We start from the raw sequence: 107,552 nt of genomic DNA on the forward strand, positions 1-107,552 counted from the left end.
ATAGCTTCTTCGTCTTCAGCTGTCCTCATACGCAGCGGCAATACAGCTTCGGGATACGGTCGGAGCAGTCCTCGGACTACCGCGACAACAGGGTAAGGGCCGGGGTTCTCTTATTACCCTCATTCGACCCTATCCTATAAGAGTTGAAGTAGCGGATTCTCAGCGTTTTCGTCTGCTTCTTCCTCTTCTATATAGTCTGGCCTATATAAGAAACCGTTAACGGGGTTCTAAATACTAGGGCAGTACTTAATAACGAAGTCAAACATAGCTAAGTCGTCGCTCTAACATAGCTGTCGCTAGCTCGGCCTCTTCTTGGTCTTCCAATACTCTAGGTTAAAATAGTCTATCAAGACTATAATCGGGACTTAGGCGTAGAGGAGGTACTGAGACCAGGTACAGAAGGCGTCGACGAGCGTAAGTAGCTCCCTATCTCCGGTATCATAGCACGTCTCTTCAGGTATAAGCTTCCTTAACCTAAAGGCGACCGGATACTACCGATCCTCGTAGAGCTGCGAGAGTATAGCTCCAATCGCACACTTCGAGGCATCTGTCTCTATATAAATAGGCAGGGAGGGATCGAAATACTTGAGGATAGGGGCCTCGCTAAATTTGCTTCTTAGTAGCTCGAACGCTTCAGCCGCCTCCTCCGTAAGCACGAATAGGCATTTCTGGTCGCCATATAGAAGGTCTGTTAGGGGGGCACAGATCTTCAAATAGTTTCTAATAAAACAATAGTAGAACCCTATAAATCCTAAGAAGACCTAGATATCGTGTACACTATAGAAGAGCGGCTACTACGTAACGGACTCGATGCAGGACGGCTCTATAGCGATCCCTTCGGGTAAGATTATATACCCTAGGAACTCGACTTCAGTAGTATAGAATTGGCACTTCTTGAGATTAGTATAGAGGTCGGCGTTTTCTAATCGATCGAGGACTTCTTTTACATACTACTTATATACTGCTTCGTCGTCGCTGTAGATCAGGATATCGTCTAAATAGACGATATATATAACGTCTACTAGTCCAGATAACACTTAGTTAATATACGTCTAGAAGGTCGCTAGGGCGTTAGCTAACCCCATCGGCATTATACGGAACTCGTAGTAGCCGTATTGTGTACGAAAGGCGGTCTTCTACTCGTCGCCCTCGCTGAGCCTAATACGATAGTATATATCCTTTAAGTCGATCTTGGTATAGATCTTGGCCGATAACAGGCGGTCAAGGATCTCTCTAATCAGCGGGATAGGTACACGGTTCTTACGTATTACTGTATTTAGTCCTCGGTAGTCGACGATAAGGCGTAATTCGTCTCCTTTCTTTAGGACGAATAGGATAGGGGTGCCTATAGGGCTTATTGAGAGTCGTATCCAGCCCTTCTCTATAGCGGCCCTAAGCTATTCGTATAGGGTCTCGAGCTCTGTTGCCCCCAGTAGGTAAATCGGCCCCTAGGGTGGCTATACGCCGTCTATAAGTTCAATGCGATACTTCGTTGTCGTCTAGGGGAAAGGTAAAATCCTAGACTTATAGAACAGCTTCTCGTATACCCGGTAAGCCTCGGGGAGCTACGGCTACTCTAGCTCGTACGTTATATTGGTAGGGTCCTTACTAAAGGGGATAACAGCTGTGAGGGCGAATACAGATCCCGTCTACGGTTGCTTGGGCTCAATGCGTAAGCCCACTCGTAGTGCCTTAGGTAGGTACATCCACGTTTTACTTCGGAAGTTGATATCGGGGTTGGCTATCTCGAGCTAAGGCTAGCCGAGAATGACGATAAAGGGCTCGATATCTATGACTATAAGGTACAGAAGGTACGTCTGAGTTCTGCCTTTGCAATCGGTAGTACGTATATAGAGGGGATATACTCCGTAAGTTCGTATAGGTTTATTTCTAATACTAGTAAGCTCTACAGACGGCTCGAAATATTCGAGGAGAGAGTGCTTAGCAAGGTAGCTATAGCTGATCAGATTATAATCCGCTCCCGAGTCGAGCATTGCAGGTACCTTCTTCCAACTCCCCTACAATCTGACTATAATATCAGATTCTATACGACGAGAGGTGCCCCCCGTGTTGTCCTATCGCTCTACCGCTACGGCCCTAGTGCGTTCTCGTAGAGGGGTCTAGTTGCTATTACTGATAAGGGTATCGTTAGGATATCGGAGCGCTATATAGCCTACCTAGTCGTATCGTCTGTAGACCGCTTAGGGGCAATTGGTCGAGTAGTGCCTAGGCTGGTTATAGGTATAGCAGTATTGTTACTACTTATCTACCCTCTCCGGTACTAGGGGGTTGGACGGCCCCGACAGACAATTCCTAGCGATATAGCCCTCCTTTCTGCAGTTATAGCAGATAACGTTGCGCCCTAGTCACGTTAGCGGGGCTTAAGCACTCCTATTACCTAGCTCGAAGGCGGTAGGGGGTCGCAGCCGGGAGTGGTAGCCCGACGTTCCTTCGGCTCGCTAACTATCTTCGATCCGCCGAATAGTACTTACCAGCTGCTAGTATATAGCTAGTAAGGTACTATAGTAGGTAATTGCTAGGCGAATCTCTCTATAGAACTTCGGGAGGAGGCTGATTATCTATTAACTTTCTTCTATCTGGTAGGGGAGGTCAGTAGTGATAGTTGTATATCGATCTATGAATTCTGTAACCGTTTCGTCGTCGTATTAATGTAGGTTATTAAGCTGTATAGCCGTAGAAAGGGTATGCGTCTCCGGATCCGAGAGCTGGCTATAAAGGAATTCAACGAGTTCTTCCTATATAACTAGGGTGAGGTCGAAGGTAGGGTCATTTTCCCTCTCGCTGATATAGTTGACCTAAACATTCTTTAGGGTCCTGTAGAGGCAGCTTACTGTATATATAACGCAGTCGCTGCTTAGAACGTTGCCGATAAGGGCGAAGTTCACCTTATAGTCGAAGAGGAAATTGCGAAGGGCAGTCGTATTGGACCTATTGTATGTAGGATAGGTAAGTGCCGGGGTCTTCCAAGTTACTCCTCCTAGTACGACTACTCCGAGTTGCTAGGGCGTTATGCCTATAGGGCTCGCAAGAGTAGGGTTAGGGGGGGTCAAGAGAGCCTTCCGGGAAGGATATACCGTTGGGTGAGACAGAGGTTCGGGCTCCGGGATAGGTTAGTCTCGGAGGAGCAGCTCTAGCTTAGCTCTCTTACAGCATAGCATTACCTGTCTTCGAGCGATAGCGATCTCCTTATCAAGTCGTTGCTCCTCCTCTAGCAGTCGCTGCTGGCGCTTAGGCGGCGGCGTACCCGGCTGCGCTATAGGGGAGTAGCTAGTGAGTAGATCGTCTGCAGGTAGGCGTCCTTAGATTATACTAAGGGGATTAAGGACTTGAGTGTCGGGAATCTCAGGGATATCAGGGAGTTGAATGCTGCTAGAAGGCTAGCTATTTGATGTAAGCGAGCCTTCTATTTCGTTTACAAGCTGATTGAAAGTAGCGCGTTAACACCTTAGTACTATACTCGTCCCGGACGGTCTAGTCGCCCGGAAGGCAAAGAGTTCAATGTATAAGGATCAAGGATCCAAGGGTAGTAAGACTAGAGTATCTGGGTACAAGCAGTACACGCGCAACGTAGGAACAGAGTACTCGTTAGGGGTTGAGTAGTGGTCTCATTGAACTCTGCCTCTCCCCTAAGCTCTGTCTCCCGCCCTCCTTCTTATGCCCGTGACAGTATCGCTAGGGCTTACTTCCCCGCTCTACTGCTTTATCGTCCTCTTTGCTGGTGCGCTCCTTCGACGCTCATCTGACGCGCTATTTATGCCATTCCAGCTTAGTGCTGTTGTTGCTTCTGAGGCTCGCTTACGCTGCGGCTCCGAGGCTTCCGGATCGCGCCTCACGCTAGCCCCGCTCAGCCGGTCCTCACACTATAAATCTACTAAGAACTGCTAGAACAGCTGCCGGAAAAGAAAAGGGGTCTGACTTTGACTCTAACAGGTATATAAAATATATCTATACCACGCTCCCCAGTTAAGGGTTTTCTTCGTATACCCGCATTCTCGGTAATCCTGTAAAGGCAACCCCTATCGATAACTAAAGTTACTTCGCAGGAACATTAATAGGTATGTTAAAAGGAGGTATATAGCTGAATAAGGATGGATATAGCACTACCCTCTTATAGCCCCGTCAGATCTACGTTGGGCTAAGATAATATCTCGAAAACTACTTCCAGTATATTCATCTAGGATAAGAACAGCTACGTCGTCTGTAACAGGGAGGTTTTCTCGATATAGATCTGCTCCCTCTTAAATAATGAGGCTTATCTATAGGTTCAACAATACCTGTATAGGGCCAGGAATGGCTATAAAACGCTCGAGAACTATAAGATATCGTGAAATGAAGGGGTTGTTGGTATATAAGAACTCGGTAAAATTAGAGAGAAAAGTAGGGTCAAGGTCTGTACTACGGCCTAAACGATGTGTATTAGCTATTTGCGGGTTAAAGAAATAGAGTTGCGTAAACTACGGAGGTTAACCTGGAATAGGTTCTAGTAGGCCCTATAGATGATATAGAGTACTATAGATTTGGTAGTCTATTAGGCTGCTACCTATAATCCCGTATATAGTCTGACTTATAGAGATAGAAGTGAAAGTAAAGGCATTATTGTACTGCTGTAAATTGTTTCGAAAGATAGATTTACGGGACCCGTTATCGGTTAATAGGTAGAGGAGAAAAGGAGGCAACGGCTGCTAAGTAGGAAAGGTAATATCGCCTTGTAAGCAATAGGACCTAAACTTTGGGTTTATAGGTATTGAGTTCTATAGGCCTATTAGTATATTTGACAGAGAAGAATATAGGGGCAACATATACCGTAAGACGCTCATCTAACCAGTATAAAGTACTATACTCAGTACATTCAACAGTTTAAGAACCGAGATCATAAGGCATAACAGATTCAATACCTGTTAGAGGAAGCCAACCAAGAGGTTCATCTATAGCAAGGTGTCGTGCAGGTACCGTTACAGCCGCTCCTGCAGGTGTTACAAGGTTTACTGCAGCTCGACGGCGCGATACAGCGCGTATACGGGCCCCGGAACAACGTATATACGTTGCATACGGTGCACCATTCGACCGAGTTCGAAAATCCGTAAGAGGGCGGTATACACGACAGCCACTACAAAAATGATCTTAGGAGGCACATTGACGACGACGTAGAGGCATTTTGTGAGGACCGGCTGGGTAAGGTCGGCGTAGGCGCAGGACGGAAGCCCCGAAGCCGCAGCGCCGGCGGGGTCGCAAAAGCAACAACAACGCTAGGCCAGAAGGGCGAGGATATCGCATCAGAGGAGCGTCGAAGGAGCGTACAAGCAAGGTCGATGACGGGGCAGCGAACGGGGTAAGTGAGCCCAGACGTTGTTATCGCAGGGCATAAAGAGGGGGGTAGAAGACAGGACTTAGGAGAGAGACAGAGTTCAATGAGACCACCATCCCACCCCTAACGAGCACTCTGCTCCTACATTACGCGTACACTGCTCGTACCCAGGCACTCTAGTCCTAATACCCTTAGATCCTTGATCCTCATACGTTAAACTCTTTGCCTTCCAGGCGACTAGACCGTCCGGGGCAAGCATAGTACTAAGGCGTCAGCGCACTACTCTCAATCAGCTTGCAAGCGAAACAGAAGGCTCGCTTACGTCGAATAGCCAGCCTTCCAGTATCGCACAACTTCCTGATATTCCTGAGGTTTCGGACACTCAGGTCCTTAATTCCCTCAGTATAACCTAAGGGCGCTTACCTGCAGACGAGCTGCTTATCAACCGCTCCCCTGCAGTACAGATAGACGCGCCCCTGTCTGAGCAACAGCAGTAACTACTTAACGAGGAACGACGACTCGACGAGCAGATTGCTGTCGTGCGCCGGGAGGCTGCACTACGCTGCAAGAGAGCTAAGCTTGAGCTACTCCTCCATCAGAATCAACGCACACTAGAACCAGCGCCTCTGGCTAATTCTATAATACATCCATCCCGGGAGGCCCTTTTGACCCCTCCTGAGCCCGCTCCTACGACCCCCGCGAGCGTAGCGCCCCAGCAGCTTAGGATAGTCGCATAGGTAGGAGTGACGTAGAAGACCCCGACTCTCACCCATCCTATATACAATAGGTCCAATGCAACCGCTCTTCGCAATTTTCTCTTCGACTACAAGGCGAACTTCCGCCTTCTCGGCAACGTTCCAAGCAGCAACTGCATTATATATACGGTGAGCTGCCTACACGGGACCCCTAAGAACTCCTGGGTCAAGTACATTACTAAGCGGGAAAATGACCCTTCCTTCGACCCTACCTTAGTAATATAGGAGGAATTCGTTAAGTTCCTTCGCAGTCAGCTCTCAGACCCGGAGACACGTGCCCTCTCTGCGGCTATACAGCTTGATAACCTGCGTTAGCACGACGATGAGACGGTAACGGAATTCGTAGATCGATATACAACTATTACTACCGACCTCCCCTACTAGATAGAGGAGAGTCAGCAGGTAATTGGCCTCCTCCCGAAGTTCTATAGGGAGATTCGCCTAGCGATTACCTGCTAAGCTACCTTACCTACTACTTACTAGCAGCTTATAAGCACCGCCCGTCGGATTGAAGACAGTTAGCGGGTTGAAGGGACTTCGGGATACCGCTCCCGACTACGACCCCCGCTAGAACCCCCTACAGCACCAGAGTCTGTCGAGAGAGGCGCCTAAGCTCCGCTGGCGCAACTAGAGCGTAATATCGTCTGCTACAACTACGGAAGGGAGGGCTATATCGCCAGAAACTGTCTGTCGGGGCCGTCCAACCCCCTAGCACCGGAGAGGGCGGACAAGCAGCAACAACGCTACTATACCTGCAACCAGCTAAGGCACTACTTAACTAATTGCCCCCAGGCGGTATACCGGCGCTGCAATCAAACAGGGTATACGTTACTTCGGTGCCCCAGCGACGACCCTACTACCAGCAGTAACTAGATCCCTCTATAGGAACGTGCAGGAGCTATAGCGACTGAGAAATAGGACAACGCCGGGGACACCTCTCGTCGTATCGAGTCCGATGTAATAGTCAGGTTACGAGGAAGCTAGGAAAAGGTACCTACAATACTCGACTTAGGAGCAGATTATAATCTAATCAGCTACAGCTACTTTACTAAGCACTCCCTCCTTAAGCACTTCGAGCTATCGGTAGGGATTACCGGCATTGGAAATCAACTTATATAAACTTACAGAGTGTATCCCCTTTATATACGTGCCGTCGACTATAAAGGTAGGGCTCAGACGTATCTCCTGCACTTTGTTGTCGTGGATATTGAGCCCTTTATCGTCCTATTTAGCTAGCCCTGGCTCGAAATGGCTAACCCTGATATCGACTTCTAGGCCAAGACGTAGGCTTACCCGTCTGAGGCGCTGCGAATAGGCTTATACGTTGAGCTTAAGCAATAGTAGGTCAGATTGGTATTTGCCCTTGTAGCTGTTATCCCCTCTAACGAGGACCCTACCAATATAGTGTATAAACTAGAGTAACTGCAGCTCCCGGAGGCTTACCGGGCGTACAAAAAGCTATTCTATAAGTCAGGGATCCTACCCTTCTCCAAGATATTAGTAAAGTACTGCATTGAGCTCGTAGACGATATACAGCCGCCCTAGGGACCAATTTACCTATTGGGGGTGATAGAACTCGAGACCCTACACGAGTAGCTCAGGGCTACTACTAAGAAGGGCTAGATACGACCCTCTATAAGCCCTGCAGGCGCCTCTATCTTATTCGTCCTAAAAAAGGGGGGCGAATTGCACCTTGTTATCGACTACCAAGGGCTGAACGCGGTAATATACAAGAACCGCGTACCTATCCCGCTAATTAGAGAGATCCTTAACCGTCTGTCAACGGCTAAGATCTATACTAAGATCGATTTAAAGGATATATACTATCGCATTAGGCTCAGTAAGGGCGACGAGTGGAAGACCGCCTTTCGTATATAATACGGCTACTATAAGTTCTATATAATAGCGATAGGACTAGCTAACGCCCTAGCGACCTTCTAGACATATATCAACTAAGCGTTATCTAGACTAGTAGACGTTATATATATCGTCTACTTAGACGATATTCTGATCTATAGCGATAACGAAGTAGCATATAAGCAGTATGTAAAAGAAGTCCTCGATCGATTGGAAAAGGCCGACCTCTATACCAATCTCAAGAAGTACTAATTCTATACCACTGAAGTCGAGTTCCTAGGGTATATAATCTTATCTAAAGGGATCGCTATAAAGCTGTCCCGTATCGAGTCCGTTACGTAGTAGCCGCTCCTTCGTAGCGTATACGATATCCAAGTCTTCTTGGGATTTATAGGGTTCTACTATCGCTTTATTAGGAACTATTCGAGGATTTATACCCCTTTAACAGACCTCCTATATAGCGACCAGAAGCGCCTGTTCGTATTTACGAAGGAAGCAACCGAAGTATTCGAGCTGCTTAGAAGTAAATTCGGCGAGGCCCCCATCCTTAGGCACTTCGATCCCTCTCTGCCTATCCGTATAGAGACAGATGCCTCGAAGTGTACGATCGGAGCAGTACTTTTGCAGCTCTATAAGGATCGTTGGCACCCTATCGCTTTTAGATCGAAGAAGCTTATACCTGAAGAAACGCGTTACGGTACCGGAGATAGAGAGCTGCTTACGTTCGTCGATACGTTCTGAACTTGGTCCCAGTATCTCCTTTATATCCAGGTCCCAGTTATAGTCCTAACAGACTATCTTAACCTAGAGTACTAGAAGACTAAGAAGAGGCTAAGCCTATAGCAACTGCGTTAGAGTGACGACTTAACTGTATTTGACTTCGTTATTAAATACCGCCCTAGTACTTAGAACCCTGCTAATGGACTTTCGTGTAGGCCAGACTATATAGAAGAAGAAGAGGCGGGCGAAGACGCTGAGAACCCGCTGCTTCAACTCCTGCAGAACAGGATTGAGCGTAGGCGATAGGAGAACCCTAGCCCCTACCCCGTTATCGCTACGGCCCGAAGACTACTCCAACCATCTGCTACAGTTGCACTACCGCTGTATATAAGAATAGTAGAAGACGAAGAAGTTATTAAGTAAGAAAGAGAAGAGTTTAAGAGGTTGCTACTGAGCTAAGAAGGCTAGAGCGACGTTGTTGTCTAAAAGGTCTGGGACTACAGCGAGAAGTACGGCCGCAGCTCTATAGATAAGGACGAAGGTACTATATCTAAGAAGCAGATATACATCGCTAGCGCTAGCCCCCCCGAAGGACCGGATAGTGCATTCGGCGTCGGGGGCCTCTACCGTTATATAGGGAATGACTCTTATAATGAGGCTGCACCTGATTACTATACACCTATCGTAGGCGCTATAGGCGTTAAAAACGGAGATTATAGGACCTAGGCGATAGGAGGGTAGCTGTCTTTAGAAGAAATATTGCTCGAGGAGCAACTAAAAGATTAATAGCTTCAGTCTAACGCTTATAAGCAGCAGTATAGGAGCGGTGAAGGCTCTTAGAAAGAAGGAGAGGACAGGCTTATCCGTTATTAAGGCAGAGTATATATTCCCCTATCCCTTAGGTACGAGCTAATTGAGAGCTATTATAATATACCGACTACAGGCTATAGAGGCTTTAAGAAGATGCAAGAGCGCCTAGAACGCAATTACTTTTAGCCGTCTATAAAAGAGGATATAGTAATATACGTCAACAGCAACTATATAACCTACTAACGTACGAAGCTACATATATACCGCCCTTACAGCTTACTCGTAGTACTACCAGTGCCCGACGGACTATAGTAGATAATCACAGTAGACTTTATTACAGGCCTATCAACCTCGATCGACCCTCGGATAGGCAAGGCGTATAACGTTACCCTAGTCGTAGTAGATAAGTTCACGAAGTACGCCCTTTATATCGTAACAACTACAATACTTATAGCAAGTGCCTTCGTAGAGCTATTCTTCGACTATATCTACCGACCCTTCGAACTTCCCTAGTCTATCGTATCCGACAGGGGCAGCCTATTTACAAGCTCCTTCTAGAAGACCTTATACAAGCTCTTAGGTATCAAGCGGCACCTAAGTACCGCATATTACCCGTAGACGGATAGGCAGACGGAGCGCTAGAACCAGATACTCGAGTATTACTTACATACGTTCTGCAGCTACAATCAAGCAGATTAGATATATCATCTACACCTCGTAGAGCATACCTATAACAGTTCCTACTATACAGCAATACAGTCGACGCCAGCCTTTCTTCTCTATAGGTTCTACCCCCGAGATCCTCTAGATCCTATAACAATCCCTAGAAGCTCAGTTCCCGCTACAGATAAGCGAGTAAGACGCTTGTCGGCAAGTCGCGAAAGGATCTATAATATCCTCGTTGCTACTAACAGGAACTACGAGAAGTAGTATAATCGAAAGCGGGAAGATAAGGTATTCCAAGTTAGTCAATAGGTCTAGCTCTTAACAAAGTACCTCAAGCAGCGGCGTCTAAGCAGCAAACTTACAGATAAGTATCTAGGGCCCTTCAAGATCCTTAAGGTTATCGGCAATAGGAAGATAGTATACGAGCTGGACCTTCTACAATACTATTATATCTATCGAGTTTTCCCAATTACCCTACTCGAGCTATTCAAGGGCAACGAGGAACAAGTACAGGAGCAGTATAAAAGGGTCGACGTCGAGCTAGAAGAGCAACATTACGAGGTAGAAGCCATTATCGACCATAGGGGTTCAGCGAGAAATAGGCAGTTCCTGATCAAATAGAAGGGCTATCTACCTAAGGATAATACCTAAGAACCCAGGGAACACCTAGATAATAGACTATTATTAAGGGCATACGAAGTGAGATTCACAAAGGCATAAAGGCAGCGCAGAGTATAAGTATATAAGAGCATATCAGGTAAGGGAAAAAGCTTCAATTTGTCTAAAGGCATTAAAAAACCTACGAAAAACCCGTGCCCAAGCAGCGCCCTATCTACTCCTCCTTACTTTCAACCTCAGTATCACCCTCCTGTATAACAGGGGTAAGGTGGTCCGCAATACGCAAAAGCAGCGCCTCTATATCGCCTAAACGCTTCTAAATGTTAGTCAGGACCATAGTCTATACCTCCAATAGGAGGGGGAGCTCAGGGGCAGCGCCCGAGGGCAAGGACGAGGAACCGGCAGCAGCAGAGACAGCGAAAGACGAACCCGCAGCAACGCTACCATTACAGCGGAGGCGCAGCGTACGACCAGCGCGGTTAGCGCTGGCACGGTAGGCAGCAACCTCGGCGGACCAGGGCTGGGGGGCAGAGAAGTCCTTGAGGGCATATAGGGCGGTATTACCAGTCTCCTAGACCTCCTCCTCCAGACTAGCAACCTGAGGAAAAGCACCGTTAGCGCAAGAAATATACAGCTAAGAAGCAAAAAAAAAAAAGTTTTACTTATATCCTTACCAGCAGCAGGGAACTCCATACAGTCAAAGGCTTCTATAAACCGGACCACCGTATTCAACGCATCGGGGGGGACCTAGAAATAGTCAGACGCTACTAACAAACGCTGCAGGAGCAGTACAAAATAAGAGGGGAAGGACCTACCGGCAGGTAGATATAGTTGTAGTACATATAGCGGAAATAGCGGGCACCGGAGCTCTTCTAGTTCTTATAGCTAGCGGAAGGACCCTTCTTCAGTATACAGCGGAGGTACGAGCGGCAGCTACGCACAATCAACGGGGAGCTAGCGGCCGAAGGAGGAATACTCACGGGATGACACAGCAGGCGCCCTCGGCGAGCTTATCGCGGGCCTTGGGGGTATCGGCAGCAGGCGGGGAGGACGGAGCGACGTCGTCTTCGGCCTAGAGAAGCAGGTTAGGAGCAGCGAAAGCGGGAAAAGGGAGGACCAGAAACCTACTAAGGAGCCAGGGGACGTAGGAACGGCCTTAGACTTCTTAGGGGGACCGCCGGGCTCTTCATTATCTTCAGCCTGAGAAAGGATCAGCACGCACAGAGACCCTACAAGAGTAGCGAAGGCGCTATTTACAGGGCGTTTATCCGATATAGCGGACCAAGCAGAGGGGGGGGGAGCGCAGAGAGCAGAGCACAGAGAGCAGAGCGCAGAAAGCAAAGCGAGAGAGCAGAGCGAGAGCGGCGAGGGCGGGGACGGCAACTACAACACACCAGGCAGTCAGCAGACCGAACTACAGAAACATAAAACAAGCGGCAGAGAAGTACAGAAGGTACAGGTAAAGGATAGAGAGGTAAGGGAGCAAGAAGGGCGCAACCTACGAGAGCAAGACCATAAGGAAAAAAAGAGAGGAAAGGAACTAGGGGGAGGGAAGCCCTCTTTATACCCAGAACTGGTAGAGGCCCCACTTTTCCCAAAAATGAGACTAAAGATCAGTGCAAAGGAAGTTCGAGATAGTTAAGCCGGGACGACTACAATCAGCAAGGGCAGAGCTGCCTCCCCGCTACGACCACGCAATCTAAATGCAATTACCTTATACTACCTACTCTAACTTCCTTTTCTCAGCAAAAACCCCCTCTCCCCCACTTCTAAGTCATTGAGGCTGCGCGTATACTATTGTTGAGACCAAGGGAAGACAATAATACGCAGCCAAACAATCACCGTACCACATAACGCAGTAACCCCGATACTTCCGCGCTTACAACCCACAGCGTCTACGCAACAATAAGCTCCGGCGGCTGCAAGTGCCTGTACAGCGAGGAAGGCAAGGAAGGAGAGACAATGCAGCAGCAACTCGAGGACCGCGAGAAAGCACTATAGGCGGCATCCCAACATCCAGCACCTCGAGCGCTACGCAGGGCAGGCAACCACGCAGCTAGTACGCACAAGGCCCGTAAACAAGATTGTCGATAGCATCACCTACGAAGGGGCACATAGGCCGGATAGCTCCTGAGGGCAGGAGCCCGGAAGGAGGGAGGCTCTGTAAGGACCGGCTGGGTAAGGTCGGCATAGGCGCAGGACGGAAGCCCCGAAGCCGCAGCGCCGGCGGGGTCGCAAAAGCAACAACAACGCTAGGCCAGAAGGGCGAGGATATCGCATCAGAGGAGCGTCGAAGGAGCGTACAAGCAAGGTCGATAACGGGGCAGCGAGCGGGGTAAGTAAGCCCAGACGTTGTCATCGCAGGGCATAAAGAGGGGGGTGGAAGACAGGACTTAGGAGAGAGACAGAGTTCAATGAGACCACCATCCCACCCCTAACGAGCACTCTGCTCCTACGTTGCGCGTACACTGCTCGTACCCAGGCACTCTGGTCCTAATACCCTTAGATCCTTGATCCTCACACATTTAGAGAGCTTTTCTGAACTGTAGAATTAAGAGAGTTGGGAGGAGAGGAATGGCCCGTAAAAATTAAGTAGCCCGCAAAAATTGAATATGGGACTGTGAGGATCAAGGATCCAAGGGTAGTAAGACCAGAGTGTCTGGGTACAAGTAGTGCACGCGCAACGTAGGAGCAGAGTGCTCGTTAGAGGTTGAGTAGTGGTCTCATTGAACTCTGCCTCTCCCCTAAGCTCTGTCTCCCGCCCTCCTTCTTATACCCGTGACAGTATCGCTAGGGCTTACTTCCCCGCTCTACTGCTTTGTCGTCCTCCTTGCTGGTACGCTCATTCGACGCTCATCTGACGCGCTATTTATACCATTCCAGCTTAGTGCCGTTGTTGCTTCTGAGGCTCGCTTACGCTGCGGCTCCGAGGCTTCCAGACCGCGCCTCACGCTGGCCCCGCTCAGCCGGTCCTCACAGGGACCCGTAAGTGGGATCAGCAGCCAAGACTTTTTGGGCCAATAAAAATTTATAACAGCAATTGACCAAATCCTGTTAAGCTGTTAAGAGTTTGCAGCCCGTAAAAACACAAAAACACTAACAATTAGTTAAGGAAAACCCTGTTTTACAGCCAAATCAACCATCCTACGAACCGTTGTTTTTTTTTTCAGTCCTATAGTCTCTTATATAGAGACTCTTTGACTTATATATATAGAGAAGGGAGGACTTTGGCCGAGCTTGTAACTACTATCTATTCTACCCTATAGATCTATATACCGTTAGAATCAGCTCTTCCAGATCTATCTTACAGTAGTAGTCACATTAAAGTGTATGCAGTTTCAGTGGAGAAAAGTAAGATAATACCCCGATTTTTACTTTATAAAGATAGAGGATATTTCCTTAGAGAACCTTATATATACCTGTACTAGTGATACGCTTAAACGCGTGGAAAGCAAGAGTATAGCAGATAAGTTGGTGATGTGAGAATTGTCGTCTTGAGGAAGAGAGAGTGGCTCACCTCTAGGTACTTAAGTGCCCATTGGAAATTGCCCGAAATCGGTGAAGTGGGCAGAGCGCATGGATCGTAGAGCGATCCTTCCTCAAGAGGCTATCTAATCTACATACCTTATCAACACGTGATATCTGTCCATCCCTCCGTTCTCAGATACAGGTATCAACTAGCTTCCTATCTATATTCTAAAGAAGGTCTTTTACTCTATATACAGTCCCTGTCAAAAAGTTGGGTCACACTCCCCACTTTGCCAACGCGACCGCGTCCAGCGACGCGTCTCCCCAATACTACCCACCATCTTCAAACCCACACAACTTTGTCAATTTTTAGCCAAAATGAGGGCTTTCGGGATAGAATTGTCCCCTAATGTCCGCTCTATCCGTGGGTATAGGAAGCACCTTACTACGGAAGAGCGGGCTGCAATTGTGGCGGCTTGAATGGCTGGGACGCCTTGCAAAGTCTTGGCCGACAACTTCGACTGTAGTCCGGCCTGTATATCACGTACCGTCAAACGCTTCTACACCCGCAACACCGTCGAAAGTGCCCCCCGTAGTGGTCGTCCTAGGAAGCTTAGCCCCCAACAAGCTCGATATATAGTTCAGATGGTAAAAAGAAACCCCCGGATGAGCTGAGCCGCTTTGATTGGTTCCTGCCCTGTTGGAGTTACTCAGAATACCCTACGTCGGGTTCTGGGTAAGCATTTCAGGCGTAAATTCCGTTCGATCAAGCGTATTGCTCTCAATGAGAAGAGGGTAGCCAATCGGCTTGTATATACAAAAAGATTGAGACGCGAGGAGACAATATTGATGGAGGTAAGCTGACTTATATAAGTAGTGTCAAGGAGCTTGCTAATTAGGTCTAAATTCAGGGGGCTTACTCTGATGAATCGTCTGTTGCTACGGCTCCAGATACTCCCAATAGCTGGGTTTTTCGAATGCCAGAGACTAAATACGACAAGGAGGTTATCAACGTCCAGGCTCACGTTAAGGCTGAGATCACAATCATGGTGTGGGGGATGATATGGGTGGGTGGGAGGTCACCCTTGGTAATCATGACCAGGGATCCCGACGTTCCGCGCCACGGATATACAGCTAATAGCTATATCTGGGCTCTAGAGGAGGGTCTGGCTCCCTGCTATCGCTCTGGCACCTTTTTCCTTCAGGATAACGCCAAAATCCATATGGCAGACAAGACGAAGGAATGGCTCGAACGGCATGGAATCTGGGTAATGGAACACCCTCCCCACAGTCCAGATTTGAACCCGATTGAGCATGCTGGAAGAAAATAAAGGAAATCCTACGTAGGGACTACCCTAGACTCTATTTACTCAAGAAAAACGAGGCTAATATCGCAAAGGTAGAAGCGGCCCTGAAGGATGCGTAGGATAAGGTGCCCCAGGACTTGATAGATAGGCTGATCAAGTCCATGCCCAGGCGCCTGGCTGCAGTGCGTAAGGCATAGGGCTGGTATACCAAATATTGAAGCCCAGTCAAATACCGTCAATTTGATCAAGTCTGCGTTCAATTTGGCCCAGTTTTGACTGTGTTATGGCTGTTCTTGTAAAGAGGGTGGTAAAGTGGGCAGGGACGCCAAGGCGAGTGTGACCCAACTTTTTGACAGGGTCTTTATTGATCTACTCAAATGGTGCAGAAACACACATATACACCCACATACCCACCAAAACAAAGGGGGAGGGCAAAGACAGCCAAATGCCAGACAAGATAGACAAGACAAACCAAGCGACACTACCACAGATCGGGTCCCTGCAGCCTAAACAAGGTCAAAACAACATATGCAGATAGAGCTCCCTCTGGTCAGAGAGAGACCACTTTGCACGCAACGAAAGCTCGTCAATTGAGCCTGCAACAAGTGTGAAGAGAGTGCTGATTGATTGTTCTGTCTAAGGAGCAATGGCCAGGACGGCCCTACTTATGGTGCGAAAGAAAAAATGGACCCACGGCAAGTTCCAGCCCCCGGGGCACCATCCTAGCAACTGCGTCCCTCTGATCAGAGGGAGCCTGCCCTCTGGGGACTGTTTTCCCCAACTCAATATACGACTTATTTCTTCTAGATGTTTCCCACCTCCTCTCTGCAAGGGATCCTAACCGAAATCCTGAACCAGCTCCTTTAAGTGAACTAAATTTTTATCACAAATCCTCAGTAACTAACGTAGCCTCTCCAGTCCCTTCAAACGAAACCCGCCACCGCCTCTCAGCCCCGGGTCGCGGACGGAGCTCAACCTCAATATCATGATCCGGCTGCTCCATAGCCTCGGCCTGCGAGGACTTTTCGGTCGACGGCTTAAGCCATTCCCCACCCTGCGCTGGGAGGATATCAAACCTCAACAGTAATATGGCCGTGAACAACAAAATCTCAGCCGTAGCAAAGTGCCGACCGGGGCAGAGTGTCGTGCCGCCTCCGAACCCGCGAAACGCGATAGGATTGGGCCTTGGCTCCCCCGGCTTCCTGATGAACCGCCGGGCATCAAACTCGTCTACGTCCTCTCCCCACACCTCCTTCAGCCGGTGCTGCACTCGAGCAGGCATCATAACCATCCCGCCCTTTCTGATCAGATACTTGCTATCGAGCATATAGTCCTCGTTAGCTACGCGTACCGAGTTCGCTATACCATGTACGCGGAAGACTTCCTGGAAAGTCGACACTAGTGTCGGACAGCAATCGTTAAGGGACTGCGCCTTGACTGTATATGTCTGTACTCCGTTTTCCTCATCTACTGTAACTATTTGTAGGACTTCCTTCCGACAGTCCTCTGTTACGCTCGGATCTGAGAAAATGTTGAATACCGTCCAGAACGCGGTCGGGCTTGTGTTCGCCACGAGCGCGAATAATCCACCATTGTGGAACCGCCCGATGTCGTCGGGGGAGATACCTCGGCCGACGAAGTGCTCTGTCCAGCGCTGGATATAGACCGAGCCCTCCTTGTAGTGGCCATTGGCGTGGTAGTCCTGGAAGGACTTGGCAAGGCGGTTACGTGCGTTGATGGCACTGCGGAAGGCCCAGAGCGGGAGGAGGTTTAGCATAAGGAACATAATAGTAGGGTGGAATTTGTTCCAGTCTGCCTCATTACGGGGGTCCCGGAGGGGGTTGCGTAGGCCGTAGACGCTGTCCGTGGTAGCCATGAGGAACTCGTGACCAATCCACTCGAATAGCTTTACCGTCCGGGGCCCTCGGGCGACGATTTCGTCTAATGACGTGGTGAAGACTTGGAGGGCTTTGCTGTTCAGTGCGTTAAGAGCGGCCCCGTTAGATAAGGCCGGGTGGATAGCTTTGATAAAGTCGTGCATGAAGCCGCTGTCGGTAACCATATCGCCGCGAATAATGTCGAGGGCCTTTTTGCTCCCTCCCATGGCGACTTCCGACGCCCGAGCCGAGACGGGTGGGAAGAGAAGGGTGCGCCATTGCCGTTGCACGATGGGGATGAGGTTAGTGGAGTTGACAATGTATAGACGGGCTCCCGGTATGCGAAGCGTGTAGATCGGCAGGTTTTGGTATTTGTCTCTGCAACCCACATCAGAGTTGAACTCAATAGGGGTCTATTAGACAGCATACCTCATGTGCGTGTAAAAACCTGTGCTCCATTTGATCATGCCGAGGATGGGACTCAGGAACGGGATTGTTGTTGCCGCTAGAGGCGGTTCGTTCGCATCTTGCGTGAATTGCAAGAGCGCCGAAAAAAAGATGTACGTTGCCGCGACGCCCCCGACGGTTGCGGTCAAGGTCGGGTGTGCAGTCGCGAATCTGGTGATGGCATTGTTGGGCAAATTGAGACCCATGGTGTTGTCCGCGCCATCGACGATACTTGCATAGACCACTGTGTAGAGCATCGTGGCGAGTATGGAAGAAAACTGCCGGAACTGGTACTGTATAGTCATAACTTGACTTGTGTGTGATCTCGCTGCCTGGGTATTGCCGAGATCGAGTGTCGGAGTCCCCTACACAACGCGGCTATAAAATAGAAATATGATGTGCCGCGCAGAGCCTGATAGAGATAGATGGTCAGGCAGCCTGTTTGATGAACCCACAAAGGTCAATGGCGCGTTGGGTACAGTATCCCGGATTAGATGATGACACTGTATAAGGATCATGACGTGTCCCGGAGTGTATGCATGTGTATGCATGTGGTAAACTTGGTATTGGATATAGAAAAAAGTTCTTTTACAACGCAATGCCCTGCGTTGATAAACACTGTGGCTTCCGTCGCTTCTGCATGTGTATTTAAATTACCGAAATTTCAGATTTTCGAAAATATATTTCCTCGGGCTAATTTCGTTTCCCCCCGACCGGTGTAACGGGTCAACCAGGCCCCAACGGCAGAGGGAACGACGCTCAGGGCTGCTTTGCGGTAATCCCGGTCATCAATCTGATGCCCTGCCTGGGGCTATATTATGTGCTGTCAATCGGAGCTGGCTGCATGTTGGTTCATCTTTGATCTCGGTGAGCTCGCGGACGGCAGATTGGTGACCAACCAGGTCTCAGATGCAAGGTGGCGTAACAGCTCGTTGGTGCATACTGAGTTGGGGAAAACAGTCCCCAGAGGGACGCAGTTGCTAGGATGGTGCCCCGGGGGCTGGAACTTGCCGTGGGTCCATTTTTTCTTTCGCACCATAAGTAGGGCCGTCCTGGCCATTGCTCCTTAGACAGAACAATCAATTCAGCACTCTCTTCACACTTGTTGCAGGCTCAATTGACGAGCTTTCGTTGCGTGCAAAGTGGTGTCTCTCTGACCAGAGGGAGCTCTATCTGCACATGTTGTTTTGACCTTGTTTAGGCCGCAGTGACCCGATCTGTGGTAGTGTCGCTTGGCTTGTCTTGTCTATCTTGTCTGTCTGGCATTTGGCCGTCTTTGCCCTCCCCCTTGTTTTGGTGGGTATGTGGGTGTAGATGTGTGTCTTTGCACCATTTCACTAACGTATCCTCCATGCTTGTTTCTCGACTTAACACACCGCTCATATTGTACCCATATCCCCTGCGCTTCACAACATGGAAGTCGCCGCGCTTCCCGGCCATAAGTTTGCAAATCTTGATGATATCATAAGCAAAATTGAGCACTTGTTGCCGGAGCTTCGTTAAGAGGCGCGTCCTTTTGTCTCTTTTGTCTCTCATTGCATGTCCTTAGCGCATTTTATTAGCTATGAAGTTTGCGATCCTCATACTTTCGCCTGGAGGTCCGACACGATGGTGGAGAAGCTCGGCATTTCTGTGTACTCCAAACCCAGGCTTTCCAAAATCGAGTTATTTTGAAGAACCCTGACCTTGTAGGTGCCTTCTGTTGTTGTCATAGTTTCGATATGCCATATCCCCCCCGTTGTCGACTTGCAGTCACCGTGGATACGATGCCATCGTCCCGCGGGGGTCCAGCTGCCCGTCATGCTGGCTGCATCAAGGTTATCGACATAGTCCTTCACAGTTTTTTTTTTACCCTATTACAAGTAATCATATTAGTACGTGAGTGGGGCCAGGCATGTATGAACTAGGACATACCATGATTGATGCGGGTGGCCCTTTTGGTAGATGTCTCGGATTGTGTAACACAGGTTCAAAGTATGAAGGTGAGGGTTCTGATTTACTGCTGATATTTCTTCTTTAGGCTCCCTTGAAGAGGAGAGAGGAGAGAGGAGAGGGGAGAGAGGAGAGGGTCTCTGAGATACAGGAAGTCAATCATCTATTATACCCCGCCTCGCCTTGACGTTCCTTCGTCGTGGTTGGCGATACCTGAGTCCGTTGCGAGTCTACAGGACGGCTACGCAACTTGACTCCGTTGGCCGTAGCCGCCGGGGCCGCGTAACCCGGGGCTACCTCAGCCGTAGCTTGTTGGCTGCCTCTGGTCCTGTAGATAGCAACCGTCCTTCAACTCTGGTCCTCAGCAGCCGCTTATTGGATCCAATATGCGCCGACTTAGCCGTCTTGGCTGTTTGGTTGGTTGTGGTCGCTCTGCTTTCCTGTGCCATGTGACAGATTGGCAGCCTTGTGATTGAACGTTTCGTGTCGGATGAGCAGTATCCTAGGGTAGGAGAAGAAGTACTGCAGTGGTGGGTGAACACTTGAAGCCCGAGTTCTGAGATTCGAGCGAAAGACTTCAGCAATACACCGGGGAACTTTAAGTACATTTTCAACTCGATCTCAAAACTTGATGGTAGCTCGCCGTCGGTGCACTCATGTTTCCAAGCGCCAAAGAAGCGCTCGCGTCCTGGCACGTCTTGGCTTAGTAGTTCGCCGTGATCGAGTGTTTGAGAGCCCACTGAATACCGGCAGGCCTAATGTGAAACAAGAGTGCACGCAAGGTCCAATGAGGAACATGATGCCGCCTAGATTCCAAGCATATCCCGGGATCATGGCCTTTATTATTCGCCAGCACTCCCTTATAAGCGCTGAGCTTAGCGCGGTACGCGAGCATGGCTTCTATCCTCGACAAGGCCGTTTTCCAACCGATAAGCATCCGTGTTTGTGAAGGGTCGTCGATTGGCGCTTGACCTGCATGGCAGACTGTGCGTGCCTGTTTTTGAGGACGCTGGCGGCTGATGAATTCGGACAAACCTAGACCGGTCAGATTGGTAAGTTGAGTGAGTAGGAAGATGAGGAAGCAGCGTGACTGAGGGTTCCTGATCCCTAATGTATTACAAACACGAGCAGTCCAAGTTCATGACCTGATTCTCAGGCTCCCAGCCGTTTTTGCGTGCGGCTGCAGTTTGCTTGCAGACGCACAGACAGGCCAGTCCATGAGGCGCCGGGACAGCCCCACATTTGAGCGCCAGCTCCCAAGGCCTGCCTCCCGTCGTAGCCTGAAATTCCAACCCCGCCAACACACTGGTCCTCGAAAGACATCTTTTACCAACGCCTCGGATCATCATAGGTGCAAAGTACCACAGCCTCACAAATCAACTATGATTGAGCCAAAGAATTGCCCGGCATTACTTGCTCCATACAAAGCTGGAGAGCTGCTGACACTTCGACGAGTAGACGACTCGTCCGACGTCAAGTTGAAAATCCAAAAGCCGCAGCAGTCATGGACCCTCTCCTGCAGTATGGTTGTCGACATCTTGAGCAATCCTAACAGCAATAACCACAACGGCACTGCGCACACTGCCTTCTTGAAACTTTATGACTGGCGCTTTGCTTCGCAGCTTCGCGATGACCAGGGGATTGAGCCGTGGACCGAGGAATTTGGCAAGCAGTATGCCGGGATTGTACTGAGCGGCAACATAGATGGCTTCATCGAGCGGCTCGGGGACAAGAACTTCCGAGATGAGACTGAGGACGACTGGGACGCAGGACAGAACGAAGCGTCCCTTGCGCACGAGGCGCGCATGATGTACAGCTCCGAAATCTCTGTGTACGAAAGGCTCGGCGACATCCAAGGGACGATGGTCCCGCGTCTCATCGGCGCCGTGGAATTAGACATCACCCCAGAAGACGTTAACCCCAATGAGCGGCAACGAGAACATTTCCAGATAAAGGGGATCCTACTGGAATATATCCGTGGCTTCAGTCTTTCGGATATCATCTCCAAGGCGCCACCAGAGACATGGCAGGGTATCGTGGACCAAGCTATCCGAGTCGTTCATGCGTTGGGGGACCATGGCGTGCTCAATAAAGACGTGCGGCCCGACAACTTCATTGTCAGCCAATGCGATTGTAACGAACACTCAACCGAATTCCACGTCTTCATGATCGATTTCGGCCAGAGCCGGCTTCGCGGGGATGATGAGACAGACTTTGACTGGGGCCGTGATAAGTGGCAACAAGATGAGGAAGGGGCGGTCGGCCTGGTCATGCAACATCGGTTGAGGAAAGTCGGTGTGGAGATCTCGTACGTTCCATCATATCGGTATTTGGAGTTTGCCGAAGGGGAGGATGAGGAGTGATTTGGTGTGGCTATCAGCACGAACTGGGCATCTTGTGTGCTGCCGGGACAGCACTTGGACTGTAGCGGCTAGTGATTCCCTGCAATAAGCAACGGGTGGGAATAAGTGTTTAGCCAAGCTCCGTTAGATGTGAGTGTCAACTCGACGAACTGCAAAAGTACTCAGTTGCCCCATGTGTCAAAATAAAGTAGGCAATAATAATAAACGCCGCATACGCATCGTCCAGTATCACTCCCCACACTACACCGACAACGATCAATCCAGTAGGCGGCACCGAGAACGCCCGCACGATGCATAAAGCATCCCAGGCTTTCCTCGGCAAAGTCGACCAGCTTTTCACTCTACCTTCCCACCATTCACTTCTCCTCAAATCTTGAACACCTAGTCTATCCAAATCCGTTCTTAAAAGGCCTTGTGTTATTACTCAAGGCAAAGCGGGTGACCTCTTTTCTCATTAGACTGGGATCGCGTAGAAACCGCATGAACTCTTGCTTCAGTATGGGATTTATCTCGTCAAACACTGGAAGTTATGAGGCTTTCCCATTTGGCTGCGCCGTAGAGCCGAAGGGACTTGAGCGATAGCCAACGGCGCCAGGGCATACAGAGACCATAGTAATACGCATTCTGGATTATCGTCATGTATTCCAAGTTTGCCGTCACTAGGCGCTAGCATGCGGCTTGAATGTAAATTGAAAGAATTTGAATTGTGTGCTGTTCCCTTCTTTGAATTATGATTCTGCTGTACCCTATTGTGGGCGGTAGACCACCATCTACTGTGTGACGCAACTAGAGAGCCAATAGCGGACGAGATTCCGAGCGCAGTACTCAAGGAACTCGCTTTGTTTCTCGTTATTTTCGTCTACTTGGGCCACCGGTCGGTACTTATGAAGCGTTCGTAGGAAGAGTGGTAGGTCTCGCTAGTCCTCTTGTAGTGGCCGTTACATTCCGGTTCACATTTTCTGTTACTAGATCGGGCTTTGTTCCCCATTCCTGCATTAAAAGAGTAGGGGTAGGACCCCTCTACTGTTCTCGTCTTCGAGTATATATTGCTGTCGTGTTGCATTAGGATCGTTTCGAGGCCTTATCCCTACGCCGATTTCCGATGAAGGGGTTGACTCGAGTCGGAGAAAGAGTTGCCTGATACCTTGTTTAGTGAGAGAGGTCTACGAGGGGCCGTTGTCAGAGTCTCCGCTAGTGCATGTAACATGGATAACCAGAACCGAGTTACCGTCATCGAAACGGACTTCCTAATCAAGAGTTAACTCCGCGCTAAATGGGCTGTGAGTGATGGAGGTTGCCCGCATCTTCGCCCACGACTCATCTTAATGACGCCGGAGACTACTTTGAGTGCCCTTTCGGGTTCCAAATCCCCGCCGGCAGTCCAGCGACTGGATTCGCTTGCGGTGCCGTTTCGAGTTTGAGGAAGGGCCGATGACGGGGGTGGCGGCAGTCTCGTTCCACCCCGGAAAATATAGGTATATGGGCCTCTTTGCAGAACCACCCGACTGTCCTGCTTCGGTAATATTCTTCCCGCCCCGCGAGGGGAACGCAGCCGTTGCAAAAATTCCAGGCAACAGGAAAACCGGCACCACGGCGAAAGCAGTAGAGTGACAGGCCAGTTAGCTCCTTTGGCGCATAATCCTACAACTCGACCGTATCCAAGATAGAATCCGAGCGCGGCTGGTTTGCCGCTGCTGGAAGGACGTCATTCACGATTCTCAGGCGCTTCAGGAGGCTTGCTGGTATCGACCTTGCGACGAGGAGGTCGCTCGTGAGTAGCGTCCAGCAGGTCGGCATACGTGGAAACTGAACCCAATATTTAACTCACTGGGCGTCTCGGTTGGGGAACGCCCGTGGCTTCCGTCGGCCGAACTGCAAGAGCAAGGAGATTTTGATTTGGAGAAGCGCGTCTACGATAAGCCTGGATCGTGGACCACAATGCTGGCAACACAAACCTCCTTGCCGGCAGATGGTACTTGAGTGTTATGGCGACTATTCCGGGGACGACGCTATGTGAGTCCCGGGTACATCATACATTCAAATATCCCGTAGCTAATCATGCCGGAATAGGTATTATCTCATAGAATCCATGTCAGGTTGTCTCCTCTTGGGCGATGTCATGGCCGTGCTAGCAGAATGTGGGAATCGGCAGGAATGTGATGTAGATCGTTATGCTGGTGTCCGGCAATACACAGGTCGGTTGTTTCCAGTTACAGGAACAGAAGAGGACGACGAGGACTGGCAGCCTATCCTTAACGAAATGGCCGATGACGTCTCGATCAAGGTAGCAGTCGCGCTGCCCTGGGGTTCGGGCGATTATCCTGCGTTCTCACTCCGGCGTATCCATCCGCGCGCAGAGCCTGATAAATATGATCCTCCCAGCAACCCGAGATTTTTACACGAGCTGATAGTGCATAAGACGGTACACAGTGGGCATGAATACAAGTAGGACATGGTGAGGTGGGGTGGTACACCGGGGCGACGTGTGTGCAAAACAGGCGAGTATGAAGCAAATTTGCTGGCTGTGAAGAGCTATCAAGACGGATATCTGGCGGAATGCAGCCACATATTCCGCTTGCTATCTGACGCCTAGAAGAGAATGGGGAGGGGATATTTACTTATTACACGCAACACTGCCAGGTTCGCAGTGGAGGTCGGAGGGCAAATCAGGGTATGGCAATCAGTTCTTGCCGCAGGCAGTTTCTATCCTAACGGATGACGGAACACTGTACAACAAATTGCCCATCCAATACTGCCTTACAAGAACAGCGACTGCTCTGGAATGGTGTCAGTTTATAACGCTGCTATATGTATGTAAGTTACTGAATCACAAACTTTTAGTTTTCTTTATTGCACTAATCTTTTCCTTTTAAGAATTTCCTCTTTAAGAGTAAGTATAATCTGACCAGAGCTGAAAGGGGATATCGTAGTTACCATGGATACCTGCTACACGGGCAAACACACCCACTAAGAAAGTTAAGCAGTGGCAGCACAGGCGTATCTACCAAAGAGGAGATTTTCTATGGTTGATTTCCGTCTTTCTGTTAGGCTAATACTTAACACTGGTCATGAAACGGCTATTCTAGCTGGTAATCCTCCTGCACGCGAAAGGCCACGTTCACGACCTATCATTAACAACAGCCTATGGGCGTATGGTCTAGTGGTATGATTTCTGTTTTGCAATGCCTCGGTTGCACCGCATATACAGACGGTCCCGCGTTCGATCCGCGGTACGTCCAGGACAGATTGTTATTTTTTGGTTTAATGCGTTTCTTTTCTCGAAGTTGAGTGTTTTAAATTATGGTGATGAATGGCGCTGATCACAACGGGCGGGAATGTGAAACGATATTCTTCGCTTCCACTTCACGCGAGGAAAGGCACGTGTTCACCAAGGACTAGGACACCGAATATCCACTTTAGTTCATCAGCAGAACCATATGAAGTGGAAGACCAGGTACAATCATGATGCGACCGCATGTTTGATGATAAAATTGATGATTCTTGTCAATTCTTCTTGGTGATATTTGCAGTCTGTGCCCTAGGCCATAGACGACTCGAGCAGATGAAACTCCCGACTGCCCGGTCCGGCAATAAGCGGGCACCCGAGTGTTGAAGGTGATTATGGAAACTCGAGGTTCGTGCCATACTTGACACCCTTATCCCAGGGCGCCTTCCCCATGAAAATGCTGATGACCCTTGGTATCAAAACGCCAAAACGCCTCGCTGAAAATACCGACAACTGATTCCAAACTGTGATCCCTCTGGGTCTATACCCAACCAAGGCATTGTGTCATGACTCTTGATCCATTCATGGATGCCTCCACGCAAAACCGAACCGCCTCGACTCTAAAACCCATAACGCTCTCCTTCTAGACCAATCTTTTCGTCATCAAACGCAGGTTCCCTGAGAGGGGAAAAGAATATAAAACCTGCCGCCATTCAATCAACCTTCCGCAATCACGAGAGATCCATAGCCCCGTCATCCCCCACCGTCCCGTTGCCCGGTACAGCCGGCTGCGACAGCGACGGCGAGGACGGCGACGGCGACACCACCCCCTTACCCATCTCTCCCACCTTCTCCTCCTCCTCCACCGAGCGCCTGCACACGGGGCAGGTGTTGTGCAGCTTCAGCCACGGCACGACGCAGTCGCCATGGAAGAAGTGGTTGCACGGCAGCACCGCCACCTTCTCGCCCCTGGCCACGTCGTCGACGCAGATGACGCACTTGGCGCCGCCGCCCCCGGCGCCGGCGAGCATCTTGTCGTCGAGCTCCCGCAGCTGCGCCTGCAGCTTGTCCAGCGTCGGCTGCGACGCGGGCGGGGCGCCGCCGCCCGACGAGGCCTGCTCGGCCAGCCGGGCGATGATGCGGTCGAGGGCTTCCTGCGTGAAGACGGCGTCGCCGAGGACCGCCGCCGAGGGGTTGAAGAACGAGGTTAGCAGGCTGGTGAAGAAGCCTGCCGGGAGGACCGTCGGGATCGGGTGTGGGGGGTTGGTGTGTGAAGATTGATTGGGTTGTTGTGATGGTTGTGGTTGTGGTTGCGGCTGTTGTTGCTGAGTGTCTGCGCCGGCCGGGGGCGTGTTATTTCCCGTTGGCGGAGGCGGGGCCGGGAACGGGAAGGGCGGGACAAAGAAGCGCACGCCGAAGACGTTCATCCCTGGCGGAACCTCTACGGGTGGCGCGGGGCCCTGGGCGGCCACAATCGTAAAGAACGTGATATGGGGCGGGATGTTTTGGGAGGCCGGGCGGGGAGATTCGCCGCCAGTCTCGTTCGAGTTTGGAGTCTCCCGAGTATGAGTGGAGCGTGGGCTACCGCGCTCCGTGGCATCGGCTGGGGCCGGTTCGGAGACTTGTGCTGCGCTCTGGGCGGCGGAGGGTGCGCTGTCGGGAGCAGTCGCCTCTTGCGGGGGATTGTGAAAGTGGCGCGGATCGTTCTCGACATTGACCTGACGATTCGTTAGCGGCTGTGCCAGTGTCATGCGATCCGGAGCTTCTCGTACAATTTCCGTCGACGCGCTGTTGCAAGCAGGGCATTCGATGCCTTCGCCATGCCGCTGCCACTGGTGATGGCAAGCGTGGCAGTACATCAATTCTTGGTCGCGTCTGGCTTGGTCGGCCATTGCGCCGGTATGATATGGGGAGCCCCAATGAGGTGTGGGTTGTATACTGTGTAAAGAGGGACGCCAAGGGGCGAATGCTGTTGATTGGACGACGTATTGATGGGCTGTCAGCTTGTTTACGCTTTGCAGCCCAGATGGTAGAGTCTGCGAAAATTAGTTGCAAGGTGGAAAAAGAAGAGAACAAAACCACAAAGGCCTTTAAGAGCTCAGGCGAATCTTATGAAAGGCTCGCCGTTTGGTGTCGGGGCTAGACAGAAGGACTCCGATCTGGCCAACCGCCGTCACAGCCTGGTTTCTGGAAGCTGCCATCGATTGCTGACAGATTCCATCGGCTGTTGTGGGCCAATCAAAATCCCCGTCGACCACCACATTCGGACATGACGTGATGCAGGTCACGTGTTGCCTCCTGCCACCGAAGATTCGCGGCTGAGGCAAGGAAAGAATAAGCATTCCCGTCGAGTCTCAGTCAACCTCCGCGTGACCGACAGGCACATGTTCACTGCCAATTATCATAACCCCATCTTATGCCAACTGCCGAAATTCCCGACAGAACGGCTCAGGACCAGGTTGCCCTGAATCACCGAACTGCCATTGGTAGCCCTATTTCGCAGGCATCGCAGCGGGCGACGCCAAGAAACCCCAAAAGCCTCCCGCCAAGCCATTCCTGGTGAAGTCGTTCGCGGCTGGAGAAACCTGCCAATTGTCACCGTGACATCGCAGTCCCAGATGGCCAATAACCTAACTACAAGAGCATGTGCCGCATGGAATGCACCTCTTTTATTCCACTGTGATCCTTGTGCATGATAATCCTAAAGGAAAAAGTTCTGATCCCTACTATGGATTGCTCCCGAATCATGCAAAACCCCCACAACCACTTACTAGCTGACCGGCACTTTAGTGGTTGGAGAGGGCACCGTGGTCCTCTGTAGTATCCTGCAGCGTCATCCTGAGACGCCGAACAAGTTCATTGTGACGGTGAGCGGGGCCAGTCGGGAGGATCTCCGTGGGACCAGAATCAGATTTAGGGTGCGTGTGAACCCGGCAGGCATGTGGCGAGTCTATGAGAAGGCCTTGCAGCGGGGCACTGGCAGAGGGGCAGTTTGTCCCGGCGCCGGGTCCGTTGGTTGTGGGTAAGGTTTTGGACAAATCCAGGACACAATGAGTGTTAGATGAAGGGAGTATCGGCGCAGAAGGATGTTGTTTCTCTCTAGAGCTGTCTCAATAATTACATGTGAGTGATGCAAGGAAAGCTTCCTCGAACTTTTTAATCAATTTAAACTTTGAGAGTTAGTTGCCTATCTCTCACGAAAACAAGGGGAAAAGCAAAGATAAACAGAGTTAAACAGCAGAAGCGGCCGAAAAAGGAAAAGAAGCGGAAGAAGACGGATGTGAAGTCAGCAACTACAGGCAATCCCCAGCTCCCTCGTCTACCCCTTTTTAGACACCTCCCCATTCTCCATATCCGTCTCCTGAGCGTGAATAGCATTCAGTTTCCGCTCAACCCTTATATCCTTCCACCCTAGTCCCCAAGCAAAGCCAAAGGCAGCAACGCTGACGGCGATACCGAGGTACATGACCGTATCAATACTGTTACTGTAAGCCTCCAGTACCGTAGCTAGCCTGTCACCGGAAACGAGCTGGCGAACAGAGCGGGCGCCGGAGTTGATGATAACGTCTGGGTCAATACCAATCTCGGTGATACGCTGTTGGAGTTGCTCTCGCAGGGTGTTGCTGAAGACGGCGTTAGCGGCGACGAGGCTTACGGCGCCACCTAGGTTTTGGCAGAAGATGACGATAGACATGGCGGTGGGAATTTGCGGGGCGGGGACGAGGTTTTGGATCGCGATATAGGCCTAAGGATAGAGACTGGTGAGCCGCTGGTTAACGGAAGGGAGAAGTGCAGGGGGTGTATTTACGCCTGAAGCCATGCAACCACCGCCAACGCCGTACAATACTTGGTATCCAATCCAGTTTTGGACAGAAGTCGTCGGGCTCAGGAGCGACAGGAGTCCGTAGCCGATGGCTGATAAAGCGCCGCCGCCGACCATCCTATCCAGCAATGTCAATCACACCATTCCTATTTTGGACGGGTGGAGGGTAATTTGAGAGTACGCGTTGTCCCGCAAGCAAGAAAATCCCTCAGACAACTTGAAAGGGAATATGAGTTTGAATCTTACATACCAGGGCAGGTAGTAGCCAAGCATCTCGGCTACGTGATGTCAAGACAGTCAGCAGATCTAGCTCTTCAGGGGGAAAGAAAATAAAGAACGTACTCAAGGTACCCGCCAACATAGTAAACAAGACAATGCCCAGCGTCGTCGGTAGCATATGAACACCACTCATCAGCGGTGAATCATCATGCACAGCCTGGAAGTAAATGGCCAAGTAGAAGTCTGCAACCAGCACCGAGGCTAATAAAAAGAACATATTCCCCGCCGCCGACCAAATAATACGATGCCTCAGCATGGCAAATGGAACCATGGCCTCGTCTCCCTGGCGGCGCTCCCAGAGGAGAAACAGCACAAAGGTCACCGCGGCGCCGGCCAAGAGGCCAATGACAACCGAGCTGTCCCAGGCAAACTGGTTGCCTCCGTACTGGAGCCCTAAAAGAAACATGACGGCCGCAGGGCTAATGAGCATAAAGCCCGGCAGATCAAGAGACTTGATCGCGGTGCCGAGGACCACGCGCGCGGGGGGCTTGGGTTCCGGTCCGGGGATGCGAAAGAGGAGGAGCAGGATGCCGACGACGCCTCCCACGGGCAGATTGATATAGAAACCTAAGGTAACCACACATTGTCAGCCTACCCCTTATTCCACCACGCAAACAGGTATGAAACTCTACAACCGGGGCCCACTTACACCACCGCCACGAGACATATTCCGTACACAGCCCGCCCACAATCGGACCCAACGCAATCCCCAACTGTCCAAGCCCCATGTTGACACCCATGAACCTTGCCTGCGCGCGCGGCGGCAGCACCGCGGAGATGATTGTCAAAGCGCCGTTCGACAGGCCCGAGGAACCGACGCCGGCGATGGCCCGGCCGACGATGAACATGGGGGAGGATTGGGCCGCGCCGCAGAGCAGGGAGCCGAGTTCAAAGATGAAGAAGAAGACCAGGAAGGACCACTGTGGCACGCATTGTGTTTAGCTGGGTAGTACTTTGCATGCGGAGAGGGAGTGGGTGGGAGATGCGATACTTTGATGGAGAAGTAGCGAAAGATCTTGCCCGTCAGGGGCTGGAAGGCTGAGCTGCCGAGTTGGTAGGCGCCGCCGTACCTGGTGTGGCGGAAGAGTCAGCAGACAGCAACTAGAATGCCTAGGCCTTGATGCTTGCGGAGGAGATCACGGACCAACCGACGTCGACTAGCGAGTTGAAGTTGGAGGTGATGGCCGGCGCCGCGGTGGACACGATGGCCAAGTCGAGGAAGAGGAGGAAGTAAGTCAGAGTCACGGGCCCAAGAATCAAGACCCGAGCAAGGCCCGAGGGGTACTCTCGCGTCTTGTCTTCTGGGGCAGCAGCGTCTCCCCCGTTCTCCTTGGCATCTCCATTCTGCATCGAACCGGGCTGGAAATGGTTGGGCGAGTCATATGGTATGTCGCTGTGTGAGTTGGCAGATGTTGCGGTCATGGTGTCAAGATTTTAGGATTGCGTTTGCAATGTCATTCTCGTTGTCACTCGGGCAGTCGTCGGTGGATGGAATAGTTATAATGGTCAGAGTACGGTATCTAAGCTAGGTATTCATCGTTCCTCGTTCCTACAACCGGACTTTGATTGCTCTTTCGATACTCTCCGACATTAATCAGCTATCACTCGATAACTCGGCCCTGGGTTTGCTCCGCGGCGTGGGTTGCCGGACCAGGTCCGGTCAAATTGAAACCCGGGGACGGAATTCAATTCCGTTGCCCCTACTCTCGGACCCTGCCCCGGTTTCCTAATAAGGCAAGTCCCCAACACAATGATATCCGTGTCTCGCGCTACGGCGGAACCAAAGGTATGGCCAGTTCGCTCGTGCATGTTCAGATAGGAGACCAGATACCGAAATCAGAATGGGCTAGAGATGACCAAGGAATCCCAGGCAGAGTAGCATCATCAAGGCAAGCGGCTGTCCTCTTCGGAGGAGATATGAAGGGTTTCTCTCATGTATTGTGGTACATGTACATATACAATCCAGGCTAGGACGTTAAGAACTTGTTTACCCGGTTGGGCTTGAGGTGGGTTTGCGGGCATCATCGTCTCAGGCCTTCATCGCATCTTTTCCTAGGTACCTACTATCGGCGGTTCCGGAATGCCACATTTAATTATTATACAGATGGTGTACGGTAAAGCTGGAACTGCTTGCAGCTTCTCTCTAACTAGGTGGGACGATGGAAAAGGTTCAACAACAAACCACTCAAGAACAGCTACATTTACTCCGCCCTGGTCTTGATCTCCTCGTTGAACTTTGTCATCGCGTCTCTAGCAATCTTCCCCTGCCCGCCAGAGTCCTTTTTGAACATAAACGCCAGCCATCCCGATATATCCTCGCTTTGTACCAGCCTCGTCCAACCCGGTGTCTTCTCGCTGTCGTGGAAGTAGAAGCGGCGGTGGCCGATGACAAGCACTTTACCAACTTTGCCACGCCATTCGAATTTGCTTGGTGTGTTCTCCTGCAAATACAATGGGCCGGTGTGAGCGGGCTGCTTCCTGTAGATCGGGGATTGGATTGGGGAGAAGGGTGACACGGGAGAATGGTCACCTACCAAAACCTTGGGCTTGATAGCGGTACCTCTGAAGTTGCCTCGCAGCTGGTCGCCGGGCTTGAGGTCTGCCCCAGGCTTACTCTTGTCTCGGGGTTTGAGGGTGAGGCCAGTCGTGAGCCAGCTTCGCCAGTCATCAAAGTTCAAAAACTACGCGCAGCACATTCGGTTTAATTAAAGAGAAAGTATGAAGATTTGGGGATAAGTACGGAGTACTACGTACCACAGCTCGAACTTCAGCAGGAGACCGGTTTATCTCGATCTCAGAGCTGATGCGTACCACCATCTTGATTCAAACGGGCTGATCGGCAGGAAGATTGTGGAGGACGGCAGATCCAGTCGTAGGGGTTGTGACGAGGTATATCAACTGCTCCCTGAGGTGATAGTGGGGCCATTACAAGCAATCCCGGCGTATATAATGTTTACTACGCGGAACCTTTTTCGCCTTGGTTACTGGAGCCGTGCAGGCTTGAATTCCGTTGCGGATCGGAATTCATGTCCGATGTCGACCGGAAAGAGGGCCGAGCCAATGGGAAAGGGCCTAGCGACATGGGAACGACAGACCAACCCCGAGGCGGGCAAAATTCGCACCGGTTGGTTAACCCTTTGTTTCACGCGTTGGGAATTCCAAGGGGAAGTAGGAGGCTGTTTGAAGCTGATGCTGACAAATGGCTATTATCTCGGCCACACACCAGCAGCTTGGCTGTAGTTGTCGGATGCATAGCAGAAGAGTCGCCAAAATGTAATAGACTAGCATTCCAAGAGTAAAAATATGAGTAGACCCATACCAGACCACACTTTAACTCCAAGTACTCTCAGTCCTCTACTCCAACCCAGAGTTGATTCAGCCAAAAGGTCGGATTCCTGAAATATCCCTTCTGAGGCGCCAGCACCCGATCGCCCCCACTATCCAAACTCAACCCTTCCTTCCTAGCCCCAGATCCCTCAACCTGCCGCTCCCGCTCCTGCACAACCCTCCTGCACAACCCTATCCTGAATAGCGTGCTCCTGAACAACCCGCTCTTGGCCAACCTGCTTCTGCGCAGCCCGCTCTTGGCCAACCCGCTCCCGAAACGCCCTCACACCGCCGGCCAGTCTCGTGAACACATCATCACCCGCCTCCTCGCCCACCTCGCGCGCCGCCATGTCCAATTTCTCACCTATCCTGCCTAACAGCACAGGGAGGTCGACGACGGCCCGGACAGCAGCGGGGTTCCAGCGGGGGTCCGGAAATTGGAGGCTCTCGAGTCTGTGGAGCACGATGACGCAGCGGGTGAGCTGCGCCCATTGTAGGAAGGAGATGGCCCTGAATTCTTGCCGGGGCAGGTTGAGGAGGGCTCAGGAGCAGCAGTGAATGGCGAGGATGGATTGCCAGGGGTCGGGGAGGGTGGCCGGGTTGGGACGTCCGTTCTGCGGCAGGCAGGCTGACACAGGGACGGGTCCAGAGTGTGGAAGGTTGGAGTGAATTGCTTCGTGAATGCTGAGTTCGGTGGAGTGATATTGGGTGAGGAGGACGCCTCTGTGATGGTTAGTGAAGGACGAGACTGCCGGTAGAACTTTGTGTGGATGCGGAAAGTCAAACCTTGGTGTTTCTGGACGGCCGGCCAGAGCTCCTGAAGCTGTACAACTAAGGCCTGCGTGGCGATTTGGGCAGTCATTGCCGGGTCTCTATCACGCAGCTGAAGAGCCTTCGAGGTAAGTAACTGCAGACGGACTTGCAACACCAAAGCCGCGTCAGTCGGACAATCTGTGCTCCCGCTCACGGCGGCAAGGTAGCTGTCCATCTCGGCCGTCCATCGGAGAGCGTTGACCTGTCCGAGCTGAGCCGAGGCAACGGAGCTTAGCGCAAAACAGGCCAAGACGGCGCGCTGACACTCCAGCGAATATTGGGGTGTGATTTGGCCGTCCAACTGCTTGACAGCAGGGTTCATAAAAGCCAGTGCGCGCACTTCTGGGGATGCCAGCTTGTCCAGGCGCATCTCACCGACCATTGACATGGCTAGAATCGTTAGGCGGCTGATGAGCACGTCATCCCAACCAAAGGCGGCGTAGAGTAAGAGGCCAAGTAACACATCCATTCTCTGTTCCATACCGCTGTGCTGGCTTTCCATCTCGTGCTGCCCCTGCTGCAGAAAGACCGCTTCGCAAAGGTCTTGCTTCAGCTTTGCAGCAAGAGCCTGCCTCTCGCGTGCTGTGGGCGACGCCACGCAGACGATGGCACGGAACAGCAAGGGTCGATCGCGTTGCAGTGCAGGAACCGGCACGTGGGCCGGGAGGTGGATGAAAGGGAAGTGTGGCAGTATACGGGAGCGGAACGTGTTAATGCAGGCCGCAGCTGAAAGGCCCGAGGGTTCTAACCACATGGGAACTGCAACGGATGCACCGGAGCTGGGGTTTATGAGAGAGTTTGAGCCCTCCAGTTGCTCAGCGGAAGTGGAACTCGTAGGTGCGTCTTGCTTGTAGTACTTGCGGCATAGGGCCGCTTTCGCTGCCCTTTTGCGACTGCAGCAGTGAAACAAGACTCTCAAGTCTGGCGATTCGGTCGTCTGAGTCCTGCCTCTGGTCGAGGGCGTGACGGCGGATCGAGGTGGACGGCGCGCAGTGTCTCTTGAGGCGGTGACATCTGTGGCAAAGACGGTGAGCGACCTCAGCTCTCCGAATTGACCTATCGGGGCTGACCTCTCGCACGGATAGTCCTCACGGCGCGGGATACACCGACACTTGGCCTTGAAGCAGCTCATACGTGCGCGGGGCCGTAGGGCACCGAATGGCGCATTTTTCTTCTCTCCATTAGAACTAAGGTTGACGTAGTTCGTACTTGCTCAGATCACAACAGGAGCACGCTTGTGCTGTGACCGGGATCGGAACTGATTCAGTGCCGGAAAGCGCGTGGAGCTGTCGTGTTTTGGGGGCCGAACGGCCTCTCGGCATTGGGTGTTTCGCTACACTTACTTTCGCAAACGAGGCGGCACGGGCGGCGCGCTGAGGCGCTGGCACGAATGCCATGCCACGGAACTTATTGAAGAGTATTGTGTGGCAGAGTGGAAGGAACCGACAAATCTGAGTTGAGGAAGGTTTTGTCGAGAAATGAAGGAAGGGTTGGCGACCGAATTTGTAAAGCCAAGTGGGATGGTCCGAGTGCGAGGGATTGCTTGCCCACTGATCCCGGGCCGCCCCACCAACAAGACGAAGCCAGCATTGGAGCCTTTGGCTGATTCCAGGGAATCGCCGTCAACTATAACTGGAAGTGACTGGGAAATATTAGCAAGTAGTACTCCGGAAATAGCCCTCGCTCTGTGTTACGCAAGCACTAGTGCCACAAATGGTACGTGAACCGTGAGGACTGATGTTTGGAGCAACAAAGTATAGATAGCGGCCTGCACGCCAGAGAGCTCCGTCTCTGAATTCAAAACCGTATCAAGAGGGCATGAAAGCCGTTTCAGCAAAATTAGCAATACTTCTACCGCCCTTAAGGCAACGCCAACATTATCTGGAGGCGATGCGGCCTGGTAAGTCGCTCAGCTAAACCGATGAAGCGGCATTGGGTGGGCTCGGCCGAGTCCCGCCAATGCTCGTGTACGAAGGTAAGGTAGTAATTAGTCGATCTGCGAATCCTTTCTCCATCAACATCCGTAACCACATCTTAATTAACGGCTTCAAGAGTAGAACGCCAGCTCTGTTGCACAGGTTCCAAAACGGACGTCACCGATACGCCCTACAATGACTTTCCCGAGGGCGGGAGTGGCGAAAAGGCTGCAGCCGAGTTAAGTTAATAAGGTATCTTGAGTGGGAAACAGTGTATTGGATATCCCGGTGTGGACAGCGCGTTCTTACGCCATGATCCTGCCAGGCCTCGGAGTTTCCATCAGCAGATCCTCTCCGGCACTGGGCGATCTGCAATCTGTGGCGTTATTTTGGGCAGAATCTGTGATGAAATGACGAGAAAGAATGTAAGATGTAGTAGCAAAGAAGATTCGACTACGTTCTCAATTGACAATAATCTGGCAATGGTGCGACGCAGTTCTCGAGCATTGGATTATAAGGAATTTGTTACTAACTAACCGAATTTTATAGCCATGTCTCGAAGATTCTAGAACGTGTTGAGTGATAACTTACTAACTACTAGTAATTATATATTGACTCCATACCCCGGACCCCTCCTGTGGCACGCTATGAGGGAAAAAAAAAGAAAAAAAAAGTGGGAGAGAAGGGAAAGAGAAAGAGAAAGATACTATTTTATTGACCTAAGTAGCAGTTTCTAATACCTTTCTTTTCAATATAATATATCAATCAACAGATACAGAATTGATAGATGATCATTACTTCTACTATAATACTTAATATTTCCCTCCATCATTATCAACCTCAATCTCAGCACCTTTCTAGAGAAGTAGCCTCACTATCGCTTCATGCCCTCGCTCAGCAGCCCAGGCGAGCGGGGTCCGGCCCCAACTATCCTTCACCTCAATCTCAGCACCTTCTCGAGAAGCAGCCTCACTATCGCTTCATGCCCTTGCGCAGCAGCCCAGGCGAGCGGGGTCCGGCCCCAACTATCCTTCACCTCAACCTCAGCACCTTTCTCGAGAAGCAGCCTCACTATCACTTCATGCCCTCGCGCAGCAGCCCAGGCGAGCGGGGTCCGGCCCCAACTATCCTTCACCTCAATCTCAGCACCTTTCTCGAGAAGCAGCCTCACTACCGCTTCACGCCCTCCCCCAGCAGCCCAGGCAAGCGGGGTCCGGCCCCCCCTATCCTTCACCTCAATCTCAGCACCTTTCTCGAGAAGCAGCCTCACTACCGCTTCATGCCCTCGCGCAGCAGCCCAGGAGAGCGGGGTCCTGCCCCCCTCACCCTTTACCTCAATCTCAGCACCTTTCTCGAGAAGCAGCCTCACTACCGCTTCACGCCCTCCCCAAGCAGCCCAGGCAAGCGGGGTCCGGCCCCCCCTATCCTTCACCTCAATCTCAGCACCTTTCTCGAGAAGCAGCCTCACTACCGCTTCATGCCCTTGCTCAGCAGCCCAGGAGAGCGGGGTCCGGTTATCGCTATCGAGTAAATCCACGCCCTGACAGCTCTGAAGGAGAACGCTTACTACTTCTTTCACCCCGAAAAATGCTGTTAAGTGAAGCTCTGTAAGCCGCCTTGGAGCCCGCTGGTTATAACCAGACAACATCTTAACTGCCATGAGCGCTTGATTCGCTGCCTCTAAATTCGTTTGGCGCGTTAAGAATCTCCTAATTGCAGGGTGGAAAGTCTCGGTCTTGCGAGCATGATGTCCCCAGTTGTGAGCTGCGTAGTCGTAGAGTGGATTTGACTCAAGACGCTCCTCAAACTGGTCATCTGTTTCGCAGTACCCGCTTTCAAATGCGTCAAAGGAGAGATAAGTAACGCAGGTTGTAGTGATCATGGACTCCGCGTTTGGAAACCATTTTTGCTTCGTCCGGTCAAAATATTCCTGCGTCGTATAATGGACCAACCGGACAATGCTGCTTTGTTCGTCGAGCGTGACCAATCCGGCGCATACTGAGATGATATCGTCCATCTGGAAGAAGTCGTCACTGTCAAGTTTGGGTTTGCCTTCTCGTGTTGCAAGGGCATCCTGGAGTTCTGACGCCCGGAGCGGTCTCGTTGCGCAGGTAATCCATGATAGAACGGTAACCGCAAGCTTTCTATAGCCTTCCTTCTGTCCGTTGACTCTTTGCATGGTTTCATCGTATACGTGACCTAATAGTTGGACCTCCTCTTCCTCACTAGACCCTTGACTCTGTTTCCGGAAGTCTTCTAATGCACTCCTGATGGCATTTGGCGTGAGCTTGTCCTCAAGGGAGCCGAGGTATAGCTGTGCCAAGAGAAACCTATAATTAATAGGTTAGATATGTGAGGATGAGGGCTCCTTTGCCTAAAATGAGACGGGACACATACATTCCCCTGACAGCACTCGTTATGCCGATCTTGACATCTCCTTCTAGTTGCGGATAGCGGCTGACAAGGTTCTGGAGTTGCGGCATACAACGTTCGATTTGTCCTCCAATATAGCTCTTGACATCTTCATCGCTTGCACGAATCTCCAGTGACGTGCTCTGACTGAACTGGCTGATGATTTCCGGAATGAACCTCGACGTAGCAAAGATGTTCGCTCCACACTTGGCCTGGAGGGTGAAGATCTCTGATAGGAATCTGGAGCGGCATCCGTCGGATGCTTGGCATTCATCTAGTGCGTCGACAACGATGAAGACTCTCGAGTATAGCGTAGCCACGGACTGGAGAGTACTCGAGATTTCGGTCCAAGATGGCCGTGTCTGCTTGCCCTTGTGATTGTCATAGAGGGACTTTACACGCTCTGGCAAGTAAAACTGACCCTGCGCGAGCTGCTTTAATAGACTCGCGAGCAGGTCATTGAGCCTCTGCTCATCCTTCCGCCGGTAGTTGCAGTATAGGTATGCGACGCCAATGTTCTTATCATCTCCAAAGTCGGCGATAAGCTTGTCGATCAAAATAGCTGTGAGGATTGTCTTGCCGGATCCGGGAATGCCTGGGCAGAAGAGCGTCTGCTTCTCGGTTTTCAACCATGTTTTGAACTCCGCTGTGTCCAGAAGCCACTGACCAGTTCCAGGCTGCCGTCGACCGAGGTAATCACTGTGCTGAGGGCCGAAGGTCACCGGCGTAAGCCACTCAAGAATCTCATAGTCTTCTTTTTTAGCAATATGTGACTTCAGAATTCTGATGTCTGCGCGAGTTTCCTCGACTTTCAAAATATATTAGCAGATAACTACGGACTTAGCAGGTTTCAAGGCAAACTAACCTTGATTCAGAATATCTTTGACCGTACTTTCTCCATCGACGTCGCTCGGCTGTACGTATCCCAAAAGCTCTTTCGCACAAGCTGCCGCGACTGCTGCTGCATGTTCCTGCCAGGCTTTGTTTTTGTGCGAGTCCGCGTAGTCACAAATTCCCCGGATGACGATGCAGGGGAAGTTGTTCATCAGTCCTGCTGCTTCCATCTCAATACAGAGGACTTTGCCACCCAGGTCCCTGTTGAGCCTATCGCGGAAGGCGGCGTCCTTGATCACCTGGTTTCCTGATGCGATCAGGCCGTAGTGCACTCGCATATCTCTAGGTTTTCTCATCACGACTTTGGTTGGATCGCAGAATCGGCAGCTTTCTTCCTCATCTTCGTCAATATCGGTGGTGGTTTCGTAATCCGTGGTGCTCCCGCTGACATGGCTATAATCCGCTCTGAACAACACATCCTCCAGCGAGTCGGACTTGAGATACTTTGCTGCGAGTTTCGGCCATTTCTCTTTCATCCCCTCAAGGTACTCCGGTATTTTGGACCCCGTCAGATCGTGTTCTGTCTCCAGTGTTGTCAAAGCTGTAAGAAGCGAGATAGGTGGATTGTTCAATGCCCCTGTCCGCTCGAAATTGCCGCCTTCGTTCGCCTTGCCAAAGTCCCATTGGACCACGCCAGGAAACTGGCCCACGGGTATGCTGACTACAACATCCCCAAGTCGAGCCTTCGGTGGAATACCGCCGCCAATGCCCACCATTAGACCGACCTTGATGGACGGGAAGGTGGAGATCATCCAGGCGGCAGCGGTCGCTGCTGGAGAGTTGCCGATCTGACCTTTAGGCAGACAAGCTATCACAACGTTGTGCTTGCCGACGGAACCGAGAGTGTATTTGTTGGGATCATTCGGTGGCTTAGGGAGATCAGAGTGTCTCTGATCTAGCATAGCTATCGCCGCAGTCTGCTCCTTGGGCAGTGCGCAGACCCACCCCACAGTGTACATTTCGTGAGTCCGTAGTTTGTGCTCTGTATCGGAAGCCATTGCGTGAGACCGGATGGAATCCTGTGTCTTGACGGCGGTTAGCGACGCCCAGAACTGGTCCGTCAAGTCGCCACTAATCAGTTGAAGAAACAACTACTAGACTCACCAGCCGCTTCTTCGAGGGGTAGGGAGTGAGTAAAACGCTTCTAGGCGGAGATCAATAGGCCGCAGTCCGAACTGTGACCTCGATGATCAAATCAAGCCTACACTCAATGTAGAATCATCAAGACGATTTGGATGTCGCTGGGGAAATCGCCCCGGACGCGGGGTCATCGGGGTGTTAATGTCCGACGACGCGCAGGTGAGCGTTTGATTTCCAACTTTGGCCTTGGTTACCGCCCAATGCGCCACGGCGTGCATTTGGGCAGAGACAATCATTGATCAGACCACGGTCCACAAAAGACGCCTTCGGGTTACACAATATGCATCCCACTTGAAAATGTTGGTTCCCTCCCTGACCCCCATCGACCCTGCGAAGCACCGCCCCCGGCGCCGGATAACTGAAGCTAGTTCGCAATCCCATCTCATCGTTCTGATTGCGCTAGGTGCGTCACTGCGCAGCCGAGTACGCGGTGATGTCAGTCGGCCTGTCACACGGGACACCTCGTGGAAGGCCCCGATTCAGGTTTGGAGGTCAGCCGTCCTGTTGTCAGCTGAAAGGGAGCCCTATCAACGACTGGATAATTATCATCAAGGGAGCGAGCGAGCCGTACTGGGTTATGACTCAGTATCAGACCATGATCCGGACAAGTGGACCAATCGATCTACAAAGTGTGATAAAGTGTGATCGGCCAGACGATAAGCATCCATTTACCGGTCCACACTGATTAGGATACACTTTACCGGCCAGCAGCTGAAAGCGACACAGGTTGGAGACTCGCTCGGTGGGATCGTGGTCAAGTTGGAGACCGTGGAGAGGGGGTACCACCTGCACATCTACTCCCAAGGATGTGCCGAGATAGGATCAAATCCAGGGTCTGAGATCTGGGAGCTGAGATACGCTCTCTCGTCACTTATCTAGGCAGTTTCCCGGCCTCCAAGTCAGGCTGGAGCCGCAAAAACCAACTTTGCACGCCTAAAATATACCCGAAAGTCGGGAGGAGTCGCATCTGAGTATCCTTAGTGGACAAATACGTTAAACCAGTCGCTCCGGATTCAAGATGAATGGCGCACATATTAGATGTTTCACGGCAGCCGTAGGGCTAGTAGTGGCATGAGTGCCTTGCGAGGATCACAGGATTCATTCCAAGCGTATACGTAGCTTTCAACGGGGCCAGCCGCCGCTTCCGGCAACGCGTACTGCATTTTCACTTTCACATTCACAGAGAACACCCCATGTTCTGATATGTGTTGATGGATATCAGTTGAGCTGGCGCTTTGAAGAGGCGGTTGCCTGTTTCAGCTGTCTCTTGACCGTGAACTGGTTTTTAGGCAGACGGAATAGGAACAAGCTTAGCGCTCTATCCTTTTTCAGGGCCCGGCCAAGGAGCCTGGAGGGGGAGACTGCCTGTATTTGAACCAAACACGCAGTCGCCGTGGTAGAGCTAGTCGCGTTAAGGCCACGGATCCGTTACGCAACACTACTATCGTCTTCCCATTGTTCATGCCAGGGACTATTAATATCACCGTCCACCGACCTGTATTATCGCGAGGCCTTCACTCCTCTGCATAGGAACTGTGAACAAGATAGCGCTTAGTAAAGCGCTATTTACTCTGAGCGCTGTAGATGTACTGCCGCGTAGGTGTGATGCAAAGCTCTTTTCCAATGCAACGTAGTAATATACATTATAGAGAGCAGGCGGCAATCGTTCTAGTGCAGGACTTGTGCTGACCAGTGATCTTTCGAATGCTCCCCTGAGCAGCCTCCTAGACTTACTTATCCTAAAAATCCCGAAACGCCATTTCCCTTCTTCTTATGAGGGCCCGGAAGGCGTTCCTATTCCTTGTGTTCATTGCAGTAGAAAGTTGGCTGTAGGTCTGCCAATCCAAACCACGCAGCCTAAGGCCGTGGCTAAGGGAAGTTTTGCCCGTTGTTATAGTGGCTGTACTGTACACAGGCTGGCCAGTAGGGCGCCCCTGGTTGCTCAACGGTCCGGATCCCCCAGGGTACCTTTTGATAACGAGAAAGGATCTATAGACGTGGCAATCCGGGTATTGCGCATCATAAGTAAACGAGCAATCCAATTTCGTGTGTCAATCTGTGGTCGAACCTATCGGACGGGAACCGAGCTGATAAAGTGGAAGGGCTCGTCCTGTTGCTCATCGAACGAAGCAAATCATGGCTGAACAAGGGATCGCGTTAGCTTTTGATCCTACCAAGTTTCCAGGGCCGTATACTAGTTACTAGCTCCGCAAGCTGCCACAGTCTCTCCATAAGACATCCCAAGACCGTCTTCCAGCAACTTGATCAATTCAGCCGGCTTCGGCTCGAGGACCTTACCAACCTGAACCCCATCTTTGAACAACAGGAACGTAGGCATCGCCTGTATATCCAGCTTGTCACTCAGATCAGACAAGAGCTCGAAGTCGATCTTGCCGATGAAGACATTCTTGTATTTCTTATCGTCCGACATCCTTCATGAACAATGGCTGTTAGCCCCTAAGTGTAATAGCATAAGTCCCTTGACTTACTCGGAAACCACAGGCGAGATGATCTTGCATGGACCACACCACGTGGCGAAGAAGTCGAGCAACACGATCTTGTTGTTCTTGACAATTTCTCTGAAAGCGTCGTCGCTAGAAGCGTAGGTAATAATTTTTGCATTAGTATTGTGAGCAAAAATATCGAAGTATCACCAATGATTATGGAACCCTGGTGAAGCCGTAATTCTCACGTTGAGACTTTTGGATGGAGGACCATCTTTGCCGACGGTAACGTACGTCTTAGTAACTCGTGAAGATGGAGTAAAATGGATAGTCTCAGTGCGTGCGACGAGATGGGGAGGAAAGTCGAGGCGTCACTCACTGGAATGAGATGGACACAGGAAATGTAGACCCGGAAATTGTTGAGTGGTATCGGTGCCGGTTTGTCTACGCCAAAGTCCACAGGACCTCGGAGATAATATGAGCGAGCAGGAAGATGTGTGGTACGTAAGAAGGGGGCAATTTTGCCCGATGCAAGAGCATACCAACAACATTGCTGTCTATTTAGGCACGGGTGGCTATTACGCTGTGCCGCCAGTACGCTCAGACTTTGCTTTGCTCCGCGACGGCCTATTGCTGGGAGTGCCTGAACCAACGGCCCATCACAACAGTGCGTCAACGTTCTAGGCTGTAGCTCAGCAGCGATCCTACCTTTCCTGTCTTGAGCTGCGGCTCATAACAATCCGGTTGTATCACTGAAGCGCAAACTGACGGAGAGCACATTAGTTGGCATGCAGAGACAGAGCTGACAGTTTAGTGGGTCGTACGACACAACCCCGGGTTATTTTCAGACTCCCCGTTCGACAGTCAACAGCGTGCGGTTGCCTCTCGTAACCTCGTTACGGGTCGTGGCGTTTGTAATTATTCCTAGATTCTGAGCAGTTACTATCTCCATAGGTACTTATTGAGGCCCATACTTCGACACTCGTATTCTACGCGATAAGATGATATTGCATAGCCTTCCCCAACGGTAACGGGTGCCTCAGGCGGGTACTTCATGGGGAACTTACTCGCAAAGTCTCTGATACCTCCTTTCTCTCTCAACCAGCCCATAGCGGCGTTAATGTTTCTGCAAGTCTTTGAACGCTGATGTCCGGGAAAGCCCTCGTCTTCGGCTCCGAGTACCTCTCATCGTGGACCCAGTTGTGGGTAATGAGCCAACATCGGCGTTGTACATTAGCGCTTGGAGCAGCATGTGGATGCGATGAGTGCGGTGCGTTCTGCGCAGCTCCGTTAGTCACGAGCGATAGTAGTAATCATAATGCGTATCCTTCCGGAGCTCGTTGAGGGAGTGGATCTGATGGAACACTTCGACTTGGACGATGTAGGCGTCACTCCCCAATCCCCGCTGTGCCCTGTGGCGCCTAGCCGCCTACCTCTGCGCAGCATCTTCGCTCTTATACATTCCCCACTCTAGCGCGCACAGTTGACAACCCACTTATCATCCTCGTGCCGGAGGGAAAGATCCACCCACCTGTGAATCCTCTCCTAACCCGATCCCTTATCCCTCAAACAAAGAAAGCCCTAACCTATCAGTCCATGATACCCCTTCCCCGCTGTCATGATTAAAGACCTAGGTGGTGATAAAGCCAGAGTAATAACTTATAGGCATCGTATTCAGTTATCAATATATGTAGTGAGAGGAAGCTTAGGTTCCCTACCCGTGAAATGTACCATTTTTCACCGCGCGACTAGGTAGGCAGACCAGACGATTAAATCCCTAGCGAACAATCAAGCCCCTCTTCGCCCTTCCTTTTCCAAGATCAAGAACAACGTCAACCCGCGGCCCATCCCCAAAGAAGTAGTAGCCTCCCTGGTCTCTGAAGAATCATCTCCCATTATCGCCGAAACAACATCCGCCATTATCGCTAAAACAACAACCTCCATTGTCGCTGAAGAAGCATCCGCCATTGTTGCTGAAGCAGCATCCGCCATTGTCGCTGAAACAGCACCCGCCGCGGGCTGAGCAGCAGCAGCCTGGTGCGTCTTCTAGCGCGGCGTTGTTGGACGAGAATGATTCGTATCCCGGCCGCGTGGATGTTAGCTGCATTGGGTTAGGCGGGAGGTACTGCTGCTGCAGCGGGGCGGAGGAGGTTGTCGACGAGGTCGAGCTGCGCGGCGGGCTGTTGTCAGCGTGAGTGTGAGTCGAAGGGACTTGCCCGAGTGAGATGGCGGCTTCGTAGGATGGTGGTGGTTGGTCGGGGATCTGAGGGGTTGAGGGTGGCGGTTTGTTGGATGCCATGTTGGGTGGCGGTGGGTTTTTTTTGGTTCAGGGTTTGGTTGTTATTGTTGGTGGTCGAGAGTGTAACGGGGATGAACATCGACGATCTACGCCTTGACATTGGTCTTGTCTTCTGGGGAGGATGATGTTGTAATAAATCAACGGTTTGCAGATACTGAGAATGGTGCTAGGGCTGAGTGGTGTGATGGCTTGGCGGCCTCCCTTGTGACGCGTCATCCGGACTCGCCCTGCCAATCCGCATACCAATCATACCACAAGTTGATAATAAAGTGCGCCATCCTTCATGGCGTCCCAGTTCGGATCATCCACTAGTGTAAATTTGGACCTCGCTTTTTTTATGACGTATTTGACATTCTGGTATATTGCCTAGCAGGAGAAGGGGATATCTGTCATTAATTATTTAGATCTTAGAGCCTAGCGCTGGCAATTCCGAATTGCTAGTAGTGCAATCATGACCAGCCAGGTACTACCATCACCTACCTTACTGAGGCCATTATGGCCCCTAGCTGGGCGTCATTATGTTACTAGTAGTAGGCAAAAGGAGTAGGTAGTGATATAATTGTCTAACCACTTGATACTAGTACGAAAATGCAGCTAGACGGCAATATAGGTACTTGAGAGAATCGAAGATCATTTACCCCTTGGCTCGAACAGACCCCTGGCCGTTGCCGAGGGGTAAGTTGCCTCCGGACGCCTGAGAGACTACCGACTCCAATCGTTGCAAGTTACCCTAATAAGCAATCGGGGTAACCTGGATCTTATCCAGATCCGCATGCACCACTTGCCAGCCATCCCTGCTCGCCCCGCCATCGGTGAAGTACGCCGAAGCCGAGGAATTCCCCCGCAGCAGCCACTGCACCCAGTGGGCGCCGATGATGCCGAACTTGCCCCCGTTGGTCTCGGTGTACGTCCCGCCGTGGCCGACGTTCAAGTTCCCCTTCCACTTGGGCACGCCCGCCGGCATGGCGGCATAGTCGCGCTCGCCGTTCTGGTACGCGATGTCGCCTGACCCGCCGAGGAAGAAGAAGACCGGCTTCCGGAAGTTCTGCGCTGCCGAATAGTTGGTCAGCAGGCCCGAGTTCCAGATGCCGACGCCTTGCACGCGCGTGTCCCAGATCTGCGCGTACGCCTCGATGCCGCCGCAGCTCCAGCCCGCCGCGAGGATGCGCGACGCGTCGACGTTGGCGAAGTTGCCGGAGCCGGCGTTCTGGGTGATGAAGTCGATGGACTGCGTCATTTGCGCGGCCGTCGTGCTGCCGCTGCCGCCCGGCGTGCCGCTCGCGATGACGAGGACGCCGTACGATGCGATCTGCGTCAGGAAGGGCGCCTGCCCTGTGGCATCCGCCGAGCAGCCGCCGTTGCCCCAGAGCATGACGGGCAGCTTGGCGTCCGACGGGATGGTCCTGGGTGCATAGAAGGTGTGGCCGCCAAAGTTGTTAAGCGTGTAGTAAGCCTGTGACGGGGAGGTGGAGAGTCAGCTGGACCCGCCCCTGCGGGTTGTTTGAAGATATTGTACTGCTTCCGAGTAACATACTGCTGGTGCAAACGGGCCAGTTCCGGAGCCTGAACCCTGGCGCTCTTCGATGGCGACGGGGCTGGCAGCTGATAGGGCCACAAAGGCAAGAGCGGTCAACGAGATTGTCTTCATCTTGGTTTTGGAGCGTGTCAGAGCTGTAGACTTGAGCGTGCGTATGCCTTTCGGAAATGCTCAGGAGATCAGTCGAATACAAGTGCCCTCATACAAGTATCCTGATACAACTGAAGTACCTTCATACACGTACCCTCATACAAGTACCGACTGTGAAAGCCGAACTCTTGGCGGTGTGCAGGGGTACGTCTAGTCGAGCTGTTTGTACATTACTTTTAGTTCTTATTTGGGCGGCTATGATGAGCCCGGATCTGCGGGTGTCCAGCCCGTTCCCCCCAGCACTCTAATCCCGGTAGTCCCGCACCCAGTCCTCCGGTAAAAGCTTATGACCCCGTCCGGGTAATATATTAAGCAATATAGGCGCAGAGAGATCCAAGGATGAACATGGTTCCATTTCCCCATGACATACGTAATCACCGAAGGAGCTATCCCTCCTCAGTCATTGTTTTCGATCGCCCCGCCTGCAACAAGGTTAGATCCAACTAGTATTCTCGTTGTAATGTACGGCTGTATTTGCTTACTGTGTCGACGGCAACGGTCATGGTGAGTGGTAATATAGAGTAGCGGCTCCAGTTTGAATAGGCGAATTAGAAGGCGGTAGGATAGAGAAGTATCTGTAGTAAAATTTTGCGCGGAATAACAAACCGAACGCTCAGGTAAAACACCTCTCCGGTTCAGTACTAAGCAGCAATACCAGTAGTAGTATCACATGGTCCAACCGTTCAAGGTCTACAGCGAGAACTCCGGTCTTACGGAACTTTGATAACACCACTTTATTTCTCCACCAATCAGGAATCTACGGGCCCATTTCCCTCCATCTTCGTTCTTCTAGACTCTACGACCCGCTATTTCACATACCTTGAGGAGGACTGCCGAGAGCCTAGTAGATGTGTCGAGGACAGCACTGCCCCTGAAGCCTTCGCACCGGATACCAGTCGGAGAACGTGCATGCCTTGCCATTCTTGTAGCCGTCACATTGTACAATTCGCTGTGGCGAGTCCGGATGCGGGCAGAAGCAGCTCCAGAGGATTTGCTGCCAGGAACACATGGCTGATTGAGCTGCTGAGATGCGCCAATGACTACGGGTTTACAAGGTACAGAATAGGGCTTTGAGGTTGATTGTATGTGGGGGTTCGCTGCAACATACCTGGTTACAATATACTTGTATTACGGAAGATGTCGGATCTAAATCTGACGGCGGGAGTTGAAGGTTCTAGGCGTGGAGCTATCAAGTAGGTATCGTGTGTTTCCGGGTCTAGTGTCTGGCATACGCAGGTTCGTTTAGCTCAGGTGGTACTTAGTTATAGGAGTATGGATAGTCTCCTGGCGAGGGAAAAGCTGGCCGTTTATATGCTTCCGCTGGAGATATCATCTTAGCTCTCACATACTTCTACAGTGTCCATATTTCCCACCCTTGAGTCCATCCAACCGGATGGAATACCAGCATCAGCGCGTGAAGCGGAAGCATGAGGGTGTCGGATTACTAGTATTGGACTCGAATGAAATAGAGGAGACTCGCGACACTGGAGATGTTCGGATTCTGGGTAATGTTTCGCCTTATCACAGAATACATAGCTTTATCCCTCTGGACTGAGTAGCTACGCGCACGTTGCCACATGCATCGCCCGCACGGATTCAAGAGAGCGGGCATATCTGTACAATAATTAGACGCCCAGCGATTGGGATCAGACCCGACCTCCGCCTCATCACTGACGCTGATACCTGCCCACAACAGGAATACAGCTGCAGTTACTGCCAGATTCCCATAGCTCTCGGAGAGGCACACGTGTCGCCATGATAATTAGTAAAAGGAAGCGATGAGATAAAGATGCAATATCATCGTTGTAAATTTCCTTTCTATTTCCTAGTATGGGGTCGATCCGCAATCCATCCCAAGCACCCGCTCACTTGTCCCGTTATTACTTTCGAACCTAAGCAAGGCCGCCATCACCTATGTGTCTCTTACCCCTCTAATCTTCGGCCCCCATATCATCGTTGGCCATTTATTAGTACCAGTCCCGTGAATGCCACTCAGTCTAGGGGCTGTCATGGAAGGGGCAGCAGAAGGACAAAATCCTCCTTCTTGATTTGTAGCGGGTGTACGTGCACGGCCTACGGTAGCGCCAACCGTCACAACACTGAAATCGCCATGGCGAGCTCTCATGGCAGCAGCCACAGAGGTAGCTAACAAGTTCCCAGGTGCACATGGCTGATGATATTCATAATACTCGACGTAGAAGCTTTAGTTCCCAAGTACCCTGAAGCTTATGTTGAATCTGATTGGGTTGATGATCAGGGTCTAGAGTCCAATCCTGTATTGGAGGTCTACGTACCCCAGTAAGTTTTATCGACTACCGAGAATTTGCGCTTGACCACACGAGACAGTGGATACTGGATTCAAATTTCGTTAAGTTCTTTGACGTTAGGTTTGTCAATGTGAGTTACTTGGGTGTGAGCAACGAAGGGGAAGGGGTTGTACTTTGCCGGCTTTTATACTTGTGGTTTTGGAATGATGATTTGGTCATTTAGGTACCTTAACCTTACTTGCTGCTCAATGTTTGCAGTGCGTTGGAAATTATCCGATCTGAGTTATTGGGGGGAAAAAAAAGGATGTCCTAGAACCAATCCCCCCCTGCTTTTCTGCTCTCTACCGCTAGATGTATCCCTGCGTATGATGCTAATGAAAAACACAAGACTACCCAGCCGTACGGCCCTCCAGCCACTGTCCAACGAACTTCTGCCCTTCTTCTCGCACATAAAATTCTCACCGCACCATAAAACGCATCGAGCACTTTGGCCGTCTCGAATATGAAACGGGCATCTTGTGCACAGGAGTGCAATTCCTGGTGCCGTATTGAACGATGTACACCCGTGCCGTGACGCTGCACATCGGCCGTATGTATATAAAACGGGGAGAACCGCATTGATATCAAGATCTTTGCCATGTACACATGGCTAACTTCTATCATAAGCCGAAGGCGATTGTTGGTCACCATTGTCTAGCGTAAGCAGAGAGTGCGTATCTCCAGGGAGGTTTCAGTTGCTATAGATAGGACCTAGTGTACTTGTAATGAACACTCAATCCAGGACTTGACCTTGGGTTTACAGATATATTCGGCCGATGCCTCCCGTGCTAATGAAGCTAAGGCCGTTGATAAGTGGGTGGAGCGGCCAGGGTCACTGGGCCGTAGCTCGTGATGTATCCCAGCGTCAACTTCCTTGTGTCAATCCTTATAAAGAAGATACAAGAAATGCATAGGAATTAACTTTAATATCAAGAATTGCGGTTCCTTCTATGTACCCAGGAATCCACCGGACACGCCACAGGCACCTACGGTAGTCGATACCACTCCAGCCCTCCAAAGCAATCGCAGCACCCGAGCACATGACATGTAAATCACGCATCATATCCGAAAGTACTAATAATTCGTAAGAGGGCATCACTGCAGTGCTTCCCGTCTCTCAGAAGTCGAAGGCCGACGTGGCAACTCCAAAACCTAAGCTATCACTATCGGTCTGCGCAAGCAACCGGAACCAGCCCAGCTTCCTTTGTCTATCCTTCTCCATCCATTTCTCTCTCGCATTACCGTAACAACACCTATCAACCAACCGTCCACCCCGCGGTTACCGCTGATCTCATTTTTTCACGTCCACGGCGTAACGCTGTTTGTGGGTGTGGCGTGAGCACGGCACACCCGGGTACTGAATGTCGTTCTTGTCGAATCTGATGCCCGAGAGCGGACATGCCCCGGACTGCTTGTATTGTTCGCACTCTATCGATCGATACTCCGCAACGCACCCACAGCTGTACTCGATATAGCCAAATAGACACATTGCGGATGGAGGCGTTGTTTCTGCAATAACTAGGTCAAGTATACTAGTTAGTTTAGGCACTGCTAATAGACACTGTGGCCTCCGACTTGTGACAGGGATAAGTAATACCAAAGATTTGGGGTAAGTGTCTCTGATAGAGTTGCAAAAGAGGAGTTGCTGGGGGTGTTGAGGATTTGCGTTGGGTACGGAGCAGGCTCTCTTGACTTCCGGTGAACGGGAGGATTGGGCTACTTTATACTCAAGCAAAAACAACTTATGGCGGGCTTGCAGACCTCAGCACAGGTCAAGCAACTAGTAATTTGTAGTCTCAACTCTTATCCGCGGCCTTCCTGCGGGTCATCGGGTTTCACCGACATGAGTCTCTGATTGCGCTCGGATGTTACCAAGCAATCTATTAACGTTGGAACGCCTTTATTAGTGTCTAACGTGGCCTTTACACCGAAGGTTACACAAGTATCAACCAGCTCAAAAGGTTCTTGTGTTCCATAGCTCGAGTGCTTGCACACGCCGCACCAGAGCTTTCTACAACATTAGGTTGCATTTTTTTCGTGTTACAAGATGGCTGGGGGTGGTGGCGGATGGCAGGAGCTAGGTTTTATTGACAACCAAGGAGTGCTATCGTGGCGTTTATAGATCTATCGAATGTAATATTTACTACTACCTTGAGCCGGTAAATGCTAGGCCATTTTCTAGTCCCGTCCGCCACGAAGACTGTATTGTACCTAGCCGGGAAGGGGCGCCCACTGACATTAACGTCACCACGTTGTCCACTTAGACTCCGAGCTCTGTGCTAACAATAGGGAAAATGATGACACCCGGTTAGTCTTAGTCAGGCACCATCATATGCCATGGTGGTATCTAGCTAAGTTGTCATCATGTTATCGGTTGCCCGCGCACAGGACAAAGATCTAGCTAGTCAGTGTGGTGTCATTCATGTCAAAGAACCCCCAGACTTCCCCCTAATTATCGGATAGTTCATATCAACGGACCTCGATTCCTCTATTTATTATTACATAGGTATTACTTCCCAGTGTGCGAAACAGCCAACCCTGTGTTCCCAGGATGATCAGGAGACAACAATGGATACTCAGGCGGTCAACCTCCAGCTCTGCCTACTAGCAATTAAATCCTGGTGACACAAAACCAACTCTTGTTTGCTTCGGAGGCTTTGCGGAATCTGGTCAGTATGTTCAGATTTTCACATATCGGCGTCGTTTCCTTCTGACGACTCGTTTTCCGGTCCTTTTCGCTGTTGTTCTTGGCTTGCTCCACCACAATCTAGCGGGGACAGAGCAAAATGCATTGCTTGCAGCAGCCTTCCCGCCGGTTCCAGCGGAATCCGGAAGTAGATGATACGGACCGGGCTGCTTGGTTATCGTTGCGAGGGCTGATCCAATCGATTGACTAAGTGAACGGAGATTAGAGCCGTGTACCGATAGAGTTTCTTCTTCGGTCCTTCCCCTTGGGAAGCTAGCAGATGAACCTTTGCGGGCGCTGTTAGCTTGCGGAATCGAGATAAGGTGGCGTCTCGGGAGTACCTCTACCCCAGTCAGTGGGGTTGGGTCTTGGTGGCACCGCGCCTGGGCGAGGGCGATGAGAACGGCGGCTATGTATGGGTCCTCGGCCTTGTTAGCCGGCTCGACCAGCTTTCGCCGCTTTCACTGCATCCGGATGACGGGTACGTTGTGCCGGCGGCCTCTGGGAATTGGGATAGAATTCTCGCGGCGCAACTGTGTGACGCCGAGGTCGAGATAGGCAAGCCCTGGTGGAACTGGGCTAGGCGCGTCAGGAGAGAAGACGCCATCGGTCGCCAGAGAAGCGACGACGCGCCCGCCGAAGCGAAACGGGATCTCAAAGACGTTGCAGCGGAGAAGATCGTGGTCCTTGATGATATGGCGGATAATCGACGACTTGGTCATGTACGCTCGCGGTAATTTGCCTGCGGCGATCAAAAGCCGTTCTGGGATCCCGGACAGCTGACACTCGTTCAGTTCAGCCTTTTTACAAGCAAAACGGCAATCGAGGAGGGCAAGGTGCTGCGACGTCCACTGCAGCGGATGGACAAACAACCGATCGCGACAGTGTTTGCGAAAAATTTCGTTGATAGATAACGACTCAGTTTCCGTGGGGCACTTTGGCTGTGCATTATAGGTCTCCTCTTCAGCCGCGTGGTTGATGGATGTCGCCATGTGGGCAGTTGCTTGTGTGTACACATGTTGGTCAATGCTTTTTTTTTTTTTTTTTTTTTTTTTTTTTGGAACCAATTGTCTCTTGCACATAGCGGGGTGTTGTGGTGCTAACAACTCTGGGCAACCTACCTCTTTCCTTTGGCCAAAACAAGCCGTAGGCATCAACGTAGGCACCCCACTTCAGTCCTCTCAACTCTGTGTCCCAACTAGCCAACGAAATGAAGGGAACTCTGAACGTCATTCGAGCTGCTAAGCCGGAGGAAGTCACTGTTCATCTCGCCGTCTGCTTCCTACAAGTCGTCCTGAACCTCTGCCTCGTGCAGCAGTCCGCGGGAACCGCGGAAGAGGTCGAGATCAGGCCAAGGATCGAACTTTTGCGTTCGATAGTGGATATTGCCGGGGGCAATTCCATCACAGCTGAAGACGATGGGGGGAATTGTCGGGTGCAGAGATCGGAAACGGAGGAGTGGGATGTGGAACACTCTTGTCTGGCCATCATCGAAGCAAAGCGAGCATTCAAGCGTTGATTATGAGGACAGAAAGGACTCCTACATTCCCGTCGTCTCCGACGAGAATCTGGCACAGTGTCTTGGCGAAGCCATTGTCACTTGGAAGGCAAACTACGACCGCCTAGGGAACGGGTAATTAAGACAAGCTTTTTTTCCCTTTCCCTTTCTTTCTTTTTTTTTTTTTTTCCTTTCTTTTGTCCACACCCCGTCTCCTTTCTCATCTTCCCCTCTCACTACTAAGTTAACGAGTAATCGACATCCCAGCTGACTCTGCTTTTCTGGTAGAATATTCCTAATCGCGGCCACGAATACATTTATCCGCTTCATCCGCTTCACTTTCGGGCGGGATTACCTTGAATATCTCGACGCCAATAACAAAGACACTCAACAGGCTCTCGTTGACGACCCCGAGAAATATGTGTGTGTCTACATGCAGACTACTAAATGGCTGAACCTGCAGTCGAGCGAAGGAAGGCGGATCGCTCTTTGCCATGTTCTAGCATTAGTGGCATGGCATGGCACTCAAGGTGGGGATACCGCTAGTGCAATTGACGGTGGTAGTTATCAGGTCAGCGATGATGAGATGGATGTTGGGGAGTAAGGGCAGAAGAAGAATCGAAAAGAAAGGGAAACCGGAAAATTAAAGAGGGAAAGTGAGAACGGAAAAGGAAAAAGAAAAGAACTCTACATATCGAGATGTGGTACTGTGGAAAGTATCACATACGCTTTGGCACCTTTCTTTGTCTTAAGCTACCCTCGGCTTTTTTTTAGTGGCAGCGAGCACTTCAGGCCCCCTACGCCAATAGAGACACTTCTCAGGTCTTTTTAAGCTTCTAATAATAGGCAACAATAAGTGATAAGTTTGATTTGACCTCACTATTAAGTAAAAGAAGACGCTTATTTCCAACGCAATACCCAGGAGTTGACAGGACCCTGTGATGCTCCGTCTCTGTGATGACAGAGATGTCGAATGTATCTACTAAACACTGCTGTTATCCAGATAAAGACGTTATGGCGACCGGGAGAGTCGTCTCCGCCTGCTGCGTCCGAGTCGCTAGGCTCGTTCCTGTTCATCATATCTACCCGTTTCCTTCTGTTCCGTCCCTCGTGGCAGGGACTGCTTCCCGTGTGGCTAGAATGTCATTCTTCGCACCAGAACTCATACTCCTTAGGCACGGGTATTGAGTCGCCGTGTGGGGCTTCGCTACACAACTGCTCCTGTAGCTGCCTTGGTGCCTGTGCTAGATTAGGAAAATCTAGCACGTAGCGTAATCCACCCACCAGCCTTTCTGGATCGTCACTCGGAATCTCGTAATAGGTAACCTGGATCGGGTGGGCGGGGGAAAACCGAGACGGGTAGTTGAACTTGTCGAGAAATGAAACGGGAATGCAAGCCGTGTAGTAATAGAGGACCGTGGACGCTCCACCGGAGAGGGCAAGCAGCCGAGGCTAAGGCACGGATTAGACGCTAGAAGAGAGAAAACAAGGAATTTTTTTTTTTTTTTTTTTTTTTTTTTTGGCTCACCTGAAAGGAGTCCTCCTTTTCGGGGAGTGTACCGTTGTCTGTCTCTTCCCCCGGTACTCTTCGGCTCGCAGGCCGGCTCCGGAGGAGGCGCTCGCAGTGCTGCTCCTGGGCCATTGCGATCAAGACGGCCATGATATATGGGTCCTCGGCCTTGTTTGTAGGCTCAAGTGCGAGTAACCTTTTCCTGGCGAGGACTCCAAGTGGGGAGTCCTCACCGACCTTGTCCAAATGTCTCTTTTTGACGTTTCTGACGTGGTGATGGCAGTGGCTCCAGCGTTTGTCCTTAACTGTGGCGAGGCTGACAACACCAAGGAATGCGCTTGTTGAGGCATAAGAATAAATAGAAATATCCGGCATGAAAGCAACAACACGTCCACCGAAGCGGAAAGGTGTACCCGCGTCCCATCTACAAGAGAACCAAGATTAGCACGGTCTAGGGCGGGCATGGGTAACGTGGACTGACAGTGAACGGGAGATGCTGAAAGGCGCAAGGAGGTCAATGAGAACGGACTCGCAGAGCCACTCCAGGCCCGGCGTCCCAATCTTTTTAGCTGCACGAATAGACCTCGAATAGCGCTTTTTGCTTCTTGGCTGCTGCATGGTTGGAGAGGATCCAGACGAGTGCTGAGTGGCGTCTGGCTCGCGCGGCCTCCATTGCAATTTTGTCAGGACAAAGTGGCACTGCAACAGCCGCAGATGACTCTCTTTCCAGAGAATTGGCGCGATGTAGAGGCGTGTACGACAGTGCTCGCGGAGGATATGATTGACGGAGTTCGGCTCGGGTCGTGCGACGGCAAGACTATGAGTGCTCGGAGTTGCACGCAAGATGCAGCGACGCTTGGTCGGGGATTCTGGGTTCACATCCTCGGCCTGCCGCTTTATCGCCTTGCACGGCAACACCATTTCGGCGGAACAGGTTCCCGCTTGCTGGCCCTCATTTAGTGACGGCTGCGGTGAAGATGCAGTCATCGCGATGGCATTTAATTGATGAAGTGGATGTGATGTCTGAAGGTGTGGGTGATTTGGAAGGAAAAGCCGGGGGCGCTGCGGCCTAGGAGCGGGATAACCTAACTGTGGCTTTCGAGTGCTAATTGCTGTGCATCTCTCAAATTCACATGGTGCCTTTCGCTTTTTCCTTTTGCTCAACCACGCGACACGAACCAACTTACAGACTAGTTTTGTGGCGCGCAATGCCTGGCCAATCGAATGAGGCCGCGTTCAAGGTTAGCGAGGCTGGGCTGAAAAAGTGAGCGAACCAATGCGTCAGTTTCATCACGTGACACGCCCTAGCAGGTTGGTTTAATAACCTCTGAACAGTACTTTACAAGTGTGATGCGGTGACTCAGCTGAGTGCTCACGCCGGAACCGTTGATGACCAAATTGAGTCCATTGTCCTCGTTTCCACTCACATGTTACCAAATGATTACATTGCCTGCCGGCCACCAGAATCCAAAAAAAAAAAAAAAAAAAAAAAAAAAAAAGGAAGGCTACTTAATCAAGGAAATGATCAGTCAAGTAATTATGGCAATGGTTAGGCCTCATTTCGTCTTCAAACCTCCCAGTATCTCCCTCACCCCAGCGAACTCCAGCTCGGCCATGGTCTCTTCAAATAACGTTTCTATGAGCTCAGGCCCCTCAGGCTCATAAATAATGTAAACAAATCTACTCTTATTGTTAGCGGAGCCAACCAACGACTGCTGAAGGAAAGGGGAAAAAAAAAAAAAAGAAGGGGTGTAACCTACGGCCGGAGCTCCCAATCCATCACAAAACACCCATGCGATTCTTTTCCCTTAACGACCGCCGCATCCACATATGTCCACGCGCCATCCTCCAACGATCGCGCGGTAAGCCCCTTCCACACGGACAGAACGGCGCTCACAAGCCCCTTCGCATCCCGGTGTAGGTCGGTCCCCTTGCAGAATCCCGGGTCCACGAGATTCACCACCAGCTCGTCGGCCGACGGCAAGTACTCAAACAACTTGACGAAAAACATCATCCCCAACACCTTTGATGCAAAATACCGCTCCATCGCATCCCAGGGCTGCACCGCCGGGTCGTCGAACGAGGCCAGAAACGGCCTCTTGGCGCGGTTGGGCATCTTCGCTATGTAGGCGCCGCCCGAGTTGACAATCGACAACCTCCCGGGCTTCTCGCCGGCACGGTCCCTCATGACGGGCAGTAACAGCATGGCCAGCAAGAAGGTCGACAGGTAGTTCACCTGGACGACCTCGCAGTGGCCCGTCTTGGCGTTCCTGGCGAAGTCGGTCCGGGTCATGCCGGCGTTCAGGATGGCGATGTCCAGCCTCTTCTTCCCGTCGGCGCGCGTGTTCGAGAACTCGGCCTCCGCCCGCCGCGCAAACCCCCGCACCGAGTCGTAGTCGCCCATCTCCAGCTCCCACACGTCCACCGCCGCCCGCGGGTACGCGGCCCGCAGCTCCTGCGCGACGCGCTTCCCCTTGTCCGGCGACCGCACGGCGAGGATGAGGCGCGAGAGGTCGAGAGAGAGCAGGTGCCGCGCCGCGAGGTAGCCCAGGCCGGTGTTGCCGCCCGTGATGAGGGCGGTCTTGCCGGCCAGCGAGGTGGAGGGTGTGAGGGACAGCCGCTGGATCTTGGTGAAGAATTGGGAGTGGATGAAGATGCGGGTAGCGGATTTTGTGGGGCGGAGGGTGAGGGAGTGGGGCTGGGTTGGAGGCATGGTCGAGACTCTTCAGATGAAGCTGGTTGGGACGGTGGGGGGTGATGGGGTCTGGCGGTATGCTGATGGCGATCTTGAATTGATAAAAGTAGCGGGAAACGATTCAAGAATCTGCGGCGTCTTTATATACTCGCGCGCAGGCTACGTCACCGTGTTCGATTGTAGGGCCGTCAGGGAATTATCAATGTCCCGGGAGATCGTCTCACCGATAATGGCCAGGTCACTGGGTCGGGTATTCGTACGCGTGGGCGGAATGGACTGACCAGCATGCCGAACGAAAGCGCCATCGGAGAATGAGGCGCGATTGTTGCCTGCTTTAGGTTGGAGGTCAGTTCTTGGCTAGGCGGCGTGGGTTCCGATTAGACAAATTGAGAGGTGCATTTTGCATACCACTCCCGAAATATGTTCCGACGTGATCAATCAAGTGGCCAGCAGTATTCCGAGCACGGCTCTGCATTGGGTAAGCAGTCGTTGCTTGGCGGCATGGGAAGTGATCCACATAAATACGGCTGCTTGTGTCACCCAAGCTGACAGGGGATGGCTCCATGTTTCCTGGACAGGCAAGCAATCGTGGCTTGGCATGGGTAGAGTGAGCATCCATTTGACAGGGATTGCAGTGGCGAGGGCGGGACTTTCCAGCCTTGCCCCAACTTCCCAAGCCATACGCGTCTGCGTAATCCATTTGTTTTTTCGCTTTCCGGCGTGCCACTCTCCGATTCTGACAACAAGCAACAAGGTATGGTCTAAGCCTCTCAGCCGTTAGGTCGGGTTTGCGATATTTACGGCGACGGTACCTGAGAGGATTAGGCATCGACCGGAGACCGTAGGCCGGCGCTTCCAGCTCCCCGGATTCCATCTTGAGGCACCACATTTGGGGCAGTAAAAAATGGGAAGAACAGAGGCGCACACCAAGACCGCAGAAGCCCAAGACGGCCTGTTTATCATTCTCACTACCTCTGAAGCCAAGCTCGATCCGGCAACCAGGAAGCAGGTCCGCAGCCATGTCATGCGCGGCAAGAACCGCAAGCCACACATCCTGCGTGACAAGGTCACTTTCGGGTCATGGATTAACGGCCGCCAATGCCTCGAACCGGGCCCACAGATGGCTGCTCTTCAGGACATTCCCCGAAGGGTCGGGAACGACATGAGCCATATCTCGTTCGCCGAACGGATGAAACCTTACATGCAAGATCTAGCCTTCAAATGTTTGTCCCCGCCGCTATCCCAGGCCCTTCGAGTCTATCGTGATGACTAACCCAGCGGCACACAGGGTTCACCATCCTCAAGAACGCGATGTACCCTATCGAAGCTTGTGTCCAGCCCACCAACGGCCAGTGGCTCGAGTACCTTGCTTACGACCGTGCCTACCTCCACTCGGTCCTATTCGCGACACAAGCCTTCTTCGACTATTCCCGCGAGGCCCGCTTTAGCGATCTCACCATGCGCCATCTCACTAGCACGCTCAACATCCTGCGCCAGCGCCTCCTCAGCAAAGACCTCGCGACTTCCGACTCTACTATCTCCACTGTACTCACCCTCGCGCTAATGGCTGACATCCTCGGAGACACCGACGCAGCAAGGCAGCATATCCATGGCATGTACCAAATGGTCAGCCTTCGCGGGGGGATCCGTAGCCTGCATTATAACAGCGAGCTGCAGTCCAAAGTCCTACGGTACATCCCTCCCTCCTCGTTTCTAGTCTCCTCACTACAGCCAGCAAACGTTTTCCACTAACACCTCCCCCGCCCCAGAGGCGATCTCGGCGTAGCACTAAGCACCGGCTGCCAACCGCTCTTCTTTACCTCCGGCTTCTCCTGGGAGCCCTACCTCACTCCCCGCGGCGCCACCAATAGTAGTAGTTGTAGTATACCACCACCTCACCATCACCACCATCGCCACCACAACAACGACAGCAACAACAACAACAGCAGCAGCAGCAGCAGCAACAACAACACCCCATTCTCAGCCCTGACCTCAGACCCGCGCCTCCTCAACACAGCCACCGACCTCCAGCAATTTGCCGTCTCCGCCAACCTTGCTTTCCAAACAGGCCTGAAGATGCCCGCCGGCGCCTTCCACGAAATCCTGGTGTCCGTGCAGTACCGCCTGCTGGCGTTGCAGCACGAGCACAACCAGACCTCACCACCATCCTCATCGTCATCATCGTCATCATCTTCATCGTCGTCGTCGTCGGCATCGTTGTCGTCGTTGCCGCGGTCCGAACATGAATCCATGGAGGAGCAGGCAAAACCAAAGAAAACGCAAGCGGACACGCTCCTATGCCTTGGCATGCTCGCCTTTACGACCACAACATTCCTGCAGATCAAAGAGTTGCCCATGCGGTATCCGGATCTGGCGGGACGGATGAGGCACGTTGTGAAGGGTATGCTGGACCAGAGGAAGGAGGAATCGGGGGCGGAGATGAGGAGGTTAGAGCTGTGGTGGCTGTTCGTGGCTAGGATTTCGTTGCTGGACGACCCGGAGGATGAGCAGATGCTTGTGCGTGCTGCAAAGGAAGCGCTGAAGGCGTTAGGGCTGCTGGGAACGGGGCCAGGGGCTAGGTGGGGGGACGTGAGGGATGTGTTGAAAGGATATATGTGGATTGATTGGGTACATTCCGCAAGAGGGATGGCCTTTTATGAGAAGGTGATGGGGTGATGAACGATTCACCAAGATGATAGCTGATTGGCTTGAATTGGATAAGCAAATTGGCGATTTCCGTCAACATCAAAACTCACGCTATTTGGGACGTTCCTAGTTGTGTTCGGGTCGCTAATACCGCTGGATCTAGTGCTGCGATTAAGGACCCAGAAGACAAGGATGACTCCAACCCAACAAACCTTTGACTCCTCTGCATTCCACTCAATGCAACTTCGCGCGGTCGCCCGGCTCCCTCCTCCCTTGTCCACTCATCCTCACAATCCGTCCACCTAAACACCATATCCCTCGCCCATCGCGCAACCCCATCGTGGACGGTATCACCCTGCGCATGCCGAATCAGCATCAACACCAACTCCACCAGCAGATACTCCTCCAGCCCCAATATCCGATCCCCAGCCCCCATCTCTAACTAGGCCTCGGCCAACCGAACTGCTACCCGCAAACAATCCACCACCGCCACTTCTTCTAACAACTTACCCTCCGGCCCCTCATACCGCACGTGATAAGGCAACCTCCCCCGCGCGAGCAAGCTAACCAATCCCTTTATATCCTCCACTAACCCTGCCATCACTTCCTCTGCCGTCCCCATCCGCGGCCCCAAAACCACATCATCCCCTTTCTCCCGCTATTCCTTCCAGAAGGGGAAGAAGAAGAAGAAGAAGAAGAAGAAGAAAACGCAAAAGACAAATCCAGCCTCGGCAAACGCAACATCCCCATGCGGGGCGCAACCGTATCCGGCCGGCTCCTCGGCACGCGCTTCGGACCAACCCCCCCCCCCCCCCCAAAAAAAAAAAAAAAATCCAAGGCAGGGGACAGCCGTAACGCGTCAACGGCGTCAACGGCGTCAACGACGCGGCCGAGCACCGGCGGGGTCCGCTCCTTCCAGGCCGCACGACACGCCGCCCCGTCCAGAACGGCGGCGGTGTGGTCGGGGAGCGCGTTGAGAGGCGCGACGAGCGACAGCAGCGCCGCCTTTTTGTCCAGCGCGCGGATGAGGGCACCTGCGAGGTAGGCGAAGAGCGACTGCGCGGCGGCCTGGATCGTTTCCGGGGCCGGGCTTGTTCCTGGGGTGGTTGAGGAAGAGGGCGAGCGCCGCGGCGGCGCCGAGGCCGAGAGCGGTGGTCGGGCTGTTCCCCCCAGAGGTAGAGCCAGTGTTTTCCCGCGTTGGAACTGGCTAGGGTCGGGGTGTTGCGGATCGTAGCGGTGACAGCAGCGATAGTTAGTGGGGGGAGAGATGCCTGCCATGATTGGCGGCCCTGATCGTGCGGAGTGTCTCGGCGGTTAGGTCTCTGGGTCTGTATGGCACGAGGTCGTTGATCATGCAGATGTTGACGGGGACTGCAGATATTTCGCCACCTTCGGGAAAGGTGAAGCCGTTGTGCGTCAAGAAGAGAGCCATCCGCCTTCTGTTGTTCTTCACGAACAGCTCAAAAATTCGCGCCATTAGCGAACTTGATCGCCTGTCCTTCCACTTCGGAAGCGACAGCTGGTGCTTCGTGGCCAGCCCAAGAAGCTGTATCATTCGTCGATCCGCGGTGGCCATTTCGCCTACTTCTGGCAGGTTGTTGGGCTTCTTGTCCGCCTCAGCTTGCCTCCACGCCTCCTCTGTCATTGGGTGCCGCTCGTGCATGGATACAGGGATCGGAGCAGCCTGCATCTCTAATATATTGGCAATGAAATCGGTGAGCTTGTTGTCTTTCGTGCTCGTAATAGCATCTGTCAGAGCAGAAACAGTGGCGGCTCGGATGTCAATATGGCTGGCTTTCTCGAATATCGAGCCCAAAATGCCGGCAGCGGTTTGCTGGTCGACGAACTTGCAACCACCAAGGACATTCGACAGCATCTTGACCGTGGTGACCTTGATGGTGGTCCCTTTCTGCAGTCGCTCGATAATGGCTCGCACCATATCCCCCAGAAACTGGTTCACGTTGCCGTGAGACACCACCGACAAGAAGCCGGGATGGAAGAGATGACGGTGCCAAGAGCTGTCTTCTGTCCTCTCCAAGACGAAGTCACGTATGAGATCGCATGCCATGGATGGTCTGTCGTTTTGAGCCAGCAAGCCCACGAGATCCATGGCAAGCCAGATTGGGCGTCCCTCCCCATCATTTTTTAGACATTGATTTTGACAGTACCGAGGACGCCAGGGCGAACAGGAGATCAACAGGTACCGCTCTGCAGAGCCTCTTTAGAAGCTGCGTAGAGTAGTATGACATCCCGGCCAGAATTTCGAAAACTCGTCGGCAAGGTACAAGCCTGGGAAGCGAACATCTTCGGGCGCTGACAATGGATGTATCATCAGCGAGCTGTCGGATCCGTGTTGGGAATTGATAACCAAGATTGCCGCTGCAATGAGAGCATCTCTTGTAGAACCAGTTAGCGGTTCCGCAAACAAAGTCGGCTGCCAGGGCGATTGAGTTGACCCTCAGCCAGCGCCTTGACCGAGATCTCGTCCGCGTTGGCCTTACTCGCAGGGAGCATATAATAAAGACAAGTCCGCACGAGGGTTGTGACGGGCCGTACTTCCCGTGCCTCCGACTGAGAATCCGTATATGGATTCGGGTTCCACTCAGTAGGCTGCCTGGAATCACCAATGTCCGGGAAAGAAGTGCTCGGCGGGTTTTGTACTTCTGGCTCGCTCTTGGTACCAGAGTTCGTCACGGAGCCGAGCAAAATTATCTAGGAATCTCCACACATGGTCTCTGATGGTCTCTCTCGACTGGATGTCGCACCGATGGACTTCCGTTTGCATATTAGGGCGTAGCACGCCCGGATGGGCTTGGAGTACCAATGTCTCTATTCGGATCAGCATTTGTAGGGTTGGGCCCTAAACAAGATCATGTATTTTCTTGTCAGAGAGGCCAATTCTATCTTGAAAAGCGTTAACGAAGCGCAGACGCCTATTGACAACATGAGAGGCCAGGAGCGCGGCGTGCCAAACGTTGTTAGCAGACCGGCGTTTGGGTTCACGCGACTTCCCTTACCTTTTCAACACGTCTGACGATAGTCTCGTTCGCAGTTTCGATATCGGCCTTGACTGCGGCGGCATCCCGAACCGGGGTACCGAAAGCCGGTGCGATACCGGATAGAAAGTTGACAGCTTCTGACACGGGTGCCGATATCTCATTGCGGATTTCGCGAGCCACCTCCCGGTTATTTTCAAAGCGCCGACTCCAATACGGTTGAGTAAAGGCTAAGAGAACCGCACGCGATGCCTAAGTAGAGGGCCGATATAGCCCAGAAGGATCGACCAGACGCATCACAACTCTGAGCAGACTTTGCCATCCGCTCCTTGACCTCGGTCTCGATGTCAGCTGACGAGGCTGGGTCCCGCCCCAAAGCACGAAGGAGGAATGATCGCAGTGTCAAGACATCAACGTCGCTGCATTGTAGCTCCGCAACCTGCGTCACGATAATCAGGCGTATCTTCGTTTAGGGAGTTTGACGAACCCTTTGCCAGGCATTGCTTCGACGAGCAGGTCAAGGAGACGCAGAGCTTTGTTGTGAGGAATCATGTGAATAGCTCGCTTGGGACGTTTTGCTTTAATGTCTGCAGTTGAGCCTTGTCTGTTTCGTCTGGAGACGCGATATCAAACCCGTACTGGCTCTGATGTTGAAACAACCAGCAGAGTAGGTCGAACCTATCTCGAAACTTAGCTCCAGCTAAGCCACTAGGGAAAGTCCCTGGTAGGGAGGGGCTGTGCTCTCAGCAGGCATTTCAGAAACGACCCGCAGATGGTCCCTGCGTTTGTGCGTTGTCCTCCCGTGACAGTGGGCGTCGATCAGTTCACCGAGACCGAGGCAAGAGGCCGGGAGCAGTGGTGGGAACGTGAGAACCCTGCTTGAAGCTATTGGCCACACTTGAGTCATTTCTCGAAAGCCGCCAGTATCATACCCCACACTCGCTCCCGTATCTTGTCCGATGTTCCCCGGCGACTTATGTGTTTAGCGAGAGGAAGGGCAAGCGCAGTTACGAATTGGCCGGGGTCGATTTCCAAGCCGTCAGGATCATGGCTTGCGAGCTAGGACGCGCTCTGCGAAACTCTTGTCTTGACGAAAAAAAGGAGCGGGACCATCGAGTCGCAGAATGCGGTCCTTGCGCGGGAGAGAAGCACGCATTTCTTGCTCCCGAAACACTTCTGCATGAGCAAGGTAGAGGCGCGTCTTGATGCACCGCGGCCAGCCTCCCTTGGCGGCCCATTCCGTTCGAACCTGGGCGGTGCATGCTTTGACAAGGTGCATGTGCAGCGGTCCCGCATCACGCTTAACGCCGGACTTGAGTTCGGGACCAGGCGGGGAGAGCAAGGTGAGCAGGTGCGACGTCAGGGACGCGGCGTCGCCGGTCTTTGATTGTCTCCTTTAGATGCTCGGCTACCTGGGCGTGCGTGCCAGTGCGGAGACGCTCATTGAGAGAAGAGCTAGCCATTGTTTCGAGCGACTGCTTTGGTTCGGGCGGTTTTCTGAGCAAGCGTTGCTGGGGATATTTTGCAGCCCTCAATTAGCAGTACAGCGCTTCTGACAATAACATCCTCTGGGAACAACCAATACTGCGGCGCCCCCTATTGCCACAGAGCTGACAACGAGCTCAGTGCTGCAAACGACCCTCCCTGCCTCGACCTTGGCCCAACTCAACAATCCCTCTCATTGGCCCGATTCCTATCTAAGAAAGAAGCAGAAGACGACAGAACGACAGCACTGTTAAATATAACAAGAGCAGGGGCCCGCGACGTCGAGTGAACCGAGACAGCCGCCGACTCCCCAGCCTTGGCACAGCACCCGGGTTCAGACTCCATGCATGAGCCCTAGCCTATAAGCCTCTACTTACCAACTCTTCTTGAACATTGAACAGAGCGAAGCTCAAATAAAAGGAATAAGGAACAGAACACATAGCTTATCCGTATGCATAGTATAACCTTGAGGAACTTGAAGACTCCTCAAGTCAGGGTGCACTCCAATTCGGGAGAACTTTCAAGCCAAATACGGAGCAAAGCGATCGAGGGTCACTTCCAAGGACGAGTCTCTCAGGTTGGATGATGTTGCAGGAGGTGACTCCAGGTTCAGATCAGTAATCGCTCAGTGGACATGTGCCAAGCATCGCCAAGCCTGCATATCTGGAACCTGATAGGCTTGCTGCCTGAAACTGCCTGAAGCTGCCTGGCGGATGACACGCAAGAGGAAAGGTAAGATGGGGAATTGTCTTGCCGCGATGGGAGCTCTCGCGGGTTATAAAGATGAGAAGAGGAACCTCTTCGTCGTCATCATCATCCTCGTCCACCAGCTACTATCTGCGCAACAGAATAAGCCACTATCAAATCTTCTTTCATTATGCCCAAATTCGCCATGCTCGTCCGCGCCACTGCGGACGCGGAGTCAGGGGAGCTCCCCCATGACATGACCAAGCTTCTCGAGGATATGCTAGCCTACAATGCATCGCTCATTGATGCCGGAGCCCTCATCCACGCTGATGGGTTCCTCCCTTCGTCCAAGGGCGCCCGTGTACAGTTCTCGTCGACGGCTGCACCCACCGTCACGTACGGCCCCTTTGACGCCCCATCCCTCGTATCGGGCTATTGGATTATCAATACGGCCAATCTCGACGAGGCCATTTCATGGGCCAAGAAGGTGCCCTTCAAAACGGATGATGCGGTCGTGGAGGTGAGGCAGATTGCGGGAGCGGATGATTTTGGAGATAAGATGACGGATGAGCTGAAGGCGAAGGAGGCAACCATGAAGGAGAAGCTCGGAGAAAAGTAGATCTTGCTCAGGAGATAACAGCTTGCAACCGTTCGACACACTCCCATATCGAATTGATCAAGTACCTTGCCTCATCCTGTGCGTCGTTGCGTCATCAACCCTGCACTGGCTTCAATTCACACAAAAGTGAAACGAAAACTCTCTGTGGGCTGCACCTCCGGTCAGGGAAAGAGCGGCAGACATCTTGACAGCAGCGTGCCCTCTTCCAAAATCTCCACTTCTAACGTTTCACAAACCTCCTGAAGCCATTATTCTCCCTCAGCTGGCAGTCTGCGTCGAAAAGGTTGCTCGAAAACCGGGAACCATCCAAAGTCTGTCTCAATCCGCATACTTCACTGCCCCGCAGGACGGAAACCGCTACAGACTACTAGCCCTCTCCCCGCGAAGACCGAGACTGTCCGTTGAGCCCTGTTGGTCGAGCTTCCTCACTAGACGAATGTTCATTGTCGAATCAACATACTTTGCATGGCTTGCGGTTCCCGTACCGGAACGATCGGCTGGTTGTCAAAACCAGTCAAGCAAGCGGATTCCCAGTTCGCCAGATGGCCCCACACCTCCGGCTCGACGCATCGACGAGCAACACCCCGGTCCAGTGCGTCCCTCATCACGGCAGAGGTCTGCCGAACACAACGGAAAGGCGTAGACATTCAACAGGTGGAGATTAAGAGTCGCATATACAAATGCAGGGCGATGAATGGAATTGGAAGAGGATAATGTAGGGTGTTGTAATAAATTGACTAAGGGTGACTGCTGCTATGGCAAGCGATGCTCCATTGCTAAGCAAGAAACCCAAGTTCAGTACGTAGCATGTTCCGGTGGTGTTATTAGATGGGGCTCTTAAAAGACAATATATTACTGTGAATTCCCGTTCCATGTACAATTTGCGTCAGGGTTCCAGTAATTTAACAAAGAAAAGGGAAGCTGTTTAAAAACTGGTTCATGTCATCCAAAATCTCATGAAGCCATATCAACCAACCCTAGTTGCATAACAAGCCTTTCAAGAGCCTTGTTTTGTTCGGGTTCCCCATCCGGATTTAATATCCCCTCCAAGACTTTGTCGACTGGGATGATAGCGCCCTCTCCTTTTTCGCCCCAGATATGATTGAGTGCAAGTTTCATACCTCTTGGTGTTCGAAGAAGATGTAAGATGTAATGCAGACAGGTAACGCCGCTCAAGGGGGCCGTTCCCATCATCGTGCACACGGCGTTTCAAACTCTTATCAAGCGCGGGCGTCACCAGCGGCTTAATGATGGGCGAGCCGACATCACCCTTAAGCGCCTTGCGCCGTCTGGGGAGATGCCGTGTGTCCTCCATGCCATCTTCCGCATCTTCTTCATCTTCTTCATCTTCTTCATCTTCTTCATCCTCATCATCCTCATCAAGGGCACCTTGCCTTCTCTTTTTAGCGGCACCTTCTCCCTTTTCCCAGTGCACATCCGCATCCCCTTGCGCCTGTATAGTCTTACCATTTCTCTCGCCTGGCACCTCTCGAGCGGCAGTCTTGATCCATCACTCAGCCGCATGGAAAAGAAGGCTGACCAGGCCCGCGCCCAATCCGCAAGCTACCCACAACGGGTCCACACCTTCTCCGGGAGCGCCATTCTCATCCCCAGTGACCAAAGTCGGGAACCGCCCTGGAAATATGAAGGGCTCGGGTTCCCAGGCAGCAATAGCTCTAGAGGCTTAATCGGGGCTCACGATAGTGATGACTTCCTGGTGTGCCCTTGACCTCGAGTCCCATGCTTGCAGCAATATGCACCCGTTTCGGTGACATGTGTCAAGCATCTGTGCATACCTCTCAGTCTCCGACATTACATGCAAGGCTCATTGATGTTGTTCAACGCACTCACTGGTTCCAACCGTTTCTCCGACACGCCCTGCTTCATCAACTTCACCAAGACGGATATTTTTGAGCGGAAACTCAAGGATGGACCCAGGCCCCTGTTATACTATCACCCGGCATTTACGAGCAGCCCACAAGACATGAACGCTGGAGTACAGTTTTTTGTTGATCGGTTCCGGGCCGCTCGCGAGGAGTCAAGGGCAAAGACCTGTATCAGCATTCTCGACGCCACGGACACATCTCAGCTGAGCATACTGTTAAGGGAAAGTGGCCGAAGTTGCTCGGACAAGGCAGCTGCGGCGTTGTTCAGTATAATGAGACGAGTAAATGTATTATTTCTTCGTGTGGCGCTGAAATCGCCATCACTGTTCTTGGTACCGCCATCGTTCTTGTTAATTATGGTTCGGACTCAGGTTTCATGGAAACGCAGGCAGGACCACGGTCCGGAAGATAATTACATAAATTTCGAAAACGCTGACTGCCGGTGAACACGATTGAAATGCCGAGAGGGATCGATCATAGCAAGCCGGATCAAAATCAAGTAGTCTTGACAGAAGCGCTTAGCTCTGTATATAGGTAGTAAGCAAATCGCAAGACATCTAATAAACCGCCCGCCTTGCTACTAGCTCCCGGCCCTGAGTAACGACCGCTGAAGAAAAGAAAACACGGAGAAGAGAGTAGAAAACGAAGTAACATATAGAACTCGTCAAAGCAAGCTCCGTTACCAACTAACCTCTCCATCTTCGAGCAGCGCCCTTATCCTGGCGTCCATCCTAAAGTGGTAGTTTTGGGCGATTTGAATCGGTGTCAGGCCTAGCCCGTCTCGCGCTGTTGTCGAGCACCCCGCCTCAACGAGGGCGGAAAGCAGCTCAAAGCATCCGGGCTGGGCAGCCCTCGCAGCCGCGATGTGCACCGCGTTCCGTCCATGCTTATCAACCGCATTGACATCAAGGCCGTAACTTGCGAGCTGCCGGACCGTGCTGGCTGTGGAGGACCTGGCCGCATGGTGCAAGGCAGTCATCTGGTTCATGTTCTTGTAGTGCGGATCGGCGAAGTTGTCGAGCAGAATCACGCAGATTTCGGCTGCCTCGGGCATATGACAGCTGGCCGCGTGGAGTAATGGCGTGCCCCTTTCGTCCTCGAGGTCCAACGCGGCGCCATGCTCAATCAGCTTTTTCACAGCGTAGCTGTTGCCGCTGATGGCCGCAAAGTGCAACGGCGTCGAGTTGCTGAACGCTCTGACGTTGGGATCCGCGCCGCGGGAGAGGAGCTCATCGAGCAGGGCCCGATATTGCCGCTTGATATCCTGGATTCTGGCTTCTTCCTCTGTGGCCGACTCAGGTGTCGGGTCGATCTTGGATTTGACAACCAGAATATGTAGCGCACTTTCCCCCGCCACGTCTGTGGCATTGATGTTAGCCCCATGCTTGAGGAAGATTTCAGCCAGGTCGAGCCAGTTATTCTTGAGGGCGATAAGAAGGGGTGTTCTCAAGTTTTCATCTCGGCGCTCCAGGTTTGCGCCGTGATTGACGAGGCCCTCAACCAGAGCCTTATCCGGAGCCAAGGACCAACCGATTGCGGCTAGCAAAGGGCTGGTGGAATATTCGTCTTGGCCAGCCTCCTCAGGGTGCATGCCCCGGCCGGGACATGCCAGGACGCAGGAGGTTAGATGCTCCCTGCTCATGAAGTGGAGGATGGATTCCCCTCGCCTACAGAGAGCACCCAGCAGCACAGACCCTTCCATCCTGTCAAGGAGAGCAACATTGGACCCGCCATGAGCTTCTACGCTTCTCGCGTAGACTGTGATAAAGCGCCAGCAGTGATCCCGCAGTGATTTCTCCGTTGGCCGGAGTTGCTCAATGCCGTTCATGCAGCCGGTGACCAAGGCCATGTAGCTAAGCCCAAGAGGGTTTACGGCCAACCTGGCATCCAAAATACCCAACCCCGGCCCTGTCAGAAAGAATTCTCTGGCGGTCTCGTGGATGAACTGCACGGTGTTCGAGGTATACTCGATCAGCCCTCGTGATGCGTTCTTGATCAGCCTTATCGTACGGTCGTTGGAAGGCGGCGTATGACCGTCCGAATAACCCCAGTCTGATAAGTGGCTACCGAACTGGCAATCGGGCGAGGACAGCAGAGCGAGGCGGACGGCTGAATGGAGAGATCTAACCACTGATTCCCTACCGAGCAAAACCCATTGGAAAAGAGGCACCGAAAATATTCGCTCTTCTTCTGTGAGGGTCCGGCAGAGCTCGGTGTAGAGGTCTTCCATACTCTGGGGAACAGACCTGAGCCGCTCCGTGAGTTTGCTCATAGGTTGCCCAGCATCAATACCTCGGAGGAGGAGGTCGACTACCAGTACGACCCAAAGAAACACGCCGGAAGCTGTTTGGATAATGGAAGCCTCAAGCAGGGCCAATGTACTCGACTCGCTTGGTGGCGCGAAGCTGAACTTGTCGCGGATGTAGGCGGCTATATCGGATTCGTTGCCTCTCTCCACCACGATTTCCGGGCAGTTTGGGATGCTAATTGTTGGGTAATGTCTGCTCGAGAGACATATGTTCAGGGAAAGGCCATTGTCCAGCGCCGACTTCCCGATTTCAGCAAAGAGATAGACGACCTCGCGGACGGTTGCCTCGTCGCACTCATCGAGGGCATCTACAAAGATGAAGGTGCGGCAAGGCTTGCAGCGGTGGAAGACACCTCGAATAAACGTCTCAAGCTCATGTCGAGTCCAAGACCACTCCTCGCCGGCAAGCGCCTTTTTTTGACGTTCATTGTACTGCTTGAAGAATTCCGCGAGTACGGCGCGGTCTTGTAGACACATCTGGTGTAGGATAGATCGGAACAGGCCAAGCGGGGTCTTCTCCAGGCTGGCTCCGCGTGCATGAAGTAGAAGGTCGCGACGGTAGAGTAAGGACGCTCCGCCCGCTCTGTCCGGAGAGCAATAGTTTTCATGAGGGTCGATTTTCCCGCTCCCGGTTTGCCCTTGACCCAGAGCAATCCGCGATCCACCTCGGCATTGCGCCTCGCGTACCATGACTTGAATATTTCCGAGTCGTAGAGCCATTCGCATGTCGTGGCCAATGCTTCCCGGATGTTTTCCTGCCGGTTGCTCATGACGGAAAACCCCAGAGTGTTTAGACAAGCTGTCGAAGCTAGAGGTCAGCGACACGGACAAGGCAGCATTGGAATAGCCATCGCACCTTGCTCTTGCTGGGACAGATTTGGCGTTTGGTTGGAATCGGACAGGCGACTCATGAACCTTTTGAGCTCTCCTCCAACTTTGGCATAGTTGGGGTCATCGCGGCCCCAGAATTTGCCCATGTTGACATGATTGGAATGAATGGTCACGGCGTGTTCTCTTGGACTGTCAAGTGACGACGACATATCAGGTACGACCTGCGTTGCCAAGTCAATAACAAAGACACCAAAGCCTAAGGCGGGTTCTGCACCTTGTCATTCATGATGCCTATCCCCACCCCTGTAAGTGCCAGACTTTCCTGGAACGTCTTGACCTGGAATCCGTAGGTCCGCCATTGCTGCAAAATGACTCTCGAGACAACTCCAGTTCCGGGGAGTCGAGTCCTAGCGCACGGATGACGGACGCGTTGCTATCCGCCCGAAGAACAGCGCTTGCAATTTTTCTGCTAAGGTCACCGATCCTAGCGAATTCGGGGCTCCCGCGATGGGGTGTTCCGAGAAAAATGATTGCCTTTGTAGACTAGATGAGAAAAATGATTGCCTTTGTAGACTAGATGATATCACGGATAGTAGCCTCTTCGGCATGTTGCGACCGGCGGAGTACTTCCTTGACAAGCAAACCGCCGAGCGAATGGGCGACAAAGACAAGATTTCGTCCGCTTGGTCTCTCCCTGTGAAGCGAGTAGAGGAGATCCCGGGCATGGGTGAAGATGTCGGACTTGTTGGTCGGGGCGAATCCTCTAGTGACCACCGTGTCGTAGCCCCAGACTAGGACCCTGGCGTCCGGGCAGTCAGCGGGGAGCAAGTCCTTTGGCCAGTATACTGTCCGGCCGCCGGTAAGGACGTTGGTGTCGTCGACTTCAGCGTTGTTCCCACTCCTTGCCCCCCGTCGGGACGACGCTGAACTGACCGCGCGAGCGAGCTCGGTGATCGCCGCGGTTAGACTCTTTCTCTTACTTCCACGGGCTTTGGGCACGCTCTCGTTGGCCGAGTTAGAGGGGTGATAATCGGGTACTTGCGACGTATTGTACGACCACGTCCGCCAGGCATTACCCTGGAAGCCGTGGACGAGAACGATGCTGGAGGCCAATCAGCCGGCGGCCACTGGTCAATCCGAACCGAGTAACGCTTTCTTACTCTGCAACCGGAAGGGTATCATCCGGTTCGTGCACGATACTAAATCCCGAATCGCGGACGGCGACTGGGGGTCTGAAATCTCTGCTGTCGTCCATTCCGAGGTGCATGGAACATTGGAGCCTGCCGCAGCAGCCAAGGCGGGGTTGCTGGACGTCAGAGGTGCTGCACAGCAGGGAATCTCGCGCAACTAAATTACCCCTCCAAGTGAATCCTGTTGCTTTGCTTACTTTCATTTCTATCCCGCTTTATTTTATTAACCCTTTTATGTCCGGTAGTAGTTCGTAGTAGATATAAGAATCTATACTTTTTTTTTTCTATTATTCCAACATCTTTCTTCCTCCTTCCTATCTCCGAGAGTTTTTTTTTTCCCTCTTCCTTTTTGGCCTCGGGTTTTTCTCCTTGGTTTCTATTACCTAATTACATCACTTTCATTGAGTAGAGTAGCCAAACCGAGCGTTTATATACGGAATTTTAGTAGTAAATACGTTACAAAAAAAAAAAAAAAAAAAAAAAAAAAAAAACACCAAAAAAGTTGCAAGTGAGACACAAAGGACTGGGTGAATGTATAATTGTAGTATTATTACTATCGACCTCCTATGTATCTACATTCATGAACCAAGCAACCTTTACAAAAACACCAAGCCTCCCATTCCGTGAACCGTGAGCACCAGCCTGCCTAACTGGGTGTAGCGAGTGTAGGGAATGCGAATTGGCCCTTGAGCGTTCCACCTTTGTGTTAAGGTTCGACATGCTGCTGCTCCACGCAAATAGTACAGGCTTGTATGTCGAGAAGCCCACCGACAACGTGCCTGAGGGTGGCCCATTAGGCAAGAGATCTTGCTTCTCTTCAAGCTTGTCGAATTCCTCTCTGGCTTGTGCTCTGGCCTTAGCTTCCTTGTAGGTCCCATAGAGAGAAGGATGAAACCAGACAAGCGACGATAAAAGCCGTTGGTTAGTGTTTATCCAAGACAAGTAGTAGTCACACCCTTGCGAAGTTTTGATGGCTCGGAGCAGAAAGCTTCGGCCGTCCCGGGTAGGACATGGGAGCTTATCAACTTCCCCGAGTGTTCCGGCCTACCACCGCAAAACTGTCTGAGGGCGGCGTTCTATTGACGGCCACCAACACCTATTTGCACCAACACACGGGGTTAGACGCCTCGTCCCGGCATTTTGGGGCTCAAGGGGCCTGCGCCGCCAATACTATGATTACCCTCTGCAAGGCAACCGTCGTGCGGCTCGCATCGCGCTTCCAAGGCTCACTGCGGATATACGAGCCGGTATAGTGCTCAACTGTTCGTCGTGGTTCCTCCGGGTTTCGGTGGCTTTCTCCTGTAGTGAGGTTTCGGTACAACACAGACACTATCTTTGCCGCAGAGAGACAGTGGTTTTGGAAAAGGAACTGCTGCCGCTTGCTCTAGCCTACTGAGGCCCCTGCAGGAGAGCTGTGATCCTATAGAATAAGCCCACTTATCCGACTCGACAATTGTACCAAACGTCTATCGAGAATTGTCGGATGAGTATCACTATAATCTGAAGTCCCTCTTAATTCGACCTTTTATTTGTAGAGAACATCTCGTACGAGATATATAATATAAACTTTCAGATTATAAGAGGATTATTGGAAGAACATCACAATAATTCCATACAGACACCAATAAACCCGTACCTTTGTGTAAGGGGATTGTTCTGGGAATACGTTGAGGGAGATAGATCACGATGTTTCAGTACCGAGAAGATCTCGATCAGCAGGCGATAACTTCACGAACAGCCTCCTATTATCATTAAGACTATACAGAGACTGATCCTTACGGAGCAGGTGTCTGACACCAGACGAGATAGCGCTTCACCTTGATACTGCCTCAAAAGCGGTTGTGGTACGACCGCACCATTGCTATTGCCGCGACCCTCTTCATGATCAACAGGGGATGGAAAGAATATACTTTCACTCCCTATCAGCCGACCACCGAACGGTTTAATCCGCATTTCTTCCCAAGTCTATCTCATCCGCTCCATAGAGAACGCATCGCAGCAGCGCCATGGCAAGGGCTACGATGCGGCCTATATACTACGGACTGGGTTTCCTTGCTTATCACGTCCTTGCCCCGAAATCCGTGGGTTGTGCGACTCCCCAGTTATAATGGCCTTGGAGATGGAACCACGCCTTGAAGACCTTCACAGTGATGTAGCTAGGACGCTGGAAAAGCTCCAAAGATAGCAGACAATTGGAGAAGCCGCTGATGGTTCCCTCTTGTACAACAGTGTTAGCTCAGCTTGGCAGGGTCTCAAAAGCTTGCAGCAATTATAGTATTAGATAGTAGGATGAAATACATGCTGCTTCACAACTGGGAATCTGCGTCTGGCGGCTGTTCTGCAAAGGCTTACTCCCGAGAGAGGAAACTAGTATCTTGAGTACAAACATCTACTGGTTCTGGACTTCTGGGCCTGGCAACAGAGGCTCATGAATGAATGAGATCGTAGGGGGAGGACCAACCGAGGTCTGACACAAAGTACTGATCCAGTGGGCCAAGATATCAAATATGTCAAGCAAGGGCATGACGGAGTGTTAAATATGACTGATATGTGTGCACAAATTGCGTCAAAGTACCTAGACAAGCTGCCTTTTTTCCTATCTTATTTTTTCTTGGCTCTGTCTCAACCAAAGAAATGTGCGCGCGAGTAACCTTGTAATTAGATACTACCCTCTTCGACTAGCAGCTAGCCACAACTACTAGGGAGAGGGAAGGATCTAACTAAAAACCTTTTCAGTCAACACCTACCTACACTAATCTGGCATCACACTCAAGGCTAACAGGCCAGTAACGGCGCCAAAACGACAGCGAGAAGCGAAGCCGAAGCACATACACCGCATTGTTGCCCAATCAAATCCCCTTCACCCCCATCGACTCATCTTTTCATTCCTTCTATCCAAGCCGCGACTTAGTCATCACTCGGGCGCGGTGCGCGCGACCCAGTCGGCTCTGGGCGGGCCGAGCGGGTAGGCCCAGGTTGGGGGGTGCCGGTGGGAACCGGTGGGCGGCCGGTGCCTTTGCCGGTGGGAATTGGTGGGCGGCCGGTGCCTTTGCCGGTAGGGCGTGGGGGACGGCCGGTGCCGGTGGGAACCGGTGGGCGGCCGGTGCCTTTGCCGGTAGGGCGCGGGGGACGGCCGGTGCCGGTGGGAATCGGTGGGCGGCCGGTGCCTTTGCCGGTAGGGCGTGGGGGACGGCCGGTGCCGGTGGGAACCGGTGGGCGGCCGGTGCCTTTGCCGGTAGGGCGTGGGGGTTGATTAGTTCTAGTGGGTGGCTCGATGGTCGGGCGGGGGCCGCGGCTAGTACTAGTCGGGACCAAGGTAACCTCTCCTTCGCCGCCCTGAGCGACGGGGATGGCGAAGGTCTCTGGTGAACGTGGTTAGTTGTGTTATGTTAGTGGGTTTGAATGGATCGGGGGGAGGGGTAAAGGGGCTTTCTTGGAGCACAGCTCCCTGTTCATGGTCTCCTTGGACTGGCAGAGAAGGGAATTGTGAGGTAGGAATTCAGAATGTACGTACGCTGGAGGGCCGCCGCCGCCGCGAGGAAGGTGAACAGAATGCGGGTCATCTTGGGAGATCTGGCTGCTGTTAGGTGGTTCCAGTGGCTGTAGTGAGGTGGCTGGCTGAAGTTGATGGCTCTGTCCTGCTGATGGTGAAATGTTGGTTGAAGGTGACGTTTTATACACGCCGTGAAGTCTTGAGAACCCCTCGTCACTTCGCAACCTACCTAATCAGTCAGGTGACATGCCATCTTTGCCATAGGGACGATTTTACACGGGAAGTGACCAAACCGAGAATCTTCGATTAATACTGGCAACAACCCTTTTGCCGGACAATGGTACAGCTTCTCCTTTTGCCCACTTCCGTAGCTTAGTTGGGGTGACTGTCACCGTGGACGGAAGAACGGTTGTAGAGCAGTGGGTCGCCTCGACAGGGTCAAGGCGAAATTACCTCACAGAACTCAATATAGACGGAACCCATTATAGACATCCACGGGATAAAAGTTGATTCTTCAATATGTGGCGCACAGGGATCAACAGCCCTTCTTTTAATTACTATGTCGTATCCGATTTGGAAGCGGCCAAATCGTATTGTCCTGTCCAACCTCTCTCCCTACCTAAGATAGGGACAACATCAATTCCGATACCCGTGCTGTATCATTGTAACGAGGTGTCTCTAGGAGAGCGGTCTTTGTGCATAGCCTCAGACTCCTATTGCAAGTCCATAGACAGCAACAGATCCTGGTGGCAAGTGCAGCCCGCTGACGGCACTCCGTACTACGGGTTTTCTACTTGTTTGCGATCGCCTAGCCTGCTTCCTCTCGATTCTCCGTCCCGCCACTGGAAGCTAGGAAACCATGCAGGCTGCGGCGAATGGTTCCGGTGTTAGCATTTTTTTTAACCCCCCAAATGCCGGTAGGGCGATGTCTCTGCCCATTGGCCTGTAGTTCTGGATTCAGCGGAGTCTGGACTGTGCTGCAAAGCGCGGAGTAAATGTAACCATAGTAAATTAGGTCAAAACGTAAACTTGGTTGGGGATAGAGTGTACGAGCGATGGATGCATTCCTAGGACCGGAAGCGCAACTACTCCCACTCCCTCCCAATGTGGGGTGCGGAGCCAGTCTGAGCTGGGATAATCATACTAAGCATCTATCTTGACATCGTAAAGTCGAAAGCTACAGCACATCCAACCCTAAAGCTATAGTATCAGGTAATCTGGTTCTCAAGCCAATGGGCCGCGGAAATATTGAATTCCAGCAGCAAAAGCATATCGCTTCGAAGTTGGACATGGTAATTAAGCTGTACGGCTCTGGTACGGGGATAGCTTCAATACCTGTTTTCCCAAGCGAGGGCGGGGGTGGATAAAGGCCGACCAAGTAAAAATGAGGAACAATAAAGGGAGGCCACGGAGACCGACGAAATGACGACACCACCGGAGTCTGCGACATCCGTCCAGGGGGAGCGGTGTATTACCGTGAAACGGTTTGGACCTAACGCCAAGGAAGGTCATCCCGGAACAGGAGCCACCGTTGCTACAGGGTAACTGTCTTTGCTAAAGTGTGCTACAGGGCCGGGGTGGCGTGATACGGTTACGTCGATGTCGAATAGAATTTTCGAGAGGAGTTGTCAAGAGCATGAACAACATTAGAGGGCACGGATGCACAAGCCCCACATCCCGGGATGTGTAGTCAAGGGTCCCCGGGAAAGGACGGTAGCAGTTTGTGAAGCAGATACTCGCTAACTCGGCCCGCAACTTCCACGGTATAGGTCTTGAATGAGAATATTACAATATCGCTAAGCAGGTTAATTATCTCCTCTCTAGAGGATATGACGGAGGCGGTTAGCAAATGTCGCTGCCTTTACCGAAGATGCTCCCCGTGGTGTCTGGCTGTTTCCTCAGCGTCAGTGGAAATTTAGGTCCACTGTAAGAACCAAGGAAGATAGAGGGCCAAGGAGCTGACTGGCGCAGCAAAGGAGCATTGGGAGCACGACAATGGCATAGCGCAGAGCAGGCACATGAGAAGCGAGAAGAACAGATAGGGACTAGAATAACAATAGGCTGAAGGTTGCAATGGTGAAGCACAAGCTATACGCAGAATGTAGTAGACAGGACGTTATCGAAGGGAGCGTACAGGAGGAGAGAAGGGCCGAAAAAGGAGAAAGGGATAAAAGAGAGGAGGGAGGTTCAGAGTTCAATGCCACCATCATCACACTCCTACCTGCAACCTGCTCCATTGCAGCTTGTGCACTGCTTGTACCTGGGACACTCTGGTCATTCTTCCCTCTGAGACCCCACGGGTCCTCATAGTACGTTGGGGAAGATGGTTCACCATGTCTCAATTAGTGCCTATAAGGGTGAAATGGTGGGAATACAAATGGAAGTTGTTGGAACTAGAATCTGTGGCTCTCCATCAGCAAATTGGGCTTAATAGGCATCCACAAAATACGGTCCGTAGACCTTGAATCAATTGATGTGTATCTGTGGTTACACACTGCAGAGCTCGCGCTCGGGCAGGGAGCTGGGGAAAGCTGATCATAGGCGCGTCAGGGGATCTGGCGCCTGTAACAGGCGCTCCCGGCTGCAAGGATCCAGCCCTCGTTTTCAAACACTCATTTCCAACAAGAGGTTTCTTAAAGGAAGAAAGATCAGAGTCCAGGTGCAAGTAGTATACAAGCTAAAATAGAGCAGATCCCAAGGTAGAGGTGTAGTGGTGGTTGCATATAACTCTAAACCCCTCCTCCTTCTATCTCCATTCTCCTTTTGTGGTCCTTCTACCTTCTTATACACCTTTCTTCGATAACGTCCTATTTACCATATGTTGTGTTATAACTGCTTCTCCAGCACTTCGTCGCTAAGGCCCTCAGCCCATTGCTTCTTCTAGTCCTGCCTATGCTTCCCAATTCTCACGTGCCTATCCTAGGATGCACCCTTGCTGCGTCTTCTGTGATCTATTGCTAGTCCTTTCCCTGGTTCTGGCATTTAACGACTTATTGTTATAGCGGGAGACTCATGAAGAAAGGTCGCCTTGGCTGTCAAAATGGCTCTTGACCTTTTGTCGATACCTGCAACGTCATCAGAGTGGGAGCGTATGTTCAGCTACATTAAGCTCGCTCTAAGTAAGTAGAGACAGTCGATTTCTAACGAAACAAGCGAGATGCTTCAAGATGTGAAGAATGGGCTGCCAAGACGTGGGCTCTCAAGAGAGCGGTTTTAGAGAAGTGTTTAGCGTTCAAGGATTGACTGGAGCGGATAAAGAAAGGTTTCATCTAAATTGTAATCTAGCAAAGTCAATTAATCCATGACTTTGACTAATCAATTCTGTCCTCAATTTAAGCGCCTGGATTGGAGCGGCTGGCTGATGGGAGCACTGCGCGACATAGTCATCTCGGAATCAAGAAGCTGCTTGCTGGGTCGTGCGGGCCCGCCTTTCAAAGGCGTCAAGAGTTTTATCCCAACGAGCGACGCCTTTGACTGCGACATCTGCGAACTGCAGTGACGCAGCCGCAGCACAGAGTGGGTCCATCGCGACGGTGGTTGTTGTTGGAGACTTAGGGAACTTGAACTGCCGTCTACGACTGCGGATTCTGAAGTTCTGGAAGACGGCTAGTGAAAAATATGGTGTGACACTGCGGCAGGAATTACAGGGCTTTCGGAAGCAGGGAGCTAAGTACTTGATGAGAAGTCGTCTAGCTGCGCCAGACAACTTTCGGAGGGCTGTTTATATGACCCCGGAAATTCCGCTTTCGCACCCCTCCGTTACATCGGATCCGCCTTCACCAACGGCACCCTGCCTCTCGGAAGCCAATATGTCACCGGCATCGACAACGTCGGCTTCATAGTCGGCACCTCCTCCTCCTTCTTCAACCAAGCCTTTCTCCAGCTCGGACGAGTATCACCCGAGGCTCCGGACTTCGTCATTCGCTCCATCAACGCCACGCTCGCCCGCATTAGCGAGGAGAACTCGGACATTGCCAGCTGGCCCAAACCATTTTTTCGGTACCGCCCCGCAATAAACTGTAACGCCAACTTCCCAACGCTCGACCTCGTCGACGGCGGTGAAGATCTTCAAAATATTCCTTTTTACCCTTTGCTCTGGTTGCACCGGGCCGTCAACGTTATCCGCCCGGTCGACTGCTCTGCCGACACCATTATACACTGGCCCAATGGCACCTCCCTCGTAGCGACGTATCAACGCTCCATCAGTGGTTATGGATTATAACTCCTTAAAATCCCCAATCAAAGGTAAACACCACCGAGGAGCAGGGATTGCGATTACTAGGTGTCTAAACAAGGCTGCTCGGAAATTCGAGAAACAGTTCTTTACAAAACTATCGAAATTGTGATATTGTTAGTCTCTTTGTCCCAAGTAAGGCTGGTGACATCGATCGATGGTTGAGCATGTCTTTCTTCTCCATTCCTGCACACCAAAGGAGATAAGCAGAGCGTCTCGTCTTCTCCGTAAACTCTCTTACAACAACTAGCCTAACTTCAGATTCAATATCAAGTCAATTTAAGAACTTGTTTGACCACCATCCGTCCCCAAAAGAAGTGTTTGTCAGAACCAAGGAAAGGACGTAGCAATGGAGCACAGCAAACGCAGAAAGGGCGCAGCCTAGGGTAAACACGTGAGAACTGGGAAGCACAGACAGGACTAGAAGAAGCAATGGGCTGAGAGTCGCAGCGATAAAGCACTAGAGAAGCAGTCTTAACGCAGCATGTAGTAAATAGAACGTCATCGAAGATGGAGTACAAGGAGGTAGAAGGACTATAAAAGGAGAAGCGAGATAGGAGAAGGAGAGGTTCAGAGTTCAATGCAACCACCACCACACCCCTACCTTGGGATCTACTACATCGTATCTTGTACACTACTTGCACCTGGACACTTTAGTCTTTCTTCCCTGAAGGGACCTCTTGGTCCTCACACCGACGGATTCCACCCCCCAGTCAGGTCCTGTGTAGGGTGGCACGGGCTCCCTCGCATCTGATTCCATTGCTGAGGGATAAAGCGGAGATGCCAGGGGTATAAGCAGATGTGTGGTTCATAAGGAGAAACACTACATTACCCTTTACCGGTTAAAGGGCTTGTAGCCCTTAGTCTTATTCGCTGGGCAAATAGGCTTGGAGCTGGGAAGGCTTGGTAGACATATCGGAGTTTCTCGTTAGCATTGAGGTACATGCTCGTCAAACCTTCAGTATCTCAAGCTTGGATCACGAAGCTTACAAATAAGCGATGGAAAGAGGCAACGCAGCTTGAGAGGGCAACGCTTTGGCTATAAGGTATCGAGTGATGGGGTTAAGGGCCTAATTTCATTAAAGGGATATACTACACTCCATAAAACGATAAAGAACAGCATGAGCCCTTCGCTATTGCTCGCGTCGGTGTCGCTATCGCTGCCGTGCATCTAGAAGCCAATTAGCGACTAGAATATGCTTAGAATAGCCGAGATTTACCTTGAACGCCGTGCGCACGCACGCCAGGGCAATTGATTGAGGCTAATCGCAATTAGCTGCAGTCGATCACGGTCGCAAAGATAGCGATATGGAAAAAACAGGAGAAGAGAGGTATTGGACATGGATAGGCGGGGCAGCATTGGGCGGAGCGCGAACCGAATCCCGATTTAGGAAGAAGCGTGAATTTTTAAGGTGAAGAGACACTCATTATATATAAGGTTCTGCGTGGGCTGTTAGATTCCTAGCTAGGGCCCAGATAGCTGTGAACACGTCACTTTGTTCAGTGGCGAGATCGCCCAAAACCAGGAGCAAGCAAGCAAGCTTATAAACTCCTTCACCATAACCGGATCCTCCCTAGACATTAGCGCTATGTCGCTCTTAAAATGGATCGCGTTTACACTCGTCGGCATAGTATCCGTATATGCCGTCGAATCCGATGCAGAACTCGGGAACTGGTGCGGAACTGTAGCGACGGAGGAATGGCTCGCGGCCGATTATGCACGAGCCCCTAGTGCGAAAAGACAGGTCGTTGGGCAGCCATCTATCACCGTCGACACTTACTTCCATGTCGTAACAAACTCAACAAGAGTTCAGGATGGGTGGTTGACTGTAAGTCGCCTGTGCAATTTAGAAAACACCAGAGAATGAGTCTGAGGACTTAGATTAACCATCAACTTAGGACCAGCTGCTTAACGACCAACTCCAAATTCTCAACGCGGACTATGCCTCGAGTAACATCAGCTTCCGTCTCCAAGGCATCAGCCGCACAGTCAACGCGGCCTGGGCCACGAACGGAAACACACGAGTCCAACTCGAGATGCACAAGGCACTCCGGGAGGGCGCGTACGACACTCTTAACATCTACTTCAGGACGCACATCAGGTCCGAGACGGGCAACACAGTCAATGGCTACTGTACCCTACCTTTTACATTCCAACAAGGATCCGAAAACTTCTATCGTGATGGATGCGTGGTGTTCCACTCGACAGTGCCGGGCAGGACAGTTACTCACGAAGTTGGCCACTGGTTCGGCCTGCTTCACACCTTCCAAGGAGGCTGCACTGGACCCGGTGACAACGTAATGGATACGCCAGCAGAAGCGTTGCCTTCCTGGGACTGTAATATCACGAGAGACACCTGCCCCGATCAACCTGGCTATGACCCGGTTCGGAACTTTATGGATTACTCGACTGGGTGTGACTTCCCTCCTGCCAGACCTTGTACCGCGGAATTGCTAATCCGTCTAGGTCTTGCCGGAATAATTTTACCCCCGGTCAGATTGCCCGTATGTGGGGACAATGGAATTACTTTCGTGCTTAGATTGTTCTCTACAGAGATGGAGTCAGAGAATCCTTTGCGCAATAATATAGAAGCATATTAAGTGTTGATTGCTAGATAGAGCGGAATGGAGGCGGTCTTAAGCTGGTAAAAGTCTTGAGAGCTGTCCTACAAGTATCGGTTGTCCGAAGCACAGCACGTCTATGGCAAATCGTTTATAAGATGTGAGAGAGCTTTAGCCACGTGCAGGATTAGACGTGACTACCACCTGCCAAGAGCTTAGCTTATGTTCCTCTGAAGTCGTAACACGGCCACGTCTCTGCACATCTCTCACGAGCGTCGCGAGGTCGATGGCAGATACCTTATTCTCTTCGCAGAATGCCTCCGGTGATAGGAACACCTCACAGAGCCTCTGAATGGGTTACGGGTCGTCTGGGTGTCTTGGCAGGCCGCATGTGTCGTCGGTGCCTAACATTCGGCTCAGGCGCACTTGGAATGAGACGATAGGCGCATTCTGTGAGCGGCTATGTACGATACAGGGGCCAGAACAACTGAAGCGACAAGATGATCACCCACCTGTGGGTGGCTCTACTACTGTACCAAGGATGATCCCATTTCCCACGGGTTGAACTCGAAGACTGTGGAGTTTTCCCAAATCTGGATTTGGCCCGACGGTCTTTCGAGGGCGACGATGATGGGTATGGGGTTTGTGGCTTCTGTGGAGCTGGTGTTGGTGGCGATCGATGAGAAGATATAAGCTATATAGAGGGTTTTAGCTGGAGGGTTGCTGGAAGATCAAAGCTAATAGATTTGTATATACCTGGAGCCCTATCCGTGACATTAAAAGGTTGGTACGACAGTTCCCTGCCCCAATAGTCGGTAATGGTCGTGTTTTATCTAGTGTTGGCTTTGGCGTCTACGGTGTTCTAGAGTTAGTAGTAATATTCGCGGATAGACAAGATAGCGGGGCCTGTATTGAGATGGTTAGCGAAAACCTCGCCTATTCATACCCGAAAGGTATCGTTGACCTTCAATAACCGTCTCGTTAAACTACTAGAGTTATCCCTTTTGTATATATACCGCTCAAAGTCCCACTTACTGGGATCAAAACAAGGTACACTTCTTTCCTTTCTCCCTACCTACGCTCTATTCAGAGCTTACTTTTGCTCCCTGCAGTGTGACACGTCCATATAGCAAGGGTTGATGGTGCGTTTTAGGGCGAGGCTGTCCCAGCCCCGCGCATCAAGCCGTTCCATAGTTGACTACGCGTTTGACTCACTGCCGCTCTTGGAGCCGTCAGCTGACTCTTCAGGAAATGTGCTGACACCCTGGAACTGTTTTTTCCAATCCTCCATGTCCTTCGCGCCCGCCTTGATTCCCATTCCATCATCACCAGGAGTATTCTCAACTTGGGGATACGTCTGGATCGTGCGGAGTTGAGGCTTGCGGTCGCCGCTCAGAAAATTCTCGCCAAAGATGAGTTCCACCAGGGGCATGAGCATGGGAATGCAGGCTGAGATGATGACGGAGTTTGCTTCGATGCTGGTCCAGATGACGAGATCCACGGCAGTGTCTGTGGATGTGTTAGCATGGTAAGTGTGGCGGTGAGAAGAGGGAAGCCAAGGGGAAACGTACAGGTAAAGTCACCAAAGTCCTCACCCGCTTCCTTGAATGTAGTACATTTATACACTGCTACACTGCCGGCGCTGAGACACGAACATGTCAGTTCTTGTAACACCTCGAAGAGACAGGGGGCCTACCAAATCCCAAACCCTAACGCCGTGCTCAGCGCAACCTTCTTCCGCAGATTAATCTGCATCCCCCAAAGCACCGCAGCCGGATAAAGCGCCAACCAGAAGTCGAACAAAGCGGAGCTCGCGCCCCCCGCAATGCTAGTCGCAATCAAAGCGACAGGGTCCCAGCACCGGGCTTTAATCCCCACCGTCCACAGCGCGCGAGGCGGGTCGCACTGCACGTACACGAATGTGATGCACAGCACAATCAACACGGCATTCACGCCGGCCAGGGCCCAGATGGCTGTCACATGCCTGCGGGACGGGCTGAGGAGGTCTTTGATGAGAATCACGACCGCAAATTTGGGGATTGTGTAGGAAAGGATACCCGGGATGAACCCGATTGTTGTGAAGAGGAGGGCGCGCTCGGCTTGTGGGATCGTGAGGACTGCGACGTGACGGCCCGAGCCGGCGTGTACGGCGACGGTTATTATTATCATGTAGATGTAGCCTAGGGCCTAGGAACAAGGGGAATCAGCAAAGTAGGCATGGGAGAATTGAAGGGGGTAGGGGTAGTACCAGAGATGTAAGGACGAGATAATCTCCCTTGTCTATCTTGCCCAGCTTCTTGAACCGGGAGAAAATCCTCCCAGCCACGAAGAGCGTAGCCGTTGCTGTAAAGGTCCATCCGATGGTGAGCATGCGGGGGCCGTTGTTCTCAGCCGCTATCTTCGGCGGGATGGCCGGCCATGCTGGACCCGACATTGTGTCGGAAAGGAGTATTGATGTGGGTCGTTCTTCCAGTGGTGAAACAAAGAATAAATGGGACACGACTTTCAACATTCCTGGGTGCAAGTGGATCGGTTTTAATGCAACGTTGGTGGGGAACACAGTCGCCACCATTCCCCAGCATTGTCTTTCAGCTATGCTTGGCGAGGCTCGAGCGGCCTCTAGCTCGTTCGCTTCGCTCACGCTCGCCGTCTTGACGACTCTTTGACAGTCCTTCGCACGGATAGTGGATTGCGGATTGACGGGTTCGCTCTGGTGGTTAGTCATCTTCTTTCTCCCACCAACTCTTGGGTGTCCCGTCCCCATCTCTCCGGGGGGGGTTCATACACAATATAATAATAGAACAAGTACTAAATGATGACGTAAACAAACAAACAAACGCAAATGCAGGTGCGGCTCTTGTGAAAACATTAAAGGCCGCAAGCGCGAGAGCTTGAGCCAAGTTTTTCACAACTCCCTCATTTGACAACAACAATAATACCCACAACAACACCCACCAAATCCTAAGGCAAGCAGCTCACTTACTCAGAACAGAAAACGCACACAAAATGGCAACCATAACCCTCAAAGCCCAATGCCTCTGCCGCACCCAACCCCAAACGTTCACCACCCCACCCCTCCCACTCTCCTGCAGACACCTCACCGGCGCCATGCACTCATCGGACGCGCCCTGGTCGGGTCCGGCAAACGATATACTGACCACTCGCCGAGAGCGGATGTCTTGTTCTATGGGATTTGTAGAAGCGGCTTGTTTTTTTAGGAGTTTGATCTTGAACGGGGACACAGAGGCATTCTGTCCGGGGAGGGACGAAAGGGGAAGTTTGGGGTTTTTACGGGGCGTTTTGGGTATTGACGGCGGGGATATTAATTGAAAGGGGGATCTGCCGTCGGTGTGTTGGAGTGAGTGGATCATATCTTTGTGGGGGTACACGGGACGGCGGGGCGGTGTGTTGGTAACGGGTGATGAATGGAGACGGGAAAGAGCCGGTGAAGGTGTGGTTAGGTGGGCGGAATGTAAATGGGGAGGTTGCGCCAGGAGTGCAGTGGAACCTTCCGAGGCATGAGGTAAATCTGAAGGGTGCTGATGGAAAGAAGGGCAACGTGCCTGCTCGGTGTCACTGTGGCGTGGTGGGGTTTGTTTTTCGGGTGGGCGAGGCGCAGAGAGAGTTTGAGGAGAAGCAGAGGAAGGGGGAGGAGCTGCTTTGGTTTATCGACCTGGTCACCCACAAGGTACTCGGCTCGTTTGATGCCTGCAACTTTTGCCGCATTTGGGCCGGGTCCGAGGTCATTAACTTGACCTCTGCCCTGCTGAAGCACATTTCCTTTGCGGGAACTGACCCGGACAGGTTTCCCTGGGACACGTCCCAGTTGAGATCAGCAGTTGAGGCGAAGGACCGTGATCGCAGGTTCAGCACGCTTGCTCTATATGCCAGCTCGCCCTACATCCAGCGATACTTCTGCAGCCGGTGCTCGGCCTGTGTGTTTTATGCTGTGGACGAGCGGCCCAATATGGGCAACGCGGCCGTCGGTCTGCTGGACGCTCCCGATGGCGCGAAGGTGGAGAGCGTGGCTTCGTGGTTGTTCAGAAGATATATGTCTTTCAGGGAGGATATGGTGGACACTTGGAGGGAGAACTTGTTACTCGTCGTGGAGAGGGAGGGGGAGCGGTGGAGGATCGAGAGGGGGTACCCCGAGGGCTAACAGGGTTCTAAAGGAGGCAGGCTGAGCAGACCGAATAGTTAGGAGCAGCAAAGTAGGCGACCCCTTGTTGGTGCTCCCGGCCCGGCGGACCCGACGGACAAACGCGATCCACAGAGTAGAGCTTTGCCCAGCATCAAGGGGTCACAACAGAGACACACCATCAGTAATATTCCGTCTAACGTCAGTGGTTATGGTAAAATCCGCGTTACCACGTTAATTTGTCTTTGGGCTGCTAAGGCAATGAATCCGCAGCAGCCGGACAAAGGGAAATTAGGGCAGGGAAAGGATGACGGCTTGCAGCTCTGAGCTAAAATGAATTGTCGCCCGTAGGATTCCAACCTACGCTCCCGAAGTAATTACCTAACAGTAACTATTGATTGGCGGGGCAGCGTGTTAACCACTCCGCTAAGCGACTCTAGCTCATGAGGAACTCTGGATCTGGTCCAGCCCCTACTCTGTAAAGCCACCTCAGCATACAGTACTGCCCTAATTTATTAACGAACGCACCTACGCCGCAACAGTAAATAAAGCACAGCAAAGCAAGTCAGCGTCCAGATCAGAACACATTCGACACCGCACTGGTATGCTAACGGAGCATAACCTTCATATTCATCATAGCGGCGACACCTTAGGAGTGCTCTTGACCGCCATGACCAGTCAACAACGCCGCTGAGGAACCGGATATGCCTGCTTCCTGTTGGTACTAACGCAGGGCGTTTACCCCCTTAGATATGATCAGGGTCAAGAGAGTCGGGTATCGCATTACTTAGGTGCAGTTGTTGCCTACAACGGCGGTTCCGCTTTTGCAACACAGAGCCAATGGCGAGTTCGGGTCGGAAACCAGCAATAGTAGGAATCAACACGTAAAAGTAATGCTTCCCAGCATCGGGACAGTAGAGAACTTGGCCTCTTGACATTGTGCCAGGGATCCTAGCTCTGAGAGCGAGTTCCAACCGTTAGCGGAACCCACCATTGGGTATGTCGTACCGAGTCTCCCCCATGCAAAAAAAGTGAGACACTTGCCACACACTATCCTTTACGCCACAACTTCGTCAAAACCTGGCTAAATTCGACAATTTTACGGACATTCTAATGGCCAGTAAGAATTCCTTCCATCTCTATACAGTTCTTTAAGATCTGAGGCATCTGATCAACCTAGCGATTAATAGACTCTTGTTTCAGAGCAGCCTATCCCTCTTCTGTAAGCTCCTTAACAATAGAGTCCTTCTAAAAAGGCCGTTTTCTAATGTAATGCTTAGGTAATTGCCATACTTTCACTATTAGTATGAAGTCTGGGCTCAACAGGCAGTTAAAGAACCTCTCGAGGCTATTATCCTTCTTTTATTTGGTTTTAACGTTCGTTCTTTTTCCACCGTACCCAGAGTCGTTGTCTTCCTCTAATATAAAGGAATGCCCTGTCTGAAGCTAGGAGCTAATAACGGGCTCAAGGATCTGGTCCCGGTAGGCTTATATAGTTATCTTGCCGTTGTTGTTACTCGGAATAATATACTAAGTAAGATCACTTTTGACGTCGTGACCAACAACTGTAACGGGCTGAGCCCGGCACAGGCCTCGGCAACCCTTGGCCATGCACGGGAGCACAGACCACTAAACCCCTGGATGAAGCTATTCCCAGAACGCGCTGATGGCATGCCCGGACCACCGCGCTCGCCCTAGTCAGAGGGCCCGTTCGTCTGCAAAGTTTTTCTCTTCTTCTTTTCTTCTCCTCAAGTTCAGTGTACTCGTAGAGTCGTCATCAGTTAGTTGCAATACACTCCTGGGACCGTTACAAAAGTACTTTATAAAGTTAGATAACGTATTTGATAAGCGAGCGGCGAATATAAGCGAGCGGCGAATTTTCCCCGCGACGCGAACTCTCCACCTTCAATCCTCAATTCTACCACAACAAGCCATGGCTACCCCCTCAAAAGAAGCCAGGATACTCTTGGCTCTCAAATCGATCCAAAACAGCAAAAAACCCAATGTTCTTTCCACAGCCAATATCTACAACGTTCCAGAAACAACACTTCGCTATCGACGTGCTGGTCGGCCTTCACGACGCGATATACCAGCTAACTTACGCAAACTTATGGATCTAGAGGAGAGTACGATTGTTCAGTATATAAGTGAGCTCTGTATACGTGCATTTCCTCCTCGGCTTTGTTTTGTGGAAGATATGGCCAACCGACTACTATGCGAACGCGACACCCCCCCTGTCGGTAAACGCTGGGCTCATAACTTTGTTAAACGCCAACTAGAACTCTGGACGCGTTTTACGCGTAAATACGACTACCAAAGGGCTAAATGTGAAGATCTAAAGGTTATTCGCGAGTGGTTTGCACTTATATATAACACTAAAGCCAAATACGGTATCCTTGACGAGGATATGTATAACTTTGACGAGACTGGGTTTATGATGGGTATGATTACTACTGGTATGGTAGTTACTACCTCTGATGGCTTTGGTAAAGCCAAAAAGGTCCAGCTTGGTAATCGTGAGTGGGCTACAGTTATCTAAGGAGTGAATGCCTAAGGTTAGGCTATCCTATTATTCATCCTTTTAAAAGGGAAATATCACTAGGAGAGCTGGTATCGAGAGTGTGGTCTTCCAGCTACCTGGTATATCGGTACAACCGATAACGGCTGGACTACCAATGAGAAAGGCCTAGATTGGATTCGGTATTTCAATCTTTATATAGTATCCCGTACGAAAGGCAAATACCGGCTCCTAGTCTTCGATGGCCACGAAAGCTACTATTCCGACTAATTCGAAACCTACTGCCAGAAACACAGTATTATTACGCTTTATATGCCTCTACACTCCTCGTACTTCGTCTAACCATTAGATATTGGTTGTTTTGGGCCATTGAAGAGGGCTTACGGCCAACAAATTAAGGAACTTATACGTATATATATCACGTACATCACCAAGTTGGAATTCCTTTGTGCGTTCAAAGAGGCATTTTTTACCTCCTTTACCAATAAGAATATCCAAAGTGCCTTTGCTGGAGCCGGCCTTGTACCGTACGACCCAGAAAGAGTGATTTCCAAGATGGATATACGGCTCCGAACTCCAACTCTACCAGCCTTAAGCCCAGATACGGCACTACCTTGGCTATCCTAGACGCTATAAAACCCCTGAGAGGCCACCTCACAGACAGACCTTATTAAAGGCCGGATATCTAACTATTAAAGCAGTTCTCCAACACCTATGCTGGCTGCTGTGGACCAATTGGCTAAAGGTATAATGGCCGTAATGTACGAGGTGGCTCTTCTACGTACGGAGATCTCTTTACTACGCAAGGCTAATGAGGGGCTTAGTAAGAGACGGAGGGCTAAAAAAATACGTGTACGGCTTGGAGGGTCACTTACCGTACAAGAGGTACAGGATTTACTGGACTAGAAGGCTGTGGATGAGTAGTTAGTCCAGGAAACACGGCTAAATGGTCGTGGTACAGGGGGGTCTGGTACGAAGGTTCGGTGCTGTGGTCTATGTGGCAAGCCTGGCTATAATTTACGTACGTGTCAGGAGGCTGAAGAATCATCTGATTCATCTATTTCTGGTTCAATTATTGTTATTTCCTAGTATTGTGGTTGTGTAATTGAGGATAGTTGTGGTGGAGTGGTAGTAAATTCGCCGCTCGCTTATATTCGCCGCTCGCTTATCAAATATGTTATTAAAGATATCAATTATCGGATTCGTATCTAAGAAAGAGACAAGTAGAAGATAGCTTTCTATACTTGATATAGCTTATTCAAGTATCTTATTATATCTTTTAGCCTAACAAGGACTCTAGTTACCTTCTAAAGCTATATCTATATAGCTTTAAGTAGATTACTAGACGATTGTTGTATATATTATTTAGATAATATTTTAATCTTCTCCTTTAATCGGGAAACCTATACAATTCACATCCGATATATTGCCTTCCCTGCAATGGTATAGCTCCGGGTACAGCTGGTGAATGGTAATGGGATCCTGGCTGAGACTGATGGTATTGACTCTGAGTCCCTACGCGATCTTGCGGAACGCTTGACGCAGCATTTCCGACTGCAGCTCCCACTGCAGCACGGGCTTGCACCTCCCATTCAAGTCCAGAACTCGCCGCAGGAGAAGTAAATACTCCCCATAACGCTTCTTGCTCTTTCGGGATTGTCGGAACTGGTTTTGGCTCCTCGTGGCGATGAGAAACTCCCCATCTTGCCATATTTTTTTTGATGTCTGTGAACTTGGAGTTGAAGGGTTGCACCTCTTCTGAACCCCCGTCACCAGGGTCTTGGTAAACTCTGGAAAGGATCTTTTGGTACTCTAGGAGTCCTTCAGGCAATGCCATTCTGTGCGCAGGGATGTGCCCTCGGGCTGCTGGTGCTGGGGCTGGAAGTCGGGCCACTCTTTCGTTTTTTGCCAGGTATTGGGATGGGGATGGCGCGTTTTGGTTGAAGGAACCGTGGTAGGAGCAAACGAGGTAGGTGAGTCATGGGATGCTCATTTGAGGCGGGCACAAGAAGAGCCAATATCTGCTCACTTCAATACTCTTTTAGCTCCCGTGTCAAAAAGGCCCAGCTGGTGGTTCTCCGGCCCCTTGGCTCGACAATACTGTGGGCAAAACGCAAGTATCGACACTGAAAGAGCTGGAACGCGCGCACATGCAATACAGCCTGGTAGGCTGATTAGCCCTCATCCGTGGACGAGCCCCATAAAAGTGGGAATGGGTGTCGGGGAAGCCGAATGAAGGCAGCCATGTATGAGCCACCCGGTTAGAACGGGCATGACTATCGTCACACAATGTGCGATAAGGAAAATTGAGAAGCAGTGTCGCTTTTTTCCTGCCGATACGAGACCAACGGCTTGTCGAGGTGATGTGTTGTCAAGGGTCTGTTTTTTTTCGCCCAACAATCAGGGCCCACCACCACTCACTCGACGTCTTGTCGGACTTTGCAGTTCACTCACTTTCCTGCCGTTATGTACAGGTGCCTGAATTGTTCCTGTACTGCTCTCACTGAAATCTAAAACCGAAACTAGACCATGGCCACTTCATCTACAAAAAACAATCGTAATTCTAGGTTGGATCTTGGAGGTGCATGGCTTGACGGAGACGACTTGGTCGCCAGACATCGTCGATCATTTTGCCGCGCTGGGACCGTTCGGATCGGGGCACACGGTCCATGCTCTGCTCTTGCCTGCCCTTGCTGTACTGTGTGATTCTCAGGAAGGTTGGGTTTGATTCACGGCAGATGGTTACTGAAGTGTCAGGAAGCACGGAGCATGAACAGTCATGGATATTTAGTAGCGTGGAACGCCGTGCGCTTCGCGCATCTTGACTTTTGTCTTTGTCGTATTTTTCACTAGACATTTGCAGCAGCAGCAGCATCACCAGCAGCAACAGCAGCAGCAACAGCACCAGCAACAGCACCAGCAACAGCACCAGCAACAGCACCAGCAACAGCACCAGCAACAGCACCAGCAACAGCACCAGCAACAGCACCAGCAACAGCACCAGCAACAGCACCAGCAGCAACAACAACAACAATGTTAGTACTTCATCCTCCCCTCATCACATACCCCACCCGTCCTTATTCAATGTTATAGCACTATGATCGTGGTGGCAGGCATGCTTGGCTCATGTCATTGGAAATGCATGCGGTAACTGATTCTTGGTTCTAGGCCGCGAAGGCAAATAGCCCCTCGCCGCTGCTCCCGGCGCATCGCCATGCGGGCGCTTCGCGCCCGACTCGCTGCCGCCCGCCAGCAGCTGTAGAACGCCGGGGCCGCCGCGTAAGTAAAAATCCGAGGCTTTTCTCCCTGTTTGGTTCACTATCAGTTCCCATAGCACAAGTGGACATACCGAACCAAGGAATATGAGCTGACTAAGGGCTATTGCAGGCTAGCGAATCCGGGCGCTGTTCGACGTACTTGTGGAGGGTGGCCCTCCATAGGGAGGCCGCCTTGCGGTCGGCGATCGCCGCCTTGGAGCGGGGTTTGGGCGGCTGTTGATCCACCTTCGGGCATTGATTTAAGGGTGGGTGGGAGAGTTGCTCAATATCGGCCGTGATTCGGCCGGACATGCCTTCAACATGATCCCGCACGGCTGCAGCTGTGACACTGGCACATCCTCCAGTTATTCAGCTTCTGCCTCCCAGACTGAGAGCTTCAACCCCTCATCTGTGGTCTGTCATCCATCTCCCGGTCCAATCGTCGCCGCCCGCCACCCACTGCCACCTGGCCACATGCTGCGACCAACCCCAGCGTCGCCTACCTCCAGGACAATCAGCATCATTCACTCCTATGCGTCTGGTCAGCTCAGCGAAACGCCTTCCACCTAACTCAGATGATACGCACCCCACCTTGCAACGGATCTACGATCGGCTACCGTTCTCGATACCGATCCGCCACATGGTGCCTCCTCTTGGGGGGGAGGGGGAATGTGAGCAGCGGGAGGGTTGCCCAATATTGGTCGGTTGGACAGAGCCATTTCGCGAAGGTGGCGGTGAGTACTGTAGGAGGTCTGGGTTGCTTCACATGGCCAATTGGATGGACATCGGCACAGAAATGTCGGTGGGAGGATTGCTCAATATGTTCGGGTGGTTGTCTTCCTGGTTAAGAAGCAGGAGAGAGGGTTGCTCAATATGGGTCGGTTGGACGGGTGCTGCCTCGTGGTTGTAGGGCAGGCAGGAGCAGGATGGTTGCTTGATATCTTGGATGGCTGCTCCGTATATTTGGATGGTTACGTTTCTTGTTGAGAAGAGGGAGGCTTGTTTGATACCCCCGTTCCCGTTGGATGGAAGCCTCTTGGTAGAGGATTGGAGCAGGAGGTATGAGAGGCTCTCACTTTGCCTCACGTATGAGTCTCGCGGGACAGACCACCGTGTTTGGATGTATATTACCTGGGATCTCTCCCCATCATGTAGATTCTTGCGTTGCGCACCACCTGAATTACATTTGTTCTTTCTTGCTTTCTTTGCTGTGCTTTGACGCTCTCAGAGAGTCCTTGATAGCGCTTGGTTACCGGCTTTCCAAGTGAGAGGAACGGGAATGGATGCCTGAGATTGGCCAGTTGGGCGGGTCCGGCGTAGGAACGACAGTGGGAAGGTCGCTCGATACCGTATAGTCTCCATAAATTCGGTTTTCCGCGACTGGGTTAAGTTACTTTACTTCCTCGCTCCACCCACTGGACCCTGAGATCGTGGGACCTATTGCAGTGGAGATCCAGAGCTCTGCGGTGGATGTGAAAGCAAACTCTCCTTTGTCAGCCGAGAGTGGAGTAGTTGGGAAGCTGACCGCATTGGTCGAGCCCCACGGGAGTTGGATAAGTAAAACCAAATTTTGTGAGATTAGACGGTAGTAGCGGAGGGGGCAAAAATGATGTTGTTAGCATGAGTGGGCTGTGCTCTTTACGTACGTAGTTAGCTTAAATTCCTTAGGGATGATCTTGTGTGGTGGCAGTCCCCAGTGGGGCTTGCCCACTGCCGCCACCTGGCTCCACAGGGCAGACCAGCCCACAGATAGATCGTGACGGAGATTTCTCCGCCCACAACACACAATACAACAAGCAATTCTACCGTGATCGCGCCACGCCACATTTTGAGATAACTTTTGGCGTGCACGTTATTCTGTGTCATTCGAGTGGGCAAGGCACGGGGGTGAGTCGAGGGCAAATTTGATGCCTCCTCTAGCCGCTCTATCAGTGTTTAGCATATGGATAGGTTGGAGTGGATCTGGGCTTGTGATGCTGACCATCGGGAATGGTACCTGATGAAGCCCCTCGGTTTTACCCATGCAGCGTTAAATCGCTGCAGCGACGATGGATGTGGCGTATGACAAGGAACATTTTTCTTTCACTTTACTTCTCTATATCGTTGTTGGCAATAACAGGTATGGGCTACTGCAGGAAACCGACAGATGTCCCTTTTAGAGTGCTTGAAATCACTGAAATTTGTGAGAGGTGCCTTTATCAGATGTCACTCTAAAAAAAGTAAAAATAAAACAACTCTAGCTTGCCGCGGCCACGCACCAGCCCTAAACTATCGGCAAGACCCCTTAACCTTGTTGGACGCCCACACGATTTTTGGATTTTCTCTCCATCCATAAAAGGTCGACTCCGCTATGTTTCACAGCACATTACCTCTACTGCAGTGTCTCCCCTTGCACCAAAGTCGCGACATAATCGAAACGAAGCGACCAACGCATCAAAGTAATCCAACGCATGTCCATGGAACTCGGAAAGAAGACAGGGCAGAATTCCTGCCTGAGGACACCCAATAATCCCATCATTCCTATCATGATACATGTAGATCACTACTACCTCTTCATTGCTCAGCGACTCAAGGACGCCTGCCTCGTCCACCTCTGCAACGAGGCGCAAGCAGCTAACCAGACGACGGCGATCTTCACTCAATCCATTTCTGAGACACGCCGGGTCTCTCATTTGCTCGATGCCCTCAACATACGTGCCGTTTCTCTCCACTGCGATCTCTCTCTATCGGAGCGAGCAGCTTCTTTGGGCAAACTCCGCCGCAAGGAGTGCCCTGTCATTGTGACAACCGACATAGCGGCCAATCTTGGTCCTATCATGATCCCCATGGTCAACCGCATTATTAACTACGGCGTCACGGCGTGGAGAATGACTCCCAAAACATATACGCAACGAACCAGCCATATAGCTCATACCGAGAATCCGGGGCAGGTCATCACCTTGATCACAGAATAGTAAGTTGAGGCAACTCCCAACATTTACCAATCACACCAGTCGGTTGAGTTAACATGGCACCTGCAGTGATGTGGAGTTCTACCTGCGTCTCAAGGATGACGTAGCTTTGAAGGAACACACCGTCAACATGGACACGGTCATGACCTGCAGGGAGCAAGTCAAGGAGGCTGCACGCGAGGACCCCTCGCTGATTGAGAGCCCTTTTCTACAGGGAAGAGGTAGGAATTAGGGGTTAGGGGGAAGTAATTGGGTCCGAGGCTGTTGGCATTGTGGTGAGGAAGTATGACATTGCTACCTGAGTTTCACGCCGTGACTTGGTAGTTGTATTTGTAGGAGTTTTGCGGGGGATGCTATGCGCTTCAAGGCACCTAGAACCTGTATAATACCTATATATAAAAAGGTGGTGTGTTTACATGTAGCCACATCGGCCCTTGATGACGTCCTACTTACAATAGTGTTGTTAGCTCAGCCATCATTTCATGTAACAAAAACTTGCCTATTCGATTCGACCAGGACCCTAGATGTAATAGACGTTTTCCATGACGGAGATGTGCAAGTTGCCTCCACCACAAGTCACATACAAGAGGTCAAGGAGTGCCTTCTCACTTGAGATACATCATGTGTGAATTTTTGGAAGCTCGACAGGACATGAGAAGTTGGATTCGGCCATGGATTATCTTTCTTCACCTAGGAATATTGTCTTGGCAATGGGGAAGATAGCGAAGTCTTCATTCTTTCGCAGATCAGGCAGCAGGCGCTGGTTTTATGAAAGTGCCATTATAAAAGGAGAGCTCCGTCAACATCCTCAAGTTACTGCTGAGCTAAGGGGTCTTTCGCTACGTGGCGCATGTGTCGGGAACACGCGGATCCTCCCGTGTGCATACTGCATAAGGAAAACACTTTTGCGCCTCTTTGGCTTGGCTGGTCTGATCTGCAGGAGTCTCACATGATCAACCTCAGACTTGGATGCTCGGGATGGTACACATGCACTTGATTCAGAGGGGAGGTAGGAAAAGGACAAAACCAAGCAGTCACAGCTCACGCCAGTGAAGAGCATGAAGAGGAACGATGAGTGTAAGTTCCAAAACAGCTCTATTCCCCTGTCTTCGATTCTCTCTCAATCAATATAGGTCTTAGTCTAACAACGCCCAACGCCAATACATGTATCTAAGGTATCATACCAGCAGCCAATGTCCAATGTCTGTGTCCAATGTCCAGCCAAATATAACCCAGATCTCTCGGGTCTTTCCCAGCTATACCAATCATAAACATACCACATAGAACCCCAAGGGCAATCCCAATTCTACATACTTCCCATAAACAACCCCCTTCGCCTCCCGCTCTTCCATCCACCGTGATACTCAAGTATAGTTTAAGCCCACATCCCCAACAAACTCATCAACGCCAAACCCGCTACCAACCCCCCCATCCCTAAACACGTCCTCAACGGCCCCCGCGTCGTCATCTCCCCTCCCAACATCCAACCATGCGCCCGCATCTCCACCACACCAACCCACGCCAAAATCCCCGCCGACAGCGCATCCAGCGTGCCGATCGCAATGATCGTCGAGGGATCATTTCCATTAAAGTTTTTCAGGACGCCAATGCCAATGGCCATTCCGACAGGTGTTACGAGGGCGAAGGCGGTGGCTAATAGAAATTTGCGGCGCATGAAGACCGTGTGGGTGTTGACGCATGTTTCGGGAGGCTGAGAGGTGGAATCTGATTCTTCGGTGGCGGAAGGTTTCCTTGGGGTAGGGTGTGCAGCGGTGGAATGGTCGTGCGCGTGGGAATGTAAGTGGGGATGGTCCGAGGCGGCGCCGAGTTCCTCTGCGAGGGTGGTCGGCATCGACTGTTTGGGTTCGTGGAAGTGGCCGTGGTGGCCGAGGCCGTAACCGTGGGGGTGGACGGGGGAGTCGGCGGAGCGGGGTTGGCCGAGGGTGGCGATGCGGGTGCTGAGGGCGATGCCTTCGAACATTTGGTGGAAGAGGATGACGACGAAGAGGGTGGTGAAGGTGCTGTCGCCTGCTACGACGAGGGTGAGGCCGATTACTGGATGTTTTGTGTTAGTATGCCAGGTCAGGGGGGTGATAGAGAGAGCGAGCTTACGGAGAGAGTGAAAGATGACGCCGGCCTCGAGGACGACGATATTGACCATCTCGGGGCTGGCGTGAGAAGCCTTGGCAGCCGCACCGGGGGCTGACCGGCGATGCGGCAGTGCCTACTATCTAGTCAACTCCGCTGACTAGATGCCAGGGCTCCCTAGTCCCGGCACCATGGCTCTGGGTGTTACAGTTAAATGATATCTTGGGGTAATTTTGCTATATTCTTTAAAATATTATTTACTACGTCGATGCAGTGACTAAAATGACCTTTAACGTTATGTTACTTATATTGCAGGAATTTCCTTGTCCTCCTCCGCTTTCCCAGTATTATTTCTTTAAAGAAGATTGTTATGTAAGGAAATATGTAAGGATATACCCCTGGCACACACACACCACACCCCTGAGCACCACACAACCCCTGGCACACCAACTACCACCGCCTTGTATTTAGACCACGGCCTCACCCACTCCTTTGGCTCAGGCCAGGTTGAAATCTTACCCCTTTGCCAATTCTTGCTCGCCACCATCGTGACCACCTTGATCAGGCGTACCTGCCTTTCCTTACAAATATCCTGGCGTTTTTAACAAAGCTGCCAATAAAGACCCATAGACGCTTGAAGGGGCCTTTACCTAAGGTAAGCAATAATGTGTACATAATCAGTTACACGCATTGTATTAAGCCAATAACAATTACCTATTCTCATTCCTTTATAACTTAGCCTTACTGGTTATATCTATGTATCTATACCCAGGTAGCATCCGCACACATCAGCAAATCTACAGCCAGGTAATCAATACTATACATATTTCTAGTACCTTCCAAAGATTGTAAGCCCCTAGCCAATCCTTCGTCTTCTGTCCCGCGCTCGCCGAACTCCTATTCAGGCAGCTACTTCCTGTAACGCGTCTCCTTACTTTGAAAGGCGGCAATTCATTACTGTATTCACAAACTTATATAGTAGCAATATTAGCGGCCAACGTTCAGAGTAATTAGCGACTCCCTTTCCATAACTTTCTCCTTTGGCAATCTCAAGTCAAGTGCTGAACCGTGATGACCCATGCCGCACTATCTGGTCATCAATGATAGATTATTTTCTGGGAAAAATAGATAATTCAACTTGGGCGTAACGGGATCAGCGAGAGTGTTAAATGGCAGGTTTTTTTCTCTGTCTTTTGAGTGAAGGAAAGCGCGGTTAGGTGTTTGAGGAGGTTGTGGTGGTGGTGGTGATGGTGATGATACGAGGACCCAAACTGGGTCCTCGCAACTCCACGGCCATTTTGGGCCGTGGCAACTAATTATAGCCGAGGCAGCCCAGAATAGTGACCCCCTCGCTCAGTCTGGCTCAGCCTAAGGCGGCAACTGCTCAGTTCCGAAGAAGGAAAGGGAAATTCGTGGTGTCGATTTTAGAGTGGTGTAATGGGTGTTTCCGTAGTGTTTGAAGCTCATCATCCTTTGCTTGTAAAACAAATTCCAACTCGCGTTCCTTCTTCTCGAGCGCGCTGCGCCGTCTCTCCAGCGTTTCAGGCTCGCGATTCTTCTCTTTTTTGAGCATTTCGTTCTCGGCAAGAGACTGAGAGAGCTTGTCGTTCGCGGCGCTTAGCTGTGCCTTCATGCGCCCCTTGAGGGTAGAGAATTGCGAGTCAAGCGCCTTAAGACGATCCGCCATCTCGAGTTGGAGAGTGGAGAGTTGGTTTTGCGTAGCAGCCAACTCTGCCTTCGTATGCTCTCTAAATGTTGAGTACTCCGCATTAAGGGTGTTTAGACGATGTTCTTTCCTTCGAAGGTTTTCATTCTCCAGTTGCAGAGCGGAAAGTTGTGTCCGCGTGGTATCCAACTCTCCCTCAGTGCGTTCTTTATATCTCGAGTGTTCCAAATCCAAAGCCAGCAAGCACTGTTCTTTCTCACGAGGATCGTTGTTCAGGTTTTGTAGAGCGGAAACTCTGGCCAAAGCGGCGGCTAACTCTGTGTCGGTACGTTCTCTAGATGGAGGCGTCCTTGAAGATATAAAACCAGTCGGAGCGTCGGCGTGTTGGTGCTGGCCGGCATTTGTCGACTGCGAGCCTTGACTACTCGCCGTGGAGCCGACCTGCGCTGAAAGTGCCGTCTGCCAATTCGCGCCCAACCATTCCGTTCCGATGAATTGGTGTATCTCGACCGGGGCTGCAACTGGGGCTGCAACTCGCGCCAGGTCCGGGTTCAGATTTGTTGCTGACGACGGGGAGTAACTCGCCATAGCTCTCTGGACTAACCCTGCCCCTTTATCTGTGACTTTGTCCATTTGCATCTGGTTCATGTGATGGTCTCTGCAGAGACAGAGTCTGGCGAGATGTTGAAGCTCCTGCGCAGTCACATCCCACATCGGCTTTCTGGCCATCGAGTCGAGAAGTTTTTCCGCATCCCTAACGTCTGGCATCTCGTCCTCTCTGCCGCCTTTTGTCCACCCACACCGGGAACCGTGGCCGCCATTCCGGCCGTGGCACTGGATGCCACCCTTGATCATGGCCCTACCCCTGATATCTAGGAGTTGTTCTGGGTCCCATGACGCTGTCATCGTTCGGTTGAGGTCATCAAGCGATTTTTAATCCGAAAGAAGTGGCTTGCTGAAGGGATTGGGTGAAAGAGCTATACTAGCAGATTACACTGAAGATGGAGACAGGCCGTTTCAACGTTGGGGCGCAACCAGACTTTATAAAATCTCGCTCAAGAACCATGGCTGAGAGGGACATGCAAAGAGCTGATGAGCTGGAGGCCTTGCCGCAAGGCTTCGTACGAGGCGGAGATCGGGCACATCTGTGGCTGACCGCCGACCGCCCAGCAGAGCACGCCCAGAAACCACGTCACATATGCATCCAGATAAGAAAAGGACGCTGTATTGGGGAAATGGTGCGGCTGAGTTCAAGGTAACGCTGTTTCCACAAGAGCCAAGTTATTTTTGTCGCTTCGCGTTAACCGCCGCCAGAGACCCGATAGCAAGACAGGACGCGCTTTCTTGCAGCCCCCTTCGGCTCCTGAAACTCAACCATCTAAGGTACGAAGAGGACAAGCCGCGCAAAAGACTGGTTTGTGATTTCAGGAGGAAGCAGCTGACGTTACTGAGGTGGGTAAGCCGCGTAAAAGACTGGTTTGTGGTTTCAGGACAGAAAACAACTGACGTACGTTGACATGGGGTCCCGTCACAACCCTCGTCGATCTCACGCGTAAGAGCTGTATTGGAGCGGCACAATCAGTCGGGTAGGCCAGGCACCACCGGTACAAGAAGCGGATTGGCATGCACTGAACTACTGGCGTGGATATTTCCGACAGGTGCGTAAGTTCTGCGAACCCAGATATCCTCCTGGAGCCTCTCTGATTGGATTGCGCGCCATCAACTGTACAAAAGATTCCCCTAGTTGTCGAAGTAAGAATGTTAGCGAAGAGATATGTTGCACTGATTACATCTAGGGACCTCCAAACAGAGATTGGCCCCAAATGATTCTGGATGCCGTCAAAGTTACCCGAAGCGGGCTTAAGGAAAAGTGTTGGTGGGCCGACTGGCTGTGTATAGATCAATTCAATGCGCCAGAGCAACAGTTCCTTATCTCTAAGATGAATGCTATGAACGAAGGTGCCGAATTTGCTATTATCGCCGACCTTGGGTGATGCGAGGACCGGGCTTCCTGGCGTTGGAAAGACCCCCCCTGCTGTGCAACCACCCATTAGTCCGACAAAGGAACAGAGGTTGACTAGCGGCTTCGGGGTGCTATAATTAGGAGGGCTTTATGAAGATTACGACAACGAGGTATTGAAATTCTTTAGCAATACCGAAGGAAAGCTTCTCGAAAGAAGTAAGGATGGAGAGTAGCTCGATATATATTAGTATAGATTTAAAACCCAGGATCGACTGGACTTCGCTGAGACGGTGGAGATACGGCTACACCAGAAGTATAATATATCCAGAAATTATTTTAGAACCCTCTAGAGGTTTGCGGACGATAAGAAACGGCCTATCGATGAACGGACGGTGGAGATGGAGAAAATGTTAGGACAGAAATAAACTATATTATAGGAGTAGACGCTATATATTTTACGAGAGATCTCGTCATATGCTGGACTCCCTTCCGGTGCTATCATGACTGCAGAAACAATTCCGAAAGTTGTGATACCTAAGGTAGTTGCAAGCTCAACGCCGGCTTACCCAAGACAGCGGGTACTGCGCGACGCCGGTATCGACCATAGAAGATCCTAGATTACTATCAGGAAGTCTGATTGGGCTACATGCGGTTGAATATATTAGGAAGGTATGCTGTCTACAAGGCGTCTGATATTTACGTAAAACAAACTTACCGGGAGTGCTGCGGTATGGCAGTATAATATCTCTTGAACTTCCTATGTCGCTCCACTATCGTCCAGACAAAAATCAGATTCTAGATTGGTATTTATCTGCTGTTACCACCGAAGCCTAGAACCTGGCTGAGATCAGAAATTCGAACTTACCGGGACCTTAGTGTTGTATTACAGGGCCAGGGCTCCTGGAACCTCAGGCTATTGAGGAAGGTTTTAGGCTGGCTGATGGATTCGGGCCGCTTGATGGAATATAACCTGGCTCGACGGCTGGAATTGGAAGTCGAAGAGGCTGAAGAGGAGGAAGAGATAGTGGACGAATCCGAAGTTGAAGACTAGGAGTCTTCAGGGCCTTGTATAAGGCCTTCCTTTCTTTTGCAACTAACTGGCGTCTGCTACTGTTACGTGGCGGAGGCCAGCACTGCTCAGCAGTGTCTGGGCCCACATCCCGTCAGGGATGACGGCCCAGGGGTCATCGCATACGTCTATAAAGACCCCTCAGATTTGTCCTCAGAGGACCTTCATTCAATCAACCATCGTCATATCTTACTTTGTCATAGATCATGCCAGTGTTCATGAAGTGCTTACCTCAGCGTCAAGGCTGACGCCCTTGAGGTCACCAGTTACGGGACCACGACGGAAACCCCGTAACAGCTACTGTTGTTTCCTATTACTTGTTGATATAGGTTTTTCACCCGGCCTATACGGTATGGTTTTCCTATGTATATAGCGGTAGAAGGCTTGGCACACCCTATCTTGGGTAAAGCGGTGTAGGAAAAATAATAATAACGTAATACTTTTTGTCAACCCCGAGTGACTAGGACCCACGCAGCCTTTTTTGCACAGCAGCTATCCATGAGGTTACCCTCCTCATTATAAGCCTCGATCTACGCTCGTACTTCTAGGAGAATAACAGCAAAATGGATCGTTTCCATTCACAGGGCCCTGATTTTGGCAAACGGAAAGTTGGGCTCCCTGAAGATCCGCTCAGTGGCAGCCATCGACTTGTACTCTTCCGGCAGCGGGAGGAACTCAAAGCTGAGCACGAGCAGCACGACCACGATCTTAAACTCAATCATAGCCAGTTTGCGTCCTGCAACACCCACACAGTCAGCAAATTAGATCCTCCGTCCCGCGTCTTTGCAATAGAGACTTACCAAAGCACCCCCTATATCCACCGCCAAACGCCAACGACTGCAGCGCATACGCATTAAACGTTTCCTTGCCCGTCTTCTCGTCAACAACGATCCACCTGCGCGGCTGGAAACTGCCCAGGTCACGGCCGGTTGCGCCCTGGAAGCCGTCGCCGCGCTTCTCGGCCGCCGCGCGGGAGCTCTCGCTACGCTTGGCCTCTTCGACCGGGACCGGGGGGCGGTTAATATGGTAGTTCATGATGATCTCGGCACCCTTGGGGACGGGGCACCCTAGGATGTACGTGTCGACGGTGGCCTGGCGGAGGTTCGCCTTGGCGGTGCCTGCCAGGCGCAGGCCTTCCTCGCAGGCGCCATCGAGGTAGGGGATGTCGGCGTCGAGGATCTGCGACACGGAGGGCAGCTCGGGGCCGGGGAAGGCGGTCTTGAGAGCGGCGCGCAGCTCGGTCTGGACCGAGGGGTAGGCTTCCATGTACCGCACGAACCAGCAGAGCGTGTTGGCGGTGGAGTCGTGGCCCTGGGGTTGTGGTTACTTACTAGTAACAGTACACGGGGTGAGGCTGGGGGATACATACTCCAACCAGCATGACAAACATCTCGTCGAGGATGTTCTGGTCCTTTGTGGGATCCGACGGGGCAACGCCGGCCTTCTTTGCCTGCAGAATCTGCCGGCGGAGAACCAGGTCCATGGCGCAGGTGTCGATGGCGTCATCCTCCAGACTGCCAACCTCGAGGCTCTGATACCGCTCGACGGCCGTCTTCATGGCCCGACGCATCTCGCCGCTCACCGTGTTCCTGAATTTGCGGTACCGCGGCGTGTAGGTCTCCAACTTCTGCGCCAGCTTCGGCGAGGGCGTGTTAGAGTTGCGCGCGATGGTGCTGCTGATGTAGGTGACTTGCTCCTTGAGGAACGAGCCAATGGGGGGATCTTCGTCGAAGGCCTTGTTCCCCGCCAGCTGGCTCTGTAGCTTCTTAATCTCGTACTGCATGGTGCCTGGCTCCTCACCGACGACGGCAACCCAAATAGCGTCCAGCGCGGCATTCTTGAAGTCGTCATGCACGTTGAACGCATGGTCCTTGGACGTGGTCGACGATCTAAGCCGCCACAAGTCCAGGAGCTCACACGTCGATTTGTGAATGTTGGGCGCCGCAACCTTGCGAAGGAAGTCGGTGCTCATGACGTCGGCCCACAGCCGCTTCTGGGCCTTCAGCTCTGGCGTCGTAAACTGGGCGAGCGAGGCGCGGGGAAACATGGGCCCAAAGATGTCGAGTGCCATGGGCGCCTTGTCGAACTCCTTATTGCGGCGAACAATGATGTCCTCGATCTCACGCGCATCTTCAAGGACGATCAGGGGCTTGCGGATGCCAGGAAACAGAAACTGCGCAATGGGTGTGCTGAGCTTCTGCGTGGTGACGGTGAACAGAGCATCCGAGAACTCGTTTGTCTCCTTCATTACGGCGACTAGGTCGGGTATGTCGCCCGTGAGACGCTTCGCCGAAGCCTCGTTGTATGGGATGCCCAGGTATGGCTTCGGGTAGAGCTTGCGCAAGATGAGAATAAATCCAACAGTAGCTACTCCGAGCAGCCCAAAACGCACCGAAAGCGACTCAAACATGATGCGCAGCTTCAAGACTCTCTTCCTCCCTAGCGTTTATCGACTGGTTGATGGTTACAGATGGAAACTAGCCTGGCAAAAGAAACTAGGGTTCATAAAAACAAACTAGACAACACGCCAGTGCAACGACTTGGTTTTAACTGATATAACAACTCACGTCGCAGCAGAAAAGTCGGCACGCCCATGTGCGGCGCAGCAGCTGTTGGTCGTCTGTTTGCGCAGCGCGGCCCCTGTCCACTGCAGCATCGCAAGCACTCAGAGGACGGGAGCGAATCAATAGGGCCAATCACTGCATGTTTTACAGCAATTTGCAACCATTCTCCAACTGGGTGATGCTGCGCTATTCAGCGAGATGTGAGATGCCAGTACGGAGCCCAGACTGGCGCTGAAGAACAAAACAAGCGGTTAATCTAGCATAGGAGGGTGATGGAAAACACACCGCATCTCTCTTCAACTCTCAGGCCGCTTGCCAGTTTCAGGATAGGTCCAGTGAGCTTTGAAACCTGCAATAGGAAATGCCAATATGCACTTCCAGGTGGTTTAGCTGGTTTTGTCTTGTGAAAGAGCTTTTGCAGGGGAGACTGGGCAATTCAGTCCACTGTGCGTTTATGTTCACAGACTGTGTGTTCCGCAAGGCCACGGGTCGGGGTCGAGTGGTTTGGAAGGAAGATCGACTTCGCAGCCCCCGAATACGAGCCAACCTCTTCGTTATTGTTTGAAACTACTTGAAGCCTTGCCACCTAGCCCTGTCCGACCGAACAAGTCCCGTATTCGCTTTTGTTACGCTGACTTCCATCACGTGAGTCCGAGGCGCCGAGGCTGTTCAACCATTTCTTGTTCTTCGGATATAATCCTGGCTGCTGACAACATATTTTGACGAATTTTAGTCCGTCATAGCCAATCAAGAAATCCTCGACATACAAAAACGGTCAAATTCTGCACTCAAGGTTTACCGCACGAGAGGGGTACAAAAAAGAGAAAATCGACTTTGATCCACCTGCATATGATGCATACCAGTATTCCAAAGGTACGCATGCTTGGCACTTAACACTTGCCCACGCCGCCCTTGACTAGCTTGTAGGATGGCTTGACTAATATCGCTGTCTAAGAGGGCCCATTACCCCGAGCTTGATCGATCGGTTTAGCTCTACCTATCCAGACATCCATACCCACTGCTAGACAGGCATGGTCGTCCTCGAGAGTATAACACACCCAGTACCCTCGCAGCAGCCAGGGACCAGCTTCAACGACAACTCCGGACTCGCAACGCTCGTTATGTGAGGAATCTCGGATTTGGTGGGCACGGATTGGTTGCCCCGTTCTCCGTTGAAAGTGACAGTCAGCTGCCATCCACAAGGTATTTTGTTTGCCAAATCCACTTATAGAGGTGGTCAGGGTGCGGCGAAGAAACTTGAAAAGGAATGGTGGACCACGCTGGTAAGCATCAGTCGGGGCACTCGTCACGGGTTGATTCCGATATATAACGGCGACAACAAAGGCCTCGCCGTGTCATACACATTATCCAGGTCTTGGGCGAGCCCACGGTGGCTGGCCGACGGGCTGTCCTGGAACATGCTGCAACTCCTGTAGCTCCAGGCTTTTAGCCTAGGGAATGGCCGGCTGCTGAGACGGAAGTTGGAGACATTTTGTTTCTTGAGCGTTGCCAACGAAGAAGCTTGCACAAGGCCCTGTGTGCCGCCTTCACCAAGCGCAAGAGCTTCCCCAGCCGCACGCTCTGGCACATGTTCCACTATCGTAAGTCGATCCGCGTCGACTGAGTCTTGCCTATGCGGTCTGGTGCGGCGCCATGCCCGATTAGGCTTGTTCCTCCTACATAAAATAACTTTTGATTGCCGTCGCTATTGCTATACGGCCAACAACGCCTGTAGGACGAAACGAACTATTACCTTACCAAAGCAATTTGACAGGAAGATTGAGGTTAAATTTACTAAGGGTTAATTGGAGCAAAAAGGATTTATACTCCCGACTTGTCTCTAGTTTAAGAATCTCACCACTAATTCACATACATGGAGTCTCAATCGAGCTTGGTAGTAGTGTCACGGATTTTGTTAAGATCAGCCTCGACTTCACCATCGAGAAGCCAGGGAATATCACTTGATACGGGAAGCAGCAATGTTGCTTCATCTTGGCTACGGAGCTAAGTGGATAGATTGGTACTTGCCTCAAGCCAAAGGCGCAGGGCATCGTAGCTCAGTTTAGGCAACTGTACGAATAATGTAACTTCTAAAATTAAGAATAGAGAGAGTCAAGGGTTAGCATGCTTAAGTATTAACACCCCTTAGATCCAGCTGGACAATCGCTAACACCTAGCTAGTAAAGGGGCGTGTGCTCGATAACAAAGGCAATTGAATCTTTACCTTGAAGATCTTAATAATCAAGGTCATCTAGCTCTGCCACGGGGCCCTGCAGCACGAGCTTTATAGCATCTTCGTCACGCACTCTCCTCCGGGCGATTACAACCCCTCTCTTTCAGTACTACTGGTGATGAACAGGGCAGATTCCAGTTACACGTAGTCTACGTGGCATAGGTGGCGTTAGGTGGGCCAGAATTATAGCAGCTAGACGCACTACGTATATTTACATTCATAGGGGCGGATCCTTGTATAATCTGTCTGATCCTTCATTGTCGGAGGATTATAACCTCTTAAAATCAAACATAAATATCTACTTGTGGTTATATAATTGACTTAGCTAGAGATCGCAAGCATGTCTTGTAGGTGCGACTTGTTTTACGTAGGAAGTACAGTCTTAGAGTTAGTTGTCTATCTGACCGGGGTAAATATACTGACAATAAACGAGGACAAGAAGGCAGAATCTTATAAACAGCAAGGCCGCAAATATAGCGGTCTCAAGTTGCAGTCAGATTCTCTGAGGCGGCAAAGTCTAGCGATGGCCTAGAACAGGGGATGTTGTCCCAGATCCGGGACTCTGCGACCCCAGACATGGGCCCTTATGTTCACCTCAGCCCAAGCTCAGCCCGGTTCCGGGTTACTCAGCTGTCGCTCAGCAGAGCTCAACTGAAAGCAGCAGGAGCGCAGCTCTAGAAAACGGAAATGGAGTTTGACATGCTAGAGTTTCGTCTCAGAATAATATGGTATTGATCTCGGATTCTCCCTGATTGAACTCTTGAATTTCCAACCCCCAAGGTTTCTTAGGAGTTACCAAGCACATTCCACGCCGTCCTTCTTTACCGGGCGTGGATGTTATTGCCGGCCTGTTTCTGCTGCCAGTTGTGACTGCCACATGACGTCGGCCACCATGAGTCGCGATATCCCTTTCGATCCCAGCCCTTGGTGGAAGGTGACGGTTTGAGCCGAGCATCACTCCGTCCCAGTCATGACAACTCGGATGTCCGCATGCTTAAATCGCATTAGCGAGAAGGGCGCGCTACTTTTTGGTCTTGCTGGCTTCGGGATAATTCATTGCCGTGTTG

The 107,552-nt window shown here is 51.6% G+C and overlaps 27 protein-coding genes and 2 non-coding genes across 29 annotated transcripts; 8 read left to right on the plus strand and 21 right to left on the minus strand.

The window, feature by feature from the left end:
* Positions 1-16,410: 16,410 nt before the first annotated feature.
* On the minus strand, positions 16,411-18,108 carry MFIFM68171_03621 (uncharacterized protein; the record flags this gene model as incomplete). Its single annotated transcript, XM_071059042.1, has 2 exons — positions 16,411-17,782; positions 17,834-18,108. 2 exons carry the CDS (start codon positions 18,106-18,108, stop codon positions 16,411-16,413), a joined length of 1,647 nt encoding a protein of 548 aa, XP_070915143.1.
* Positions 18,109-21,165: 3,057 nt separating this feature from the next.
* MFIFM68171_03622 (uncharacterized protein) lies at positions 21,166-22,146 on the plus strand (the record flags this gene model as incomplete). The annotated part of the gene is made up of 1 exon (XM_071059043.1): positions 21,166-22,146. One exon carries the CDS (start codon positions 21,166-21,168, stop codon positions 22,144-22,146), a length of 981 nt encoding a protein of 326 aa, XP_070915144.1.
* A 3,146-nt stretch (positions 22,147-25,292) lies between these two features.
* On the plus strand, positions 25,293-25,385 carry MFIFM68171_t40. The gene is made up of 2 exons: positions 25,293-25,328; positions 25,350-25,385. It is a non-coding gene; the product is annotated as a tRNA-Ala (tRNA).
* A 718-nt stretch (positions 25,386-26,103) lies between these two features.
* MFIFM68171_03623 (uncharacterized protein) lies at positions 26,104-27,264 on the minus strand (the record flags this gene model as incomplete). Its single annotated transcript, XM_071059044.1, has 1 exon — positions 26,104-27,264. The coding sequence occupies one exon, from the start codon at positions 27,262-27,264 to the stop codon at positions 26,104-26,106; it is 1,161 nt and encodes a 386-aa protein (XP_070915145.1).
* Positions 27,265-28,691: 1,427 nt separating this feature from the next.
* Positions 28,692-30,896, minus strand: MFIFM68171_03624 (uncharacterized protein; the record flags this gene model as incomplete). Its single annotated transcript, XM_071059045.1, has 7 exons — positions 28,692-29,117; positions 29,181-29,313; positions 29,446-29,473; positions 29,538-30,041; positions 30,124-30,394; positions 30,466-30,544; positions 30,619-30,896. 7 exons carry the CDS (start codon positions 30,894-30,896, stop codon positions 28,692-28,694), a joined length of 1,719 nt encoding a protein of 572 aa, XP_070915146.1.
* A 779-nt stretch (positions 30,897-31,675) lies between these two features.
* On the minus strand, positions 31,676-32,291 carry MFIFM68171_03625 (uncharacterized protein; the record flags this gene model as incomplete). Its single annotated transcript, XM_071059046.1, has 3 exons — positions 31,676-31,915; positions 32,009-32,155; positions 32,229-32,291. 3 exons carry the CDS (start codon positions 32,289-32,291, stop codon positions 31,676-31,678), a joined length of 450 nt encoding a protein of 149 aa, XP_070915147.1.
* A 659-nt stretch (positions 32,292-32,950) lies between these two features.
* On the minus strand, positions 32,951-34,368 carry MFIFM68171_03626 (uncharacterized protein; the record flags this gene model as incomplete). The annotated part of the gene is made up of 2 exons (XM_071059047.1): positions 32,951-33,342; positions 33,588-34,368. 2 exons carry the CDS (start codon positions 34,366-34,368, stop codon positions 32,951-32,953), a joined length of 1,173 nt encoding a protein of 390 aa, XP_070915148.1.
* A 61-nt stretch (positions 34,369-34,429) lies between these two features.
* On the minus strand, positions 34,430-34,746 carry MFIFM68171_03627 (uncharacterized protein; the record flags this gene model as incomplete). Its single annotated transcript, XM_071059048.1, has 2 exons — positions 34,430-34,628; positions 34,685-34,746. The coding sequence occupies 2 exons, from the start codon at positions 34,744-34,746 to the stop codon at positions 34,430-34,432; spliced, it is 261 nt and encodes an 86-aa protein (XP_070915149.1).
* Positions 34,747-36,464: 1,718 nt separating this feature from the next.
* On the minus strand, positions 36,465-39,834 carry MFIFM68171_03628 (uncharacterized protein; the record flags this gene model as incomplete). Its single annotated transcript, XM_071059049.1, has 3 exons — positions 36,465-37,860; positions 37,928-38,750; positions 38,808-39,834. The coding sequence occupies 3 exons, from the start codon at positions 39,832-39,834 to the stop codon at positions 36,465-36,467; spliced, it is 3,246 nt and encodes a 1,081-aa protein (XP_070915150.1).
* A 2,336-nt stretch (positions 39,835-42,170) lies between these two features.
* On the minus strand, positions 42,171-42,694 carry MFIFM68171_03629 (uncharacterized protein; the record flags this gene model as incomplete). The annotated part of the gene is made up of 3 exons (XM_071059050.1): positions 42,171-42,408; positions 42,466-42,570; positions 42,669-42,694. 3 exons carry the CDS (start codon positions 42,692-42,694, stop codon positions 42,171-42,173), a joined length of 369 nt encoding a protein of 122 aa, XP_070915151.1.
* A 2,755-nt stretch (positions 42,695-45,449) lies between these two features.
* Positions 45,450-46,367, minus strand: MFIFM68171_03630 (uncharacterized protein; the record flags this gene model as incomplete). The annotated part of the gene is made up of 2 exons (XM_071059051.1): positions 45,450-46,172; positions 46,254-46,367. The coding sequence occupies 2 exons, from the start codon at positions 46,365-46,367 to the stop codon at positions 45,450-45,452; spliced, it is 837 nt and encodes a 278-aa protein (XP_070915152.1).
* Positions 46,368-51,859: 5,492 nt separating this feature from the next.
* Positions 51,860-52,390, minus strand: MFIFM68171_03631 (uncharacterized protein; the record flags this gene model as incomplete). Its single annotated transcript, XM_071059052.1, has 1 exon — positions 51,860-52,390. One exon carries the CDS (start codon positions 52,388-52,390, stop codon positions 51,860-51,862), a length of 531 nt encoding a protein of 176 aa, XP_070915153.1.
* Positions 52,391-52,608: 218 nt separating this feature from the next.
* MFIFM68171_03632 (uncharacterized protein) lies at positions 52,609-53,500 on the plus strand (the record flags this gene model as incomplete). Its single annotated transcript, XM_071059053.1, has 3 exons — positions 52,609-52,856; positions 52,930-53,031; positions 53,185-53,500. The coding sequence occupies 3 exons, from the start codon at positions 52,609-52,611 to the stop codon at positions 53,498-53,500; spliced, it is 666 nt and encodes a 221-aa protein (XP_070915154.1).
* Positions 53,501-54,039: 539 nt separating this feature from the next.
* On the minus strand, positions 54,040-55,393 carry MFIFM68171_03633 (uncharacterized protein; the record flags this gene model as incomplete). The annotated part of the gene is made up of 3 exons (XM_071059054.1): positions 54,040-54,348; positions 54,425-54,830; positions 54,888-55,393. The coding sequence occupies 3 exons, from the start codon at positions 55,391-55,393 to the stop codon at positions 54,040-54,042; spliced, it is 1,221 nt and encodes a 406-aa protein (XP_070915155.1).
* A 569-nt stretch (positions 55,394-55,962) lies between these two features.
* Positions 55,963-57,119, minus strand: MFIFM68171_03634 (uncharacterized protein; the record flags this gene model as incomplete). Its single annotated transcript, XM_071059055.1, has 2 exons — positions 55,963-56,086; positions 56,167-57,119. 2 exons carry the CDS (start codon positions 57,117-57,119, stop codon positions 55,963-55,965), a joined length of 1,077 nt encoding a protein of 358 aa, XP_070915156.1.
* An 886-nt stretch (positions 57,120-58,005) lies between these two features.
* MFIFM68171_03635 (uncharacterized protein) lies at positions 58,006-59,777 on the plus strand (the record flags this gene model as incomplete). The annotated part of the gene is made up of 3 exons (XM_071059056.1): positions 58,006-58,324; positions 58,390-58,792; positions 58,871-59,777. 3 exons carry the CDS (start codon positions 58,006-58,008, stop codon positions 59,775-59,777), a joined length of 1,629 nt encoding a protein of 542 aa, XP_070915157.1.
* A 1,222-nt stretch (positions 59,778-60,999) lies between these two features.
* Positions 61,000-61,815, minus strand: MFIFM68171_03636 (uncharacterized protein; the record flags this gene model as incomplete). The annotated part of the gene is made up of 1 exon (XM_071059057.1): positions 61,000-61,815. The coding sequence occupies one exon, from the start codon at positions 61,813-61,815 to the stop codon at positions 61,000-61,002; it is 816 nt and encodes a 271-aa protein (XP_070915158.1).
* Positions 61,816-65,105: 3,290 nt separating this feature from the next.
* On the plus strand, positions 65,106-65,534 carry MFIFM68171_03637 (uncharacterized protein; the record flags this gene model as incomplete). Its single annotated transcript, XM_071059058.1, has 1 exon — positions 65,106-65,534. The coding sequence occupies one exon, from the start codon at positions 65,106-65,108 to the stop codon at positions 65,532-65,534; it is 429 nt and encodes a 142-aa protein (XP_070915159.1).
* Positions 65,535-68,099: 2,565 nt separating this feature from the next.
* On the minus strand, positions 68,100-70,845 carry MFIFM68171_03638 (uncharacterized protein; the record flags this gene model as incomplete). Its single annotated transcript, XM_071059059.1, has 2 exons — positions 68,100-69,491; positions 70,834-70,845. The coding sequence occupies 2 exons, from the start codon at positions 70,843-70,845 to the stop codon at positions 68,100-68,102; spliced, it is 1,404 nt and encodes a 467-aa protein (XP_070915160.1).
* A 287-nt stretch (positions 70,846-71,132) lies between these two features.
* On the minus strand, positions 71,133-71,814 carry MFIFM68171_03639 (uncharacterized protein; the record flags this gene model as incomplete). Its single annotated transcript, XM_071059060.1, has 2 exons — positions 71,133-71,661; positions 71,720-71,814. The coding sequence occupies 2 exons, from the start codon at positions 71,812-71,814 to the stop codon at positions 71,133-71,135; spliced, it is 624 nt and encodes a 207-aa protein (XP_070915161.1).
* Positions 71,815-74,656: 2,842 nt separating this feature from the next.
* Positions 74,657-75,312, minus strand: MFIFM68171_03640 (uncharacterized protein; the record flags this gene model as incomplete). The annotated part of the gene is made up of 2 exons (XM_071059061.1): positions 74,657-75,111; positions 75,264-75,312. The coding sequence occupies 2 exons, from the start codon at positions 75,310-75,312 to the stop codon at positions 74,657-74,659; spliced, it is 504 nt and encodes a 167-aa protein (XP_070915162.1).
* A 5,753-nt stretch (positions 75,313-81,065) lies between these two features.
* On the plus strand, positions 81,066-82,016 carry MFIFM68171_03641 (uncharacterized protein; the record flags this gene model as incomplete). Its single annotated transcript, XM_071059062.1, has 3 exons — positions 81,066-81,305; positions 81,376-81,890; positions 81,944-82,016. The coding sequence occupies 3 exons, from the start codon at positions 81,066-81,068 to the stop codon at positions 82,014-82,016; spliced, it is 828 nt and encodes a 275-aa protein (XP_070915163.1).
* A 1,220-nt stretch (positions 82,017-83,236) lies between these two features.
* MFIFM68171_03642 (uncharacterized protein) lies at positions 83,237-84,472 on the minus strand (the record flags this gene model as incomplete). Its single annotated transcript, XM_071059063.1, has 4 exons — positions 83,237-83,547; positions 83,610-83,680; positions 83,735-84,225; positions 84,287-84,472. 4 exons carry the CDS (start codon positions 84,470-84,472, stop codon positions 83,237-83,239), a joined length of 1,059 nt encoding a protein of 352 aa, XP_070915164.1.
* Positions 84,473-85,459: 987 nt separating this feature from the next.
* Positions 85,460-86,197, plus strand: MFIFM68171_03643 (uncharacterized protein; the record flags this gene model as incomplete). Its single annotated transcript, XM_071059064.1, has 1 exon — positions 85,460-86,197. The coding sequence occupies one exon, from the start codon at positions 85,460-85,462 to the stop codon at positions 86,195-86,197; it is 738 nt and encodes a 245-aa protein (XP_070915165.1).
* A 318-nt stretch (positions 86,198-86,515) lies between these two features.
* MFIFM68171_t64 lies at positions 86,516-86,611 on the minus strand. Its single transcript is given in 2 exon segments — positions 86,516-86,559; positions 86,576-86,611. It is a non-coding gene; the product is annotated as a tRNA-Gly (tRNA).
* A 7,790-nt stretch (positions 86,612-94,401) lies between these two features.
* Positions 94,402-95,134, plus strand: RRP3_1 (ribosomal RNA processing protein; the record flags this gene model as incomplete). The annotated part of the gene is made up of 2 exons (XM_071059065.1): positions 94,402-94,904; positions 94,972-95,134. The coding sequence occupies 2 exons, from the start codon at positions 94,402-94,404 to the stop codon at positions 95,132-95,134; spliced, it is 666 nt and encodes a 221-aa protein (XP_070915166.1).
* Positions 95,135-96,277: 1,143 nt separating this feature from the next.
* Positions 96,278-97,063, minus strand: ZRT1_2 (high-affinity Zn(2+) transporter zrt1; the record flags this gene model as incomplete). The annotated part of the gene is made up of 2 exons (XM_071059066.1): positions 96,278-96,957; positions 97,015-97,063. The coding sequence occupies 2 exons, from the start codon at positions 97,061-97,063 to the stop codon at positions 96,278-96,280; spliced, it is 729 nt and encodes a 242-aa protein (XP_070915167.1).
* Positions 97,064-98,374: 1,311 nt separating this feature from the next.
* Positions 98,375-99,562, minus strand: MFIFM68171_03646 (uncharacterized protein; the record flags this gene model as incomplete). The annotated part of the gene is made up of 1 exon (XM_071059067.1): positions 98,375-99,562. One exon carries the CDS (start codon positions 99,560-99,562, stop codon positions 98,375-98,377), a length of 1,188 nt encoding a protein of 395 aa, XP_070915168.1.
* Positions 99,563-102,266: 2,704 nt separating this feature from the next.
* MFIFM68171_03647 (uncharacterized protein) lies at positions 102,267-104,098 on the minus strand (the record flags this gene model as incomplete). The annotated part of the gene is made up of 3 exons (XM_071059068.1): positions 102,267-102,424; positions 102,489-102,999; positions 103,058-104,098. 3 exons carry the CDS (start codon positions 104,096-104,098, stop codon positions 102,267-102,269), a joined length of 1,710 nt encoding a protein of 569 aa, XP_070915169.1.
* Between the last annotated feature and the right edge of the window lie 3,454 nt (positions 104,099-107,552).

This window comes from Madurella fahalii, assembly GCF_045866475.1.
Source record: "Madurella fahalii IFM 68171 DNA, scaffold_2, whole genome shotgun sequence".
Taxonomy (NCBI): domain Eukaryota; kingdom Fungi; phylum Ascomycota; class Sordariomycetes; order Sordariales; genus Madurella; species Madurella fahalii.